Below are 134,216 nucleotides of genomic sequence, written 5' to 3'. Positions count from 1 at the left end.
AGTACAAGTAGTCCTCAACGTACAACAGTTCACTTAGTGACTGGTCAAAGTTGCAGTGGCACTGAAAAAAGTGCTTAGGACAGTTTTTCACACTTAGGCCTGTTGCAGTGTCCCTGTGGTAATGCGATCAAAATTCAGATGCTTGGCAACTGGTTCATATTTATGACAGTTGCAGTGTCCTGGGGTCATGTGATCACCTTTTACAATCTTCTGACAAGCAAAACCAATGGGAAAGCCAGATTCACTTAACAACCATGTTACTAACTTAATAACTGCAGTGATTTATTTAAGAACTGTGGCAAGAAAGATTGTAAAGCAAAGTCAGTGGGAAAGTCAGGTTCACTTAACAACTGTGATTCACTTAACAACTGTAACAAGAAAAGTTGTAAAATGGGACAAAATTCACTTAAGAAATGTCTTACTTAGGAACAGAAATTTTGGGCTCAATTAAGTTGAGGGCTACCTGTACATATAAAATATATAGAAAGCAGTGTGCATGTTGCTGTTATAGACCTATTAAATCATCTAATGAAATATCAAGAAGATAGATTTTGTTTTTAATGTTTATGGTTTAAGAGTTTTTTATATGGTTTTTATGCTGTATTTATTCTTGATTAGGAGCCATCTGGAGTTTGCTCTAAGATGGGGGAGGGTGGCTATACAAATGTTTTAGAACATAGATCATACATTGAAGATCTTTGTGGCCTATTCAACGATGCTAAGTATAGACAACACAAGCTTGAATTCCTAGTTACAGCAAGGCAAATATGACTAAATACCAATAAAGTAAACCTAACAGAATGACTCCCATTTTTGGAGTTTATTTATTTATTTTATTACATTTATATACCGCCCTTTCCCGAAGGACTCAGGGCGGTTTACAGGGTGATTAAAAACAAAAATACACAAGTTAAAAACAGATTTAAAAAATTATATTCGTCCCTGCATAAGTAAAAACCCAGTTAAAATTAAAATTGAAACTAAAATTAAAATTCTCAGCCTGGGCCAGAGAGCTCAAAGAGCCAGGTCTTCAGGTCCCGGCGGAATGAACGGAGGTCGGGGGCAGTCCTAAGCTCCACTGGCAGCTGGTTCCAAAGGGCAGGCGCACCCACTGAGAAGGCCCTATCCCTGGGTGTCGTCCGCCGGCAATCTCTTACCGGTGGCACCCTGAGAAGACCCTCCCTGTGGGAGTGCACTGGATGAAGGGAGCTTGATGCCGGCAGCAGGTGTTCCCTCAGATATCCCAGACCCAAGCCATTTAGGGCTTTATAAGTCATCACCAGCAATTGAAAAATATAATTCATCAAAAAGAACAGAAGCAATAAAAGGGAATCCACATTGACTATGGTGAATCAATATGGCAATACATCAGAGAGAATTTAGGTTAGTATTATTGGAATTAAGGCAATATTGTTGTCAGTGTTTTGAGTTGCCTGCTCAACCAAGGACCAGATGGAGATAATACTTTTAAAAAAAACGATAGATCATTGAAAGAGGGACAAAGTAGCAATAAAGAGTGATTTTAATTACTCCCAGCATCTGTTGGAATGTGGATTTTATCTAGAGTGGTTTCACCAAGATGCTTCTGACTAGCCTCGCTAAAATCCTTCTCATTCAGAGACTGGAGGGTAGTACAGAAAGATCTTTGAAAGTGCTAGCCAGTAAGAAACTCCTTGCTAAACCAACAGAAGTAGCAGGAATTTTGAAAGGAAGATATAATATAATATTGGAGGTATTGATTTTATAAGAAACTAAAACCAAGTGTAGTTGAATATATCGACTAGGCTTTAAGAAGGGATGTTTAAATGAGATCAGAACAATGATAAGTAGATTTCCATGTTGAGAAGCTCAGTGGAAATAGAAGCTTTGGGAGTTCCCAATAAAGGAGATAGTAAAAATACTATTGTAAACAATTTCCCCCAAACAAGATTTCAAAAAAAGGAAATGTGTTTACACAGACTTCATGAAAACATGAACATTAAAAAAAATAGAAATGGAAGCTGGAATGATACAGAAGAACAAGAAAGATATAGTAGTAGATTTATTTATATCTCAGATCAGTAAAACACTAATACAAAATTTAAAATACAGAAACACCAATAAAACAGAAATATAAAATTTAAACTATGGCAAAAAAGCATTTACACATTTACAATAGAGCACATGCTAGAGATACTACAGAGACTATAAAATTACAGAGATAGTAACCAAGAGAATAAAGGTAAAATTAGTTAAGGTTGGCAAAAGAGAGCTAAGAATAGCCAAAAGGGAATCTTCAGTGCTGTTCTAAATAAAAGGAAGGGAACATAATCAGATTGTTGTTGTTGTTAGCTGCGAAGTCGTGTCCGACCCATAGCGACCCTATGGACAACATTCCTCCAGGCCTTCCTGTCCTCTACCATCTTCAGGAGTCCATTTAAGCTCACGCCTACTGCTTCAGTGACTCCATCCAGCCACCTCACTCTCAGGGTGTTGTGTCTGTAGATAGTTGCAAACATGTAAATAGCAGGTTGCAAAGAAGGTTCTTTGAAGCGGGAGATTCTGGTGCAACTATTGGTTAAAGTTGTAAAGAAGCGGGAAAATAGCGATTGATGATTGGTTACAGTTTAAACAGTTCTAGTATAAAAGCCTGAAACATTTGACAGTTGTCAGTTGACTTATGTGTATTGAATAAACTCTTTTCATTGTGAACCACTCTGAGTCATTGTCTACCTGAACCAAACAACTGGCGACGAAGGTGGGATAGACGGCGGACCAGAGAAGGTTCGGCGGAACAGCTGCGCATAGGCGGCAAATTTGAAAAGAAGTCACAGTCAACCACAAGCGGCCGCGGCGGAATCAACAATCCTCCAAATGGCGCAAATCGGGTCCTTGAAAGAATTCGACCCAAGCTTCCCAGAGGACTGGGAAGAATATGTAGGACAGGTCGAAGGGTTCCTGCTTGTTAACGGGATAACGGATGACCGAAAAAAGGCGGCAGCTTTACTGACCATATGCGGCACACCAGTGTATCGGATCGCTGTAGGACTTTGTCAGCCACAGCCGGTCTCAAGCGTTCCGTATGCCGATCTGTTAGCCAAACTAAAAGTGCATTTCATGCCAAGGAGATCCGAACTCTTTTGGCGTTGTATTTTCAAAAAAAGAAATCAGAGACCGGGCGAATCGATCCAAAAATTCGTTGCTGCAGTCAGAGAAGCCGCAGTACGATGCAAGTATGACAACTTGGAAATCAGAATCCGGGACCGAGTGGTACTTGGCTTGCGAGATGAGCATCTACAAAATAGAGTTATCGCCAAGCCCACTGGCGATTTGCAAGAAGTACTGGACGAACTATTAACTTATGAATCCACCGGGTATCGCGACCCCCCCGTAATAGCATGGCTGCGTCTGCCGAAATTAATCAAGAAGGCCTTGTGGACTGCGGGGAGGTGGACCAGCAATGGGAAGCTGACATCGCCGAAGTCACCAGACGGTTTGGAAAAATGGCGGCAAAACCATCCCGAAGCGACGGGCCTGTACCGAACCGCCGATTCCAAACCTCAACACCGCAACGACAAGCAACCGCAACCCAACGACAATGGAGAGACACCGCAACGAGACCGCGCGACAACGACAACCGATGTGGCAGCTGCGGGGGCAATCATCCCCGTGCAACTTGCAGATTTCGTACCGCCAGATGCAGATTGTGCGGGAAGACCGGCCACATTCAAGCCATTTGCAGGGGTCGTGCACGCGACAATCGCCTACATGAAGTCGACGTTTGGCCCGAAGGTAATGTAACCCCTTACTATAGTGGCAAAGAGACCCCTAGACCGAGGGCTAAATTTCCGAACCGTGGGGAGGTGGCGCGAGTCAATCATAGTAGGAAGGGAAAAATTAATAATTTTCCGGAAGGAAAAATAAAAATTATAGTCCAATTGCAAGGGGTTCCTTGCAAAATGGAAATAGATTCTGGGGCCTCAGTGTCCATAATATCTAGTGAAACTCTTAAAAAGATTGAACAAATAAGTGGCAGAAAAATTCCACTTAGTTCAACCAAAATCCAATTGACCGACTTCCAAAAAACCCCAATAAAAATTAAAGGGAAAATTACCCTTAGTGTTAAATATAAGGGTTTAAGGGAGCTTTAGATTTAATAGTTACTGAAGGCCATAGAACTAGTTTAATAGGCCTTAACTGGTTTCCTGCCCTGGGCATTTGGATAGGGGGAATAAACACAGTTATTAAAAATAAGACCCTCGAATCAGTCTGCGATGAATTCGCAGACGTATTCGATGGGTCTTTAGGTAAATATAAAGGGCCCCCAATTAATTTTAATTTAGATCCGTCGGTTAAACCCATCAGGCTTAAGGCCCGAAGGGTGCCTTTCGCCCTTAAGCAAAAAATCGAGGCCGAGCTCGATAAGCTTGTAGGCCAAGGCGTCCTAGAACCAGTCGAGGGTGGTTTGTGGGAAACGCCGATCGTCACACCCCTTAAACCTAATGGGGATGTGAGGATCTGCGCTGACTACAAAGCCACCCTGAACCTGGGAATGAAAAAACACGCTTACCCGGTCCCGACGGTGAAGCAGGTCCTCGCCACGATACAGGACGGCGCCATATTTGCCAAGTTAGACTTGGCGCAGGCGTACTTGCAATTAACTGTTTCTGAAGAGGCTGCTGAAGCTCAAACTATAGTTACCCACAAGGGGGCGTTCCGAGTCCACAGACTGCAATTTGGTATTGCAGCAGCTCCAGGCATCTTCCAAGAGGTGATGGAGAGGACCTTAAAGGGCATACCTGGTGTATGCCCTTATTTTGATGATGTTCTGATAGCTGGAAGAAATGAAGAAATATTAGCAGAGCGTCTGGAACAGGTATTGGAAAGGTTTAGGAGGGCTGGACTTAAATTAAAAAAGGAAAAATGTTGTATTGGGGTTAAGTCCACTGAATTTCTAGGATTTAGGATAGACAAAAATGGAATTCATCCTACCCCTGATAAAATCAAGGCAATTAAATTGGCACCAGAACCAAAAAACAAGGCTGAATTACAAGCCTTCCTTGGATTAGTTAATTTTTACCACACATTCGTGCCACACAAAGCTGCCATAGCAGAACCTCTTCATAGACTTTTAGATAAAAAAACCCCGTGGCAGTGGCTTGACAAACATAGAGTTAGTTTCCAAACATTAAAAAAATATCCTTTCTAGCCAATCAACAGTAACCCATTTTATTGAGAATAAACCAATTTATTTAGCTTGCGATGCTTCACCTTATGGTGTGGGGGCTGTTATCAGCCACTTGGACAGTCATGGTGTTCAAAAGCCAATCGCATATTATTCCAGGACGCTTACTAAAGCAGAGCGGAATTATGCACAGATTGATAGGGAAGCATTAGCAATCGTGGCAGGAGTAAAAAAGTTCCATGATTACCTTTATGGTAGGAACTTTACCATACTCACTGACCATAAACCATTATTGGGACTGTTTACCACTGATAAACAGACACCCCAAATAATGTCGCCCAGAATGCTGAGGTGGTCAATTTTCCTCTCAGCATATTCATTTTCCCTTCAACACAGACCAGGCAAGGAAATGGGACATGCAGACGCCCATAGCAGACTGCCATTAAACAACACTGAGGAAGACCCTGCTCCTGTGGGACAAATTATGTCTTTACAGGACATTCCTGAATGCCCCTTAACTGCAAAAGTTATAGCTGAGGCAACCAATAAAGACCATATCCTAAAAAGAATTATGGCCTGGGTCCTTAGTGGGTGGCCAAGTACTAACCCGGATGCCAAGTACATTCCATATTTTAGAAGAAAGGATGAACTATCATCCCATTTGGGATGTGTTCTGTGGGGCAACCGTGTTGTCATCCCTGGAATCCACAGATCTACAATTTTATTAGAACTACATGAGGGTCACCCTGGAATAGTACGTATGAAGGCATTGGCTAGAAGTCACTTATGGTGGCCAGGACTTGACAAGGACATTGAAGAATGTGTTTCTAATTGTTATTTGTGTCAGCGTTCTAGACCTGAGCTGCAACACACACATGCTCATAAGTGGGAATTGGCCAGGAATCCATGGTCTAGGATTCATATTGATTTTGCTGGACCTTTCCAAGGGTTAACCTTTCTAGTAGTAGTGGACAGTTTCTCTAGATGGCTAGAGGTAGTACCTGTCAGTTCAATGACTTCAGGTAAAACAATACAAGTCTTAAGGGGCCTCTTTGCCACTCATGGGTTACCTGATGTAATTGTGTCAGACAATGGGCCCCAATTCACCTCTGTTGAATTCCAGGATTTCCTCAGGGCCAACTCGATTAGACACACGACATCAGCACCCTTCCACCCGTCCACCAACGGCTTGGCTGAACGCAACGTGAGAACCACCAAAGACGCATTAAAGAGAATCATCCGTGGCGATTGGCACCAAAGACTGGCAGAATTCTTGCTGACCCAACATACAACCCCTTGCACGGCTACCGGAAAAAGCCCAGCAGAAATGAGGTGGGGGAAAAGGCTAACCACCAAACTGGACAGGTTACATCCTGACAGGCTACCATCAAGTGCTGAACCGGACATTCCAAACAGATCATTCAAAATTGGAGACCTAGTCTGGGCCAGGAATTATGTACAAGGGGACAAATGGGTCCCAGGGGTGGTCACTTATATAATGGGGCCTTTGTCTTACACTATTGAGGGGGAAGGGAATAGGGTTAGCAAAAGACATATAGATCAGCTAAGGAAGAGAACTATTGGTAGCATGCCAGTTGATGGGGATCAAAGTATACACGGGGGGAACATTGCATCATGGCTTAATGATAACAACCTGCCAGTTAGTGGGGAAGCAGAAATTCAAACCAGTCCGTCCACAGCTAACCAACAACAACACAGTCAAATTGACTGGGAGCTGCCCCCTTTGAGCAGGCCCGCATTAGCTGAACATCAACATCAAACACAACAACAATCACAACTTGTTAGCAGAGAAGCATCTGAGCCAATTATTCAAGAGTCCAGATCCACCAGTGTAAGCCAGCCAAGCAGACAATCTAATAGCGATGACTTAGGTATCCAAAGCAATAGATATCCATCAAGGGTCCATAGGCCACCCAAATACTTAAGAGACTATGTCAATAAATAACAACAACTGGGGGGTAAGGGGTGTTGTGTCTGTAGATAGTTGCAAACATGTAAATAGCAGGTTGCAAAGAAGGTTCTTTGAAGCGGGAGATTCTGGTGCAACTATTGGTTAAAGTTGTAAAGAAGCGGGAAAATAGCGATTGATGATTGGTTACAGTTTAAACAGTTCTAGTATAAAAGCCTGAAACATTTGACAGTTGTCAGTTGACTTATGTGTATTGAATAAACTCTTTTCATTGTGAACCACTCTGAGTCATTGTCTACCTGAACCAAACACAGTCGTCCCCTTCTTCTATTGCCCTCAATCTTTCCTAGCATTAGGCTCTTCTCCAGTGAGTCCTTCCTTCCCATTAGGTGGCCAAAGTATTTGAGTTTTAGCTTCAGGATCTGGCCTTCTAAAGAGCAGCAATTGGTAATCAGATTACCAATTGCTAAATGCAGATGGCAAAAATCTAACAGGCATTTATTTATTTGCATTCTTCTTGTTTATGAAACACTCAGGATGGCTTCCAGCAGAACAATTTGTCTCTGTCTCTTTGAATAAGAAGGTAGGAGTTCTACCAGGCAATTGTAAAAAACAAAATGAGGAAGACGGACTGAAACTTAAGATGAATGGAAACACAGGCAGAGGATGAATTTAAATTGATATCTGGATCTCATTTTTATTTATTCTTGTGCAACCCCGGCTCGAGATGGAATCCCAAATTATTCTTTTGACACTACTTATCTATGATTCTTACCAAACTGGAATAAGATGGAGAACCAGAAGTCTTGGTCTTTGGTTTATAAATCAACATTTTTATTAATTACTTGGATGAAAAGATGATGCTTATCAAATCTGCAGATGACACAAATAGCAGTTCCTAAAGTGATAAATCACTGGTGGGCTGTGGCCCTGGGGTTGGGGACCCTTGGCTGATGAACTCCCAACTAAATATCAGTTAATGCAATCTTATCTTGCTTTATAAGATTAGCCAAGATTTTCTAAATGCCACTTTGGACTGAGTGTTCTTCACTTATAATACAAAGATAAAATGTATGGAAATGAAAGGGGAAATCCTTGCCTTGTAACAGCATTTGCTGAAAAGACCTTGGAATAATAGTTTATTACAAACTAGAGATGTTTTTGTCTGCAAAAAAAGAAGAAGGTTGACACAGTTTTAGGCTGCATCAGTGAAAGTGTAATTTTCAAATATCAAAACATAGTGCTTTGATATTCTGCATTGCTTTGGACAGGTCTCACCTTGAGCTGTATATATACATCTTAGAAAAATGAGAAAAGGTTCAAATAATGTCAAAAAAGGAATTGAGATTAGAATTTAAGTCATATGAAGAAAGTTTAAAGAATCTGGAAATGCTTAGCCCAGAGAAGAAAAGACTGAGGTAGGATATGATAGTCCTCTTCAAATACTTTTGATGATGTCAGTCAGAACAAAGCTAGATATTTGTTCTGGGGTACAAGCCATGGAGTAATAGCTTCATACTACAGAAAGGAAGATTTTTAGCTTCCTAACAGTAAAAACAGTTTGACAGTGGAACCCTTTGCCCAGAATGGTAGGTTTCCATTCACTGAATGTCTTCAAGCAGAGGCTGGACAACCATTGGTTAGGAATGTGTTAATTTAGGTTCCTGCCCTAAGTAGTGATACAGAAATGATGGATAAAAGCAGTTTCCTACAGCTGTATAATTCTATGATTCTATGTCTTGTTTGTGGCCTTTCCAGAAGCGTCTGGTTGGCGCTTGTGGGAAACAAGTTGTTGGATTAAGAAAAGACTTTTGGTTTAACTCAGCAGGGTTCTTCTTGTGCTTCCCTCTGATAGAGTTGAAATCACTGCACTTATGTAACATGTAAGTGTATGAGTGGACCAAACCTTTGGCTCTGCAAGTTTTAAATGGTCTTTTGCAGAGGCAGGCTACATATCAGAATTCCATGTCAAACCTGAAAGTATTACCATCTACACAGATTAGAGATTTCAGGTAATCGTAGTACTTTTTGATTCTAAAACTGGAGAAGCCTGACATTAATAACTGTCATGGAACATTTTAAAACATTCTCCGAGCTCTGTGATCTGAGCAGAACATCATTCTCTAATTAGGCAACTGGGAGATTTATGATGTAATAGAGTCCATTAAACATTTTCTCTAATTTGACATCCAATTCATCAAAGCCTGCTGCCTCCATAGGTGTAATTTAAATGCTTTTTTTAAACTGATGTACAGCATTTTCTTATTAGTAATATATTTATTATATATCCATCACAACCTACCCTTTATAAGTTATACAGTAAAATATGTTTGAGATAAAGTCTAATAATGTTCCAATTGAATAAAAGTGATTTGGATTATTTTTTAAAAAATGTATTTGTTTTTCCTGGATAGCACCCACCTCCCTTCACATAAGTAATAGTTGTTTAAAGTACAGGGACAATCACTTAACCAAACTTATTTAAGCTAAGATTAGACAGTGCTTTAGTTGTTGGTGTCCATACCGTACCATGGGGATGCCAAGAGCCACAATGTGATTGTGGTTTAATTCTGGTACAAAAAGAGGTGATTATGATTTACGTATGAAGAGAACAAAGATTTATAGGATAAGTGTTCCTGTTTTTTTTTGAAGGAATGGGAGATTTTCCTTGTTCATTTTAAGAGAAGTTAAGCCTTTTGTAGGATTTATAATACTGTTTTCATATATAGGTAGTCCTTGATTTACAACCATTTATTTAACAACTATTTGAAACCACTGAATTTCACACCTTTTGCTCCATTTCCTTAATGTACATATGGAATGGGGAAAATAACAGGCCTTTTCGGCAACTGACACATTCAATTCAGTGGTGGGATTCAAATATATGAACAAATGGTTCTCTATGTGGATACTGCTTCTGGAAGTCCATTCTGGGCCTCAGTAACAAAAAATTAGCTAGCAGTTCTGCCAAAGTGGTGTGAACTGACTGAATCCCACCACTGACTTAGTTCCCTTTCCATTGGAACCAGTGGGAGGGGAAAATCTAGAAATAACATAGAACTGAAAAGGAAACATGAAGTCTTGCTTCAATTCTGGCTGTGTAGGCAGCTTTGGATTTGTCAGGACATTTTGTATACATTCTCCCCCATCCTTTTTTGATCCTTGAGAACAATGAATACTACAGTATCTATACATATGGTTTTTAGGAGTACACATTTCAATTTAGAAAGAAGGCAACTCATTACTAGATGCCATGATGCTGATGTCATGCTGTCTGCATATCTTCAATGTCTTCATATGCTCATCTACACCTGTAGAGCTTGTTTGTTTAAATTTCTAGGCTGCCCAACTCCAAATGACTCTGGATGGCTTCACAAAGTTAAAAGAAGGACAATCCCACAAAATCAACAAACACCCATACAATGACTGTTCGAGGGAACATCCCCCTGCAGTTCAGACAGGCCTGTCCATCCATTTAATTACAAACATGAGGGAAAAGCCAGATTTTTAAGGAAGACAGGCAAGATGTAGTCTCTGTGGCTCTCTGGGGGAGGAGGGAGTCATCTCGAAAGAGCAGAACAGCAACAGAGAAGATCCACCAAAGAACATTGGTTAATTGATAGGACTCAAACTCTGTTGAAGCACACAAGACGGAGAGACAATGGAGGAGAGAAGTGGCCCCTCAGATTGCTAGGCCGTACACCATACATGGCTATTTATATATGTATTTTTTTAATCCTACCTTTTATTAATTTTACAAATAACCCAAGGTGGCAAATATATCCAGCGCAACTTCTTCCTCCTATTTTCCCTACAATAACCACCCTGTGAGTGTGGGGGTTGGGCTGAGAAAGAATGAATGGCCCAAAGTCAGCCAGCTGGCTGTCAGGGCTAAGGCGAGACTTGAGTTCACTATCTCCTACATTCTGGCATGGTGTCTTAACTACTACTCCAAATTGGCTCTCTCCATTTTAAGTAATAATCAGTACCTTGACTTGTGCCTGGAACCCAACAGTTAATTAGTGCAGATCATATAGCGGGGGTGTTAATTCCATAATCTTGGTTCTGAGGCATTGGTTACAGAGTTTCTAAAAAAGATCAGGCAAATCAATTAAGCCAAGTCTAGGAATAACCACTAAAACTTGGCTGCAACACTTAAATGCAACCTTTTAGCTTCAAAACAATATGGATGAATATAGATGTCAGTATTCCAGATATTTGGAGTTATAAGTCTCATCACTTTTAGCCAGCATTACTAATGGTTAGGAATGAAGAAAATATCTGCATAGCATCAGATCAGAGATATATCAGAAAACTGGGTTCATCAACTGTGCACAGTGAGTTTCCAGAGTGGTGTTATTTCTGAACTACTTGGAACAAAATGCCTGACTGGAGAGACTGTGACTTAATCCACAAAGTTCTTATTTTGATGTGTTTGATGCAAAAGCAAAGATGGTTGACTACCAGGGCTACCTTGACCTTGTAAATTTAAAATCTCAAGTGAGAAGGAAGACATTCCCACCCATTCCTTCTCTCAGCACACAGTGTTGGATTACATGACCCTTCAACTACTTGTAAAATGCCTTTCAGATGCATCAAAACCTGCTAGGATGATAAGACTTCCTTCCCACTTCTTGGCTAATTTATTTTCCCTCCAAACATAGGTATGCTTGGAAATAAGTCTAATAACTGTTAATTTGCTGGCTTAATTCTATTGACTAATTGATGTACGTATTTAGTTCTTTCCTCCCCATTTCTGAATTAAATGTCTTGTATGAAAGGGGTTACTGAATGTTCCCCAAAGGAGTAATGCAGTAGACAGCAAAAATACCTGAGTCACAAGGTCATTTATGAGTGTTATGTTTCAATGTTTCCTGGAACTTCTGCCTGGCAATGTGTCTGTTGCAATATTTTGATTCCTGCTGTGCGATTTCTTCTCTCTCTTCAAACTAGCCTATGTCTCTGCCATAGTTGTGGGGGATTTGTGACCTAGAGGCATCTCATGGGATAATGTTCCATCCATGCTGTAGTCCATTTGCCAAGGTAAGGGAGGAATCTAAATTGCTGAGTGAGCCAGTGCAAGTCCTGCCAGACCTCTCATATGTTTCCATTTTGTTCTCATTGCAACGAGTTAGCTTGGCCAGATGGGACTGTCACTCCCATTTATCACTTGAGAGAGGAAGAAGGATCAGAAAAACATGTGCTTTGGTAGAAGAAAGAAAAATGCTGATGGCACCTTAGTGGGATTTGATTTGCACATTCTCCACAGACGGGAACATGTTGCTTAAAGCATTTGAGTGCAAACAACACTCAGGAATTTCTGGATGATCTGTTTTCTGGGGGGAAAGAGGGATGAAGCCTATTGTAATTGGATGGGCTTTTATTTGCCTAGTCTATGACACACAACTCCTCCTCTTAGCACAGTTGAAATATTCAGTTTTGAATGCAAATCTAAGAAGCCAATTCTTCAGACAATGTTATTTTCTGTTCTATATTTCCTGTAATCAGTGTTTTTGGAAGGTTGACCAAACAGATGAGAAAAAGAACTAGCTAATGGTGAGGGTATTGAGTTAGAACTGAGAAACCTAGATGCACTTTGGATGATTGCTGATCAGGCAAAAGTCTACATCCCAGTATGCATTACAGAAATATTATTGTGGGAATGAAATTAAGAAGAGATAGGCTGGCTTGCCTTGGGCTCCTTATTTGTTTGTTTATTATGGACATTTATATAGTCTCCCATCTTAATCAAATAACTTTGGGTAGCTATCAAGCATAAAATCAGGAACATATTTATGAAAACAATAGAAAAACTGTTAAATAGGAGTGAGGAAAGGGTTGTACCTTGAAGCAACCCAACAATCATATACAATCCTACTAATGCTGACTTGAAGGAGCTCCTAAAAATGTGGTCCCCAAGTTCCAACCCCTGGAGCTGGTACAGAAGGCTACCATTGTTGATGATGTTGAAAGCCACTGAGAAATCAAGGGAAAGGGTGTCCTTTTGACAGTCTTTGCATATAGTATCAGGTCTTGAATGGACAGCTTTAAGGCCTTGGTGCATATTGATGGATTCAGTCAGTTCTGTTTCTTAGAGGAACTGCCATAAGAAGTAAGATTTTGTTCAGTGTATTTGAAGATCAAATGCTTCAGAAGTCTGACAGAAAAGTTAATAGCCTTGATTTTCTTTTGACTTACCACAGATTTTGTTCTGGGAAACCTGTAGGCATTTTATAGATGTCTGCAAATTCATTTTTTTGTTGTGAGGGAAGGGGGACAGTTGATAGAGGGGTTGCTGCCACAAACTGATGTTTTTTTAAAGAAATATTTCACACTTTAAATGAACAATAATCCTATTTTAATATTTTACATTATTTTAATGTATTTTAATATTTATTAAATATTTTAATAAATAAATAAATAAAAATATTTATTAAATATTTTAATATTTTACATTAAAATAATTACATCTGTAATTTTGGTGAAAGTTAAACTACATTATTCTTTTCAATTGTAAGTTGTGCAAGCTAGCTGAGGAATGCTTTCCTGGAATAGAAGAACATTGCTTTTGTATAGCTGAAAAAACAGGGGGTCCGATCCCAGACTACGAAGTGGTTGTTAGCATCAGTGTGAGTTAGGAGGGGACCAATGATGGAAGAAGAAAAAAGAAATGTCAACATATAACATAAGTCTTCATGAAAACTGTTCCAGTCCAGTAAACCTGGAGACTGTACTTTCTCACAGCCTTGTCCATTCCATATCCAGGAACTGGTCTTCTGCTTGGGAGGTGAACACAATAAATTTAAAATGTGGAACATTTAATATGCATTCCTCCTTGTCCTCACAATTTGCCAGTGTGACCTTTATTTTAATCATTCTTTTTCTCCAAATAATTCTTACAAAAAGATATTGGGCTTCCAGCAAGGCTAATCAAGGGATTAATGGCTAAGGGATTAATGGCTATTCCTTCTCTGGCAGAAAAGAAAGGCCATTCTTCCTAGCTACTTACAAAAGGTCTAGTTCTATGACCCTGATCCTGTGAGGTCAAAACTGGAATGTTTATGGCACTGCCTTAGCCTAGGTTGAAACCATGAATCTGAAAATAATTACAGAGTGGCAGATGTTAGGGCCACAGAAATGAAGAACGTAAATTCCTAGAGTGAACTGGCCATGCCAGAATCCAGTTCAATTAATTATCTTTTCTTACTTAAAAATATATACATAATTACACTTATTACTTTTATTTTGAAATGCATCACTCTTTTGTATGATAAATTATCTTTATTCCTATATAGTATATAACCCAGTTTAAATAGATTAGCCTCCACCCATTATCCAAAACGTTAATTAAGTCCAAGGCTCTAAAATTATAAATCTGTCAATGAAGGAGAATATTTATAGTCCAGGATTGAAATGAGGGATCCTTGGTACTCTCTGAGCTTGATGGTTTTCTTGCAGACATTTCATTACTCAAACAAGGTAACATCATCAGTGCTAGTAAGGAGTGAGATTTGTTCTCATTTATATTCTAATGGCTCACCCTCAGTATTGTGGAGGTAACTTTAGGGGCTCTTCGATTGTGCTGTTCACCATTGGCTTTTTTTGACAGTTCCTTGATTGAGTTATTGTTTATTTGATTGTTGGTCTGATGTTAATCTTGGCATTAATCTATGTTCATCGGTGTGCTGATTGCTGGTGGGCATGTGTTTTGGTCTTTTTGTTTCCTGTTTGACTTGATTCTCTCTTGCACAGTTTGTCAATGTTGTTTATGTCTATAAGTCTATTGATGGCTAATTTGTCAGAGTGCCAGGCTTCTAGAAATTCCCTAGCTGCATTTTTGGACTTGGTTTGGTCTAGGCTGGTTACAGTTTCCTAGTTGAAACTATGGTTAAATCTGTCCACATGGTGTGAAATTAAAGCATTTTCATCATGTCTTCTGACTATTAATTGGTGTTCATAGATTCGTTCTGCCAGTCTTTTGCCTGTTTGTTCCACGTAGTGGCTGTTGCAGTCATTACACTTATGTTGTAATGATTCTGATTCTGTTTTTTTCTGTGGCTGCTGGGACTTTTGGTTTAGTTAGAATATTTTGAAGGGCTTTAGTTGGCTTGTGTGCTATAACGATTCCATGTTGTAGTAGTCTGTTGATGATTTCTGAGATGTTCCTAATGTATGGCAGTGTTATTCTTTTTAGGGTTTGTGCTGGTTGTGCTGTATCGGGTTGAGTGCCCAGACACTTTTTGATAAAATTGCATGGATATCCATTTTGTTGGAAGATGTTGTATAGATGCCCTGTTTCCTTCTTCGGCTGTCCATGATTGCTGTAGTGTGTTTGTGCTTGTTGAAGAAATGTTCTTAGGCAGTTTCTTTTATGAGATACTGGTTGTTGCTACACCAAAGCAACATCTACTACATCATCCACACTACATTGCTATATTCACCACTAAAGCAGGAAGAAAGAAGTACTCAATAATACACCAGGATATACAGCAGGAAAATTAAGAAGGCTAAAACTTAGATGAATGAAGGCTTCTAGGAAAGCAAACAATAAGGACAAAAGGGTTGTTTGGATATGTCTGGAACTAGAGGAAAGTCAAGGAAGTGGTTGGTCCATTAGTTGGAAAACATGGAAAGATTGTAAAGATTAACAGGGAGAAAACTGAACTACTTAATTTCTATTTTCTACCTGCTGTTTCTCAAAAGGAAAAAGTATTCGGACAGATCAGAAGCAAAACTGTGAGGAACAGAAAAAATTGCAGATCAAAATAGTAAGGAATTGGTAAGAGAAACCTTGGTTGTCTGAAAGGATTTAATCTTCTGGGCCAAATGGATTACATTCCAGGATTTTAAAAGAAATGGTCAATGTCTTCTTAGAGCCAGTGGCTGAAATGTGTAAGAAATCCTGTAGTACAGCAGAAATGCCAAAAGAGAGTCAACGTTGTACTGCTTTTGACGATGTAGCTAGATCAGTGGACAAAGGAAACGTAGATGTAGCAGACTGATTTCAGAAAGGCATTCACAGCGTCCTTTCTGATAAACTAGGACAATATGTGATTGAGGGTCCCATCCCAGAGATTCCCAGTTAGCTAAACAGTATTAGCCAACACATCGGTCCCTTCCACCCCAGTGATTCTGATTCAAGAAGTAATAAAGTTAATTCCTTTTCTTTGGAAGCAATAACAGCAGAGGGGGGGGGGGGGAAACATAGCAAGCCTTTAGTTGATAGAAGCCACCAATTTTCAGAAAAGACCATTAGCTCCACTATGGGCTTGTATCATTTACCAGTACTATCTCCAGAACTTTCTATGTAATTATAGGGCAATGTATTTTCAGATTTTAATATTATGTTATGAATTTGTTTTATACCAGATCAGATCTCTGTCTGATCTATTTAAGTTCTGTTCGGTGTTAATAATTCTTAGTCAGAAGCTTCCCATTATCTGCTTTACATTCCAGTGGTTGAAGAAATTGAGCACTGAACCTGGGTGCAGGTATGCAAACCATACACGTTGCCAAGGAATTATAGTGGTAAGTAGATTCAGGTTGATCCCATCTAACATCCTTTTGGGCAAATGTTTAGAAGTGAACTGGGTCGTCTAATGCTCTCCTGCTGAATAAAATAAGTGATTGGCATTATATAAACCTTTTTGACTGCATAGCACAACGGACATACAATTTTAAACACAATTGTGTTCATTAGAGCAAAAAAAAAAAAGGAATGCTGTGGGTTGGCAATATCATCCAGATCTTTGGTAAAAAAGAATGAAGGTTTTATTCCAGGCTAAACACTTATGGAAGCAACCAAAGTAAGCGAATACATCCTGCATTACAACAACCATATGAGCTCCACAGCTTTTAGCTAAATGGAGACATTACTCTGAGTGTCATAGTGAAAAACAAAACCTAAAGTTTATTTGGCAGCTGAAGAGAAAGAAAACTTGCAGCGGTGGGATAGAGATATTTTTGACTCCTTCCCCTGTATTCTGATTGATGGCGTTTGCTTTGCTTAAGTTTTTCTAGAAGGGCAACTAGAAAGCTGATGGCAGTGAGGTTCCTTTTATAGTATTCCAAACTATAATCATCTACAGGGGGACCAAATTTAGGCTGAATTTATGCAATTATGTTTGGCTCCAACCCAGAGGTGTCTTCAGTTTCACAGTATATATTCCACATTGTTTCAATAGTCCTTAAAGTGAAAGGGTGGATCTAAGATGACTGGTGATAATTTAAGTAAAATAATGTCTTAAGCTATATGATTTCAGACACATTCTAGTGTAGCAAAAGAAAACAATGATTGTATTACACAGGTTAAAATATTGCCATATAGGAAATAAAATGGTGTCTTGCAATACTGTTGAGGTAATCCTCAGTTCTTAGACTACTACAAAGGATCCTTTTCTTTATATGGAAGAAGTCATGCCTGCCTCAACTCTATATGCAAATGAACTTGAATTTAAAGTGCTCAATTTATGTGATAATTCTCTCTTATCATTTAGAGAGAAGAATTAATCTGAATTGGAAATCCACAATATCAGACAAGGTCAGTGGTATGTAGCTTCAGATCTGAAGACGTTTATATACTTAACAGAAAATGTGCCACTTATTGTTGATGCAAACTAAACTTAACACACTTAGAATTAATCATATACTGTAGATCTTTCCATACATTCATTAAAAGCAGGAGCCTATTTTTCTTTCTAGATTCTTTTTGTTCTGTCAAACTATCATATAGGTCTAGGGTGCTCAAGACTGTGTTTAAGCTTGTAGGGCATTTTAAAATACTTCCCTAAATTAAGGAATGCCACCAATAAAGTATAAGCTACCTTATAATTCTAGGCTCTTTAGGTTCTTCTGTAATACTTTATTTCTATTCAGATCCTGGTCTAATTTTTCCCCAACCATATCTCCAAATGTATATTAGCAATGATAATGAGCATTTGTAATCACAGATGTGTGATCAGGCATGTCCAACTGCTGGCCCATGGGCTGGATGTGTCACGCTGAAACTGCGCCCATCCCATTGCCGGCAATGGGGAAAAAGTCACGATATGTCGCACGATGTCATGTGATGTCATGAGTTTGACATGCCTGGTCTAGATTGTCATCATAAGATTATCTATCACTCTTATCTATCAATCACCATCAACCTGTCTGGGATATTTTTCTTGGTGGGTTTTAGTAGGCCTTTTCTGGCCTAGTTGTGTAACTCCTGTTAGATAGCAATGGGCAATTACTCTAAATACAGTTTGTGACACTAAGGCAAGTATTCAAATATTAATCCATTCTGAATTTTTTTCATAAAAGCTAAAAATTTTCTTAGTTTTCATTTTGACAATAGTTAAATGTCCATATAGTATTGTTTGGCAACATGGAAATGATGACTTTTCTAGAATAATTGTAAACATTGCAACAAACACAAACACACACACACACACACACACACACACACCTTTTATGCAACTATGTACAAAAATATTTGATTTAAAATTTACCATGTATGCAACTTTTCAGCCAGGTAGCTGAAGACTTTAGCAGATATTTCATGAAGGACATGACAATCAGCAATGAATTAAATTTTGGCTGGTCACACCATTTCACTTTGGCATATTTTATTGTTTTATCTCAGTCTTCAAAAATTGAAACTGTTCATTGGGGAACTGGATTATAGGGTGTCTGGTTGTACCCCTCCTCCAAGGTTCACTTTTACTACTCACTTTACTCTGAAATGAAAGCTTTGTAAAAGCAAATAGAACAATCTCAGTTTGATATACTATAAATGCTCAAGTATTTCAAATTTGTGGATTGATATACAGGCCATGCTATACAATGCTGTTGTATGCTGTTTTTTTTTACCTTTATGGCAATAGAAAATTCAAAAGTTGTTCAGATTCTCAACAGTGACCTTAGGGGCATTTCAAATTAGCAATCATGACCATAACTATAATTTAACATATATTTTTTTCCTTTTTCCTATGGCTCAAAAATGTAAGGTGCTAGGCAAAGGTTACTATTTCTGTCACTAGAATTGCAGTTAATGTTGAATTCTATCTACTGAGGCCAACTGTAACCAAAGGATATGATGAAGAGACTTTCACTTCATCTAAGAAAATTTCAGATTTATTTCTAGGCATCCAGAGCTCCTGAGATAACCTGGGTCTTGTTAGAGTTGATGTGGTTATTTGTCATATTTTGTCCCACCCCACCCTAGGTTCCATCATTTTTGCCACTGTTAGCATATTTCTTTTGTTGTCTGACAGTTCTCCCCAAATCTCAGATTATGTGGGAGCACTTCAGAAGAAGTTTTGTTCTAAGTCACACACCATGTGACATGATTTAGCATGGCTTCCTGTTCCAATTATGTTGTAAAGACAGGGAATAAGATATACTATTTATCTGAGGTAGATCCTACCCACCTTTCTGAAAGTGGAAGCCAAGTCTATAATTTGAGATACTTTAAGGCATGTGTTTATATTTTATGTTTGGGTCCTAGTCACAAGAATTGTGTCAAAAGAAATATTCATAGGTTCTGCAATAGATAGGCTATGTTCTTTATAATTCCTGAGGAGATATGTCAAAGCACAGAGGGTATGAAAATCTTCAGCAAAATAAATGTTGAACAAAGAGAGGCTTCAATCTCACTCGCCTTGGTGAAGAGTAAACTCTTCCGGGTCCTTCAAAACACCAGTAAAATGGATAAAAATGTAAAGATTTTGTTTCAATTTTGGTTTCCCAAAAGCTATTGCTCTGGAATTGTTAATACTGCTGTTTTGAAGGATCAACAATAACTTCTGAATACTATATTAATTTTCATTTGCATGCATGATCACTCACCTGATTTTGATTTTTTTTAAAGGGGAGTTAAAACAGGTTTTTTTTAAAAAAAGCATATTAAGTTACAAAGGCATATTAAGTCTGTTTTATGTTCCCATCTAGATAAATGATGGTAAGGAAGCTATAGAGATAAGAGAAAGAAGACCATCTCAAAAGTTCAAGCAATCTAATTTGTTAGATCATACATTTTAATAAATACACCTTAAGGGGATTGATAATGAGCATTTATATAACCTAATATGATCAGAACATTAGCTTGATTGAAATAAATGTTTCTCTGGACTGTGAAGAGTTTCTCCAGAAAAGGCCATTGGTGTATGAGCCTATATTATCAATGCTTTTTCTTCCACTGTTATCATCTGGTTTCCTTATCTGCCAGAGGAACTTACTCCAGACATAACATTTCTGATATCACGCAGACTAACAAAAAACCTGAATTCATAATTCATAAAGTCAAAGCTGATAAGATTTGAAAGTATGTTTAAGTATGAACATGAGGCTGTACATTCATTACTGATGGCAGCAATTTTTTTCAAGTTCTGCTTCCCTGAAGAAATGGTTGATTTGCAACTAGACAACTAAAATATAGCACACAGATTTCTACGGGAGCAGATTCAAGAAACCATATGCTTCAGTTGTCACGTATGAATTACACAGATTCAAATGGATTCATATAATCTTTGCTAACTGGCAGGATGAATAGCAAAAAGTATAAAATAGTCAACTTTGATTTCTTTCATAATGTAAAACAAATTAAATATCTTTTCCTCTGTTGCTCAGGTATTCATGACTAGCATTAAATCACTGAATTTAAAAGCTACATACTATAGCCTATAATCTCAGAGTGGGAAGATATTTTTAGATTTTGTCCCATCCAATGGTGGCCAGCCAATTGCCTTGGTTCGGGGTACAATGCAAGTAATATACAATGGCAGGCTTGGATGCTCAAAAAATGACAGTCAGGACAAATTAGAACAGCAGTTATATCTGCAATTCATGTGTGAGACCCCCCAAAAGTGTGGCATGTATTAAAAATACAGCCAAGATGAGCTGAAAGCAAACTGCTAATCAGACATAAGTTGCTTCTCAATAACTGCAATTATTTAAATACTTATGTGTGGATCCTCCTTCTCTTCAACAGGGCCCGGCCCTTGAACTGGTACTTCTGGTTGTGATGGTCTTAGCTCTATGAACATCCAGAACTAGTCTATGTGATATCCAAAGAGCATGAAGATGGAATATTGTGGGGAAAAATCTCAGTGGTATCATTTCTCACTGCAAAATACATTACAACGCCTGCAAAATATCTTTTCCAATTCAGATATCAAGATGCTCCACATAGCTAGCAATGATTGAAAAAGATCTTCTAGAAAACATAAGCGAATCTATAGTTTTTACAAATACGTGGTTGCTTCTCTGCTTTCTCTTTCTTTAGCTTGTGCCACTGCCACATTAATGCACTGTAGCCACTCCTCAGCATTCTTTTCATCTTGGGCCTTGAAGACATACGTTTTATTGTCCGTGAAGATTTCAAAGGCCCGAGGAAGACTGCGATCTCGGCGCTTCTTGGCTACCACTTTGACACTCTGGACTTTACTCAGTTCAATGGGACAATCATCTGGATCATCTTTCTGAAAGAGCGATGGAGAAGGAAACAGAGCTTTATATCTCTTCAGAAAAATGCACATATACAGTAGTTATTGTTAATTCTTTTGCTCAGTCTAAATGCTTTCATCCCAGGTTCACACAGGCAACAAACTAGTTCAATAGCCACTCACGCTCCCAGATGTCCACAGCAAAAGGTTATGCTAAAATAATGATTCATGTGCAGTGTTGCCATGACTGAAATTCCACCGAAGTGCACTTACTTCCTATACATTCTAGTATTTGCATCATGACATCATGATACACAATGAATCATTTGTCCCCCTCATCCTGTCCTCACTATCTGCAGACATCTATGCTCTCAAGTGAATCCAAGATATTTATGTGAAAAAGATAAAGCAATGTCAGTATTCATATTAAACATTAGTTAACATTAGTTTCTGGTAATACTATTTAAACTTCTACATGAGCAAGAACAAAGAAAGACCAATGTATTATGGTACTGAGACTGTTGTGAATATCCAGTTGAGGTCAACCTTCATCCCTGGAATTTAAATGAGCTGACTTAGAGGTGGTCATTGCTTATCTCTGAAAGTAAAAATGCTATCTGCTATCTTTGAGTTACTAGAATAAAAAGTGCAGTTTTCATCTAATGAATAAATAAAATAGTGGTACTACAATATAGGCTCAATTTACTATGTATGGAAAAATCTCAAACACTTAATTTGTTTCACTGGAACTGATTTCTTTTTTAGGAATTAGTGCTTACTAAGATATCAATATGTATGATTTTTTTCCTCTTTCAGTATTAATGCATGTTACAATAATCTTCTAAATGAAGCCAGAGATGTAGGATTTGGCCAATTTTCCCACTAGGTTTTAAGTACTTTTAATGCATGTGAAAGATGCCCATCTGATAATCTTGAACTAAGAAGTGTTCTGTTTGTTCTCATAGTCAGTCTGGCACAGAAACATATTTAGCTGGCTCTGATTCCAGCCACCTGTAATGGTCTCATTGTTATTTAACTCTGTTAAAATAAACAGTAATAGCAATAACAATAGTACTTAGACTTACATACCATTTCATAGTGCTTTGCAGCACCCTCTAAGCAGTTTACAGAATCAGCCTAGTACTTAACAATCTGGGACCTCATTTTACCAAACTCGGAAGGATGGAAGGCTGAGTCAACCTTGAGCCAGTCAGGATCAAGCTCCAGACTCTGGGCAGAGTCAGCCTGCAATACTGCATTCTAACCACTGTGCCATCAGTGCTCCATATTCTACCAAATAAATATTGGTAGAGAGGCGAGCAGAGGGAAAAACTGAGATCCTTTGTTAATTTACCAATGCCTTAGTGCTCCACACAATGAATTTTATGTAAGATGGGCATGCTAGTTCTTCTTCCTCTATGGCTGCTCCTGCTATTTTACTAATAGTTCATACACTAATCCAGCCAACTCTCCTTGTCAGTCATGTTTGCTAGTGCACAAACACATTAGCTGTGTCAAAAGCTGCAATTTCAGAGAAAACAGAGACATCACCCATGTCTTTTAGATGTGCCTGGTGTCTCATTAGCTTTTTCACTAGAGCATCACTGACAAGATTTCATTACACTGGTAACATCTCTTCCTTTAGCCAGTGGTTGTATAAAAGAAATGGAGAAGAGAGAGGGAGGGAGGGTGGGAACACAACTGGCAGTGTTCCATGTTCCAATTTAGACAAAATATACAGAAGTCACCCACTCTGATTTCTGTACCTACTGTTGGCCTCCTTCTCCAGCCACCACCACAGGTCATCTGCTTCTCTGACCCTTGCCTACTCTTCTTTTCCCAATACAGCCATAGAAGATTAAAGTTAAACTACTAGTGGGATATCTCTTTCCTCACTTGCCATCCTCTAGCTGTAGCTCATTTCCCTCAGTCTTTTATGCCAATTCATTCAGAAGACTCCCAGCAACTTACAATAGTGTACACACCAATCAGGTTAAGTAATATAAGCCAATGAAATGTCAACTGTTCCTATTCCATCACACCAATGGTCCAGGAGTTAGTTCAACCTTTCCTTCCACCCCAAAAACCTGTTAAAAAAGTCAGGTCTTCAAGGCTCTTTAAAAATTTGGAGCAATTCTTCTATCTTGGGATTTCTATTCCAGAATAGGGAACCCATCACCGAGAAGACTCAGCATCAGGGTCAATGAAGATGATATTTTTTCAGTGGTAAGACTCTATTTTGCCTTCCTGATCTAACTGAATGGGCAGATTCTGCCCAGTATCAGTGATATTGGAGATGTCCAGACTTTATGACATGTAGGGCCTAAAATGTAACTAAGGCACATTAAATTGCAACCAGATCCTAACTGGCAGCCAATGGAGCTCCCAAAATAGAGGGAAAAGCTAGGCATGCCCTTAAAAACATGCACTGTCACATGCTTAAGCAGCTGCTTTACAGAAGGTGAGAGCAAATGATAATCCAAGTTTTATGAGAGAGGCTACTTAGGAATATAGCTACTGTTCATTCTGCAGAAGCCAATATATTAGAGGAAGTAGCTTCTGCATATAGCATCATAGTGCAGAGCTCTGTCCATTGAGGACTATTGACTCTTTTTTAAATTAAATGTATGGATGCCATTACAAAAATGGCTGCTGCCGAGTGCACACATTCACAAAATGATTGCCACAGTGGACGTGTCCCAGTCTCTCAAATGTATAGAAAAACTGAACAAGAGAGGCTGAAAGGCAAAACATTTGATCCAAAACTAAAATATAAGACCAAAGAGTGTCTTAAACTTTAAAAGACAAAGCTGCTTTTTCTGAAACCACACTTTTAAACCCCAATAGAATCATAATACATGAAAAAGCAGATTAATGAAGTCTCTTCATGTTACCTGAATCGAAAACCATAGAAGCAACTGTTAAAATGGTATATTTTATAATTTATAAATAAATTAACTATAATACATAGTACAGATCCAGAAGATGTTAATACACACATTTGGGAACAAGGTAATTTTTATGGCCTTAATATTCTAAACTCAAATTCATCTTTTTGATTAGGTAGTACCAGCTGAATATATGTCAGTACGCTACATATACCTTCTAACTGGCAAGCGACTTGCAAGCTAAACTCTTAAAAATCTATCTTGGCTAGAAAAAAATGAGCACTGTACACTTGGATTAAGATTGGGTTGCTCGTAGTATTTTGCCCTAAATGTGCCAAAACGGAACAGTTTTGCCCTTACCGTGCATGGCAGAGCTACTTCTAAGACTGGTAACCCAGATTATCCTTACTCTTTTAAAAAATGGTTCTGGAAAACAAAGCAGTGTAAATTTTTAAGGGCCAATTCTATGCATAGCTGTAAAACAATACTGATGGATGGGTGGATTTCACTTCGGAATATTCTTATATCTTAAATTTGTAGTTCATGCTACAAATTTGTAGTTCATGCTTATATCTTAAATTTGTAGTTCATGCTAAAAATCATCACAATTTTTCAGAGTTGGAAAGTGCAGGAAATTTTTAAAAAGCATTTTTTCCCTCTTCAACTTACAGATTTTCCCTTGTGAAAGAGAAGTTGATTGCCAGCAAGTGTAAAATAGCGAGTCTTCCATCGTTTAATGAATTTCCATCGAATTTGCTTTTCTTTCAACTTGCCTTCAATCAGTGGCTGGCCATCTTGATTCACAACTGTGGATATTTAAAAATATTACTGAATGTCCTATTTCAGAAATACGTTGTTTCCCCCTACAAAGGCATCTTTGTAATCCAGACTCAATTTCCCCTTAATAATAATAGCAATAATCACAAAGAAATTGTTCTTCTAAAAAAAAGAAAAAGAAAAAAAGTCAAGTCAGGAGTATGTTTTCATCATTTTTTTATAAAGTTTATGACAACTCTGGACATAAGCTGTAATAAATTCCTCTTCTGTTTACATTTACTGATTGCCATTCATCTCTCAATAAGGGAATAGAGAAGAAATACTGGGAATTGGTTTGGACATGTAGATATGTACATTTGCTTAATTTACTCTAGTATTTCTGAGTTTTTATATTTAAAGGAAATAATTCTAAGAAATGGGTAAAATTCCTACTTTTATTTTCTTTACTTTGGCAAACACTGATTGTTTCCAGCCAATCTTGTGCAGGAACAGATAGAGAGGAAGGTTTTGCAGCAGGACATACTGTTGAATTTAGTGAGAGCTTTGAAAAGAGATTCATTGTAATGAGGTCCAAGTGCATTTTCTTGGGTAATACTATTTTTCTGAGAATGTTAGTATGTCACAAAGAACCAGAGTTCTATTTTTTTTAAATTTCAGGGTACATAGTTAGATAAATGCAAGGATGGGTAGTGATGCTGTCTTCAAAAGTTAGATGCGATGCCAGAAAATATGTGGGATTAATTAAAGTAGAAAGTTTAAAGGTCAAAAGGTACTAGTATTCTAAATATTTCTTTTTGAAGGAATTCTTATTTTCTTTGCAATTAAGCTGTCTAAACATGTAGGGTTTTGTACAGTAACCTTGTAACCTCTCTGTTGGGGTACTTCATTTCTTAAATGAAAACAGTCTTTTTTTATAGGGTTTCAGACACCAGGTGAAGCCTTTAGTTCAGAGCTGTAAGCTATAATCTTCCTGTCTGAATATTAAAGTTACTGGCACTACATGTTATTACACAGATAAAAGCAAAAACGATGTCCAGATATGTTCATTTAACAAAGTAATATATTGCTGATAGGGATGCATAAGCTTCTGATTATGCAAACCAAAGTCACATACCTTAAACACAATATGTAAAAACAAACCAACTTAACAATGTCACTCATTCTGAATTATCATGACAGTGAGCCCTAACAAGGCATCAAGACATTTTAACTATGTCAGAATTTATTATTTATTTGGTGGCCAGGGCAATTTTTGTCACTTGGAAAATTACATACAGTAATGTCAAATAAGTGCATAGTTATATCTATTAGACATATCCTTATCAAACTGCAATTAAATTTAGAAACTGTAATATCAGATAAACAAAAAAATCACTTCATTCTGGAACATCATCCTGTAATTTTCTTGGCAAATGAAAATTGTACTTGGCACAAATATAGTAGTACTTTACTACTTCCAATAGTTTGCTAGGATGTTTTTAAAAATTTCCCAGCCTAACAGATAGTTCTAAGATTTCCTAGTAGTGTCTTAATCCAAATAATAAACAGATTTAATTATGTTTAGCTTCTAAGTACAGAGAAGGCTGGCCAGGTTACATCCAGAAGTGCTGTTGTCAATGCTTGCTTTGGGATGTTTTTCAACTTCCTGATCTAGTTTAGAGTACAGGGATGTTCTGATGGCCTCCATCCAGGTCCACCACGGCTTAGCTGGATCAAGAACAGCCAGGCTTCCCACCCATTGTTTGCTCAAGGAAGAAGGAGTCTTCATTTAATGTAGATTCTGGAGCAGCAGTCTTTACAAGTGCCAACATCTGACCTTGGAGATGACATGGGCATGTTCTGTCATAAGATTTGGCCAATTCTTTCGTTTTTTAAAATTTAATTTTGGAGATTCCATCTACCAGTGCTGTAGCCAGTTTAATGCCTATAATTACTGTGTTCCCAACCCTGGAATAATTTCTGGTTACATTTATTTCATGCCGGTGGAAGATTTCCTTCTAGGCCAATTATAATTTAGAGGATATTTTAATTGAAACTGTAACAAAAAGCAAGGGTGTCCACAAGCTGTATGTGATCAAAAAAGTCAATATGTGATTGTAATTGTGCAATTGATGCCCCATTTCCAAGATGCCCATAAGAAAGGAGTGGGGCATCAACTCTTCAGTCACAGTTGCCATGTTGATCTTTTAAAAATTCCTTTCTCTTCTTGGATATCCTTGAGCAGAAAGGAAGAATTAACCACACTTATGAACTGGAATTCTCACTGTAGTGGCCCTTTTAGTAGCCGTTATTTAGGAAAATGTACAGGTGGTCCAGTTCACTTGGTAACCATTTGAAACTTCAACGGCATTAAAAAATGACATGACCAAGTCCACAAATCTTAAAGTTGCCAAGGTTGAGGATCCCTGCTCTACAACAAGTCCCGAAGAGGTCCAGATTTACTTTTGCTTTATCATCACTTCAATTGGTTTTCAAAGTGCTTGGTGCCTTTATATATATATAATGTTCCCTAAACTCATGTTTATGTGGAAAGGATTAAAGAGAGTAAATGTTTAAATATTTGTCTAACTTGACAGTAAACATTTCCCCTCATATATTACTTTTGGGGGAATCCTTGTGCAATATCAGAAATGTCAACAAAAACTGAGATGAATACAGTGACTTTTCATGTACCACACCCTTGCCAAAGGTCCTTCATTCGTCAAGATTTGGATATATAAAGCACAGAAAATTAAGAATCTTGTGAGGAAAAGCTGACATGGCAGAATGTACTATACTATTTCAGACTGCAAATGAATGCACATTTGAGAAATTTTAAATGTTCTTCAACTAAAATCTATACAAACTGAAACAAGCATATGAGGAAAGAAATTTCCAGCTCTTCAACATTTCTATTTGCAAGGATTTTTAAAATTATGAAATGCTTTCAGAAATTACATCTGTAATCTTAGAAGGTGTCCTGATCAGTCACACCAGCCTAAAGTCTCCACAATAATATAATGGTGTCTTTTAAACTCAGCAATCGTGGAGAAATCTGGCTTAAAGGCCAACAAAATTGGTTTTAACTACATACACACAAATGGGTATAAATCTGGCCTAAAGTTGACTTGCTCTCTACAAACACAGATCTGAAACAACAGACAGAATATAATGCATTATCTTCTAGTTTTAGCGATTACTCTAGGCCAGCCTGGAATTATTTAATAACAATAAATTTAAAATGTGCATAACATTTTCCAAGCTAGTGTTTAAAAAAAATGACACAAATTGCTAGCGATATTGAAATATTCAGAACTTTTACAAAGTATTTATACTTTTAAATGGATAGAGTAGAAGTGAGATTCTCTTATAGGATTGATTCCCAGATATTATTATGAGCTGCAAGAACCATTGTATTTGTAATAGGTTTATCAGACCTACTAAAACAAAGTCCAGATGATCAGAGTTGTTGAGAATTTTAATTCTTTTAGTTGAGATCTGATAGCCCTAATTTGTACAGGAAGAAAATTATAGAGAATGGGGAATATCTTTCTGACCATCTTAAAATACCTTTTCTATCTTCTCCAAAAATGCAGGAGACATTAAGCAAGGAGCCCAGCATCTCAAAAGGTGCCTAAAGAAATGATCAAGGAAACAGAATGTCCTGAAACATTTTTTAATCAACTCTGTAATTCTTGACACCATTCCCATAAAGCCTCCAGCTTCACAATTTCACTGAACCAATTCTTTCCCTTTAAACTTTTGTAAATTAGATAGAATAGCATCAGTGGATTTATTGGAAGGTGGAACTAGCATTAATGAAAGCAATATCAGTTCTTGGCTGCCTGTGCTTTGATCCCATGACAGATATAACCATAAGGCTATTTCAGAAAATAGACTTGCAGGAAACTCTATCGTGACTCATGCATTGCTGTCTACACAATAAATGGATGAAAGATAGAAAAGAAATCCATTATCCTAGCAAATATGTTCTGCAGTTATTATAGCAATTGTTGACTCTGCTCTCTTGGACCCATCATTCCTTTCTTCAGGCCTAATTGTAAGATAAAGATAAAATCTCCTTTAACTTCATCCTGGCTCTTGTACTGTAGCTATGTCCATGTAGTTTTCTTGGCAACAATATAAAAAGAGCTTCCTTTTGTTGCCTTCTGGTGTTTTTTTATTATTAGTATTCCCCACAGCATGTTATAGCCATAACATTTCTGTATGGTCTTCCATCCAAACACTAACTCTCTCCAACTTTCCTTGCTTCTTGAAATTAATCAGTGCTGTCACATCATTGCATGTGCTTGATTTGAACCTAATACAAATTAAAGCATTTTGCATGATGAGATTGTAGAATCCTTGGTGCTCTCTGAGCATGGTGATTTATTTGCTGATGTTTCCTTACCTGACTAACTTAGAGAGCACTAAAGATTCTACAGTTCAACACTGAGCTACATACAGTATATTCTCTTCTAATGATAAGATTACCTATGAAGGGATTTAAGAAAAAGTGGTGTTTAAAATATTATAAATCATGGGTGGGCAGCCCACTGTTCAAAGCTTATTGTAGTCCTGGAAACCATATTTTATAGTAAAAAAAATAGTAAAATTTTCTTTGAATAAGCCTTGGCTCTTGCTTACTACCCAAACATATCCATGTAGGGTTCTTAGCAAAAATAGGGAAGCACTTTGCCATGGCCTTCATCCAGGATGACCTGTTTCACTTCTCAATCTAATGCATGACCTTGATGTTTCTGGTGGATTCCCCTCTTGGTCGAAACCTGCTTAGACTTTTTTTGAAGTCTCTCCTGTTGCCCCCTAACCCAACTTTGGATTGAAGTATATAATTAATTTAGGTCACTATTTTTTTACCTATTTACAGTATGTTTACTAAGCCATTATATATTGAGGGATCCTTGGTGGTCCCTGAGCTTGGTTGCTTTCTTGTAGATGTTTCATTACCCAAACTAGGCAACATCATTGCTAGTCTAACAGTGATGATGTTACCTAGTTTGGGTAATGAAATGTCTGCAAGAAAACAACACGAAGGACCCCTCATTTCAACCATGAGTTACATATATTCTCCTTCATTAGTACCACCATATATTTATCTATCTATCTATCTATCTATCTATCTATCTATCTATCTATCTATCTATCTATCTATCTATCTATCTATCTATTTATTTTATTGAATTTGTATACCGCCCTATTCCCGTAGGACTCAGGGTGGTTTACAGGTTTATAGGTTTATAGGTTTAAGTAAAGAAAATGCTGAAATGTAAATTGTTGCAAGCTTCAGACAGAAATTACATTAGCATGACCTCTAAGAATATTCCATGATCAACCATAGAGTCTTTTCATAGTGTTCATTAGAAAGCCCTAATTAATTTTTAAGTGGTTATAGGGATGATGGAAAATGTAGGAATGGGAGGAAAATCAGAGAAGACCATCATCTAGTTAATTCTTATAAACAGTGGGAAATCTGTTTTTTCTGATTGAGGAGAAGGATGTGAAAGGAATATGAATGGAATGTGTATATAGTGCATAAATGAGTAAGTATGGTATGAATGATTCTATATGGTATGAATGAAATTGTATGTGTAAACGGCATTCGTGTATGTCCAAATTCTGTTTTCAGGGTATCTCACGATTAAACTGATGAAATAGGATGTCAGATTCTAGTGGTGTGTGTGTGTGTGTGTGTGTGTGTGTGTGTGTTTTAAAAAAGCTTTCTTTAAATAGATATCAAAAGAAACTGTCACCAAAAAATGGAATCTCACGTTCTCTCCTCCCCATCCCTGCTCTAATGTCCATAGCAAAAGATACATAACTAAATAGATAAGCTATTTTTAAACAGATATTACATGGCATTTTTGTACTCATGAGAATGAGCTATATCGTATAAACAAATAAAAGATATGCTGGTGGTGTAAGTTGAATAATAAACTATTAGCTGAAGATCAAAGTCCTATCAGGCCCTTCCAGATGTCCTGGCTAAGAATAATGGGAGCTATAGTGCAACATATAAAGAAAGAGCCATGCTGACAAATATACATGGTCTCTAAAATATATTTTAAGAGTGAGGATTGTAGTGGTCTGAAAAATAATATGCTCTCTATATGGCAGATGACTATTTAGAAAATTAATCTATTTTATTTTGGCTATGACAGCAGGAAATGAGCAAAGAAAGCCCCTGATATGGTCTGTTTTTTATGTCAAACATTTGATTCAGTATGTTCTACATTAGAGTGTTTGGTGTTCTCTCTATCTCTCTTTGGTTACTTTTAAATAACACAGAGAGACAGGAATTGATAAAACTATACATTCAGATCTCTTAAATGCCTTTTTAGTTGAATTTTGTTCCTAAGGACTACCAAAAGCAGCCAACACATGCCCTTTGGGAAATTCATGATGTTGAGATTCTAGTAACTTATTGAGAATCCAGATCTGCAAAAACAATATTCAGACTTTTATATATAATCAATATATTAAGATATTTAAACTGCAGAAAAAGAATATGTTGCTTATCAGTGACCATCCTTCTCCATTCATTTGTGCTTGCCTCCACGTGGGCATTCCTGTACCTTCATAATCCCATCAGACTATCTAGGGCTGAATAATGTTGGGAAAGATAGGGGAAATCACCTTTTTATGGGCATACACTCACGAAACAAAAATATCCCAAGAATAATTACCTGCACAGGGATGATTTTCTGATTACATTTAAAGAACCACAGCGACAGATAAGCAGTTGATCAATTACCCACAGAAGAGAATATTTGTAGCTCAGGATTAAACTGTGGGGTCTTTGGTGCTCTCTGATTTTGATCGTTTTCTTGCAGAAGTTTCAGTTACCAAACTAGATAACATCATCAGTGCTAAAAGGGAGTGGGGTTTGCCCTGTCACTGTTGGTGGAAGTATTTTTGGAAGTTCCTTGATTCCAAACACACTCCCTTCTAGCATTGTTGATGTTACTGAGTTTGGTTATGAAATGTCTACAAGAAAACCTCAAGGTGAGAGAGCACCAAAGCCCTTATAGTTAATATTCCCTATGAGCATGTACAAAGCATAAGAAGTTGCTTCCATGGGCTGCCAAAAGCGATGAGCTATAGAACATTTCAAAAATGCCAGTGTGGTTCAATGAAATATAAATTTGTAATGCAGAGAAACATAAAGGAACATAAATAAAATTGGTCCTTGCTATGAATATTGCAGATAGTTATGTGAACAAGCTTTTCACTGATCAATGAGGCAGAACTTAATTAAGCATGTAGGACCAATAAATACAAGCCTTCCACTGCTCTCTCTATATGTATTTCTAGCTATTACGTCTACTCTGGGTAAAATAACAGCAGCAGAATAAAATATAAAGGGATAAAAACAAAATCTGGAAGCATACATAAATTTAGAATTGGGATATACCATGTAGAATTGTAGGGAAGAGGGAAGAGAAATAGAGGAAACAGACTGAAAGGTAAGTTGATTGTGCAAACTCCTAGGAGCTTTTAGTATGGATCTTGGAGAAAGGGTATTAGGATCAAGATATACCATAATATTAAAATGTCTGAACTTGTATTATATAAGGAAGTTCCAGAATAAAATAACATCACTACTTTTACTTTAAATACATCTTATTAATACCAATAACGTATTCTTCTGGTTGGTGTGGTTATGATTTCAGTTTTAATTCACTTTGCTTAGCCATTGCAAAAAGAAAACAAAACACTTTAACCAAATAATAATTCAGTCTAGATCATATCCTTGAACAGATGTGCTACTGAGGAAAGTGAATACATTTGCCTTTGAAAATGTCATAGAATTAATTCTGAAGCAAAAATGAGCCAGTTGAAATGCAATAAAAAGCACTTCATGGATTCAAAGCTGTATGATGTTAGTGGATTTTTAAAAAAGGTTTTTCATCTCTGCATAATAGTCAACAGTCAGCATTATAAAGTTATCCAAACTCCTTAACAGCCAGTTGTTTCTATCCTGCTGAATAATTTCAATGGTTTCACATCTTCAGATGGCAAGTCATTTTAACTGGCATCTGTTTTATTTCTCATAACTCCATCTGTCCAAAACAGTGAAATGTTTCCAGCACAAACATATTGGCCCCAAAGAATAATTAGTACAATTCCATTCTGCTGAGGTCTATTCAGAAGAAAAAGAAATTGACAAGGAAATAGAGCCCATCATCTACCAATAGCTTAAAAAGCCTACAGAACAAAAAGAATTATTCCTGCTTTGCTCTGCAAAATCTTATGAAGTTTATGTAAACAATATGCTAAAGCAACTATCAATGTTAAAAAAAGTAAAGTAACAGCATCAAGAATGTTAAAATAAATACATTTTACCTGTTTATTTAAAGGACAGTACCATGGGCATTTATTGCATTTTCTCCAGCATGGTGGAATTGCCTCAGCCATTAAATTTGTCAAATATGGAATCTCAAATTTTAGATTTGATGTTTGGATTTGCTCATTATCTCTCACACTATTTCAATCCTGAAATCTCATGTTAATATTCAATACACAATTCTATTATATTGTGTATTGAATACTATGACAGAACTTCTCTCTATTTACTGTAATAATATTCTCCATTCTAATTTATTCTTGAGAAACCTTCTGAATGTGGTTTTGAAAAGGCTATGGGAGGATAAGAAAGACAGCTGGCCTCTCTGATTCTGCTTATAGAAGCTCTTCTGTCATTAAGAAAAGTGAAGAGAAGTGAATTGGATAGAATACCAAATAACCAACCATCTCTAATTCTATTCAGTCAGCAATGCTGAAACATCCTAATTTATATGTTTCATTTACTCAACTAAATAACCTACGATTTCTTGAATTTTAAAATAACAAAACTCATCAATAATTGAATTCTGTCCTATGGGAATGGCCACACTTCACTATTGAAATCACAGGTAAAAGTGCAACCTCAAAAGTGATCTGGCAGAATATTAAGAGACTGTGCAAAAATATTTGATTTTAGATGTCATTTCTACCTTAATTTGCTCTCGTTCTTCCTTTTTTTTCTGATGATGATAATGACCTAACTTTGTTTAGGTAAAGTTACAGCCAAATTTTCCAAGCAAGGCAAAGGTAAACCTTAATTTCTATGCCAAGCAGGTTCTCAGAGTTAATAACATGATTGCATAATTCAGATATTTTATGCAGAACACCATTTATTAGATTCTGAATCTGTATTATTTGTATCACTCGGTTCTTCTGAAGAAAAGTCTCTTACCTGTTGCCTTTTCAGGATTGTTACACATGAAACATTGCCAAGCCCTCACTTCTTCATTGTAACTGAATAAATCAAAGAACCTTACTTCTTCCAGATGTAACTGTATGTGGTCCAGATCCTAAGCAAGTTAAAAAAGGAATATAAGGAAAGTAAGAATGGATTTGACTATCATGCAACTGATTGCCTGCAAAAGTAAAGCAATAAAGTTAAATCCCTTATAAGCATTGGAATGTGAACTAAACATTTATAAGCACCGGATTCTTCCCTTCATCATTATATGATGGTAAAACTCTTCTGGATGATGTTTTGCAAACATCTTTAGTTTTAACTAACGAATTAAATATACAATAATAAACTTTTATATTGAGATATAATATAATCTATGAACTACCAGTAGCTGAGAATTTTGGCAGGTATTTTCTACTGTTTCAGGCAGGAGTCTTTTTGTCCCAGACTCTATTTGCAATTTTTCAGGTTGTACGTATGTACCCATTTGTACATTGGAAGTAAGGTCCTCCCCATGAGTTAACACTCTAGGGAGGTTTGTGTCCAACAAGGCATTATCTGGGCCTTTGTGATCTTTTTTTATAATTCACCCTTTCTGTTGCATTTTCATAATGGACTTATTGGCAAGTGATATTTCTATTTCAGAGGAGTGTACATGCATGATAGGGAGTAAAGGAAATATCATCCAGTATTCCAAAACACCAGAGAACAGGACAAGAAACAATGGATGGAAACTAATCAAGGAGAGAAGCAACCTGGAATTAAGGAGAAACTGCTTAACAGTAAGAACAATTAACCAGTAGAAGAGCTTGCCTTCAGAAGTTGTGGGTGCTTCATCACTGGAGGTTTTTAAGAAAAGACTGCACAGCCATTTGCATGAAATGGTATAAGGTTTCCTGCTTGAATGGGTGATTGGAGTAGAAGACCTCCAAGGTCCCTTCCAATTCAATTCAATTCATTCCATTCCATTCCATTCCATTCCATTCCATTCCATTCCATTCCATTCCATTCCATTCCATTCCACTCCACTCCATTCCACTCTACTCTACTCTACTCTACTCTACTCTACTCTACTCTACTCTACTCTACTCTATTCTATTCTATTCTATTCTATTCTATTCTTGTTCTGTGAATTTGTAGGTAAGGTAGGAAGTTCTGTGATCAGAGATGTCTGCAAAATTGAAGGCTTTCATCAAAAGGATAGAAGCAGCATCAAGCCCTTGATGAGCAAGTTCTGCCCTTTTTGTATTTGTGTGATTACAACCTGGGTGCAAATGACTTTCCTTATTTGCTTCCCTGGGGCCATCATACTCTATTCCCACATATCTTCTCTTGAGTTATGATTTCCTATTTGTTTCCCACATTCTATGCATATTTAGTGGGATGTGGCATGAACATGTAACTATGCAGATATCATGGCTTCCCTGGGCTCCTAAGTAGCAAACAGTATCTCCATGGTGTAGTCTTTGATAGCTAGTATCTGTTGGGCACAGCTGGGCTTCAGGATTTAGTGACTGTGGTCTAGATAACAGATTTTCTGATATTTGCTGGCAGCTGTGGCTGGCATCCTATTTTACCCCTGAGGATGCAGACACAGTTGCTGGCAAAACATCAGGAAATCTGTCTAGACCACAATCACTAAACCCTGAAGCCCAACACTGCCCAAAGGCTTCCATACTTAAAAAAAACTTGGCAAAGAGTGATCTCTTTTTTCTAACCAATGTGATACTGAAACCATCATGAAGCTACAGAGTGATAGGCAAAATGATGGCAAGCTGTGTTAGATTCGTCACATATCCAAAGTGACATGAAATCAGAGCACTTATTTTTAAGTGATTATGGCACAAGGTACTCAGTTTAGCCAAAGTAAATAATAATGAAAAGAAAACAAGCAGCCTTCTCCCAGCAAACTTTTCTTAGAGAGATTCTTCTTGGGCATTAGTCTAAGACAGGGGTGTCAAACTCAATTTCATTGAGGGCCACATCAGCATTGTGGTTGCCCTCAGGGGGCCGGGTGGGTGTGGCCTGGGTGGGCATGGCCTACTGGGTGGGCATGGCCTACTGGGTGGGCGTGGCCTACTGGGTGGGCGTGGCTAAAGTGCATATGGACTACTGGGCAGGCATGGCCAGCTCTACATCGTTCGCATCAAGGGTGCCTATGGGGGTCTGGGCAGGAGTGGGACAGATCTGAGGGTCTCTGGCAGGAGGAGGATCTCTGGGCCAGGACCAAGGCAGTGGGGGCCGTTCCCTCACTGTTTCCAGGATGGCTTCGCGGGCCACATGAAACCACTTCGCGGGCCGGATCTGGCCCCTGGGCCTTGTGTTTGACATGTCTGGTCTAAGATATTAATTACAGAGAAACTCTCACAAAAACCTAGACTAGACAAATTTGTTCCATTAATAGATTAAGAAGCTAAATAATATTATGACATCATCTCTGAATTCTGTGTCTGTACTGCAGCTTTTATACATATTAACTGCTTTCTAATTCATTTCTAATTAAAGATAAAACATAAACCACCTGCAAATTATTGAGAACTATTGTAGAAGTTTTTAAAAATGGAGATGAAAAATCATGTTCTCGTCATGACATTGGAATCTGGATTTAAATGGTTTTTAATGGTAATACCCTACTGGAGTGATCACAGTTCAGGGACTAGATTGTGGCAATCAACACTAGAAATAAGGCTCAGTACATCCATAGATTTTTTTTTCTCTTTACGGTCCAGCCATTATCTTGTTGGAGTAAAGGCTGCTGTTCCAGTCTTGATAACAGCAATAGGAACTGTAAAGAAAGAATGACTTTCAACTATCCTATCCAGAAATCCGGTTCCCAGATCATTTATGTTTCTTTGTATCCACTGCACAGATCTACAGTTCTTTCTCTATTAGCATGAAGAAGATTCTGTCCTCTTCCAAGCAGAAAAAGCCTTAAAACTCTGCATAATTTCAACTTTAATTAGCCCTCTTTGCCATGATTCTATGAAGAAGATCTCACCCTTCCACATCACATGTTTTCTTGTGCATACAGATATTGTCCTTCATTTGACAACATCTTCTACAGATCCTGGAAGCAAAGTAGGTGTCCAGCCCTGTTTTCTAATAAAGACATCATTATATTTTTGAAGAAATCTCCTATTTTCTTGTTCACACAGGATTTTTCTTTCTTTTTGTTTTGCATGTCTTTTTAAGATGTCCTATAATGAACTGTGGAGCTGTTCTACTAAAATTTTTTCCCTGCTGAATGATAAATGTGAATGATAAAAGTAACTGCCCTAGTTCTCACAGTAAATAAAAGATAATTGTTTGTTATCTTATATGGTTCTCTAAAAGTACAGGAATGAGTAGTTTCTCCCTGACAAGTGACACTATAAGCCAATAGAAATTATTTTGCAATGAATTGAGAAAATGTTGCAATGTTTGTTTTAAAAGCAACATACCTGCTGTCCTTTGAAAATACCTATGAAGCAATTGACCAGAAATATGTAAGGATATAAATACATCTGAAAAAATTTATGGACTAGCAAATTTGCATTACACTATAAAAATATTTTCTGTGACATGTGCATAACTGAAAATTAGAACACAACCCTCTATGAAAATTTATTTAAAAACAAACATACAGACTGATTTGATTGATATACATGGATTTGGTCATATGCAGTAGTCAATAATAATTACACACTTAAATCATTGAAATAATTTATACAAATTTGCTTATGGGATAAATATGAAATTATACCAGTAGAAGGTAAACACTGGGTTTTAGCAACAGTTTTAACAATTAGTATTAATGGTTAATAACACACAATTATATGCACAATGCTAAATATGCATTTAGAAAGAAATCCCATTAAATTCAGTGGAAATTAAGGAAGCATTCATATGGATGGCAGAAAGCCCACACTTTTTTAATGATGATAACAGATTATTTCTCTCAGTGGCTCAGAGATAACAGACTAACAGAATAGCAGAGCTGGAAGGGATCTTGTCTTCTAGTCCAACATCCTGCTCAAGGAGTTGAACCTGGATGGTTCTGCCAGTTTAGTTTGCATTTCATAGCTCATCTTACAACTGAATGTTAAATTCTGATATTTGATAGAAAAGTTATCCATATTTATTCACATATTTATGTGATCTTCCTATAAGTATACTTATTTTTCTAGGCAATTTTCCCAGTGTCTATAACCTTTGTAAGCTATTTTTTCTACCATTATCCATTAAGATAAAGGACAATTCACCATGGCTGACTCCCATGGCTGACTCGCCACTGTCAACTCACCATGGAACAACCTGCCATGGGACAATTTAATGTGGGATAACTTAAGAGAGACACAAGTGAATTGCATAGGTCTTGTCTTACTTTAGGTTTGAACCTTCTCAAGTTAGAAAGCCTCGAAGTTGGAGACAGGCCAGAGAGTCCCAGTGGCCTATCAGCCAAGGCATGTGCTTTGTCGACCGTGGAGCAAGTACGACACACCCAGATAGTTCTTACACTGTTCCAGGCTGAGGGTGTGATGCGTCTGTGAGAGTAGGCCTGTTGCCATAGCTGCTTCTTCCTGGTGTGCTCACTGTGGGGGCCAGTTGCTCTGCTGACATCTAAGTACTGGCCCTGTGCCTCCAGAGTGATCAAATGTGCAGGGCTGGAAGGAGAAGTGGTAGGCTCGGGGTTCTTCACTGGCTTCATTTTAAAAGGGGTCTCAGATTTCTCTGGCGCTATTTCCTCAGCCAGAAAGAATTCCTAATCAGTCCAGAGGCATTTTCCTGGCGGGTCAATGAAGGATTCCTTGGGGATTCACCAGATCAGCCCATTTGCTCCCACTATACCCCAGGGGGATAAAGCAGCCTATCTGTAACTCCTGAAAACCATTCTTTTTGTCTTAAAAACAGAGAGAACACCAGAGATAGAATAAACCTGTGTAAGCCCCTAAATTCAATTTTTATGGCAATCAACCATTCAACTGCAATACATCACCCAAACTGAGGCTTTTCCAATCAAGCAACGCATCCAACTTCAATCTGTTTAGTTCCACCATGTAAACAAAATTAAGAAACAGTAAAATGGTGGTGAATAAGCTGGCAAGTTTTTGAGGGGCTACTTCTGTATTCCTACAGAATATGCCTACTTCTGGCATGAAAGATAAGTTTGCTTAAAAGTTGGCAAAGGTGACTCCCAAGTAGAAATGGTTAGGAACATGTTGTTTGGTTGAGCTTGTTTCTTTTTTCATCTCCCCCAGTGCACCTGCTTTTTCTCTCGTCAGTGCTTCCCATCTCTCCTGTCTCTGTCTCAGCTCCAAATCTTCCCTTTTCCTTTCCATGCAAGCAAACCTTAACTAAACTTAGCTCACCACTTCCCCTTCCAGCCCTTTGCATTTGGTGAGGCCAGAGGTGGAGGATCGCTACCTGAATGTCAGCAGAGAAGCTGGCCCTTGCAGCAGGCATGCCAGGAAGAAGTGGTGGTGGCGGGCCTCCTCTTGCAGATGCACCATGCCCTCAACCTGGATCTGTGGAGAGACTACCCGGGCGTGATGCACTTGGCTTGGTCGATGGAGCACACTCCTTGTCTGACGGGCTACTGGGACTCTACGCTTTGGTTCGCCCCAACCTTGAGGATTTCTAACTTGAGAAGGTTCAAACCTAAAGCAAGACAAGGCCTGCTGCAATTCACTTGTCCCTCTCTTGAGTTATCCCACACTGAACTGTCCAGCAGCAAGTTGACCCTTGATAAGTTGGTTGCAGCGAGTTCACCAGGGTGAGTTGGCTGTGGTAAGTTGTCCCATTCCACATCTATTACTAGATATTGCAAAATCCTGTTGGTGTGTTTGGTTAAGCATCTACATGCTGGGTGTTTTTCATATATCTATCAGAATCAAACTGATAGATTCATTTAAAAATTGTGATGGGACCAATTTTTCTTCTGTCCCTGCCCAGAAGATATGTAAGTGGACACTTTAGCACAGTAATTCACAGTCTTGCAGCTTGAAGATGTGTGGCCTTCAACTCCCAAAATTCCCTAGCCAGCATGCTTGCTATGGAATTCTGGGAGTTGAAATCCACATATCTTCAAGTTGCCAAGGTTGATAGACACTGTTCTAGGATATAATAGTGACTACATATAAATGCCTGACAATAATTTCTACAAAACACAATACAGTATAATCAAATATATTCATGGTCCCCAGCAAAGACAGATTTATCCAGGTTGAGGAAACTATGCCAGATAGTGAAGGATAAGGTTTTCCTATTCCCTACCTCTTGAGTAATTATGACAAGTGTTTAAAAGAACTATTTCAATCAACCAGGGGGAAAAAGAAATATTTAAAAAACTTTTTAAAAGATTCCCCAGTGAAGAATTTTTAACCATATTTAGAATGCCAGGCATTTTAAAATTATTTGACTGATATAAAACATCTGGCTCTTTCTGATTAAATATAGCAGAGTGGTATAGTTGACATGCTTCATTATGTTAAAATTGGCCAGCTGTAAATTAAAACAGCAAACCCCCCCAATCAGATTTATTTAGCTTTAACTTGCTCTTTATCAATTTATCTCTTCATGTTCACTTTTGTGTTAGAAGTATTTTCTCAGGGAAAATTGTTTAAGCTAAATCTTTTACCACAAAGGGATATTCTTGTCTTGAAACCAGTGGAGTCCAACAGATTTATGTCGCAGGGCAGTTAAACTTGCTGTCAAAGGAGGCTACATGGCCTGTTAAAATGTGTTTACATCAGCAATTGAGGCTAATATGTTTCCAGCTTTAGAAAGAAAGCAAAAATAATGTGGTATGGAATAACTTCATACTAGCAGCATTAATAGTTACATGTAGATTGAAAATGTCAAACTAGTTCTATGCTTGTCCTCATGCTTGCAATGCATGCAGTCAAGCATGCTGATAGAATTCATATCTGAAGGGAATGGATACAAATCTTGTTGGATATAATCCAGATGTGTTGCCACAGAGCTGAAAGTAAAATTGCAATTCTTCTCTTCATCATGCTGGTACTCAGTAGGGTAGTTATCATAGTTGTATGTACAAACAACAAATGCCAAATAGAGTCCCTTAATTTTTAGAATAAGTTTAAAGGCATAATCAGAAACTTACTTTCTTGGAAGTGAGTGCAAGTGAAAAAAATTGAAAATATTTCTAGATTGAGTTTGTAGCATTCCTTCTAGAAACTCACCTAATACTACCAAGCAGAAAAATCTTGTGGCAACTCCACCATTATTTCAACTATTCCTTTTTCTTTCTTAGTAAGAAAATAAGAGAAGTATCAGAAAATCAAGATTATATATAGGCAAAGATTATGTGTGGGAATCTGGAAAATTCTGTGAACCAGGTGGATATGAGAACAGGAATGATATAGACCTTTCACATTATATGTACTAAAATAGTTGTCAGTAAAGGAGAGTATCTGTAGCTCAGGGTTGAAATGAGGGGTCCTTGGTGCTGTCTGAACTTGGTTGTTTTCTTGCAGATGTTTCATTACCCAAACTAGGTAATATAAACCATGCTAGTAAGGAATGGGGTTTGCTCTCAGTTTATATTTTAGTGGCTTGCCCTATCAGTGTTGCTGGGGTGATTTTAGAGGCTCTTTGATTGGGTTGCTTACTGTTCCCTTGTTGGCAATTCCTTGATTAGGGTATTGTTTACTTAATTGTTGGTCTGATGTTAATCTTGGAGTTAATCTGTATTCATCTGGGTGTTGATTGCTGGTGAGAAGGTGTTTTGGGTTTTTTGGTTCCCTTTTTGGCTTGTTGATAATCTCTTCTGCACAATATGTAAATATTATTTACGTCTATATATCTATTGAGGGCCAATTTATCAGAGTGCCAGGCTTCCAGAAATTCTCTAGTGCAGGGGTGTCAAACTCAATTTCATTGAGGGCCTTATCAGCATCGCGGTTGCCCTCAGGGGACCGGGTCGGTATGGCCAGGGTGGGCGTGGCCTACTGGGTGGGCATGGCTAGAGTACGTATGGCCTACTGGGTGGGCGTGGCCAGCTCTACATCGTTCACATCAAGGGTGCCTATGGGGGCCTGGGCAGGAGTGGGACAGATCTGAGGGTCTCTGGCAGAAGGAGGGTCTCTGGGCCAGGGCCAAGGCAGTGGGGGCCGTTCCCTCACTGTTTCCAGGATGGCTTTGCAGGCCACATGAAACCACTTCGCGGGCCGGATCCGGCCCCCGTGCCTTGTGTTTGACATGTCTGCTCTAGTGCTTTTGCAAGATGGGTGGCAAACAAATCTGATAAATAAATAAAACCAAGGAGCCTTTAAAAATATTTGATGATTTGCTGTGGGTTACCTTTGGTAATCAAAGCAGGAAATGATAACATTCCTTGCTGAAGAGTCATCTTTTGAGGTTTTCTACGTGACTGAAATAGCATTTTTCTTGTCTAATTTATTTCTAGATTTTTTAAAGCAAGGCATCACTGAAGGATTGAGAAAGAATTTCTCATTGCTTGGTTTCAATTATGCAATTTGAAGTTAGGGTTGCAAATATATTTTTCTTGTTATAAAAAAGAAAATTGTAGTCAGTTAAGGCTTACCTCAAATATGTTTTTGTTTTAAACAGATTCCATGCCGGAGATTCAATTGAACCCAATTAAAGATTAATAGATTTGACCAGAAATTCTTTGCTGACTTTGAAACAGTATTATTTACAATCTTTGAAAATGCAATTGCTTTGAAACAGTAATCTTTTCAAAGGGCAAAGGTTGACACGACAGAGCCTGCGCAAATAATTACTCTTCTGGAGTCCCTGCCATAACCCACAACTATGTGACTTTGCAAAAGGGAACTAAACAATTCATTATGATAGTTTCTCTGCTATTTGAAATGAGTTTCCCCCTCTCTCTTTGTAAATAAGAAAAAAGCTTATTTGCATTTTCCGTTCATATATCAACAGCATGTGGAAAAGATTAGTGAGAAAACTCAAGACATTTCTACAAACAGATGGCATAAATGGAAACATTGCAAAGATCAGAACTGAATTCCTGTGTATTGCTTTGCCACTGTCCTCCAGTCATGAAAGACAATGAATGTTACCTATGACAGATTGGTAGGATTTTCATAGGGAGTATATTTCTGAATAACAACAACAGACAGTATATTTCTGAAGATCTACAATGGGAGAAGGAAATTAGCACTTCCAGAAGGTATCTGGCAGATGGCTGCTGAATAAGTAAGATGGTCTCCAATTTCATTCAACAGACTATATGAAGAATTATAGGCCTAGGTCACTTTGCTTTAGCTTCGGATCCAACCTAGAATTAAGCAGAAATTTCCTGACAGTGAGAATTAATCAGTGGAATGGCTTTCCTCCAGAAGTTGTGAGTGCTCCATCACTGGAGAAAAGATTGGACAGCCATTTGTCTGGAATGGGGTAAGGTCTCCTGCTCAAGAAGACCTCCACAATCCCTTCCAACCTTGTTATTCTATATTCTGTGATCACATAATTTAGTGCTGTCATATAGCAACCACGTGAAGAAAGGCTGCATCACGGAAAAATATTAAAGGGTACTGTTCTTTTATTCCTGATCTTCAGAGACAAAATATACTTATATTATTAATACAGTGAAATTTCTAATCTATCTCAGCAGGTAGAAATTGACTGTCCTTGTGTGGGCTGGGCTAATAAGCAGTGCTGTTCCTGGCTAGGATTTGGGTAGAGACTACAAGGGATTTTTTTAGGGCTGTAGGCTAAACTGGGCAATAGAGAAAAAGGCAACAAAAAGCAGTCCAGACTGTAATCAAGAAACAGTATGATTATTGTCAAGATAACAACAGAAATTGAGCTTGACCTGAAGAAGACTTCATTTTTCTTACTGGTTGAACACAGATGAGATACAATAAATTAAAACAATGCATGTAAAAAGAAGGGATTAAAAAGATGTTGGATATCACAAGAAGCTTAAAACTCTGGAGGCCAGAGCAATCGAAACCTTACTAGCAAACCAGAAGGTACAATATTATAAATTATTCATATATTTAGCCAGCCATGTATGATTATCAAAGATATAACAAAGATGAATCGGATGGAGAGAATCCTCTGTAACCATTTCCCATCATTTTTCATTTGAAAGCTTCACATATCAAGCAATAAACATCACCTTCAAAATTCCAACTTTTGAGAATTTATAACTGCCTTCACCATATGCATTCAGAGATATGGTCCTGGTCTTTCTTGCCGTAAATAAAGATAACATACCCTCCCCTTGAAGGTTTATGAGGAAAAAAATACCTTCTTGTGTGGAAATGTAGATTGCACCATTGCAGTTTCAAAACTATGTGTTCCTTTAAGCTGAGTTTTTTCCCACAAGGTCTTCAGAACTTGCAAAGAATTATTCTGCATGGACAATGGTTCTGGAAACAAGCCCTAATGGACAAAAAGAAAAAAACAATACTGACTGAAGAGAATATTTGTAGCTCAGGATTCAACTGTGGGGTCCTTGGTGCTCTCTGAGCTTGGTGGTTTTCTTGCAGACATTTCATTATCGAACTAGGTAACACAGTGCAAGAAAACTATCAAGCATAAAACCAGTACTTTTCAGGTATTATTTTTCCATTTGCAAGAATCCTGTACACCGTATCAGGTTAAATACCCTTGCATCTCTAGATGAAATTGGACATTAGCAAAAAACATTTTTTGCAATTAATAATTAAATCAGTGTTCTAAAAATATGATCCTATTGGGCAAACTTAAGAAACATGCCATAGATTAATACTGGGCAGAGTAGTCATGAACGCCTTGGAAATGATATTAAAATGTTGTGACCATGCACATCAGAATTGTGCAAGATATGGAATTTCCTGTGATGCTCTATGGAAGTGAAACTTGGGCTTTGAAAAAGCAGGACAGGAAATGTATTTATGTTTTTGAATTTTTATGTTGCAGCTGACACCTGAGAAGACCTCCAAGGTCCCTTCCAACTCTGCTATTCTGTTATACACCATGGCCATCCAAGAAAACTAACAAAGGTATCATCAAACAAATCAACTCAGAGTTGTCACTCAAGGCACAAATGTCTAGGCTAAAAGTTTGGACTTAGTGGTCAGGAGAAGTTGGGAAGGTGTCTAATGTTGGGAAAGTGGAAGGAGAGAAAAAGTGGATGGCTATGATGGATGGATTCAGTTACTGCATTGATGAGTGCTCCTCTTTAAGATTGGAAAGGCCAGATTAGGGATAGGTCATCATGGAGAAAATCTATCTATAGTATATGGTCAATAACCACTTGATGGCACATAATCAATAACCATTGGTCAAACAATGATTTGGGCCTGATATTTTTAAACTATATTTTTTTAACTATAGGAGATATTGATGACAGTATCTATGTGCAGAGTACTGAGGACAATATTTGGAGTAAATGTGGGAGAAAATTTTTAGAGAGCTCTTCTCAAATGAAGCTGGTAATGTTTTGCTTCAATGGCAGCATAGCTTCTTTGGGAGCTTATGTAATTATTAACATAAACTTAATTAACATAAAGATATTTGAATGAATGACTTACATTAGAACAAAAATTCAACATAGTTTTGATTTTAAATGAATTTAAAGATTTTCATGATTTTGACAAATCCATCTTTAAGCATTAGTGCAAGATAATGCAAATCATAGTGTAATTGTGGTCATGCAATTGCATAGACTGTGTTTATAAAAGATCTTACCAATGCTATAAGCAGCTTTTCAGCAAAACACAACCCAAGCATCTATCATAGCAGAACACATTGACTCATCTATAAATTAAAGTCTAATTCTCAGAGCCACAACCAAATTGATTCAACACAATCTTCTCTTTCCTATTTTTGTCAAACTCAAACTTATGGTTAAGTAGTATTTACAAATATCTCCATAGAATTTTCATAGACAGTAGTTACAAAGATTTTAAACTATTAAAATAAGCAAAGAGAAAAAATTGGGACTGACTCCCTTCTTTCAAATTACAGCAGTCTCAGAGAAAGAAAAATTGATTTGTATCCAGCTGAAATATTATGCTTGACATTAGAAAACAATTTTATTTTAGTTTTCCTGATTTGCTTCCAATTATGTATTTTCAAATTAAACGGATCAACAATATAAGCTGATACATGTTTGTTACTAGGTAAAGTTAATTGTATTCAGAGATGTCCACTCCTAGGTAAGCATGTACAGCTCAACTATGTGGAAATTACCTGCATTTTAACTTAATTGGCAGTCCATAATAAAATGGTCCATGTTTATGTGTGTGTAATTACAGTAATTATAGTATAATGAAAATAATGAACACTTCTGTCATAAAACTTAATTGGTTTGCCCAGACTCTAGGATTGTACAGAATGATCAGCAAGAGAAAGCATAACAGTAATCAGAGCAAAGAATCCTTTGATGCATGTACAGAGGCTTCCACATGAACTTAAGAGAGAAGGAGAATTACATTTTTTAAAATGAAAATTATTATAGCATTCCCCACTTCCCAGAATTTCCAGCCAGCTCCATCAGCAGAAGGGGAAGCTCATTAAAAGGGAACCATTATGGACTAGAGTAACTGCTTGTGGCTGAATGCAAATACATATTCTCTTTACATCTAATTTAAGTTTAATTTGCTACCATAAACATTATTACCAGTAGACACCAAAAAGTAATCAGGCTTACACACCAGCAAATCTGGAACACACTGCGGGTATAACTGAAAATGCAGAGGGGCAGTGGGGCAATAAGATTGACCTAAACAGTGTGATTATAATATCAAACCATATTCAGCAGTATTGGAACTCATCACAGGAAAGTGACTCTCCCATATTGTGAATGGGACCTGAAGCTACTGTCAAACTTGTAGCTGCTATTCTCTGCCAGAAGTTCATATTAAAAGGCTTCTACATAGGATACTCCAAACTTGTTTCCATTTCCTCATTCAAAAAGTTGTTTGGTAATTGGCAGAACCCTCAATTCAACTGAAACACAATTTGCAGTATGTATGTATATCCTTATTTTAAAAAGCAGAATATTCAACTTTATTTGGCATCATTATGAGAGATGGTAGGAAAGTTGTATGAGGCAAGGGCCATAACTGACCATAGGTTGAAGATCTACCAATAAGCAGCATTACCACTTAATGGCCAAGGAGGGACAAGATGGATGAGATGGCAGTACTAATTAAAAAGATCTCTCTCCAGATAGTGGTTATGACAATGGGGTCATCATGCTGCATGGTTATAGGGATAGCAGCCTCAGTATACCTACCCTTAGTGTTACAGAGCATTCATTTGCCTAGGGGTGCTGGTTTGGGCACCAATGGAATGGGAACTGCTCAGTGGTCTTGTGTGACATCCAGCCAAGTTATTGAGGCTGTCATGGAGCATACTTGGTGGGGCAATAGCCATCTTCTTCATTACATATTTCAGCAAGACTTGGAGGACTTGGGAAGCTAGATCCTGGACTGCTTTGTCTACTGCTTTTTTTGGCAGTGGTTCCATAATATGATTTTGCTTTGAATCTACTTTTAGCATCACAAATATATTTTATCCACACATATATCGTAACAAAGGGAATGATCAATAATAAGTAGTTCATAAAATTATTATCAACTTGAATTCATAATTAGTTCCCTCAGATATCCCGGACCCAAGCCATTTAGGGCTTTATAGGTCATCACCAGCACCTTGAATCTCACCCGGAGGGCAACCGGAAGCCAATGCAGCTCGCGGGGTGAAGGTGTTACATGGGAGTATTGGTAACCCCCCATCACAACCTGCGCGGCTGCATTCTGCACCAGCTGAAACCTCCGAGTGGTCCTCAAGGGCAGTCCCATGTAGAGAGCGTTGCAGTAGTCCAATCGGGAGGTCACAAACGCATGAGTGACTGTTCACAGGGCATCTCGGTCCAGGTAGGGCCGCAATGGCGCACCAGGTGAACCTGGGCAAAGGCCCCCATGGTCACGGCTCCTATATGGTCTTCAAAACTGAGCCGCGAATCCAGGAGGACGCCCAAGTTCCGAGACCTATCAATGGGGGGTAACACCTCACCCCCCCATCATTAAAGGTGGAATGAACTGGTTAGTCCGAGATGCCAGTATGCACAGCCACTCAGTCTTGGCAGTATTGAGACGAAGCCTGTTTCTCCCCATCCAGATCCGGACCGCCTCCAGACATCACGGTGAGGGCATCACTGGGTTGGTTCAGGGTGGAGAAAAAAAGTTGGGTATCATCAGCGTACTGATGATACCGCACCCTGAAACATCTATCTATCTATCTATCTATCTATCTATCTATCTATCTATCTATCTATCTATCTCCCTCTGTCTGTCTGTCTGTCTGTCTGTCTGTCTGTCTGTCTGTCTGTCTATCTATCTATCTATCTATCTATCTATCTATCTATCTATCTATCTATCTATCATCTCTCTCTCTCTCTCTGTATCTATCTATCTATCTATCTATCTATCTATTATCTATCTATCTATCTATCTATCTATCTATCTATCTATCTATCTATCCACCCTGCTTCACATTTTTTGTTCTTTTATTTTCTTTTTTGGTTTTCTGTTTTTTCTTTTCTTTTTTCGTTTCCACATTTACCGCGCTATATTTTTTCACTTTATTTGAATGTATTTCTAATTACCTATGTAAAATCTTTTAATCCTTACATGGCATGGGTCTGGAATACCTCGGGGACCACCTTCTGCCGGCGTCGACTCCCCTCCGCCCTGTGCGTTACCACAGAGAGGGCCTCCTCAGGGTGCCTCCGGTCAGAGAATGCCGGCTGGTGGCCCCCAGGGGGAGGGCCTTCTCTGTGGGCGCCCCGGCTTTATGGAACCAACTGCCGGTTGAGCTCCGGATGGCACTGGATCTTCACTCCTTCCAGCGCGGGTTAAAGACCCATCTATTCGAACAAGCTGGCCTGGCCTGATGGGGGAATGTCAGCGTTTTAATGGGTTTTATATTCTGATTGTTTTAATTGGGCAATTATTTAATCCTTTTTTAACTTTTGTATTTCTATTTATATGCCCTGTTCACCGCCCTGAGTCCTTCGGGAGAAGGGCGGTATAAAAATTCAATAAATAATAATAATAATAATAATAATAATAATAATAATAATAATAATAATAATAATAATAATAATTAATAATAATAAACTGTTTTTTTAAAAAACAACAACAAATCAGTACAGTGAATGGCAATATTAAATCACTGTTCAGTGCAAACCAAGTCTAAAAATGACCCCAAAAAAACATTTTTAAAAAACATTTTTAATCCCTTTTATAAGGGTGGAGTTGAAGCAACTGAATGGAACTGAGCATTTACTGGCTGGATGCCCTTCCTGATGGCTATGCAGAGCTCACAGCAGATATTTTCTCTGCGCCCTGATAGACAAACATCTTTTGGCTGCCTAGGATTGAACTCTCAACCGTCCGAGTGGGAGGTGAGTAGCTTCAGAACAACATTAATTTACATCAATATATCTCAAGGGATTACAGTTAACACTGATTTTAATTGACAGCCACTTTAACACTTATTGTGATGTTTATATTCATATTGCACACACCTGCTGAAAGAGAAACATGATATGGATCCAAAGTTGAGGCTGGTGACTGATGAGAGCAAAACTGGATTTACTGTACAGGCAATAGTGACCTTTCAGGGGACAGCTGAAGGACAACTTTGCTACACAACTTTTAACTGTATCTAGGAACAAACATACACATTATTAATATCAACAATAAATACAGACGTACCATAAGTCTGACCAGTGCTTTTTTTGTAAAAGAAAAAGGTGCCGGAACTCACACATGTCATACAACCCGCCTTGCCTACCCTACAAGGTTCCATCCAAAAAAGGTGCTGGAACTCCGTTCTGAGCGTTCTATGAGAAAAAAAGCCCTGAGTCTGACTAAACATTTACTATTTTAGATTTACAGCTGACTACTTTTGTATATAACTTTTGTATTTTACTGTAACATAACCTATAATAAGAAGGAACCAAAGTAAAATTGATCTAATCATAAATCAGTGGGTGATTTGTCGTATTTCTGGATCTCTTGTTTTAAACCATAGTTATGGTCTAAATTATGAAGAGCACTTCAGGTAAACAGGAAGTGATTGTTGGATGAAATAACAATGAGGGTCATTCAGTTTTAATATTCAGAACAAATTCCTGACCTCAGAATGGTTTTAATTGTAAGGAAGTAGCATGACTCAAGGTTCCAATGAAAAGGATAATTCCTTACAAGCCAGTATAAGCCAACAAAAGCAGAAGAATATGGCATTATCAGATGTGGGATCCATCTTATTGCTTATAGAATGGCTGGAGTTTCCCAGCAATCAGACAGTGATATTGTCTTTTTTTTATTAAAGAGTTTTACAAAAACAAAATTTTACAATATATCCCCAAATCCCTCCCACCCCAAACCCACCCACTTCCCCCCCCACTTCCCAGAGCTAAATACAGGATTATAGTTACAATAATCATATTCTAAATAAAATTATGCATAATATACAATTAACCAAATTCATAATGTACTTTAACTCTCTTTTAACATAACTACAAACAACGTACCAATAACAATATCCCACTAAAATCTATTCATAAGCTAAATGGAACTTTTTAGTCCCATATTTGTTTTGAATATAATTTATCCATCTCCTCCAAACTGAAATATATCTTTCCTGTGAATGATCCTTCAAATAAGCAGAAATCTTAGACATTTCTGCAAGATTCGAAACTTTAAACACCCATTCTTCTACAGTGGGCAAACTATCCTTCTTCCAATATTGTCCCACCAGTAACCGTGCTGCCGTTATCATGTTCAAAATCAAGTTAGTTTCTTTAACATCACAATCTACAACAATACCCAATAAAAACAATTGCGGGGAAACCTTTATCTTTCTCTTAAAAATCTTTTGAATGTTCCACCAAATTTTAATCCAAAAAGCTTTTATATTTCTACAAGTCCACCACATGTGAAAATAAGTAGCTTCTAAACTACCACACCTCCAACATTTAGACTGTAAATTAGGATACATGTTGGACAACTTCTTGGGATCCAGATGCCATCTAAAAAACATTTTATAAAAATTTTCTCTTAAATTTTGAGCCTGGGTAAATTTAACATTTCTGACCCAAATTATCTCCCAGGTGTCCAACGAAATTGGTTCCTGAATATTTTGTGCCCACTTTATCATGCAGTCTTTAACCAGTTCCGTTTCCGAATCCAATTCAATTAAAGCATTATATATCCTCTTTATATGTGCACAATTTGAATCTCTAATTTGCTTTACTAAATTTTGATCTGTAATTGTGATGCCAACCTTTTGATCTGACTTCCACCTAGCTTTCAATTGGGTATATTGAAACCAAGAGTAACTTATGTTTTCTTGTCTTAACTCCTCTACTGGTTTAAGTTGCCAATCATTCCCTTGCAATCTAAGTAGTTCCTTATAAGAAACCATATCCATACTCACTCCCATAGATACGCCCTCTATCACGTGTCCAGGAATTCCCCAAATTGGTATTAACTTATAATAATACTTTTTCCAGACACGCAATAAAGCACTTCTAAGAATATGGGATTTAAAAGCCCTGTCTACCTTCTTATCGTAAAGCAAGTATGCATGCCATCCATATACCAAATCCCATCCCTCAAGATGAAGTATTCTCTTGTTAGTTAAATTAAGCCAATCACTAACCCAGGTCAAGGCAAACGCATCATAGTACAATTTCAAATTCGGCGCCTTGAGTCCCCCTCTTTCCCTGGCATCTTGTAAAATCTTAAATTTAACTCTTGGTTTTTTCAATATCAGACAGTGATATTGTCATGCGCTCTTCATTGCCCTCTTCTTTCTACTAGGTATTTTGCAAATGGAAAATTTCACTTGCAATAAAAATGAATAGCAACTTTTTTTTTCCTCCTGTTTTGCTCCATTGGGTTATATGAGGCATCTGACTTGTCCTGCCTTTCAAAGTATAAAAGTAATCCTTAAAACAGTTTGTTACAATGGCACTGAAAAAAGTGACTTTTGACCATTTTTCACACTTCTGACTGTTGCAGCATCCCTATGGTCCCATGATCAAAATTTAGATGCTGACTCATATTTATGATGGTTGCAGCATCCAGGGCCATGTGATCATCTTTTGCGACCCTCTGACAAGCAGTCAATAGGGAAGTCAGATTCACTTAACAACTGTGTTACTAGTTTGACAACCGCAGTGATTCACTTAACAACCGTGGTAAGGAAGGTTGTGAAATGGGGGAAAATTCACTTAACAAACATCTCGCTCAGCAACAGAAATTTTGGGCTCAATTGTGGTTGAACATTGAGGACTACCTGTAGTTTCTAAACATAATGGCCGATCAGCAGAATTAGGTAAATGGGGCAAAATACAGTACAATAATGCTAGGAATTTGCTACCACAGTGAGAAAATGAGATGTTTTCCGTTTCCTTTGTTTTCCTTTTTGGGGTGGGAAGAAGAATTTATTTATTCAACTATTCTCCCATCACAGTAGCTGTTCTGTGCTGAATGCCAGATAATAAGTCTGTGGTTGATGGAACACAGCGTGCTTTTTAAATTGCCATTATGCCAAAGAATACAACATCCTACATTAACTATATTTTAAAACTAGACTTGTATGTGGAAATAAGGTCTGCTCACCATATTGCACTAAATTATAGATCTTACATTTCAATGACTAGTGTGAGTAAAAAAACAATCTTTATCCTTAGGAAATTTTGAGTGACTCATCTCTTTTTTGACTAAATAAATTATGTCATGGAAAGCTTAGCTTTTATTGCAGTCTTATCTAAACTAGGTTACTTCCAGATATGTGATTTTTAACTCCTAGAATTCTAAGCTGTAGCCATAGCAGTTAAGGGATTCTGGGCAATGAAATCTGTATTTCTGGAAGGCTAGAAGAAGGCTCCTTTTAAAGTTTTCCATCTGTAGCTTGTTAAAATATTTTATTATGTTTAGTTTATTTTCACATTTTTATTAAGGCTATATTACTGCTTATTACTGGTTGTAATTAACTGGTGGATTCTGTGAGTAAAATGTTTTCTAAATTATGCTAATTGAATGGATTTTAAGGTGTAAAATATACTATTCAGTTCAAACATAATATGCAGCCATTATTAGGAACTGAAATTTTATTTGTGCATTTAGTAACGGTTGAATGAACCATTACTCACTGATAGGAAAAAATCTATTTAGAATATATAAACAAAAGTATAGTGAGATGCTCATTAAATGAAAGTGTACTGAGACACAAAAGATAGGAATAATCATGTTTTTATGGCACTGAGCCTCACACAGTATTAATCATGGGGAAAAAAATCTAATTGACCATATAAGAAGACTCAGAACCTATGAACCAGAATCCCTCACACTTAAACTTTAGAGAGGAATCTCAGTATTATTATTTCAGTAACAAACACAGCAAAAAATTGTCATTTCTGTTTGTAGTGATGTGTCCAGTACCAGCTGGAAGTACTATGAAGATTATCACAGAATATTTTTGGATTAATGGAAGCCACATCTATTTGTTTAATAATAAGTGGAACATCATAAATAATAAAAGCCATATGGCTAGTGATGAGTCCTTATGATAAACCATACATTAAGCAGTAGGAAGCATACACGTAATAAAAAAACCCATCATGCTCTGAAATGTGGGGAATTTCTTTAAATCAGCAACATATGGTAGGCTTGTTTAATATCACTTTGAAGTGTTTTTCAACCTCTATAGCAGGTTGCAGGGATATTATTTGGTCATTGTAAATACTTTCGAACATTGAAAAAACATTCATTGTTATAAAGAACATTCTATGGAAAAAAGTGAGAAGTATAGGGATTATGCAGGGGAATATAATATAAAATGATGACATATCTCTTTTTAATGTACTGCCAGTACTTTTATGCCGCTGCTACCATTGCTGACATATGCACTTATTTGTTTCTCCTGTGTTAAATTGGGCCTGCATTCTTCCTTCATTTTTCTTCTTTGGGGCTTGACCAGAATCTCTGTTCTAAATTTATCTGGACTACATTTAATATTTACTTTATATGTAATACAAAAACACAATATTTTATCCAGGACTCAGGATTTTTTTTTAAAAAAAGGTTGAAGAATATACCAGTCACATGAAAAAAGCACCATGTTTACACATATACAGTAATTGATTTGATGTTGCTTGACTCCAAACCACTCTAGGCAGCTTTCAATACATAAAAACAATATAAAAACCGTAGAACACAGAGAAACAAACAATAAAACCAAACTCAGGCCAAAAAAAAAGCAAAACTGCTGAAGCCAGAAAACCCCAAAACATTCCGTCAACAACTGACAACCAGCTACTCTCGCCCAAGGCTTGGGAGAACAGCCAGTTCTCTATGGTTCTTCAGAATGCCAACAAGATGGGAATTACCGTATCAGGATTTCAGGGGGGATCTCATTCCAGAGAGCAGGCACTCTGATAAGAGAAGGCATACTTCCTTTGACTTGATAGACAACATTTTTATTCAAAGGATCCTCAAATGTGCCAACCTTGTCAATTTGCATTGCCTGGATAGGCACCACAGGAAATAGGCAGTCCCTCTGATTGGATCCCATAATGAAGGGTTTTATAAGTTTTAAGCAACATATTGAATCATACCTGGAAACACACTGGCAATCAGCTACTGGGGCAAAGATGTCACATGATCATAGGAAAGCATGTCCATAGCTATACATAGCACTATATTCTGGATCAATTGAAGCTTCCAAGTGGTCCATGTGGAGTGCTTTGCAGTAGCTAAGCCAGGAAGTGACAAGTGCATGGGTGACTGAGAGGCTTCCCAATCTACGAAAGGGTACAACTGAGGCATAAGATGAAGCTGTGGCAAAGCCTTCCTGGCATTACCTGCTAACTCACTGAGCAGGAATTGTGAGTTCAGGAAGGCCTCGGATTGCACACCACCCTTGAAAGGAGAAATACAACCCCATTCAAAGTTAAAGGTGAAATATTCTTGGAATCAGTGGTCCCCAAACACAACCATTCAATCTTCTAGCTTCACTGTACATACTGTATAACTAACTGTCTGAAGCTTATAATTAACAAGTTTCATTTTGGCATAAGATCCAGCTAAAAGTCAGAGTTTAAAGCTATGTTGGTGTGTGATAGGAAAGAAGAAAAGAAACTGACTTGTAAATCTTAAAACTAAACAGGGATTAATCCTATCTAAACCTGTTCTTTGGATCTGGCATATTGATACTAATGGTGGTGTCATGGATGCAGTAAGAGCTTATAGCACTTGCATAGCAACATTACTGAGAACACTCCAAATAGTGATGTCCAAGAAAGAATTTGTAAGATGATGGCACAGTAGTTGTGTTTAACTCCACTCTCATCCATGGAACCTGACTGGGTAACTCACTCTCTCTTCTTAAATGATCTAATAGGATTGATATGGTGAATAATTGGAGAAGAGAGCACTAAGTATGGGATCTTATGTCCCTCAATAAGAGATGGGATTAAAACTAATGGAAGTTTTGTTCAGGACAATTAAAAATAATTCATTCAACTTCTAACTAAAGCATGAACCAATTAGTATAATGTCAATGAAAATCATCCAAAACAAAGCCCACAGAGAATATTGATAAGCCACAGTGTGTATAAAAACATCTGAGTTAAATCACCTAACTATTAGATTAAAATAGGCTGAAAATATAAACTGCTTGCTTTCTCAAAGAATGTTAGTAACAAATTAGAAAAGCAAAATTTCCAAGACAGAAAATGTCCTAATGTCTTCCTGGGATGCAGAGAAGAGTATTTTGTGGCCATCTTCATTTACCCAACAGTTTTTACAGAGCAGAGTTTGAGTAGCCAATATAAATGAAATATAATTCTAATTTGATGCAATCAGTAATTCTGCTGTAGCATGTTGGGCTAACTGAATTTTTTACATGCAATATTCTAGAAGGAGAATAATTCTGATTGCTTAGAACTAGCACCTGGATCACCATCACGTACATTACAGGTTTTTTTGGTTTCAAAGAAAGTTCAGAACTGACTCCCCTGCTAATACTACTTCCACGAAGTCCTATCAACAGTTACCATTCTCTTCACCAAAACATACTTATTTGGGTAACTGTTCAATGTAATCTCTCTGAAATTAGTATTCCACTAAGGATGGGGGGGGGTCCCTAAACATGCACATTTGTGTCAGTACAGCTGATTGCGTTGAAATATTATTGGAGATGTTCTGATGTGGGGATAACTGTGCACATATATTAACAGAGATTAGTCTGGCTTCTACCCTAATGTCAGTCAGGAAAGGCAGTAGGGTAAGGGTGATTGCGGAGATCCTTTTTTGTTTTGTTGTGGTATGATTGGCTTTGGGGTTTTTTTGAGGGGGTATTTTGCTCTTCTAGTTGATTATATTCTTTATATGTTGGTTTTTTTTTAATTGTAGCCTCCAAGAATTGTTTGAGAGTCTAGCAGCCTATAAAATACACAAGAAGTATTTTAAGCAAATAAACAAAAATGCATTTTTTACAGGATGAGAATATGATCAGCTTTGGCTGAAACTCCTGTTGCAGCCCTACCTTGGGTGAGAGAGCTTACTAGAGTGATCCATGTTCTCATCACCATCTGTGACTAGAGTAAAGTAGATAGGGTTGCTTTTAAAGACTATACAAAAGCGACAACTGGTTCCAAGTGAATGTTAGCTGTCACAACTGTTCTACAAAGCCCGCATCAGTTACCTTTTGGCTTAGAATAGAGGTAGGCAACCTTGGCTCTTTTATGACTCGTGGACTTCAACTGCTGGCTCAGGAATTCTGGGAGTTGAAGTCCACGAGTCATAAAAGAGCCAAGGTTGCCTACCCCTGGCTTAGGAGAACAAAGCAAAGTGGTGTTTTCAACCTTTAAGGGCTTTTATGTCTTAGCACTAAGTAATCTTCAGGACCCATTTTCCTTCTAATCTTGGCCTGACGGATTTGCTCTTTTCACAAGTGCTGCTTTTCACTAGGAGCACCAATCCTCCAGAATGGCCTTCCATAAGACATTAGATGGGTATGTGTGTCCCACTTTGAGTGCTTTCTGAAAAACAGCTGAAAAATAATATATTCTTTTGAAAGGCATTTGAATATAATGCTGTGTTATATATTGATGGTTACTGAACTACTAGGTCTTGTTGGAAAGTTTACTGTATATTGTTTTAGGTCATTGTGTTAATTACTTATGTTTATGTTATGGATTTGTGAGCTGCTCAGTACTTTTAGTTTGTAGTGGGATTAAATATAATAATTAATATAATTTAGACAATTTATATAGCCACCCATCTCATCAAAGTGACTCTAGTGGCATGCAAAGGATTTTTTAAAAAGCCAAGAAATAGTTATATTGTAATCATATTCTAATCATTTTCAAATGGTTTCTTAATAATTTCTCTTTTTATGCTATGGTTTTTGTAAGCGTTACATTTCATCTCTACCACATTAAACTTGACTGTATTTAGAGTGATAAACTCCAATGGGAGGTTGTTTGGAGGAGAACTGGAAAATTCTCATGCATATCCCATTGCCCCCCACTAAGAAGCTGAGACTCAGGGTTAAATCATTTATTCTGTTTATAAAAACTCATCTCTTTGCTCCTGGTCTCTGAATTTAGCTATTTTGATAGCAGATAAATCTTCCTCTTAATTGTGCTGATTTTGATTCTAAAATCTTATCACAAAAGTCAACTTGCAAGTGTCAGCCTGTGACTTTCTACAATCTGGGAACAGAATTTGGGGCATGGAACTTAATATCAAATGTAATACAAAGTCAAGGGGGTTTTTTTGGTTGGTGTTTTAAAACTGGCACAGTGAAAATACAACAGCTATTCAGAAATGCTGCTCTGTGTCTCTGTGAGTTTGTGGTTATATGGAGCTAGTCCAATACCATCTGTCTTCAATCATGCTTTGGCTCATGCCATGCTTAAATTTATCAAAGGTTCCAGAAGCAAGCAGTGCAGGGGAGCAGTGATCTTTTCCATGTATTTCATCATATGGTACTAATTATCTCACAGTACAGCACAAAACATAACACCAGACAATTGCAGCAGATCCAGGACACCATTGCCCTGATTTTTACAGGGATTTTGGTCATACGCTCAATATTTTGTTGTTTAATTTTTATCTCATATGAGGAAGAATGCAAGCAAAGCTTAAGACAAGCTTTAACAACCAAGGTCCTTTTCTCAATTTAATCATGACGTTGTGTATCATTAGCTATTAACACGACTCATGAAAGTTAGACGGCTGATATGGAATCTGGATGTTCACATGTCTGAATGGGCTGTGTGTCTGGCTGAGGAATTCTGGGAGTTGAAGTCCACAAGTCATAAAAGGGCCACGTTTGAAGACCCCTGCTCTTATGGCAACTAATGGAAATTTGGTTTATGTTCCTCTGTTCAACTGTTTTCCAATTTTCATTTATATATTTAACTGCCCCTCACCCAAATGTGAACCAGCTCAAAGAAATATCACAAAATTGCTACTATGTAAGTGAGAAGTCTCTTAGGAAAGAAACTATGATGTGTAAACCACACCTATAGCAATAACTTTTTATTTGCTCTTGTTCATTTTCAAAGATTACTACAGGTAGTCCTCGACTTACAACAGTTCATTAGTGACCATTCAAAGTTACAACATCACTGAAAAAAGTGACATGACCATTTTTCACACTTATAACCATTGTAGCATCCCCATCGTCATGTGATCAAAATTCAGACAGTTGGCAACTGACTCACATTTATGACGGCTGTAATGTCCTAGGATCACGTGATCACCTTTTGCAACTTTCTGACAAGCAAAGTCAACGGGTAAACCAGATTTGCTTAACAACTGTGTCAAGAAAAGTCATAAAATGGGGCAAAACTCACAATAAATATCTTTCTTAGCAACATAAATGTTGTGCTCAATTGTGTTCGTAAGTCAAGGACTAGCTGTACTACACTGACTGACTCCCTAGATTTCCTGTATGTTTAAAGAATGGGAGTGTTTTCAAGATAATCAATGTAACCACTATTTGGAGAATTATATAGTAATAATGGAAAACCAATAATGTTATATCAGATATGTTCAGAAAAAGAACAGGTTAGAAATTTAGCTGTTCACAAAATATAGTATATGGTGCAATATAAAACTTGAAAAAGTAGAAATCACATAGTAAAAATAAAAGTATTGTTTTTGAAAGGCAATGATTTTCCAGCGATGTAGTTATTGTTCATTTCCAAGGACAGAATTGAATTCCAGGTTATAGTGCCCAGTTTTAAAATGTACACATTCTGCAGAACTTTATTTCCAATTTAACATGCATGGATTTGCAAATATACATAAATAAATATCAGAATACTGAACTGTTGTGAAATTTATTTTTCAAAATAAACAACATTTGAGAAGAAATAAACTTTAGCCTTTGCCAATATAAATAAAAACAATTTCATTTTGCTGCAAAATAATTGGAAAAATTGCTTTTTGGCCTTTGGGCTAAGATCAAGAGTAGTAAAGCTGAAAAAAATCTGTTACAGATCTTTAAAAAAAGTTTGCGGCTCCTTTTCCTGACGTCATTCTACTTTTCACCATAATTTCTTTTCCCTTCCTTGCTTTTCTATCATATCCATTTCCCCCCAAGATGACGCTATTAGATAATTGTCTGAACCATGCTCAGGAATGGTATATTCAGAGGGGGGCAGGAATGGCTCAGTGATTGAGACCTGAGCTCCATGCAATAGGGTGAGCTCCCATTGCTTGCCTCAGCTTGTGCCAACCAGCAATTCGAAAGCATGCATATGCGAGTAGATATATAGGTACCACTTTGGTGGGAAGATAGCAGAGCACTTTGGTGCTCTGTAATATGCTGGCAAAATGATTATCAGTATCTTCTATATAACCTTATAGAAATAATTTCACTAGGACTGTATGACAACAACTGCTTGAGTCATTGTACGCTCATGCTTGGGACATTAGTGAAAAACATTTAACTAGCTCATCTGGTGTCAGCCTCTCATCCAATTGCCTTTAGTTTTTTTCCAAATATCAAGCTTTCTTCAGTTACTCTTGCCAATAGATTGTGTGTCCATTCTTTGGGTTATATTTGAGCACTCTTTGTTAGAAGGATGGCTATTCTATTTTTCTAGTGTTTTTCTTGCAGTAGAAGATTTTACTCCTGGTTACATGGGTGCCTAAACATACAACCACAGCAAATTATGGCCATAATTCCAGGCTCAATTACAGTTGTAAGTCAAGGACTACCTGTGTCAACTCTCCTGCTGATATAGGTTTGCTTGTTGGACATTTGGGATAAGAGGTTGGGAGGGGGCTACCTTCACAACAATGCCATATGCAGCATTCCTGCTAAAGATAAGGACTGGAGTGGTCAGGTTTGGCACAATTTGACCAGTATGCTACAAATACACCTGCAAGGCCATTTTACCCAACGTATGCTCACCCCATACTATGCAAACCAGAGTTTCTAGAGATTCTAACCAGTGATGGGATTCAGCCGGTTCGCATCCATTCAGCAGAACTGGTAGCTAAATTTTGTTGAGTTCGGATAACTGGCTGAATGCACATTGCTTCTGGAAGTCCATTCTAGGCCTGGGAGACCTGAAGGAGGCCTTCCAGGCCTAGAGCGGCCCGCCAGAAGTGCAGGGATGCCACTTCTGGAAGTCCATTCTAGGCCTCGGAGGCCCAGGCCTGCATCCATGCAGAGAACCAGTTGTTCAGGGATTTGAATCCCACCACTGATTCTAACCCTGCAAGCCAACGTAACATTGCCCACTTCTTACCAGCTTGAAGGTACATCAAGTATACTGGCCAGCACTTATTATCGAAATTCATTTTTTAGCAGCAAATATATTTCCACAATATTTAATAGTTATTGCCCTGTTGCAACGGCAATTTCAGAACTTGCGTATTACAATGTAGCAATGTTATAACCAATGATGTACCAAGGGAGGAGGTGGGGGCGACCGTATGCCCTGAGTGCAATTAATAAGAAGGGTGATACAGAAGATGTGAGGAAGCTAATGGTGGCTCTGGAGTCAGGTCACTGATGCTCGTGGGATGATCAGCTATTTGATGATGATTGTAGGAGCGGCAGCAAAGATGGCCGTAAATGCAAGCCAGTTACCAAGAGCCCAAAATGTGTCCCCTTGACCACATGAGAAGAGTATGTGCTTGTGTGTATCCAGTTGTTGTAAAAACAGGTCATAAGTAACTTGGGGGGGGTGTCCATTGTAACTTCAAATGGTCACTATGCCACCAGTCATTAAACGAAGACTCATTCAAGTCAATGTTTTGACCTACACTGCTTCATCATGGTGGTCCTTACATTATTATTATAGAAATTCAGCAAATGCTGTGAAATCTTTTTTTATTCATTCATAAAAAGTCGAAATGCAACAATGCAATGCTCTGTCTACTTTTTATGTGTGCCACAGCCACTATCTTGACTTTTTTTTAACCATAATCTGAAAATACCCTAGTATGCAACTGTAGAAAGCATACAACTTCTAGATTGGAAGAATCTGAACACCCAATAAATGGGAGCAAAGAGATTTTAAAAAAAACCCTAATCCTTTGATGCTATTTAGCAATTGTTTGATTTTTTCTTTATTTGTGGTAATAATTTATGAACAGTTTCTTAAAAAACATTGGAAACTGTAGTTTAATTCTCAGAACAGAAATGGAGAAATTATAACAAATCTCCTAAATGCCAATGGAGCAGCTCTGAATACCCTTATGCAATTGACATGAGTGTTTATTTGTGAATATATAGTAAATGAGTCACATCAAGTTTCCTTACTCTGGAAACATTTTGTCTCAAGAGTCTTTAGGAATTTTCAGGAAATGATGATGGTCAAATAAATTCTGCAACAAGGATGCCATTAAAAAGCTATTATACTGGGAACTATAGTTGATTTTGGCAATGAAAAGGAATGAAGGTGCCTTCATAAGCTGTTCATTGAATGGAAAGTGATTTTGTGGATTTGCTCATGCTTTCCAGAAGACTTACTCTTTAAGATATACCAGCATCATACACACCCACTTGCATCTATAGCTAATGCCCTGATGTCAGCAAAAAGTATTATCTTTGAAGTAGTTTACTCCATGATAAATAATACTTCTTAAAAGTGTGTTTATAATTAAGTTGCTGCTTTTCCTTAGGAAAAGCAACTGTGTTGTTAATTGGTTGGGGAAGTTGAAGGAAGCTGCATAGGTATATCAGAGATACAAATTGTGTGTACAGGAGTAAGGTTAACCAGCTTTTGCTGGTGTATATAAAGATTATATACACCATAATCCCTTCATGGATTACTGCCTTGTCGTGGCGAAGGGGCTTGCGTAATTCAATGAAGCTATGAGCTATGCCGTGCAGGGCCACCCAAGACTGAAAGGTCATAGCAGAGAGTTCTGACAAAACGTGATCCACTGGAGAAGGAAATGGCAACCCACTCCAGTATCTTTGCCATGAAAACCCTATGGACAGTACCAAAAGGCAAAACAATATAACACTGGAAGATGAGCCCCTCAGGTCGGAAGGCGTCCAATATGCTACTGGGGAAGAGCAGAGGGCTAGCACTAGTAGCGCCAGAAAGAATGAAGCAACTGGGCCAAAGCTGAAAGGACGCTCAGCTGTGGATGTGTCTGGTGGTGAAAGGAAAGTCCAATGCTGTAAAGATTTTTTCTCCATAGGAACCTGGAATGTAAGATCCATGAATCAAGGAAAGCTGGACGTGGTCAAACAAGAGATGACAAGACTGAACATCGACATTTTAGGTATCAGCGAATTAAAATGGACAGGAATGGGTGAATTTAATTCAGATGACCATCAGGTATACTACTGCGGGCAAGAATCCCTCAGAAGAAATGGAGTAGCCTTCATAGTCAATAAAAGAGTAGGAAAAGCAATACTGGGATACAATCCTCAAAATGACAGAATGATCTCAGTTCGAATTCAAGGCAAACTATTCAATATCACAGTAGTCCAAGTCTATGCCCCAACCACCAGTGCTGAAGAGGATGAAATTGACCGATTCTATGAAGCCCTACAGCACCTTATAGAACTAACACCAAAAAATGATGCCCTTATCATCATGGGGGATTGGAATGCTAAAGTAGGAAGCCAAAAGATAACTGGAATAACAGGCAAGTTTGGCCTTGGAGTACAAAATGAAGCAGGGCACAGGCTGATAGAATTTTGTCAAGAGAATACGATGGTCATAGCAAACACTCTTTTCCAACAACCCAAGAGATGGCTCTACACATGGACATCACCAGACAGTCAACACAGAAATCAGATTGACTATATGCTCTGCAGCCAAAGATGGAGAAGCTCTATACAGTCAGTAAAAACAAGACCAGGAGCTGACTGTGGCTCAGACCATGAGCTTCTCATTGCAAAGTTTAGGCTTAAACTGAAGAAAGTAGGGAAAAGCACTAGGCCACTCAGGTATGAATTAAATCATATCCCTGTTGAATATACAGTAGAGGTGACAAATAGATTTAAGGAATTAGATCTGATAGACAGAGTGCCTGAAGAACTATGGACAGAGGTTCGCAACATTGTACAAGAGGTAGCAACTAAAACCATCCCAAAGAAAAAGAAATGCAAGAAAGCAAAATGGCTGTCTGAGGAAGCTTTGCAAATAGCTGAGGAAAGGAGGGAAGCGAAAGGCAAGGGAGAAAAAGAAAGATACGCCCAATTGAATGCAGAATTCCAGAGAATAGCTAGAAGAGATAAGAATGCCTTCTTAAATGAACAGTGCAAAGAAATAGAAGAAAACAATAGAATAGGGGGGACCAGAGATCTTTTCAAGAAAATTGGAGAGATGAAGGGAACGTTTCATGCAAAAATGGGCATGATTAAGGACCAAAATGGCAGGGACCTAAGAGAGGCAGAAGAGATTAAGAAGAGATGGCAAAAGTACACAGAAGAACTATACAAGAATAAGCTTAACGTCCATGATAATCACAATGAGGTGGTCACTGACCTCGAGCCAGACATCCTAGAATATGAAGTGAAGTGGGCCTTAGAAAAACTGAGCAACAACAAACTAGTGGAGGTGACAGTATTCCAGCTGAGCTATTCAAAATCTTAAAAGATGATGCAGTAAAAGTGCTACACTCAATTTGTCAGCAAATTTGGAAAACTCAACAGTGGCCACAGGATTGGAAAAGATCAGTTTATATTCCAATTCCAAAGAAAGGCAGTGCCAAAGAATGTTCAAACTATCGCACCATTGCACTCATTTCACATGCTAGTAAAGTTATGCTTAAAATCCTACAAGCTAGACTCCAGCAGTATGTGGATCGAGAACTACCAGAAGTACAGGCAGGATTTCGAAGAGGCAGAGGAACTAGAGATCAAATTGCCAACATACACTGGATCATGGAGAAAGCTAGAGAGTTCCAGAAAAACATCTACTTTTGCTTCACTGACTATGCTAAAGCCTTTGATTGTGTGGATCATAACAAACTGTGGCAAGTTCTTAAACAGATGGGCGTACCAAACCATCTTATTTGTCGTTTGAGAAACCTATATGTGGGCCAAGAAGCAACAGTGAGAACTGGACACGGAACCACTGATTGGTTCAAAATTGGGAAAGGAGTCCAGCAAGGCTGTATACTCTCACCCTGCCTATTTAACTTATATGCGGAGCACATCATGAGAAAGGCAGGGCTAGATGAATCAAAAGTTGGAATTAAGATTGCCGGAAGAAATATCAACAACCTAAGATATGCAGATGATACCACTCTAATGGCAGAAAGTGAAGAAGAACTAAAGAGCCTCATATTGTGGGTAAAGAAGGAGAGTGCAAAAATTGGGTTGAAACTTAACATTAAGAAAACCAAGATCATGGCATCTGGCCCTCTCAATTCCTGGCAAATAGATGGGGAAGAAATGGAGGTAGTGACAGATTTTATTTTCCTGGGCTCCAAGATCACTGCAGATGGAGACTGTAGCCAAGAAATTAAAAGACGCTTGCTCCTGGGGAGGAAAGCCATGGCAAATCTAGACAGCACAGTAAAAAGCAGAGACATCACCCTGTCAACAAAAGTGCATATAGTCAAGGCTATGGTCTTCCCAGTTGCAATGTATGGCAGTGAAAGTTGGTCCATAAGAAAGGTTGAGCGCCAAAGAATTGAGGCCTTTGAACTATGGTGCTGGAGAAGACTCCTGCGAGTCCCTGGACTGCAAGGTGGTCAAACCAATCAGTCCTAGAGGAGATCAACCCTGACTGCTCTTTAGAAGGCCAGATCCTGAAGTTGAAACTCAAATACTTTGGCTACCTAATGAGAAGGAAGGATTCACTGGAGAAGAGCCTAATGCTGGGAAAGGTTGAGGGCAAGAGAAGAAGGGGACGACAGAGAATGAGGTGGCTGGATGGAGTCACTGAAGCAGTAGGCATGAGCTTAAATGGACTCCAGCAGATGGTAGAGGACAGGAAGGCCTGGAGGAATGTTGTCCATAGGGTCGCTATGGGTCGGACACGACTTCGCAGCTAACAACATAAAGATTAAACTGCACATTAACTCAAACATGTTTATTCAAGTGTGCTCAGAGCTTGTAGTTCCCCTCCCTCCCTAAAAATAATGGTAATAGTAATTAGACATATACCGCTTCATAGTGCTTTGCAGCACTCTCTAAGCCACGGGTGTCAAACTCTCCGTGTTACATGACGTGTTGTGATGTATCGTGGCTTTTTTTTTTGCATTGCCGGAGCTGGGATGGGCATGGCCTCCATATGATGCAACTGGCCCGCAGGCTGGCAGGTTGATACCCCTGCCCTAAGCAGTTTACAGAATCAGCTTATTGCCCCCAACAAACTGGGTCCTTATTTTACTGACTTCAGAAGGATGGAAGGCTGAGTCAACCTTGAGCCAGTCAGGATCAAACTCCTGACTATGCGCAGAGTCAGCCTGCAATACTGCTTTTTAACCCCTTCGCCACCACGGCTCAATGGTTATGATGGTCATAAAGAGGTCTGTTGCAGTAAATGGGATTTTTCGGAATAGCAATAACGGCTGACTTTGAATTAATTCATTTTCAAAATATTGGTTTTCCAGACTGATAAACTGAAATAACTGTTTTGGAGAAGCACAATTCAAACTCAGGTGTCTAGTCTGTTTTAGACAATTTATTTAGCACTGGACCATTATATTTTCAGTGATCTTGAGAAGTAGGTAGGAAAAGGGAAAGAAGCACAATTAGCCTTTTGCTCCCCTTTGGGGGAATTTATAAAAAGTGAATTAAATTTGGAAATAATATCATTTCATGTTCCAATAAACACATATCTACTGCTCTTTTCTTTTTTTCTTTTGTTGTGAGATAAAAGTAGCATTTCCAACATGCTGTGGTACCGTCTTCTCCATTTTTCAACTTGGAAGGATAATATGGAGAGCCAGTTTGATCTAGTAGTTAAGCCACCAGGCCAGAAACTGGGAGACCTGAGTTCTAGTCCCTTCTTAGGCATGAAATCTAACTGGATAACTTTAGGCCAGAGCCAACTTACAGGGTTGTTGTTATGAGGAAAATAGGAGGAGGAAGGAATATTAGGTATGTTCGCCACCTTTAGTTATTTATAAAATATAATAAAAGGAGGAATATAACTAACTAACTAACTAAGCAAGCAAGCATTACAAGTATATAATGTTATAAGAAACACTGTTGTGAGAAAATGTGGCTGTTTCCATGGGAAACTATCCAACCTTCTAACTGTGTTCTTGGAAAAACTAATTTTTACAAAGGCATAACATTGCCACTGTAGGACATACCATGACAAGGAACATTTATGCGAAATATTACTTTGTTTCTGGATGATCACAGTCACAAAGGAATACAGAAAATGTAACAGCACTGTTATTAACTTGGACCAGCTTAACTCTGTTGATTTAAGAATATTTAAACTTTTTTTGAATTTAAAACTGAGGTCGAGTCACCTTAAAGCTTTTCTTGAAAGTTTATTTGTACATTCTGATCCATGTTTGTTAAAGATCTTGGAAGAATGTACTGAGATTCTGAAAGTAGTATCTTGTTTTTATAAAGCTGAAGGATAGATTAAGCCAGTATTAATTATTTATAACTTTTAGAATAACAAGCTCAGATGTCCTGTTCTTCCAATGCAGTGACGAAAATTGTGACCACAGCTTTCTTTTAATCTCACAATGTAACAAATGCAACAGAAAATACCGTTGTATAAATAAATAGGGTAACCGAGGCACTATTTAGAAAGGGTTGTTTATGACTACCTGTGGCTGGAAATGCAATTAAGGAGCTGGAACATTAATTCATGTGGTTTGGGCTTAGTCATTGTGACACTGAAAAGACACAGGATTTTCAACATGACTGTCATTGTCACATGTAAAGAATGTATATCTTCTTGGCCCATATGTCCATTTTGGGGGAGATTTTTTGCATCAAAATTTTTTTATGTCAAAAAAAAAATTGTATAATTCTGAAAAGAAAATACCTGAGATCCTTGCTATTCTCTGAGCTTGGTGGTTTTCTTGCGGATGTTTCATTACCCAACTAGGTAACATCATCAGTGCTAAGCTCAGAGAACACCAAGGATCCCAGAGTTTAACTCTGAGCTACAAATATTTTCTTCTATTGGTAAGATAATATATATCTCATTTGCAGTAATGGATTGCTGAAAATGTGTTTTTTGTCAACATTTGAGGTAGTCTTTTAATTGAGGGACAAGGAAGGGTGTTTTTGATTTATCCAATTACATTTTCTGCATTTGTCCATAATGAATTTTTTTGGTATTTTAATATCGTATATTGCATTACTGCTAATATTATTCCATTGTGGCTATCAGTATTATGTATACACAGGGCTTTTTTTCTCATAGAACACTCAGAACTGCGTTCCGGCACCTTTTTTTTGAAAAAAAGAAAAGCTTTTCCACAAGCTGTGCTGCTATTGGCTTTCGAAAGCCTATTGCAGTGGTAGGCAACCTTGGCTCTTTTATGACTCATGGAGTTCAACTCCTAGAATTCCTGAGTCAGCTATGCTATTGGCTTTCGAAAGCCAATAGGAATTGCTCCTGAGCGCACCAAAAGACCCAGCCAGCCAACGTTGCACAGGCAAGTTGTCTGCAGTGAAGGCAGGAACTTTGCACCTCTCCCTGCTGCCCAACTACACCATCTCAACTAGGTAAGTAAGATATTTGCAAATAGGATGGCAATAAACAATTTAGGCTGCATTTATATCAGGGCTTTTCAACCTTTTCAGAAATTGTACCACTTTTAGGACATGACAATATTCAAGTACCACTAGTGCTTAACAAGGTGTCAAAACTTGATGACTAAAAAAAGGAGGGTATTTTGGGTTTCATTGGTAAGATTCATTTATTGTTATAGAAATGGCTAGTTTATAATATTATAGAAAGGCAAAAAGTTGAGGTTCAATGTTAATGCTTCCTTCTACTCCTGCAACAGAGGAAGTCAGAAGTCAGTGCCTTTTCTTTTTCCCTTCTCCCCCTCATTTTTCCCTTTTTCTCTCACCCTTCACTCGCAAAAGCCCCCCAACTCACTCACACTTTGCTCAAAAAAGTCTCCAGTTGCTCTCACTCACTCCTTTGTCTCTTTCAAAGGCACCTCATTCAGTTTCTCCCCCACTCACTCCATCTCTTTCAAAGGCCTCTTGCTCGCTTGCTCACTTACTGCCCCATTGCTTCCAAACGCCATTTGCTCATTCACACACTCACTTATTGCCCTATTTCTTCTATATGCTTCCAAATGCCACTTGCTCACTCACTTACTGCGTTTGGAAGTGACGGGGCAGTAAGTGAATGAGTGCCGGGGCCAGAGGCCATCAGCTATTTGGCGCTGGAGACGCTGGGCGGTCCGACGCAGCGCTCTGTGGCTGGGGCATCTTTAGCTGGTGTCAGGGACGGTGCCGGAGGCCATCGGCTGTTCAGTGCCAGAGACAGCTGCCACGAGGAACACAGCTCTAGGTTGGGGTTCGAAGCAGCTATGGGTGGGGGCTCAGCATGGGCTGCAGCATGGCAACTGCAGGGAGGGGAATTCCCACGGTGGCTGTGGGGAGGGGAATCCCCATGGCCTGTGGCTCCAAGGACAGGCGGTGATGCCGTAGCAAGAGGGGGTTCTTACAGACACCGGCATCGCTCCCAATGATAGCACCTCTGAGTTCCGGCACCTTTTTTTTTTTTAAGAAAAAAAGCACTGTGTATACACATTGTTGTGGCTTAACAAAGCTATTAAAATATGGCTGCAAAGGCACAACCTTTCCCAAACTGACACTCTTCAAAAGTGTTAGTGTTACAATTGTTAAAATTTTCAAGCAGCTATGATTTGCAATTCCAATATATTAGGTGTGATGTTGGGGAATTTCTATATGGTGGCAATTTTAGCCCTGGGCTAGACCGGCTGACTATATAATGCACAGGTTGATCATTTGTTCTGTGTTGCTATCCTGGATTAGCAGAGACATTTGCTGATGATGAGCTGAATCATAAGAACACAGGCAGTGCCCTGGTGTATCCAACTCCTGACCCATCTAGCCAAGCAGTCTTTTCTTATAGTTACTCACCAGTGAATGGCTGTTCTAATACTGGAGGGATAGAAAAAGCAAGGTATCTGAGATTGCTACCAGATTAATGTAATGTATATATATATCTCCACTAAAATATACAGTTATCCTACTCACAGCCTGACCTACAAAATAATTCTGAGCAACTGGGTTCTGGTTCTTTAGATCTCAGCAGGTTTCACACTCAACTGCTAGTAATAATAAAACATCATTTTGACGTCTAGACATTCTTTTCCTTCCACTGTATTTTCGTATTAGGGTACTGCAAGGAAAATACTGTATGTATGAAATAATAAATATTTTATATGTATACATACTGTATGTATTATATTCAGTAATTAATAATCACTTTATTTCTGCTGACATACTCCCAACAAAGGATCCATTGAAAAGTCCAAAGGTGTACAGTTTTATGTTTTTAAAATGTTTATATAAAGTTGTTCAGAAGCTGGAGACAGATTGGGAAGTAGTTGCAGAGAGCCTTTCCTTCTCTTAGACTAATCGAACTCAGGATATCAAGATGGCAGATGGGAGCCGATGCGTGTTGCAGTGTTTCTAGGAATGGCTGCGGAGTTGGGAGTGGGGGCTTCCCCAGATTCACCTCTTACCTGGGGTCTCTCAGCCTTGCCTAGTTCTTTTGAACTTGTGGAGCCTTGCGAGTTTGCTAACCAGTTCATGGAATGGCAATGACAGGCAGTGGTCAGAGTGACTGTGTGGCTGCGGCAAGCTGCAGCCTCCTTAAAGGGCTGAACAGCAGCTGTGTGGCAAGTGAGTGGTGAGTGGACAACAGGCAAGCAGACCCTCACTGGCAACTGGAGCCTTTCAGGTAAGTGGCCAGCAGCTGAATAGCCAGAGCCCCTTTGGGTGGCCAGAGCAACCAAGAGGCTGGAGCATTTGGTAGTCTCCTTGAAGAGCCAAAACAGAGCCTAGTGGTTAGTGAGCAGCAAGCAGTTGTGAATGGACAAACAGGCCCACACTGGAACCTCCCAAGCAAGCAGCAGGGGAAGGGGGCCACAGCATTCAGGCAGCAAAGGGTGGGCAGTCAAGTAGACCCAAACTGGTGATTGGAACTGCCCAAAGAAGCAACTAATCAAGCCGACCAGGCAGATTCTTCCATGCAAGCTGCCTGGTTAAGTGGTTGGAATGAGCCTGGGCAAACAGCCAGACAAGTGGCAACTGGCCAGAGCATCTGTGAGAGCTGGATGCAGCAGGTGAGCATAAGTGATCCAAGTTAAATTTGATCTTGTTGGACCCGAGGAAATGTACAAGGTCCTTGGGACTATAAATGAAATCACCAGTGAACTAGATCCATGCCCTTCCTGGCTGGTCAAGGCCACCTGGGAGGTTACATGTGGTGAGTCTTAACTATGATTAATTCATCTTTGAGAGATGGGGTTCTCTTTAAAGAGTCCATGGGGTGCCCTCTCCTGAAGAAGCCATTGCTAGATCCTACCATGCTGGATAATTTTCTTCAGTCTCCCATATCCCCTTCTTAGGAAAAGTGTTGAGAAGGTGATGGTGCTAGAGCTCCAGAGAGTCCTGGATGAAACAGATGGGCCCCTTTCAGTCAGGTTTCACGTTCAGATGGAATGGAAACAGTATTTTGTATGATCTCTGGCAGGAGCAGGGTGGGATAATGCACTCATCCTTGTTCTTCTTGACCTCTCAGTGACTTTTGATATTATTGATCATAGTAACCCTTTGGGTCAGCTCCAAAAGTTGGGGATAGGAGAAACAGTTTTGTACTGGTTCATCTCCTTCCTCTTGGGCTGGACCCAATCAGTGCATAACTTCTATGTGAGGCTATTCTTGGCATGTAACCCTGGTGATAGTTGGTGTCCTGAGTGCTCCTTCCATCTTTTAATCAAAATTTTTATCTCTGTTCTTGTTTCTTATTTTGTTTTAAACTCTTTTAATTATGTCTTTTTATATAGTTTTATGTTCCTTACATAACAAGATGGGTAGTGTCTAAATTTGATAAATAAAATAAAAATAATAAAATAAACCTTCTCGAACCTGTTGAATACCAAATATATTAGACCTCAAAAGGTGTAGTGATTAAGATGTAGACTAGACTTTGGCTTTCCCCACTTCTATCCTATCCTCCACTATGAAAGCCCAGGCAGATTTGGGGTAGTCACTCTCTCACTTCAAAATATGTCCCAGGAGTTTAGTATCGGGGAAGATAGTTCTTTGTAGTACATGATGGAAAAGCAGAAAAATAAGAAAGTAAATAAATAAAATAATCTCCAGTTAGTATACTCTGTGACCACAATGGCTAGAAAATATGAAAGTTGTAGATCAGTTCACTTGGAGAGCACCAATCTTAGAAGTTTAATCTAAGTTTGGAGTCTCATCAAACCAGTCTTGCAGATTTTTGAATGAAGCAGAAAGCTGCCACAGAACTTTGCTCGATAAAGAGGCAAGAGTGGGAAGATGCTTTTTTAAAAAAATTGCCCAGCCCTAGTTTAATGCACAGATGTCCCCAAGATATGCAGAATACTCTGTTCGGAACATTCTAAGAAACTGATGGAAGACCTCAGAAATCAGGCAAATGTAACTTGTTAACTGGTCCATAAGTCTAAGGACACTGAAGTGTGAAAGTACTTATTATCCTGGGTTTAAAATGTTGATGCTTAGAGGGGGCTGGTTAGTGGCTCAGATGAATCTCTTAAGGCAGGGCTTTTCAACCAGTGGTACGGGTACCACCTGTGGTACATTGGCACCTGGCAGGTGGTACATGACCATCCCAGAAAAGTGGTAGCGGGGGAGGGGAATGAGCTGAACTGGTGGTAGCACCACACAAGCTTGAGCAAGAGATGGCTGGAGCTGCAGGGCTGTCAGGACTCAGTGGAAGCACCAGGATCAGTGCTTCTTTGGGGTTGTCAAGGCTTAGCGGAAGTGCCAGGATCAGCGCCAGGCTCCAGCTGGAGCTTGGCGCTGATCCTGGCACTTCTGCTGAGCCCAGAAGAAGGGCTGATCAGCTGGAATGTTGCAGCATCTCCAGAGTCTTGTGATTTACATTCAGATGCTTGGCAACTGATTCATATTTATGATGGTCACAGTGTCCCAGGGTCATGTGAAGTGACCAAAAGCTACTGCAACCACCCAGGAGATGGGGGAATAAAAACCAACCCCACCCCACCCCACCCCCACCGCCAATCCTCAAAAGAAATGCTCACAACAATGAAAACCTCAGACAGGAGGAAGAGCGCCGCTGGGCGGGCAGGCAGGTGTCTTGCTTGGCTGTGGCTTGGGGGCACTTTTTTCAGTGCCATTGTAACTTCAAACAATCACTAAGCAAACTCTTGTAAGTCGAGGACTACCTGTACTTCATCACTTTTTTCCTTTTTTTTTGGCCATCAGGTTTTTGACACCTTGCTAGGCAACTGGTGATACTCGGATGTTGCCATATCCTAAAAGTGGTACAATGGGTGAAAAGGTTGAAAAGCCCTGTCTTAAGGTACTTTTTTTAAAAAAAGAAATGCACCATGTTTGTTTTTCTTTTTTTCTTTTTGTTCAAAATTTGAGATCACTTACCTTCTATAAGACACTCGTCTGGGAATGGAATTTTCTTCCCCATCTCCATGACATATGCTTTCACTTTAGAGAGATTTTCTTTTAAGTGAAAAAAAAGCTTATCTTGATACTCCATGGGATTCTTTATGGTCTTTGGGTTCTCTTCATGGCAGTTTTCTTTAACAGGTTCTGGCAGTTTCTCTGGTTCTGAACATTTGATACTTGGGCGTGAAAATGAGGATTGTTCCAGCTGGGACTCTTCAGAGCCTGTACTGGAAGGCAATTTGTCGGTTTCTTGGCTCAAATACAGATCAGTGAAAGAGATGCTGGCTGTAACATCTCCATTCTCCCCTTCTCCTTTGCTGTCTGCATGGATATCCTTCATATGACCAGCATGCACTACTAAACTTTGGGACCTGCAGTGTAAACAAAGAATGGACTAATGGTTTGGGAATGGAGGCAAAATAGCCTAGGGACTCAATTCAGATGATCTGTGGCCAAAATGGTTATTTCAGGGGAAAGAGCAGTTGCTTATTCTAAAGACTTGCTTATCCTATGTCCAGATATGGAGTTGTATTTTTTAATACAAAGTAGACTGATTAAAATATGATCCCTTTTCTCCTTCTACAGCTTTAGGTGCAGATTCTGCTTGATATATAAAGAATTATATTTCCACTTATGCTTTATTTGCATAAGGGGCAAAAGCATGTTTGCCCTGTTGGTAATGTTATTGCCATTGCCTTGGTGAAGTTGCTCTGCCTTTTATAAAAAGAAAGGATTTTTTTAACCTTTCTGAGGGCTTGCAATATAGCAGGAAAAGTGAAAGCAGAGGTGAAAACAGCTGGCAGGATATGAAAAAGAGGAGGGCGGGATCTCATGTAAAAGCTAGAGATGTCACAGTAATCAGCGGTAGTTTAATTCAAACTACAGATTACATGGGAACTGAGCTGGGATGTCCTTCATTTATTTTGTTTCTCCAAATGTATAACAAAGCAGGCAGAAATATGTTCTTATATAAATAATTTAAAATGCTTTTATCAAAGATTCATTCCTGTCAAAACATTGCATACTACCCACTATCTTTCTATCTGAATTTGCACACCCTAAAATTTTTCAGTTTTGTCATCTTAAGTAATCATCTATCCAAAAAACATAAATTCATTCATTTGCTCTAGTTTTATACTCCTTGTTGCAGCTCACAATCAATGTAACATTTGCCCTTGCTCTCAGCAAAATACTTTGGTATTATTGCCAAATACACATATTTTTTATGCTTCCAACCAATATATTGCATCTCTACTGTTACTACATGAATTCCTTACACATTTCATCATAAATATACTAAACAGCCAAGAGGGAATTGCAATTATCCATTCCATTTTTCCTGTCAAGTATACAGTGGCTACAGTATTCCTTGACTTACAATTGGTCACTTAACGACCTTTCAAAATTATAACGGTCTCGGAAAGAGCGCTTTGCATCTTGTAAAGTACTTTTGGACATCATAAAATCTTGTGTGTGCCCTACATTGGTTACATGACCAGATTTCAGGCACTTAGCAACCAGGATGCATTTATGTCTGATTGCAGCTTTGCATGGTCTCATGATTGTGAGTTGCAATGGGTTTTTTTGCCATTTTTTTGCAGTTACTGAAAAAATACACCTACATGGGAGAATGAATTTGCTCAATGACCATTTGATTAACTTAACAACCATATGATTTGGACTTATGACTCTGTCATTTGCTTAACAACTGCCATAAAATGGTAGAAAAAAATTAGGTCTGTTCACATAAGTGCCTCAACAAATGTAGTGACTTATGACCAAAATTCCAGTCCCAGTTGTAGTCATAGGTTGAGAACTTATGGTACCAGGTCTTTGATACACTAATTTTCAGATTTAGGCTGCTGTTACATTAAACAATCTTTATCTTCTCATATCATAATACAGTATTATCTGTACACCAAAGTATATAAACATCCATTTCCCAGAAAACATACCATGGATATTCCTTATATATTGATTTATAACATAGACTATTCTAGGATCAGGGGCCCCTATTATGATCATTCATGCCTTTAAGACCTTCAGATTGGACTACTGCAATGCGTTCTACATAGGACTCTCCTTGAAGATCACTCAGAAGCTTCAGCTAGTGCAGAATGTGGTGGCATTCTTATGTGACATTATTGCACCAAGAGCTGCATTGTTTTCTGATATGCTTCCAGGTGCAATTCAAGGCACAATTTAAGGCAAACTCAAAGCCAAGAACTACCTTTAAAGTCCTTCATGGCTTGGGACCAATTTACCTATGCCTCTGTCCAATTGTTTCTATCTGTCCAGCAGGATGGGGTGTGCTGAAGGAGAGCTGACTGACAGGCTCCAGGAGGAGATCCTTACAATTAGCTGATGCTTAATCAAGAATATTTTTCCTCCTTTCCTCCTGTTTTTCTATATTATGCATTCATATACTTATCTTAATAAAATTTCCTGGACTCATAAAGACAGTATTTGGGCTGCTCAGTTCTTATCATCACTGGAAATAGTCATGCTACAAGGTTGCACTTATTGGATTTTCTTTGACATGCGTGATTACATACCCAATTTTTAGTCTTATCAGTATATATGTGCCATTTTTTTTAGAAAAGAAGAAGGAAAAAGGGTAATTTTCTCCTGGGGTTTTTGTTCCTTTAAAAATCTCTTTGAACATATATATCCACATTGGAAAAAACAATTCTTGTCATGATATTTAGAAGAAGTAATTTTTGTTTCTGAACATTCTCAAATCAAGATTTTCAGATTTTTTTGTTTCTTCAAATCCATATAGGGTTTAGTTTCCTCTCTATTTCTCTCTCTCCCACTCTTACTCTCTCTCAATACTTTGGAACGTAAAATAGGTTAAACAAATAACTCGAAGCGATCTTATCCAGATCTGAGTTACTGACAAGAAGTCTGGATACAATTAAATGTCTGATGCCCACTGGTACTGTGTAACCTGGCTGTTCATTGAAATATTACTTTATACACACACATGTAGACACACAAACACACAAAACCCAATCAGCATGCAGCAGCGCTAATAGTTATTATTAAACCACCTATTTATTATACCTGTTAAACCTCAAAGTCTTCTTTACAAACCAAGCAACTATACCTACATACTTGGCAATGTTTATTTTCTCTCCAAAGTTGTAATTTTAACTTGAAGTTTTTTATCCTTTTCATCCCCAATCATAATAGATTTTAATAGATTCCCCCTGTGAAAGAGATTCTGTTTCAAGCAATATCTTCTATTATTGAAGAAGGAAAAAATCTGGGGGATTAAGAGTTATGTTTTTGTAGGAAATACAATTTTTTTAAAAAATGAAAATCTCTAAAACTCATGGACTTGCCAACATGTCTAAATCTCACAGACATGCACTTCATTCCAAGTCCAACTTTGGCCAAGTTCTTTCAAAGCATGATTAATTATTTGAAAAGTGAAAAAAAATCTATACTTTTTGCATTCTGCAATTGTTCACTACAATAATGTCCATTATATTTAACAGTTATTTCCTAAATGTTCTTATTTACTTTGCAAGTGGATCTTTTTCATACTATATGATTTTCAGCAAAAAGAGTACACATTAATTAATATAGAAGATAAATATATAATGTACCGTAATAGTAGCTTAAAACAACAGCTTGCTTAGCTCCAAATCTTATCTAGGTATTTCATGGCCGCATCTCTTTAGTTTAAAACAATCAGATATACTGCTCTGAACAGTTAATACTAAATAACATTATGAGTACAATGGTTCCAATAAGCTATGGCTTCTACACACTCCATAAATATTAATTTGTTCCTGTCTCTGGAGTGTCTAAAATGCACCTGGAATCTCTGAAAATGGCCTATGTTAATACTTCTTGTTGCAGCAAATTCCACAAATTAATTGTGCACCTTGTTTGACATCTCAAAACTCTTCAGCGGCAATCTATTTAAAAAAAAAACCAGCATTCCACAACTCAGCACACTAGAAAGGAAAGGAAGTTGAGATATAGACATTAAATCACCCCTGTTGTCATATGTAAAAAAAAAACCCAAACTAAATAACTGACAGACAGAAATGATTTTGAACCTTGGCAGGTGTGTTTGAAAACAGACACACAAATGTGCAGATGTATGGAGATATGTATGGAAATGTATAAACATATGGTCACAGTTGTAACCAGGAAGACCTTTGCGCAATTGTGAGTTGTGCCAGTTGTGCCCTTTCCTGGACCCACAATTCCTGCTCGCATTCACTCAAGTCCTAGTCTTCTCCTGTATCGACTACTGCAATGTGCTCTACATGTGGCTGCCCTTGAAACATATCCAGAAACTTCAATTGGTTCAAAATGCAGTGGTCCACATGGTTTTGTGCAGGGCTAGATGTGCACATGTCTTATCTTTCTTATGGGATCTGCATTGTCTGCTGATTTGCTTTTGGATCAAACTGACGATATGGATTGTCATCTTCAAATACCTAACATGGCTTGGAACTAAGTTATTTGAAGGACCTTCTTTTCCCAGTCACATCTACCTAACCCACTAGAATGGGGAGGCGGGGAATGCTAGGGGTCCCTTCTCCTAAGGAGATCCACCTAGCCAGATCAAGCAGAAGGGCCTTCTCCATGGTGGCTCTGTCCCTGCAGAACATCATCCCCACATAGATAAGACTGGCTTCTACTTTGATACACTTTTGCAAGGACCTGCAGACCTGCTTTTGCCAATGGGCCTGGGGACCCCAGAGTGGGATGGTAACCATCAGGTGGCTTATTTGATTGTTGTCACTGGGGGGGGAGGAGAATAAGGTTTTTTATTGTGTTTATATTGGGCTTTTATCTTTGTAAGGTTTGACTTGAACAACCATATAAATTCTTATAAATTTATATTTTTTTATAAATAAATATAAAAGAGTCAGACCCTGAAAAGAAAATCAACAGATGGTTGGGTTGAAATTATCAGCACATACGCTGAACAAATATTTCACACTTTATATACACTGATATGCATTTGCTTTTACTTAATTTCAATTTCTGCCATTAAAGTCTCTTTAAAAGAAACCTTGGCACAAATGGTTCTCCATTACTAGATCCCAGTTCTAGACCTGGACTGAGGATAATGGGGTTTTTAATCTGGTTTTAAGGTTTTATTAATTGGGGCTATAGATATATTTTAATTTTAATATTTGTATTCTCTTGTATTTTATTGTTGTTAGCTGCCCTGACTCCTTTGGGAGATAGGGCGGCATATAAGTCCCACTAAATAAATAAACAAATAAATAAAACCCTGAGTGAAATCTAATACAACTGTGCTGAGTGTAGTTCCTAAATCACCTCAGATCAGAGGAGGAAATGTTTGTCACACCTGGCTGCTTTAAAGAGAACATTCAGTTCTACATTTAACTATAGATTACACTGTTCTCTATGGCTTAGCAGTCAATAAAATATGGAACTTGGCTTGTACTCTGCTATTTGGCTGACATTATACACATGGGATTCATGGCATATATGATTCTTTATTTTCGTGCCCCAAAAAAATTTCTTATCCCTGGAGATATTTTTCAGGGGGTACAATAATATCTATGACTGGTCTATATCCATGGTGACCTTCTCAGCAACATGGCTTTCTTGGCAAGCTGTTTCCTGAAAGTGTAATTGCTCCAACCTTTTCATACTTGGACAGTTGGGAGATCTGTCTCATCTACTGACTGCTCTCAAAAATGAAAAACTAACAAAATTAATTACTGTTAAAAATTAAGACTGAATAGATCCCATTCCAAACATTTCTGGCAAAGAGTATAATGAATGCAGTCTGCTTTGCCAAGACTCTGGCACTGTGGAATCTGGAATAGATTTCATAATCATCACTGGGTATGCTCAGAGAGCTTCACAAACATAAATTCAGAAAGGTAGATCCGCATTCTGCATATGCAGGAGAGATGGTCACACAAGGATTTGCATACATTCACCTACTCCAAGGCTTAATATAATTGGGGTTTATTATATTGCATTTTGTGGGTATCTGTTCTTTAATGTTCTACCCTCCCTAGCCATTTTCATTAAAGGAAAATATGTTTTACAAAAAAAAATCTATGTGCAGTGATTTTAATATTTCTGGACAAGCTTTGACTATTGAGCCAACACGCGTAGTGAATTCAAATAGGAATCTTGCTAAGAACGTAGAGGCACATTGCTCTAGTCCTGCAAAATATCTTGTATGGGATTATTTCCAAAAATACAATATCATTGTGCATTTCCAACAATTCAAATTTTTCTTAATTACTATGCTAATTAGGGACAAAGGAAGTAAAAATAAAAGATGTAAGGACTGAAAGAGCCAAATTAAATATGCCAGATCAAGCCTCTCCTTTTTAAAAAAAAACACAAAACATTTAACTATTAAGTAACACGAATATGGAATGATAGCAATCAACACTGCATGCCTTGTTATTCTCAAGCACCAAGATATGAATGTTTCAGTAGATCAGCATTTTCTGTTTGTTGTTAAGTTTACCATGCTTGATTTCTAAGATGAAATCATTATATCATGTTCATTTTCTTTAAAAAGTAAGCTCTTCAAGCTGAATAACCTGCATCATTGAGATAAATTGTGGCCAGGGCATTTTAGTGCTGAATGGTTTTAATTATAAGATGGTTTTAATTACATCAGATATATAAAATTCTTGATGTCCAAGAATTCAGATCTATATTACTGTACAAAACTTCACTTCCTGTGGTACAAAAATATTCCTAAAGGAATGAAATTATTCTTGAAATGCATATATTCAAAGCATATTTGTTAATGCAAAACTTTGAATCTGATCAAAATCAGCCTACTTCAAATGTTACAGGAAGCTCACATGGAAGATACTTGTTCTTTGGATCTAACAAGCTCTCCATGTCTGCTTCTGGCATGGTGAATTCTGCCATTTCCAAACATAGAATAACTGTCACAGATGATGGTTGAGAAGTTGTAGATTAATCCTGATGCATAATAGTGCAATAATATGACACCAGCTCCTACACCTAATGGTGCAATAACCAATACAGCAAGATGGTCGTTTCCATTTTCCATTTCTTCAGAAACCTCACTGCAATAGCTAGAGGAGATCCTGTGTTAAAGAGGCTTTTCCATGAACTTAAATTTGTTTGAGAAATCTTGAACCATATGGAGCAAACTATGATCTGCCAGGAGTTGCTGTACTACAATTCCTAATTCCTCTCCATTGGTCAGATTAGCTTCTGGGACACACAGTTCATCAACATCAGGAAAACTATTCTATTGGAGGATCCTTGTTCAACCCTCTTCATCCACTTCCTAAACTACATATTTCTATTAAAGATGTGGGTATTTTCTTGGTCTGTTTTAATTTGAACTGTTCTCTTTTTTACTTTTTTTTTTTTTTGCAAACTGTTGTTTTCTTTCTTTTCACTCCATACAAAATCTTTCGGTCTCATTTTTTCGACTATAGTTATATGCATGTTTCCTTCATATGTAGCCTCTTTCACTTCGTTGTACCATTTTTTCCAGACTTTCATTAACACAGCTTCTCACATTTCTGTAGCACTCTGCAACGTAATTCTTTTCATTCCATTTCAAGCAGCTTCCATATCCTTTTTTTCTACATTCATTTTTCCTCCAATCTATTTGGAGATTAATTTACTTTCTCATAGTTGCATTTTCTATTCCTGCAGTTGTTATATCTTCACTCTGCTGTTTTCAGTTATTTCCTCTTTCCAAATCCATTTAACCCCAAGATCCATTCTTGACATCTTGACTGATTATAAGCATTCTACACATGCCTCAAAATTGGTGAATGATGATTTACAAGACAGCCTCTTGTCAATTATAGAGCCTATTTTGTACATATTAATGCATGCCTTTATCAGCTGTGCCTGCAATTGTAGAGTACAGACTAAAATCTGCTAAATGCTATCCTTATCTATCATTAGCAGAAAGTGCTGCATATGGAACAGATATGATTAAGGCTGGACATATAGTCTATATCAGTGTTTTTCAAACTTAGCAACTTTAAAATGTATGGATTTCAACTGGGGAATTCTGGATATTGACATCTATATGTCTTAAAGTTGTCAAGCTTGAAAAGCACTGGCATATATTGTCCCTATATTATTATTATTATTATTATTATTATTATTATTATTATTATTATTATTATTATTATTATTATTATTATTATTATTATTTTAAAAAAACGTTGCTCAGAGTTGAAGTCAAGCATTTTTTCCTAATAAAATTAAAGGAATCAAAATTCTAATTTTGACAAGATCACTTTTTACTACTATTTTCTTGTATGAACACCCCACCAGATATTAGGAAAGTGGTTAAAACAGGTATTTGAAGTGCTGTTGAAGTTATATGCACTGAGTTTGAAATATACAATACAGTTTTTAAAAGTTCAATAAGCTGTACTAATTTAAAGGGTCAAATTTCTGAATATGATTCAACATTCACCAAAGTGTTTATGAAGCTAAGCTGCATAGAGCTAACAGAACAGCTCTCTGCTTAGTAACAGCTTAGTATCCTGCATTAATGATAATATACTTCAGTGTAAAGTGAAATAAAACATTTTCTAGGAGTTTAAGATATTAAATATTAAACAGGGAGCCTAGAGGTTGTTGCTGTACTCATATCAATTTGAATAGACTTCTGAGACTTAAAATCCAAGTACTCTCCCGTAGCTAAAGTTTAATGGATTTAATAAAATAAATCTGAAAAACATCTGCTAGTCTGATATAAACTGATGTTAATAGTTGGTAATAAGCCAGTACTGTTCCACTGTTACTCTTAAACACATCTTGCAACCTCAAACAATGCTTAAAAACTGAAATACTGTAAAATATATATTTTGATATCAACATATTTTGATTGTGTCCATGGCCAATAATGACCAATAAGTCAGTCCAGTGAATCAGTAATTATTAAAGTGGTCTACACAATGTAAAAACACTATTTTTCTGCATATCATGAATGAAAAGAAAATCCCTATTAAATAAATGGTTCCTTAATTTAGTTTTAAAAGCTAACTTTAATTTTGATAATAAGATTGATTTCTTTATGCTGCGGGTTATTTCATATAAGGAGCAATTTCTGTATATACTCTATATTTCACAATTAAAGCAAACCAACATAACATAATCAAAATGGAACATTTATTTTGATTATTAATGAAGGTGTAAGCTATGAACGGGGTGGCTCAGTGGGTTAGGACGCTGAGCTTGTCGATCAGAAGATCAGAAGATCGGCAGTTTGGCGGGTCAAATCCCGAGTGCTGCGTAACAGAGTGAGCGCCTGTTACTCGTCCCAGCTTCTGCCAACCTAGCAGTTCAAAAGCACGTAAAAATGCAAGTAGAAAAACAGGGACCACTACGGTGGGAAGGTAACAGCGTTCCGTGAGCCTTTGGCGTCTAGTCATGCTGGCCACATGACCACGGAGACGTCCTCAGACAAGCACTGGCTCTTCGGCTTTGAAACGGAGATGAGCACTGACCCCTAGAGTTGGAAACGACTAGCACGCATGTGTGGGGGCACCTTTACCTTTATCTTTAAGCTATGAAATTCTGTAGCAAATTATGAATTTGTTCTGATAAAAATTTTATTTTAAGATTCCAAATGAAAGCTCCTTGCATTACAATATTTTCATCTAATGTTAAAAAAAATCTGAGAAAAACTATTTAAAATTTTACTTTCTGGAACATGAAATCTATGCATGGTCAGACATGTTTAAGTATTGTGTGATATGAAAAAATGTGCTATTTAGACAAATGGTGAAGAAGAATTATTCAAGCACCTCTTTGGGAGCTTTTTAGGTTCATGCAACTGCTTAAAAATCCATTCCTGTTTGCTGCATCATCAAGCATAAACAAAAATTCTATCATGACAACCAGAATAACACACATGCAAACACACATGCAGAGACAGTCACAAGCAGTTTCTGAAGCAAACAAATGCAGCTGCTGATCACTTCAAAGAGAATGAAGAACACTTTCAAATGCTTTGCATAGTCCTAATCAATTGTTAACTCTCCAGTACAAAAATAATATGAATAAAGAATTGTATTTTCATCTATAAAAGGAAGTGAATGAATGTCCACTTAATATACATATACACATACATATACAGACACAGAAACATACACACATATGCGTGTGTGTGTGTGTGTCTGTGTGTGGCTTTGTAACATGACTATAGTGATGAACAGAAATTCAGGCATTTGTTGGCCTAATTTTCAAAACTCTTTGTAAGAAATAACTTTAGGTCTCCGCCATGAGATAGCTGTCCCTTTTTTGCAATTGGCTACTTGGGAGAACTTGTTGGAAGGTTCTAGCAGGATTGTTCAGCTATCCAATATCTTTTTCTGAAGAATGGTATTCTCAATCATCCGGGATGCCTGTCTTCTACCGACTGTCCACCTTTGAGACTGATCCACATGAAGCTATAAAGGAGGAAGGGGACACCTGCTTACCCAGTCAGATCAGCTGGATTAACTCTGGCAAACAGAGTGATTGACAGATGTGGCAGCCGGATCACTTTCACATCTATACTATGACACAAATTCTTACCAGTCTATGATTGGCAACCAAATACTTTAGGTTGGTTTCTGATAGTTGGACCAATATGTTAAATACAAACATGGTATCTTTTAGCTTAGCACAAATATTAAAATGCTACATCACAGGTCCTCAGGATAAAAAGATGAGAGGTTTGATTTTACCTGCATTCCGACCTTGTGTTGTTTTTCAGCTGTTGGATGAGATGTTTAGCTACAGCAGTGAAACTGTTACTCATACGATAAATATCTCTGCTTTGGATACCCAAGATGTTGGAGAAGGTGTCAGTGATGTATTTGATCTCCAGCAAAATGATATGATGGAAAGAATGTTCCATGTTGGCCAGCTGATTAAGCAAATAGATCAGGCAGATCCGAGCTCGTTCCTATTTAGAAAAAAAAAGGAGTTTAAAATAGATAATACTGTTAAAAAGTTGAGTTAACATTGTTTAAGGGAAGGGAGTGGGGGGTGGTGGTGGTGGAAAGAACCCAGAGCTATTTTGCTAATTGTTTTCAGTTCACTTTAGAAGGTACATTGTTATGGACTTGTGCAAAATAAACATGTTGTACAGAGAGGGAAACTTTTATCCAAATAATAGAAACACAATACATTTAGAACTTGTTTAAAATTTTAAAGAATGCAACGTTTTTACTACATTCCCCTAATATTTTCTTCATTGTATAGGAACTAAATAGAATGGGAAAAACTGGAAAAAGATAAACTATAAAAGGTGGATGTTGGGTTTCAGTGACAAATACAAATAATTGGAGAAAAACAAGTCTGCAAATAACCTGGCCTTGTGCTATGAAGGGTGATGTAGGTAACAACCAGTACCTTGAATGTTACTCCTAATAGGAATCAGTACAGCTCAAGAAGTAGTGGTGTTGCATGGACCTAGCAAAATCCACCCACAACTATAGGTACTATTGCATTCTAGACTAACTGCAGCTTCCACATGGTTTTCAAGTGTAATCCCAAATAGATCATCTTGATATTTCATCATCTGCCAACAGATAGGTTTATAAGAAGTACAGCTTTGTTTCAGGAACAAAATATGAGTGTAACAGTTACAGAGTTTATCAGTTTTCATTTACATGTCACAATAGTTGGTAGTTTGACAGCAGACTTTATAAACTTGGCTAGATATCTTATTAAGGGTGTATGAAGCAAAACCTAAATGCTAATTTAAACATTCCGTAGTGAATGAACATGTTACCATATAAAACAGTATCACACATGCACATCTACAGCTGGGAGCTTGTCAACCCAAACCAAGTAAGGAGAAATTTTCTAACAGTGAGAACAATTAATCAATGAAATACTTGTTTCCTGGGATTGTGGGTCCTCCATTACTGGAGGTTTTCAAAAATAGGCAGAACAACCAAGACAGAACAAACGAGATGGTATAAGGTCTCCTGCCTTAAACAGAGGGTTGGACTAGATTAGAATATCCCCGAGGTCTCTCCCTTTCCTATGATTCAGTGTTCTATCCCACCCAGCAGCAAAAAATACTTATCAAGTGGGGAAAATATCTTCAGCATGGCAAACTATTCATATTCTTTTTTTTTAAAGAGAGCTATACAGAATGATTGGAATGGGGCACCAATTAAAATCTTTACATTTAAATAATAGTTAATAAATACGAATCAAAAGTAATGATTTTGTGTTATCTCAACTGTATGTGGCAGATGATATCGTCAGACGGATCAGTAAGCAAATAAAAGTGTAATGAGCATTATAAAAAAGCTATTTCCCAACAGTATTTGTAATTGATCCAAGTGGGAGGAAAAATTTCCATTGGTGATTTCCTACTTTGATCCAGCCAGCGGAAATCCATAAACATTGAAATTCTGCTGTTCATTTGTAGTGTGTTAAAGGATAATAATTGCACTTTTATAGGATATGCAATTAATAAACTCAAATCTCCAAATTCCTCTCATCAACTTTAGAGTCTTCCTCTTTAGCATAGCTAAGATTGAAAAATTCCTGGTAAAAGTGATGTTTTTATTTAGTATTGTTATTGTAGGCTGATTTTGAGGGTTGAAAGGATATGTTTATATTCTTTATAGGAAGCAGATTTTCCATTTTCATGGTATACAGTCACATTTGTTTATTGGCAAATGAAGTTAGCATAAAAACTAATTAAAATGTCTCATTTTGTTGTACTGTATAAAAATATTAGAAAACAACAGGAAAAAAAAAGAAAATGGGTAATCCTAAATTCAGTCTCGGGAAATTTATTGTATTGTCATTTCAATTGAAGGGTAAAACAATTTATTGTAAATATGAGTGAAATAATCAGGGTGTTATAAAGGCTGCTGATTTTTACTTTAGAGATGTTATGAAACAATTGTGACATTGTGTTAAAATTCCAGCACAATGATCCTGCCAAAATTAATTAAAACTGTGCCTTTACCATAATAACAGAACTGAAGCCAAAAATACACAAAGGACCTTTTCTTGTATGCCTCTTTTTATTTGTCTTTTTAAAGGTGAGCCCAGAATTAGAATGACTGAAGAAGCAACAAATAATGTGAGTTGCCAAGGCCACATACATGTGATGAGAATTTCAAAGGATTCTGATGTGCATCTTTCGAAAATACAACAGCTGTCTGGAACAGCAAAATGTCTTGGACAGGTTCTAGGTTAGCTTGCAAAAAAAGAATTAAATTGTAGTTCAGAAGATATAATTAACTCCCTGGAGTAAATTTAGATTAAATTAGTGGTGTTTTGTTCTACTGAAGTTAATGGGGACTGGAACTGTAGCTGTAGAAATACATCTGCAGGGCACCAGGTTAGGGAATGTGATTTTTTGGGGTACAATGATTTAAATGAGATGAAGTACAGTTGACTAAATTTGGATCCAATTTTACTATTAATACAATACCAACAGTACTGGCATATTTGTATGTTCAGTGGCTGATTAGCTCAAATTAGTAATCTATTATTGTTCCATGATATGGAATAATTATTTTGCAGTATCAACTATTGTTGTCTGGTTAGAATGTGTTAGACATTAGTCCATGATTTATTTTTACCAAGAGTATTTTCTTTCAAAAGAGGGAAAGTTAATATGAAGAAGAACTGCATAAAAAAAAGCTAAAAGAGGAGTTAGGGTTCTCAGTGTCAGTGTCCATTACCAAGAACAAAGTTTCACAACTTTCTAAAAAATATGACTGAAAATATCTGCAGTTGGTTTTGAGGGACCTTCTCAGCCTATTTCCAGGATTTAATATTTGAATTTTGGCTTCTTGCTAAAAAAAAGTGAACATTTTTATTTTATATTAATACTTGCTGTGGAAAGTTATAATTGTAGAGAAAAACATTTTTAATGGAATATTATTTCTTCTGCCTGAAAAATATAAAACAACTCATATATTCAAGGAGATGTGGACAGCCAATGATGCAAGAAATCATTTAATTACAATACAAAGCTATTTTAAGAACTTCATCATCTTTTAAAAATATAATCATTTTTGAGTGGAACTCGAATTCTGAATGCTATATCCGAATGCTGACCTGTCTTAATCCCAATTAACTTTCCATATCAGCCAAGCTTGGCAATATACTAAGGCAGTGTTTTTCAACCACTGTTCCGCGGCACACTAGTGTGCCGCGAGATGTTGCCTGGTGTGCCGTGGGAAAAATTGAAAAAACACTGACCTAGGAGACAGCGGTGAGAGGAGGAGGAGGAGGAACAGCCGCGGGCGGAGCGGCGCTGCAAGACTCTCTGGTGGGGAGCGCTGGGCACCGGAGCCTTGGCTAAGCTGACGGCCCTACTTCCCTGGAAGCAAAAGCCCGGGAAAAGAAGTGGGCTCGACCTCTCTAGGCACCAGGGCTCCACGGCAGCATAGCTCCGCCCCCTTCTCTGGCTTCGGAGGGTCTCTTGCTGAAGAGAGAGAAGCTGGGGAGAGGCGACCGGCTCGCTTATCAGAAGAGGACGGACGGGCGGCTAGCCCGGCTCGCCTGAGCTGTCGCGTGGTTGGTTGCCTGCAATGTTCGAAAAAGCTCTTCTTCCCCAGCACGCGCCGCTTACTCCTTACTCCCCGCGCGGCTGAGGATGCGAGACTCCCGCCTGATCGGCTGCCTGGCTCCGCTTTCTTTGCTCGCCGCGACCCCTCGCCCCAGCCCGAAATAGAGGGATCTGACCGCTTCGCTCTTGGAGGCTTCGCTTGCGTCTGAAAAATTACATGGCTGATTTTTTTTTTAACCTGTCCTTTTGATACGTTGCATGGAATTAAAATAAATAAATAAATAAATAAATAATAAAATGTCCTTTGGACCAAAGCAATTAAAAACCTTTGGGGTTCCCCCCCTCTGGAGTGAAGTGCTTTTGATGGTAAAGGTGAGAAAGAAAGAAAAAAGGAAGGGAAAAAAGGAGAAAGGGGGAAGGGGAAAAGGTAGGGAGAAAGAAAAAAGGAGAATAGAAAAGAAAGAGAGAGAGAGAGGAAGGGAGGAAGGAAGGAAGGAAAAAAAGCAGGAAGAAAAATTAAAAAGAAATGCAAGTAGCTTCCAGTTTCCACAACAAGTAGAAAGCAAGAAATTGAGAGAGGGAGGGAAAGAAAGTGGGAGAGAGAAAGGCAGGAAAGAAAGGAAGAAAGATAGAAAGAGAAAAGAAAGAGAAAGAAAGAAAGAGAAAAGAAGGAAAGAAAGAAAGAAAGAGAAAGAGAAAGAAAAATAAATGAAGGAGAAAAATGCAGAAAGAAAAATTAAAAAGAAATGCAAGTAGCTTCCAATTTCCACAACAAGTAGAAAGCAAGAAATTGAGAGAAGGAGGGAAAGAAAGTGGGAGAGAGAAAGGAAGGAAGGAAGATAAAGAAAGAAAAGAGAGGAAGAGAGGGAAGGAAGGAAGGAAGAAAGAAAAGAAGAGAAAAAAGAAAATACAGAAAGATAAATTAAAAAGAAATGCAAGCTTTCCTTTTCCTTCACAGCAAAAACAAACAAAAGCCCCAAAATAAAATAAAATAAAATAAAGAGAATAATAATAATAATAATAATAATAATAATAATAATAATAATAATAATAATAAGAAGAAGAAGAAGAAGTTGGAAGGGACCTTGGAAGTCATCTAGTCCAACCCCTTGAGAACACAGGCCATCCTCGACTTACAACCGTTCGTGTAGCGACCATGGGGAGGTCCAACGGTGCGGAAAACGGTGGAGTGCCTCGTGATTTTTTCATGAAACAAGTGTGCCTTTGCCCAAAAAGGTTGAAAAACACTGTACTAAGGCATATACTGCTTTTTTTTAATTTTAAAGAAAAAGTAAAAAGAAAGAAAAGAGAGAGAAGGAGAGAGAGAGAAAGAGAGAGAAAGAAAGAAAGAAAGAAAGAAAGAGAGGGAGGGAGGGAGGGAGAAATGCAGCATTTGCGTATATGCAAACATTTTAATGGTAACACTACTTCAAATATTTTAGTAAAGATTTTTAATGACATCTTGAGGAGGGGAGAATGATAACTGCACATAATTTCTTTAAAATGTAGAGAACCATCTTTTTTTCCTTTTGCATTCCAGAGATTAATCCATAGATTAACATTCATTTTATCATGCAAGATGGTATGTGAAAAATAATCTTAGTGTCAGAAGTTTGCAAATGGTGACCATGTGACCCCAGGACACTGCAACCCTCATAAATATGAATCAGTTGTCAAGCATCAAAATGTAAACCACGTGACCCTGGGGATGCTGCAACAGTCATCAGTGGAAAATGGTCATAAGTCAACAGTGGAAAATGGTCATAAGCCACTTTTTTCAGTGCTGTTGTAATTTTGAAAGGTCACTAAATGAACTGTTGTAAGTTGAGGTCTACCTGTATTACTCAAATGGACATTACCATCACCGCATGATTTTTTTTCCTCCTTGGCTTTCAGAAATATTATAGTGAAATAATATAAAATTATTTTACTATTTTAATGAATGTCCTACTCATTCATTATTCAAAAAAATAAAATTTGACAGATCAGCTGTGTTTATTTCATTATCGATCAATTTCCTTATGAATAATAAATAATATGACAAGATCACTGATCAGTCAATTTTCTTAAAAATAAAATTGTTTGTCATTTTGCTTTCAAATGATATTTAGTCTTAAAAGGTTAAAAAATACCACTTACACATATACAAAAGAGGTCTCGGCTAAATATATTTTTTTAAAGTGTGCTATAAAAAAATGGATGAGGAATTTCCCTTGTCATTTTCAGAAACTATTGGAGAAATTTTAATTAGCAGTTGCTTCTTGGTCTTATCCAGTCAAATTATGAAGAGAAATACTTTTAGAGTGGCTACTTGTGACTTCCCAATCGAAATACATCAATTAAAAAGACATGGATTTGCATAAAATGCTCATGAGGTAACTTATGCCTTAAAAAAAGCAAATTTAGACATATTATTATAGCTAAAATAAATATCTGTATCTCTCTGCAGTCAGGAAGATTGTGATTAGTTGAGCTTGCATGCTATTGTTCATTTTGCAATTTCAAAAGTCCTGTTCTTGTTTGAATTCTGAAATTATTACATAGTCCTCAGTAGAGAGCAGTATAAAATGAGGAATGTCAATCAATGGCCAAGTAGAAAGCAGTTATGTATAAACAAAGATGTTTTGTCACCTTGCTTAGGATTCAATTTCAATAATAGTCCAAGAGCCTTGGTGGAGCAGTGGGCTAATGCCTCCTTAAGTAACACCAGCTGCCTGCAATTAGTGCAGGTTCGCGTCCCACCAGGCTCAAGGTTGACTCAGCCTTCCATCCTTCCGAGGTAGGTAAAATGAGGACCCAGATTGTTGGGGGCAATTAAGCTGACTTTGTAATAATGCCGCTTGGGGTGTGTGTGAAAGCCCTAATAAGCAGGTATATACATAGAATGAAGGCTACTGCTAAGCTTGTAAGCCGCCCTGAGTCTTCGGAGAAGGGCGGGATATAAATGGAATTAAAATAAAAAATAAAATAAATTTGTTGTTACATTGATTAGAAGTGAAAGACTTATAAATATTTGTTTTAATTGTTATTGGTATTGTGTGTGAGTATACTGCAAGCTGCTTTAAAAGAAATTATTTGCAGAAAGGTTTCTAAATGAAGACATAGTTTAATTAAAAAATATCCATGGAACAATATTTGCCACAAAAATGAAGATGGTCAGGCATGGCAGAGTTATTTCACTGAATGTAGACGTGGTTTGGTTTTCATGAATTAGTGGAATGAAAATGAATTTTCATGAAAATGGTTATAATTTAAAGAGAATGTAGACCTCACTTATTCTTATAAACAAAACTTGAAAGCATTGTGGAATTGGCGCTTTCTACTAGAATTTTTGGATAAAACTTTGGAAATGATGGAAGAACATTTAACCCAAATCCCATTTCTTCCTTCTAATTCTGATACCAAGCCTGGTTTCCCAAGTGAATATGGTCTAACCATTCTTGAAGAACATTTTAGCTTGTGTTAAAATTTTATATTATATTCAGTGTGATTAAACTAAAAATATCATAATATTTTTAAAAGGCAGACTAGTCAGAATAGTTTATTGGTTGGTCTGAAGAAAGCTTGAAATCTGATTTATTGATTGTATCAAGCTGGTATTGACTCTTTGAGAGCACATGTCCAGAATGATCTATCCTTCAGACATTTGCGCCTATCTTTCCTGTAATTGAGTCCATCTACCTTGCTGTTAATTGTCTTCTTTTCTCTTTCCTTCCACATTTCCTAGCATTATGAACTTCTCAAGGGAGATGGTTAAAACAGAATAGGATAGGATAGGATGGAATGGAATGGAATGGAATGGAATGGAATAGAATAGAATAGAATAGAATAGAATAGAATAGAATAGAATAGAATAGAATAGAATAGGATAGGATAGGATAGGATAGGATAGGATAGGATAGGATAGGAATGGAATGGAATGGAATGGAATAGAATAGAATAGAATAGAATAGAATAGAATAGAATAGAATAGAATAGAATAGAATAGAATAGAATAGAATAGAATAACAGAGTTGGAAGGGATCTTGAAGGTCTTCTAGTCTAACCCCCTGCTCAGGCAGGAAACCCTACACCAAATGGTTGTCCAATCTCTTCTTAAAAACTTCCAGTGTTGGAGCATTCACAAGTTCTAGAGGCAAGTTGTTCCACTAGTTAATTGTTCTGTCAGGAAATTTCTTCTTAGTTCTAGGGTGCTTTTCTCCTTGATTAGATTCCATCCATTGCTTCTTGTCCTGCCTTCGGGCGCTTTGGAGAATAGCTTGAATCTCTCTTCCTTGTGGCATCCCCTGAGATATTGGAACACTGCTATCATTTCACCCCTAGTCCTTCTTTTCATTAAACTAGACATATCCGATTCCAGCAACCGTTCTTTATGTGTTTTAGCCTCCAGTCCCCTGATCATCTTTGTTGCTCTTCTCTGCACTCTTTCTAGAGTCCAGAATATAATAATTTGTGCTCCAGTGAGAATTCTGGATTGATTTGTTTTAATATGCATTTGTTAATTTTCTTGGTTATTTATGGCATTCTTTCCAGCATCAAAATTCAAAAACATCAATATTCTTTCTATCCTGCTTCCTCGAAGTCCAGCTTTCACATTCACATAGTGTCACAGAGAAAACCATTGTCTGCATGATTTTTACCTTTGTTAGTATAGACAAGCCATGGCATCTGAATAATTTTTCCAAGGCCTTCATTGATACCCTACTAAATGCTAGTAGATGATTTTGCCTTTGGAAGTAACAAGAGACTGAAGCATGTTGGTGCTACTTCAGGTAAATCTTCTACTTTCAGATTTGGGAAACTTTCTCTCTGCCTTCTCCTCTTGCCAATAATTACAAGCAAATGGAACTCTGAAGAACACCTGGATGAGATCTCTTTTCCTCCCATTTTCTTCTTCTTTTTGGGGAGGAAAACAAGCAAGATGAACAAGGATGCTGGAAATCAGCCTACTGACTGTCATCTATTCCAAATAAAACTGCTGCCTAAGATTTGGGGAAAGCCAGACAGAATCCTTGGCTTGGGATCATACTGGCAAGTTATCATGATGGGAATGTAACCAAATGAAATACTGAATGTACTGGATTAGAAATAGTATCCTGCATGACGCAGACAGTTCATTAAATCCAGAACTATAGATTCTAGGCTTTAGAGACATAATTTGCTACAGGGAAATTGGAGGCACATACTGCACAGAGGGATACAAATAAATAATTAATCCAATGGTTAATTATTTCCATTTCCTACAATGAACAGGAGCCAATCTGGAATGTTGGAAAATAATAATTTTGACTTTTGGGGGATAAATTAATCAACTGAATAGGGAATTTACTCTTCCAATTTATGGGCTTTGGTCCAGAATGTCCTTTGCACAAATGGACATTCTTTCTTTCTATGCAGAGGGTGTCTCAAATTTCTACAAGTATTATATCTAGTACCATTCCTGGAAGGAATTAAGGGGATGTAGCAGGAGGGAGATGAAAGAAGGTAAATAGAGGTCTGATGCACTTTTCCAAGTTATAGTTGCCAGAATCAGTACAATTAGAATCAGTAAGGAATATTTCATATCATGCCTAAAATACACAGATGGATACTTGGTAATGAAGCCTCTGAGAATCAGGAACTTACGCACTGCAGACGCATACTAATATCTGTGAATGGCTCTTTCTGGATATTTTGTTTTATTCTTTTTTCTTTCAACTGTCCTTTGAATGTTAGACCTGATAATCATTTTAAAGATAGTCAGTGGTTAAGACACCAGCTAGAAATCTTCCGAAATCTTGCCAATAAAATTGCAGGGATTTATCCAGGCAGTCACCAAGCATCCACATCAATTCAATGCACCAGAACAACAACAACCCCAAAGCAAAACACTTTAGAGAAAGTAAGGAAGCCTAGAAAGTAGCAAGGGATGAATCTGTCAGTTTTAATTTCTTCTATATTCAAAATGTCAATCTTCTTTTCTATCTATACATGAGGGTACTGGACATTTTGATCAGCACCATCAAATAAACAAGTTGAATAATCTCAGTCAACTCTACTAGAAGAACAGAAGCAAAAGAAAGGATAGAAACTCAGCAATGGCAGAGCTATACAGTAAAGAACTTTGGAAGGACCCCATCTGCAAGAAATTATTTTGTCTGTTGGTTTATTTGTCAAATTTATATGACCACCCATTTTAACCAAATAACTCAGGGCAGCTAACAGAAACATAAATGCAATATAATATAATTAAAAAATTGCCAAAGAAACCTCACAGTTTCTTTTATAAAAGACATAGTTGAGACATTATTAAACTGTTTCTAACAGCATAATGACAGAACATTTATACCAAGCTCTACAACACTTTGACCCCACCACCTAAGGAAGAAAGTCTTTCCAAGAAGCCAGGAGGATCAGACCTGTCTTAGGCAGAAAGTTGTTCCAGAAAGCAGACACCATCACAGAGAAGACATATCCTTTGGGTCCCAGCAGTTGACAGTGCTTCAACTGCCATGCCCACCCTGCTACACCTGGTAGGATGACCAGAAGCCTATAGAAATAGGTGGTCTCTCAAATAACTGTCCCCACATCATGTAGGCCCTTAAAGATAACAACCAGCATCACCAGTTCTGACATCTGATAAGGAGAAAGGCTGGAAGAGGACAGGATGAAATTATGAAATTGGCAGATTTTAAGACAGAAAAGGAATATAGCAAGGGTGAAGCTGTCTCTCCCTCTTATAATAATAATAATAATAATAATAATAATAATAATAATAATAATAATAATAATAATAATAATACAAAGAAGAAGAAGAAGAAGAAGAAGAAGAAGAAGAAGAAGAAGAAGAAGAAGAAGAAGAAGAAGAAGAAGAAGAAGAAGAAGAAGAAGAAGTAGTTGGAAGGGACCTTGGAGGTCATCTAGTCCAACTAAAAACCTATTTATTTGAACAAGCCGTCCTGGTCTGATGGGTTTGGGGTTTTAATTACTGTTTTTAAGTAATTTATTTATTGTATTTGGGCACTATGGTTTAATCTGTTTTTAATTTTTGTATTCTGTATTTGGTATTTATTGCCCTGTACACCGCCCTGAGTCCTTCAGGAGAAGGGCGGTATACAAATAAAATAAAATAAATAAACAAATAAACAAATAACCTCCCTGCTAAGGCAGGAAACCCTATACCATTTCAGACAAATGGCTTAGTGCTGATAAGACTCTTCTGACAGATTAAGCATAATAGAATCAAAATTTTTGTAATGGAGAAACTGCTTTGATGTCAGAAACACTTCCAGAGAATATTAATTAGCCAAGATAAATTCTAAAGCATTTGTAAAAGATAGCAGTTTAAACAGGATAACTATTACATAAAAGCTTAAACAGAAGACCACACAGGATATTGCAGGAAACAGTAAAGCAGATAAAATGTTAACACTGAAATGCAATAGAGTTTTAGTTTATTTAAACTTGCAATCAGTTCAAACAATATTAATGGCATGAAAGGCAAAGCTTTTCTATAATTTCTTATATAGTATATTTATTTCTTTATTTATTTATTTGATTTGATTTGATTTGTATACCGCCCTTCTCCCGAAGGACTCAGGGTGGTGAACAGGGACATAAATATCAAAATGCCCAAAATACAGAAATTGAAAACAAATTAAACCCTAGTGCCCAAATGCAGAAAATAAATTACATAAAAACAATAATTAAAACAAAACCCATCAGACCAGGCCGGCTTGTTCAAACAGATAGGTTTTTAGGTCGCGTCGGAAGGAGCGAAGGTCGGGAGCCATCCGGAGCTCAACCGGTAAATGGTTCCACAGGTCAGGCGCACCCACAGAGAACGCCCTCCCCCTAGGGGTCACCAGATGGCATTCTCCGAATGGCGGCACCCTGAGGAGGCCCTCTCTGTGGGAGCGCACTGGGCGGAGGGAAGTTGATGCTGGTCGCAGGATTGAACTGAAGCCTGTTCCTCCCCATCCAGACCCGGACCGCCTCCAGGCAACGGGACATCACATCGAGGGCATCACTGGGGTGGTTTGGGGTCGAAATGAAAAGCTGGGTATCATCAGTATCATACTGATGATACCCAACTCCAAAGCCGCGAATGAACTCACCCAGAGGTTTCATATAGAAGTTGAACAGGAGAGGCGAGAGGACCGACCCCTGAGGAACTCCACAAACGAGAGGCCTCGAGGTCAATCTCTGTCCCCCTGCCAACACTGACTGCGAACGTCCCAGGAGGTAGGAGGAGAACCACTGAAGAACCGTGCCTCCCATTCCCAATCCTCTGAGACGCTGCAGCAAGATACCATGGTCGATGTTGGCAAAACTCCTCGGCACAACCCTGTAAGGGATCCTACCTCACCTCCTGATTAAGGAGGGAGCGAGTTACCCTAAACAGGGCGGCCGGGCGGTTATCTGCGGACGCAATGAGTGTAGCGAAGTAATTAGACCTTGCCATCCTCATTGCTGCAAGATAAGACCTAGTAAAGGATCTTAGTCGCGATCAGTCGGATTCAGATCGGGTGGATCTCCAACAGCTCTCTAGGCCCCGTCTCCGACGCTTCATCTCCCGGAGCTCTGCAGAAAACCATGGAGTGCACTGGGATCTGCACCGGGTCAGGGGCCGCAAGGGAGCAACTCGGTCAAGTGCATCCGTGGCAGCCTTTTCCCAGACTTCCACTAAGGCATCAACCGAGCTGTGAGCAAAGGAGGCAGGTGGGGACCCCAGCGCTGCCTGGAACTTCTCAGGGTCCATTAAGCATCTGGGGCGGAACCATCTTGATGGTTCAACAACCCCACAATGGGGGGTGGCAAAACAGAAGACCAGTCTCAGGAGATGATGATCAGTCCATGACAGGGGTATAACAATTGGGGAACCCCCACCAAGATCATCTAACCACCGTCCAGATAGAAAAACCAAACCGAGCGTGTGGCCCCCCACATGAGTCGGGCCCTGAATTACTTGCGTCAGGTCCATGGCCGTCATGGAAGCCATGAACTCCCGGGCCAACTCAGATGATCCTCCCAGGGATGGTAGATTGAAATCACCCAAAACCATAAATTTGGGGAACTCAACCACCAGCCCCGAGAGGATATCGAGCAGCTCGGGCAGGGCTGCTGCTGTGCGACTAGGCGGAAGGTACACCAGCAGCAAGCCCAACTGCGCCCTAGGGCCACATCTCAGGAGGAGGGACTCACACCCGGCTATTTGGACGACGGTGGCCTCCTGAGGACAAAGAGTCTCCCTCATAACTACTGCCACTCCCCCGCCCCTACCCTGAGCCCGAGGTCGGTGAAGCACCCAGAAACCTGGTGGGCAAAGATCAACCAGAGGGACACCACCCTCTGGGCCCAACCAGGTCTCCGTAATGCAAGCCATGTCTGCATGCTCGCTCTCAATCAGATCCCGGATGAGAGGAGCCTTATTGACTACGGACCTGGCATTCAAGTACACCAGCCGGAGCTCAGGTGGCTGCTTATCCTCGCTCCTGGAGCCTCGGGAAGAAACCAGAGGGTCGGAGCGCTTCACCGCTTGGAGATAGCAGAGACGCAATCCCAGATGTCGATAGGGCCCTCTGTCTATACACCTGCTGCCATTCCCTAACGTCGTGGGAATAGGTAGTCCCACGCCATGCTCCGGAGCCCCGGAGGCAACCAGCCCCAGCTCCACCCCATGTGATCAATCCCAGACCTGGCCTGAACAACAGTTGGTGGAATCCCCCCCATTTCCATCCAACCATGAAAACCCTCCCCCCTCCCTAACCCCACAAAAAAATTAACTAAAAAATTAACCAGGGGCCTCTTATTAGGTTTGTAACGGAGGCCCGTTATGCACACAGTCCAGTCTACAGACTACAGAAATAGCACTCTACTAACCACATCACTAAACAGGAGTTAAAACAAACAAGAGAAAGTCTTTCTGCCAGCCCTTTAGAAAAGTTTAAAAATCTCTGAAGTCAAATCCAATCCAAATTAAGTACACCTAAGCCCAGTGATTAGCATGGTCTCATGCAAGATGCAGTTATTGTGTGTTCATTAAAATGTGGCCTTTTCACAGAGTGGATTTGCCCCTAAAGAAGTAGATCCATAACTGTTCATGCAGGGGTTACAGACACTGCCAGATGTGCAGGTGGAAGCTGTAATCAGAAACATTGCCCAGCTATAGCCAGATGCAACCTTACTTGGAGTATTAGGAACTTGAGTTGATAAACCATGCCTCATCATCACTTATCTGGACTACACAATGCACTTTGAAGACCATTTATATAGATGGGAGTCTATATAAATGTGATAGACAAATGGGTGGGGCGGGCAGACAGATGATAGATTTATAAATCAGAGATTCACCAAATCTTTTGTGGCCTTTGATATATTTAGATTTTTTAAAAAAAAGTAGTTACCACTTGTGGTGGACTTTGCCTATACAAGTAGTGAATGTTGCAATGAAAACAGGAAGAACTTTGCATTTTGAAAAGGATTAAGAAGAACTGCGCAGTACTTTTCATACAAGCACAGTACTTTTATTCAGCTAATTAAAGCATCCACATCAGTTTCCAGTGTTCTAAAAAAAGATATTGCTATTGCTAATTCAAGAGCGGCTTTAATGAGTTAATTCCTTAAAGCAGCCACATTTTTTTTCCAGGTTTATGCTCATAGAGGTACTTGGATTGTATGAGATCTGAAGCATTTCTTTCCAATCATTTTCAAAGTGTGCACAGCTATCACAGCCCGTCAAGATATGCTTTTCCAGGAAGCAAATTGGTGAGGCTAAAAAAACCAAATTGCATATCAAATTATATACAAGACGCAACACACACACCCACACACACCCACACAAACTTTATCATATAAACACATCCTACAATAAATGATTAATAAATGATTTTGAAGCTGAAATATAGTCTTTTGTTATACCCATTGAACAAATAGGGCATTTCTCATAAACATTAATATTTAAGGTGTGGCAACCGTCATCAATAAAATTCAACGAAAAATGTTTCATGATGTGATGGATGAAAACACTTTCTTGCTTGAATTTGCAGTGTAGGGAATAACTGTAGTAAACTGAGACATGTTTTGGGAAACGCTTGCATTTAATATGTTCCACTCATTTTCTGGCTATAATCAAGTGTGGTTCCTTCCAGTTATTTAAGGAAGGACATTGTAATTCAGCTGCATGTGATTCTTAAGAGTGAAAAATCTACACAAGGGCAGTTTATAGCAACTAATATATCCAGAGGAAAATTAATATAAACCATGATAAACCTAACAGATTTAATATCTTCATAGCAAACAAAATGAACTTAAACCAAGGATGATCTATAAGTAGTATAAAATGCTTGACATGCTATTGTACATAAAACAGGGCATAAAACTCTTAAGCAGAGTTCAAGAAATGAATTGATTGCATTCAATTTTAGGTGAAAGTGATCAGGTTGCATATACACATGAATTTGTCACATGGAGATGATAATAATTCCTTAAGAATTTAAATAGGAAATAATCTGACACATATGAAATATTTTTCAACCGCAAAAATATTTCTATTCTGCATATTGGTGCATTTTTATTATTGATTGTATCATTGCATTTTTTATGGAAAATATGTTGATAGCATCTTAATGTGACTTAGCTTTGATTGCAGATGTCTTTTAAGTACTATATAATTTATCCAAGACTGGAAAAATAGGAACACACAGTTTTGCCCAAATTGCTCATGAAAAAAGATCTGTTGGAATGCATACGTCCATGGACATAGATGCTTATTTTACTTTTTCTTGTGACTTCCCTATTTTGTTTTCTTTATTTGTGGAATCTATCCATTTTGTTTATTCTCAGTAATCCAGGTCATGATTGCCTCAAAGGTGCTTTTTCAAGAACCAAGTGGACTTTCTTTACTTTCCCTTGAAGACATTTTGCTTCCCATCCAAGAAACTTCTTCAGTTCTAAAATAAAGTCCAGTTGCCTCTTGAAAAAGCACCTTTGGAATGAGCAAAGAAGATGCTTTCTATGTGGAAAGGCCCACAATTTTTTTCCATCACCTCCATTTAAAGGATTACTGATAACAAGGCTGGAAGAGTCTGAAAACCTGAAAGTGTGGACAACTACTTTAATTCATCTTAGACAATTTTCTATATTTAATTCATCCCAACAGAAAAGAAAGCTATAAGTGAAGTAATGATTTCTTCTTGCTACACTTACCAATTCTGGATTTGACAAATGCCAAGCATTGATGTGAGGATTGTGTAATGGTAAGCTCTCTTTTCTACATTTGACCATGTTTTGGTTGAAGCAAACTACAGTTTATAACAACCAACTAAATTGGTTTTGGCATAAGACTGCCCCAAAGAGAAGGAGTGATGGGCATTGTAATGGTTTTTGGAGGATGGAATGTTGCCTTTGGCATTTGGGTGGCACTTCTAAAAAGTGGGTGTGGGAACCTCTCAGTGGTGGGGAAGAGGTGAGGGAAGTGACAACCAGTAGCTGACTACTTATTCATATTAATAATCTATCCATTCAGATATATTTTACTTTGTACAAAATCACAAGCTGTGAAAAAAGGAAGTATGAAAGTAGACAATGCTTATTGTTCTAATGACAACTTTTAGGTAGAACCTAACTTGACTGGAACAATTTTGGCCACTTGAGGGATGTTACTGACTTCTCACAAGATCATCAAAGTAGATGCTGTTGTTATTATTATCCTCAATAGCAGTAACAGCAGTAGCAATCATACATATTTCTCCTTTTATGAATCATGATTCAGGGCTAAGAAGACAGTAAAATATAAATTCCTTTTAAAAATAGAAAATAGCACATACCTCATCAACTTGTCCAACACCTCCAAAAATCTTTGCCATTTGCCCTATCAAATTAGGAAAAGTCTCCCCAGTTTCTTTCAGTATGGGCAGTAAATTGGCCAACAATTCCGGTTCATAATCTGATATTTCTATGAATATGTCTAGGATGATATCATTATAAAGAGGATCTCTTAGATGACCAATTAGAGAAGAAATACATTGTTTGAGAACCTACAAGAAGGGTGAAAAATAAATTCCAGTCTGATTTTTGTAAAGAAAAATCCATCTGCTTGTAATTCTCAAATAAGTCAATTGAAGTTCAATTATTCTCAACATATACACACAGGATACTGCTTGAGGTTATACATTCATTGATTTAGCATTTCATTAAGGAAATTCTTTAAAAAAATATCTTACAATATTTACAGGTTTTCCCCTTAGACTAATATGTTTTATTAATTTTTTAAAAAAATCAGTTAAAGTCTCTGATAGAATATTGTGAAAGGCAACTGAAATTCCCACTTTCTACATTTGCTTGAATGTCACATTTGATGCCTAAAATGAAGAATGAATTTAAGATGCCGCTTCTGGAAGTCCATTCTGGGCTTGGGCAACAAAAAATTAGCTACTAGTTCTGCTGAAGTGGTGGGAACTGGCTGAATCCCACCATTGGTTCAATGTGAGACAGCACAAACATTCTGCCTAGGCAACAGAACTGGCTATACATGAAACATGAAATGTTTATACCATGTTACTTTTTTCTGTTTTCTTATAAAATTACTTGCTCTTCTTTAATCATGAAAATATCTTTATCTTTGTAGAGATACATATTGTGGGTTGTAGACAATGATGTCATTTCATTACCACAAGGCTTATCTGCACCAGTCTAACTTTGGGACCCAAGGGAATATCCCTTTACAGGACATGTTTCAACATAAGGGATATGTGCTAACATTGGAAGAACAATGTGCTCTAGTGATGCTTGTGAGATTACTTGCATTATTAGACTTGGAAATTCAGAGGTTAAAACGACTCTTCGACTCATTTTGCAAGCTTTAGAGCCCTTCCCTGTGTACAGGCCATGAAAATTCAATGGCAAAGTGTCAGTTATCATCACAACAATTTGCACATATTGTACTTATTTATGCAAGAGTTATAATAGGTTTATTAAGCCAAATGCATTGGGAAACCCCTTATCTTTGTGCAGTGAATATAACATGAGGACAGGGTACAAAAGTACTAGTGTTAAGATACTTGATTAGAGATTAATAAATGCATCAGTGAATACATTCATTAAATAATAAATGCATAGTGAATAAATTATTCAGTAAGCTAAAGTGAAGCCCAAAGAGAGGACACCCTACATCAGGGATGGGGAACTATAGCCCCTTTATGACCTGCGGACTTCAGTTGGCTCAGGAATTCTGGGAGTTGAAGTCCACAGATCATAAAGGGGCCATAGTTCCCCACCCCTGCTCTACATCAAGACAGATTCAGCCAACTGATTTAGTCTGTGGTGAACTTTCCTCTTTGGGGAGCAGATGTGTAACTGGTTTTCAAACTCAGCAAATCTTAATGCAAGAGGCAATTCTTGAAAAGTTATAGGTAGGAATTTTGGATCCTGGCCTAGTGAGAAATTAAATTGTACTGGGATATATCAAAATTACAGGGTCCTTTGTCTCAAGAACCACATGTTTTGAGTTGACTAAATATGAAATGAACAAAAATTACCTTAGGCTGTTTTTTCTTTGCAACAGTTAGCAAAAGCTGTAGAAGATGTTGCTGTTCAGATGGTTCCAGATGAGGCATCAGTCCTACCAATTCTCTCAGGTGGTTGCTTAAAGGTTCTTGTTGCTTTTCATACAAAGAAGGCAATACACGGAGTAACGTGGAATTCCCTATGAAGAATATGGGAACAGAATTGTAACAAAGAGCCTATTCTATTTTCCTCTGTCAACAAGGCTTTAAGTCTGAATGATCTCAAGCTGAAGAGATAAAGCAAAACAGAATCAGGATTTTATTATCCATGGTTTCTGGGAACGATGTCTGTGGGAACTAAATGCTTGCACCAAAACATATGGCAGAACAAGAGAAAAACAGAAATCAAAATATTATTTAATATGGAATGTGATTAAGTAAGGCAATATGGCTTTGTATTTAACCGGAACTATTTTTTAAAATGTTATTTAAATTGAGTATTAAACAATATGGTTATACTAACTGTTAAAAAAACCATTATAACTTACCTATTTATTCTCTATATCCCACTTGAATTTAAGTACCCTATGTTACACTTAAGAAAGCTATGGTAAAGAGAAATCTGGAAGCAATATTTTATATAAATATGCATTTAATACAAGGATACACTGATAAAAACATAGGATACAATTGCTCAGATGCTGATAAAGTATGGAGGGGAGGTGGAGAGAATAACCAAGACAAAATAGTTTTACAATTTTGGAAGAATGTTTGAAGAAGTATATGCACAAGCTGAATTGAAGCCAAATTCACAGAGAAATTTGTAACATGAAACATCATACAAGACAGCGCTGGAATGACTGAAGTTCCATGCTGACAACATATGGAAAACATCTGCCTATCATGATATTACATGGTTTTATTCTCTAAATCTTCAAAACATACTGAAATTCTCTATGGACTTACTTTCTAGCAAAAAACAAAAACAAAGACATGTTGGACTTCTGTACTTTTTATTATTTTAAACCAGGTCACTCAACGACTATAGGATAGCAAAACTTTAGTCTTTTTAATAGAAACTTCAGTTTACTGCACTTTCCCTCCTAAATTCCTGGAATACCCCCTCCATCCCCCTTCACACACACACACACACACACACACACACACACACACACACAAACATATTTACACACACAAATATATATATTTACACACATATACTACATCAGCATCTTGTAATGAATTTAAAATAGTTAATTCTAGATGACATAACTTTCTAATTAGCACTCCTGTCTGAGAATCATGCAGATACAGCCATTTCTCATCAAGCAGATATGAACTAACAATACTTATTCATCATGTCTTTCACATAAAATACAGCCTACTTTAATCTCGGTCTTAAAAATGACCAAGTGGAATTCATATCTGTCAGTAGATTTACTCACAATTTTACAGTTTATTTACTAGTGCGATCCCAACATCCATTTCAGGTGAGGGATTTGTTCCTCACTGTCTTATCTTTATCTTAAGCTGCTTTTGTAAGCTGTAGAATAAGTTTGAAGGAGGTGACCAACATTCAGAAACATAATATTTCCTTTTTCTGGTATGAAGAGAGTCCTATAGGAAAAGGAATATGGTTCTGTGCTCTTCCATGAGGATACATCAGTATGTAATGTTTCTTTTTAAGTTTATGTTGGTTCACAAAATACTGACAGTGGACATTCATCAAACTATGTCAGTGAAATATGACATAACTGGAGGGCAGTAGAATGATATCTACATATACAAGAATTAATATGTCTTTGAATACTGATTGCTGGCAGAGTTGTAGAATGAATAATGGATAAGGGCAATATTCTCATGGCCTCTTCATGATTTTCTTGGAAGCATAGGGACAGACCCCGGTGGAAAACAGATGTTGGACTAAATGGGTCTTTGGTCTAATTCAGCAGGCTTTCCTTTATGATTATCATTCCTTATTATTGGAAATGAGATGCCCTTAACATATATTATATTGCCATTGTTTTAACACTCTGGCATTAAGGATAATATTTTCCTGTTTTGCATCATTTTAAAATATTTACATATTTATTTGTAGATGCTCCAGATGGCCTTCTGCTGCAAAAGAGCCCTTTCAAGGCTATATATAAGAAGATAATAATAATAATAATAATAATAATAATAATAATAATAATAATAATAATAATAATAATAATAGTAGATTCAGTGTGATGAACAGTAACTAATAAAACCCAGAAATAGCAAAAGTAAAATCAAATCCAAGCATTAAACCACACAAACTAAAACAATTTTCTTTAAACAATTCTATAAAAATATACATTCTAAACCCACATCCTTTTCTTCCGCATGCTTCTTTGCAATGGCCTGGGATGATATCATCAAAGTATTTAGTCTAAGTATATCTGAGTCAGCAGAAGACAAGGCTAGATTGCCTCATATGCCTAATCAAGTATTCTCTGTATCAGAACAAGTCATCTGCACTGACCTACGCCAGATACAGGATTCTTATATTGAAGTTAAGAAGAAGCTTCCAGACAAATGGCAAAAGTAAACATGTCTGTATAGTTAAGCTCTGAATAGAAGAATTTAGTTGCCAGGCTGCTAATAGATACATTCCTGCTTTAAATCTCCAGATAAGGTATCTTTAAGTCAGACTAGAAAGGAACACACCAGAGATTAAGCTTTTGACATTAGCTTTATTCAGCTATGTTACCAAAGCCTCCAGATTGCTTTTAAATTAATGATGCTTTTCATTTCTACTTCTAATAGAAAAAGCAAAACAAAATCTGGGGTATCCAATCTTACTATTTCTACAGCATGTAAGCAGATGTTCACCCGTAAAACAAGAGATGCCTTTCTGTATGAAACTTGGGAAACAGTTGGGTCCTTATGAATTAAAAGGTATGAAGTAAAAGTTGGCTAATGGATTATTCCAGAGGGAATTTTTTTTGGTGAAATGAATTATGAATGAGGCACCCTCAGTCTGCTTGAAGCTGGGTAATTTCTATTGATGTTAGCACATAAAAGGTACTTTCATACAACCAAATTTTGTCATGTTATTTACCCAGCACACCATCAGCATTGGTTTCATATTCACACTTTGTATATTTTGGCACAATGATGATCAATTACTGGCTGGTAGATCAATTTAGATATATTTTTGTAAAGTTATCATCTCCACAGTATTATTGATTTGTGAAAACATAAGACTAAAATTGGAAGGAACTTTATTTTGTAAAATAAAATATGTGCTAAACCTTTTCAGGGAAGTGTTTAAACTTTTGAAATCATATTTTATCCCTTGGAATATGGTCAACTATTGGTCATGCACTGTGTGATGCTAGGTTGAGAATACAAATGAGAACCATTTTGAATGATGAATTAAAACAAAAACAGACATTGCATTAATCATGCCAATGCACTTAACATGTGCAAATTCTCTTAGGTAACTAGCAGGCATGGGCAGTCCTAAGTTAGCGGGGAATAATTGGGGTAAGGAAAAGAAATTAATGCTAAGTAATTTTCCTCTCATCTACCCTAACAAAATTTGCTCCTCTGAAGCTACTTCCTTCATTTCTACTCTTTAATCCAGGATTTACATAGACAAATGTATGGCAGAACATGCTATGAGTTCAAAGAAGTTGTGAGCTGAACCCATCTTTGGAATGCTAAGTTGAATGCACTCAGGTAGAAAGATGGTTTTTTCATTCACACATTTTTCATCCACACATCGAAAATAAGTCTGGAAACGTGTTTCTGGAAATGATGCAAAGTAATCAAATGGCTTTATTTCACAGAGCACTGGCTATTTGTATCAGCAAGGAAGATGTTATATAATGACAAATCAGCATTCTCTAGTGAGAGCCACCCAGAGTCATTTGCTGAGATGGGTAGCTATTGAAATCAAAGGAATGAAATGAATGAATGAATGAAAGGATTCCCACTGGACCATTCTGTTACCAAAAAAGACCAATTGAGTCTTGCTATTTATCAAATTCATATAGCTGCCCATTCTCCAGGGGGCTATAGGCTAAAACATATGAAGAATGGTTGTAGGAACTGGGTATGTCTAGTCTAGTGAAAAAAATGATTAGGTAGGACAACATGATAGCAGTGTTCCAATATTTGAGGGGCTGCCACAAAGAGAGGGTCAACCTATTTTCCAAAGCACCTGAAGTCAAGGCAAGAAGCAATGTTTGGAAACTAATCATGGAGAGAACCAACCTTGAATAAGGAGAAATTTCCTGACAGTGAGAACAATAAACCAGTGGAATGGCTTGCCTTCATAAGTTGTGAGTGCTCCATCACTGGAGGCTTTTAAGAAGGGTCTCCTGCTTGAGCAGGGGGTTGGGACAGAAGACCTCCAAGGTCCCTTCCAACTAATTCTGTTCTCTTCATCTCACCTCTTGGGGAGATTTAATAGTCCCGCAATAGGAAGGAGTATTAGTGTGTCCACCATTGACTTTGACACGATAACTCAGTCACAGAGGACGAGCATAAGAAGCTCCATTTGCACATGTGAAAGCATCCCCTCCCCCCACTGCAACCGGTATCTACCATGGTTGGGTCTGTGGTGGGTCCACAGAGCCAGAAAGGTTGGGGGTCGCTGTTTTAAAATATACATGAAAATCAAAACATTAAATAAGTGTAAGTAAGCATAAGCAGAACAAACTGTAGCATGTGATTCTTTAGAGATATCACAGTTATCCTTAAACATTTTTAGTGGAGCAAACATTAGCTTTGCATATATTTAGAAATTCTGTGTTTTAAACTCCAGTTTGACCAGGCATAGTATCAATAAATACATTTTTGGAGCTAATTATATCCAGGATATGAATTAAAAATTATTGCTCAAATAGCAGGGCATCTTTATTTGCATAGTGTATTTTCTAGAGATATTCAAGATCATTGTCTAAGAAAACTGTTCATGGAGAGAGGGAAATGCAGCCAAACAAATTTTGTAAGTTTTGTAAGTTTGTGTGTGTGCATGTATGTGTGCCCACGCGTATATGCTGCTTACCAAAGTTAAAAAAGTAACATATTTTTTCCTGTTCAAGGGAATAATTGCTATCAGATAATTGCTATTAGAGGAAAATGGGTCTCATATATCCTTTGCATCTTTTTACAACTTCTCTGTTTATCCCAATATTGTACATGCCTTAATAATTAATACAAATGGTATTCCCAAAGCAAGTTGTGCAGCAGTATACCAAATAAAATGAATAAATTTTACAAATGAATGCAAACAATAATTGGAGTTTATGTACTTTCCAGTTAGAACCATAGAATCTCTTTAATTTTTCACCTTTCTTTAAATCAGCAAATTGATGTTTTATTTATTGGTCTTGTTTTTCATTAAAATTGTGGCATTTTTAAAAAAAAAATCTAGCCTCCAAAGAGCTCTGCAATTTGCAAGAACAGACTTTCCATCATTTCTCCCCTTTCACTCCTTACTAATCCACCCCCATTTCAGACTTACAAGGTTCAGGATTGTGCAATCTCCATACCTCCCCCTTCCTTACAGTTCCCATCCCAAAAAATTAATAATAACCAGAAGCACTCCTCTTACAGCACCAGGACTAGAATTACTCATTCATTCAAGCTCAGGCATTCACCCAGTATTATTTAAGGGCTTTCTCTCTTGGAATCATCTCTGCTCCAGTCTTGCTAGAGACTAAGACACCGAGAATTTTAAGGAAGCTTTTGGGAAATTTTATCCAAAAATGTTTTGTTTTATTATTCTGTTTTTTGCTCTATGTTACTCTTCATTTACTCAGAACACAGATGAGTATGATGATCTCTTCTTCCTGAATTTTGATAATGAAATAGAAAGTGTAATTCCTGCAACTGAAGAAAGTAAGTATTTTGCATTAACAGCAGGATTAATAATCTTATTGTTACAAAATCTGCAGTTAGCAAACTTAAACATAGCAATGTTTCAGAATGTTCATTTAGTCAAGGAAGAAGGCAGGAAAATTTCTCTGCTCTTATTTCTAGCTCATGCCCTTCCTTCTTTTCTAGAGAAAGAAAGCATGGAAATAACTTTGGAATATATATTTCTTTAAACAGCTTCTTTTGTGAGAATAAGTTCAAATGTAGAATAATGTTTACTGTGTGCTCTGTTTCAGCCATTTCATGCGATTGTCAGCGAGAACACACAGAATGGGACAAGCTCTTCATTATGCTTGAGAATTCCCAGATGAAGGAAAACATGCTGATTGAGTCTCTGGATGAAGTCCTTAAGGTGGAGCTGCAGATGCTGAGAGCAGAAATGCTGCAGTTTGTGAAAAACTTTGCTGGCACATGCACCACATATCTCGAGAAAACAACCTCTCAGTTCTGGAGCCAAATGGACCAGCTGATAACAAAGGGCAGAGTTTCTGGAGGTAGGTCTGGGATGCTTCATGAGATCAAGCAAGAAAAGATTCTCCAAGACATTCTGCAATTAAACCAAAATCTTTCCAACCGACTAAGCCAGCTTGAGCATGTCTGGCAGTGGAGAGGCGAAGAGGGTGATCAGCGGAGCCATTCATCGGAGGAAGGTAGAGTCGGCTACATAATGCATGGAAGCAATTTCATGTTGAAGTCGCTGTGGCAAGAGCTGCAGGAAACAAAAGCTGAACTAAAAGAATCTCAGAAGAAGACCACGAAGCCTTCATTGCCAGCTGGTGAGTCAGACTTTTTTCTAGTTGCCTTATAAATTCATTCCCAACTAACCACGTTAACCATAACTTTGTTCAACCTTACCTGATGCTTTGCTTATAGAGAAAGGGGCATAATTATTATAAATTTGGAGAGAACTGGGTGGGAGCATGTCCAGCACCAAACAATATAAACTCAAAGTGTAGTATGGAAGTCACTGTGAGTATTCACTGCTTCAGCTATGTTGCTGTAGCTTAAAATATGTTCACTTGGCCAATAGAAGCTCCAAAAACATCTATAAATAACTTATTAGTAAAGCAATGATGAAGTTTTGCTAAGTCATTTGTAGTTATTCTCTTCCATTCTTATTTTTATTTTGCAAAGCCAGTAACAATAATTCATTGAGAGTCCCAATCAATTCAGTTTTCTGGCTGTTCCTCTGCTCTGTCTTCTTCTAACATACCTGCTGATTCCCTCACTGCATTCCTCAGGGGCTACTTCTGAACACAATTTGACCTTGTGAGCTCACTCATTATGTCAACAGACTATTCATCAATTTAATTCTCACGCTTCAGGGCATAAACAGATCCTCCACAGGGGTTCAGGAAAGTAGAATAGCTTAGACTCTGTGAAGCACAACTGCACAGCCATATATCACAAAGATTCCCCTGAACCGTTCCAGTTGCCTTTTAATACCCAATCTGAACATGCCGTGATTTATGCTAAGATAAATAATGAAACTATTTATGTTAGATAGCTTTGAAACATATTCTCTTGCCCCATTTAAATCTAACTTATTATTTTTAAGGCAGCGGTATTCTTCATACCTAGCTGTTTTTTGAGGCTGATTTTAAATAACTATTGGTATAATATAGAAAGAATGACATAGTCTCATGTAATTAACCACAGAAAAGAGTTTGCCACAGTTACAGAAGGTTCTTGCTATTCTGTGACATTCCATAGACTGATTAGTGATCTCTGAAGCAGCAACTGCCTATGATTCTGAATCACTGCTTTTATTTTATAAAAATATAGTAGTGTTGAGAAATAAGCAGATGGTTAAATAACTCGTGCTGTGTGTTGTCTATTCATTTGTCCAAAAGGTTTGTAAGAATCACAGTCAATATCTAGAGGCCCTTTCAAATGTAAGTGAAAAGTGAAAAGTTCTACATAGCCAAGCATCCTAATTTTTGGTAGTAATTCTATTAATTTACAACTGTTCCAGAAAAATGTTACCTTAATTTGAACAAGCTGAGAAGAAATACGTTTGGATTAGCACGTGATGGAAAGCATAATGTAGATGATGCTCTGCTGCTCACACTGATTAATTTTCTAAAAGTAAAGTCACATCAAAAATCTGTGCTTAAAAATACTGTTATTATTTTGCTACCTTCTAAAAGGCTCACATCTGTCTCTAAAGAATTATAGAAATTCCTGATGGATCCTGAGTGATTTAATGGAGAGGATAGGAAAATATTAACAATATACTTCTTGATCAGCCATTTGTTTTGCCAAGAATAGATATGTAGAATTAATTTATCAAATAATCTTAATAACTGTGTATTATTACATATGATAATATGTAATAACTATATATTATAACTATATATTAAAACTAATCAAGGAAAAACAAACCTAGAACTAAGGTAAAATTTCCTGACAGAACAATTAATCAATGAAACAGCTTGCCTTCAGAAGTTGTGGGTGCTCCATCACTGGAGGTTTTTAAGAAGAAACTGGACAGCCATTTGTCTGAATTGGTATAGCCAGTCTCCTGTTTGTGAAGGCGGTTGGACTAGAAGACCTCTGAGGTCCCTTCCAACTCTGTTATTGTGTTATTTTCTTATACAGTATTCATGTCATAAAGTTAAACCAATTCATTAAGCATTCATTGTGCAAAGATTTTACTAAAGTACCCCAAAAGCACTTTTAGCACTGTTTACTCTTGGATACTTCCCACAAAGTTTTGCACTATGCTCTCAAAATTTCAAAATGGTGTTCATAGGAAGTCCAGAGAATGTCATCTTTGAATGTCTATTTCTCCCCCATCCTATTTTTTTTATATTTGCTTTTGCCAGAAAAACCCACCAGAGAGGTAAGAATGGAATAGTTGAACAATTTCTTTTGTTTGATAATGCTAGCAGCCATCAGTGTAAGCTATCTTGATTTCTGTGAGAAAGTCATGCCATAAGTAACCATCTGCTCTTCCCTTCCCTTTTCAACATCTCATAATAAAAATGTGTGGTATGCTTTGTCAAATTGTTGTAAGCTTCCCAACTCGACTTCACTTTGGCTACTGCCTGAGAGAGAGAATCTCACAATGGAATGATGTCACACATGTTTCCCATTACTAGTCACTACAGAAGACAGGGCGGAGTGGGATAAAAAGATTGGTCTTTTCTAAAATTTGGAGGAAAATGCATGGCCCAATTGAACTAATCTATGAAGTGCTAAGTCCAACATAACTCCACCAAATTTGCAGGGCCTGTTCTTAATTTGCCATGTTTTGACCAATGATATCACTCAGTTCTATTTGTTTTGACAAAGAGGAGGCAATTCGTAATTTGATTAAGAACAAAAAGACTGACTTTATAAAAAATATTCCACAGATCCCTCTGGAAATCTTTTTTTTCCCCAAAAGAGTTTTCAGCAACTGGTTTTGATTTCTCACATATTTTGGATTTCTGCCAGGTATTTTTAAGGGGTTTTATGATCACACTATTGTTGGTGACTTACAAAGCTGGTTTTCATTTTGTCTACCCTTGATAATAAAGTTAGAAATTTTGATAATTAAAAAGCCATGTCACTACACAGAGCTCTTTGCCCTTTGAAGAAGTATTCCTGCATATTTTCATGACCCATTGCCCCTATTCTCAGTGGTCAAAGCATTTTAACATTCTTAGAACTCAAAGCATATGTCACCAGCACAACATGAGAAAATAGAAAAAGTATACTAATTATTGCAGCTGTTATTTCAATATTTATTTTACTTCAAGTTCAAAGAATCTAAAATGTGATGTTGTTGATTATTCATCATGCTGTATCTCAATTTCCTGTAATTGCTCTCTCATACATTTATTAAAATATTTTAAATTGTCAACTGAGTTCAAGTCCCATGAAAGCCAGCTAGCTGACCTTGGGCCAGTCACCCTCTTGCAGTCCAACCCACCTCAGAGGATTGTTGTGGGGAAAATAGGAGGAGAAAGATATGGTGGATATATTTGCTGCCTTGAGTTGTTTGTAAAAATAATAAAGGTGGGAAATAAATAAGGAAGCAAGCGCAGAAAGTATAATTATAATTCAATAAAGTTTTGGTTTCTTATTGCTTCAAATTGTCCTATAGATCTTATTATTTTTATACAGTTGTCTTTTTGAGCATAATGGTAGATTACGACATGGAAAATTTATTCTAGACCATGAGTTTTCAATCCATGAAAATGCATAACTTCTCACTTTAGGATAAAATAATAATAATAATAATAATAATAATAATAATAATAATAATAATAATAATAATAATAATAGTTGGAAGGGACCTTGGAGGTCATCTAGTCCAACCCCCTGCTCAGGAAGGAAACCTTATACCATTTTAGGCAAATGGCTGTCCAGTCTCTTCTTAAAAACCTCCAGTGTTGGAGCATTCACCACCTCTGGAGGCAGGTTGTTCCACTGGTTAATTGCTCTAACTGTCAGGAAATTTCTCCTTAGTTCTAGGTTGCTTCTCTCCTTGACTAGTTTCCATCCGTTGCTTCTTGTCCTGCTTTCAGGTGCTTTGGAGAATAGATTGAATCCCTCTTCTTTGTGGTAGCCCCTGAGATATTGGAACACTGCTATTGGATAGCATAAGATAATTGTTTTTTTCAAATTGGAAAATGATATAAAGTATTTTTTCTGATGGTTAAAATAGCCAAGGATTCAGTGTAACACTCTGATAAACTTCAATACAGATTGAGATAGATATTTTATAAATATACTCTATAAATTATTCCACTGATAAAGATCTGCTACTTTCATCTCCTTTCTTATTTCGACATGCTGAATTTAAACAGATATAGAGGTGCATATAGCCCACACATAAAACAATTAGATTACTTTCATTTGTAATTATAGATGCATTTAACTCTTAATATTTTGCTAACAAATTTCTGTTTATTTTCCATTTCATTTGTTGTAATAATCATAAATTGGATTTTATAAATTTAAAAATATAAGGTAGAAACCGTTTTCGTTGATGTAATAAAAAAATCCAATGATTTGCTAATGCTAATCAGAAAATGCTAATCAGAAAAAAAACCCTCTAATCCTTATGATAGTATATAATCAGAAAATAAATACACAAGTTTTAGGAAACTCTAGTTCTTTAATGTGCTGTTTGCCAAATAGAAATTCTAACAATGTTATGTAATTTTTGAAATGGCCAAATATTTACATATATTCACACATCATGAGTAAAAATGTTTCTGAGTGAAAATTAGTGACAAAGGGTTTCTCCCCCACCCCACTCTACATGGCATAGGAGATGGACCTCCAAAGAAATTATGAAATTATGAAAGTAAATGAGGAAAATCTATGGGTATCTCCTGGGGGTTTACTGAAAGAGTTAGATATCAGCATGAGATTAGTTACACGTAACAAAAAAGTATGTTATTTGAAATTATTTTCCAATTATTGCATCACAATATAAATTCTTGATGAACAGAGGATTATCTAATTCAGTATGAGATGGTCTCAGATTCCTAGTGTCTTTGCTCCCTTTCCTTTTCAAAGATTGTGGAGTATGTGGGCATTTTTTTTTTGGTCTCTTCAAATCAGTGTTGACTCATGGCAACTGCATAGAGTAAGTCCCTGTAGTTTACTTGGTAAGATTCCAGAAGTGGTTTGCCATTGCGTTCTTCCTAGGGCTGAGAAAAAGTGACTGGCCTAAGTTCATCCAACTGACTTTGTCCCCAAGGCAGAACTAGAACTCATAGTCTCTTGTTTCTAGTTAGTGTCTTAACCACTATACCAAACTGTCTGTCTTAAAAGATATTACAAAAAGTGAATTTATTTGCTTAAAATCCATTGCTATTTATAATACAGTTGCCTGATTAATCAACATATAATTTAACTGATACTTAGAACTATACTACATTACGATGACCCCAGATATGCATGAGCCTTGAATATAATTGATAACAATTACATTCTGTCATTCTTACAGGTTGTGAAACAGTTATTTTATTCCCAATGCGTTCTAAAAAGATCTTCACGAGTGTTCATCCAACTGGTGAGATGGCACTCTTCTCCTTCACTGCCTGCACATGGGTTAAGGTAACCGAAGCATTGGACAAAACTATTGTATTCTCATATGGAACGAAGAATAATCCCTATGAAATTCAGCTTTATCTGAACTATGACTCTATGGTTCTCGCCGTAAAAAGTAATTTCAACAAGATATCTGCCCCAAAGTTAATTTCTTCTGGAGAGTGGACTCACATCTGTAGTGCTTGGAGTTCAGTCAATGGAACTGTATCTTTATGGATAAATGGAAAGGTTGTGGTCACCTCTTCAGAAATAGCTGAAGACCACATAATCCCAGATGGTGGAATTTTGCAGATTGGCCAGGAAAAGAATGGCTGCTGTGTTGGAGGCGGTTTCAATGAATCTTTAGCTTTTTCTGGAAAAATAACTGGCTTTAATATTTGGGACCGAATCCTCAGTGACAAAGAGATAAAAAGACAATCAGAAGAAGATGCATGTAATAACCGTGGCAACATAGTAGGCTGGGGAGTTACAGAGATTCTGCCTCATGGAGGGGCTCAGTATGTTTTTAGCCCCTGAATTAATGTTCTTCAAAACTCTATATAAAATCAAACCAATAAACAGAACTTATAAAATCTGAATATATATACATATATTTAGAACTGGTCCATAATACAGCTTCCACAGGAAAAACAGAGGTATAAACAACACTCAGAAGCCAGTTATCTCTGCTTCACACAAGAAACTTTGAATGAGGCTTCACATGACAAGAAGTCTTTGGATGACTGCCATGTCTACTACTATAAGCCAAAATATCTGCTTTCCAGATTCTGTAAAAAAGAACAGTGCTGTCATAAATGGGAGATAGCTCTCCACAAATGGTTATAGCTGCTTTCAGAACAAGTACTTGCTAAGCCAGTAAAATGAATTTTATCCAAATGAAATCTCATTCATAGAGAAATCATGTATGTAGGACATAATTTAAAATTGCTATCATAATGAAAACTAAAATATATGTACAGTATAACTTGTTAAAAGTCAGCATGTAAACATGCTGGTCTAGACTGCTATATGGATCCAACATTCTCTAAGCACATATTTTAATCATACCCAAAACTATTTTTTGGAACATACTCTGAATTACATGATTAGCATGTATTATGATGAGAAGGTTAAGTAGCTGTAATGACATTGAAAATGTTGCTAGCAGGAACTCCTGGTTGGATTATCCTTGTTGATAAAATTTAAGGGGAAGTGTGGAGCTATAAGTAAGCCATAATAAAGTTGAAGGGAGTGGGGTTCTGCAGATCCCAGGAAAGTTGGAAAATGTCAAAATGAAATCTAGAAGAAAACAGTAATCAATCATTTCTGGATTGTTGCCAAGAAAATTATATGAAGATGGCTCAAATCCTTTAGGCAATTTTTGTTACTGAATAATAAGATTTTTTTGGGGGGGGGGAACCTAGCTACTGGAAAGAAAGGTGAATTTTTCAATAGTAAATCTATAGATGAGGATATGGCTAAAACAAAGTGACAAAGTAGTCTGGTCATTGTCAAAATCAGAACTGAAAGAAAAGTAAGTTTATCTTTTACAAAGACAAACAATGAAATAAGCATGGATCAAACAAATCTTGAAACTATTAGAATGGAACTGAAGCATGCTAAATTAGATATTTTCTCAACATTGGTAGACTGCAATGGATCACCTTAGTTCAGATGATAATGTGGTATATTATTTAGAGCATGAATAAGAGATGGAATGACAATGACACCCCAAAAGAATATCACTAAGTTTGTACTGGCTATAAACCAATAAACAATAGGTTGATATTTATTAGAATTAGCATATATTCATTGAAAGAACATCATTGTTATACAAATGTGTGCTGCTATTTCAAACACAACAAAAGATGATATTAAGGAAATCTATAGTAATTTGCAAGAGGTGCTAAATATAACAGCAGAAAAGACTGTAGTATCTCTGGTGCGTAGTTTGTTAAACACAATGTACAATAAATAGTTTAATACAGTTTTTGCAAAGATAATTCTTTGTTCATTGCAAATGCCTCCTTCAAATAACACATGTACCTCACTAGATTGACATCAGAATAAAATGTATTATAATATAGGAAAAAGAATTGCAATCCAATCAGCCAGATCCCTTCCAAGTGTATATTACAGAACACACTATATCAAATTCATATCGTGTCAAACTGGTGTGCCAGCAAGATTGAATTTGGAGACATACAGTCAGACTATAAAATCAAAACAGAGAACAAATCAATATGCTTAACTTATGCAAGAGAATATCTGAGGAATTGTGGAATTAGAAAAGAGACACTGTGAAAACCGAAGTGGAACAAACTCTCCCCCAAATTTCAAGGCAGAAAATTCTAACTGGCTTTCAGAACAACCTACCATGATAGCCAGGGATAGATGAATGATGAAAGCATTGGTCAAAAAGAAGGATGTACTATAGTTAAACACAAACTTTCAAGAAGAAAAGATAAGGGAAGGTATCACAGTTAGTAATAGAGGAAATTAACAAGGAAAAAGGGAAGACTTTTAAAAGATAACTCTAATAAATTACAGTTAAAGTAGAACTTTTCAAGAAATCTAACAGAAGCAAATGAGATTACAGGGAAATGAAAAGATAGAAACTAATAATAGTTTTACAGACTGGTAGTACAGAATGACATAAATGTGAGTAAATTATATTTCAAAATTAACTCTTCTTGGAATTATTGAAGAGAGCCAATCAACAGGTATCAAATGAAAAAGCAAAATTAAAACTGCAGAAGAAGAGACAATTAAAGTGCTAAGAGCTCTATGTCAACAATGAGCAAGAAACTACTGTAAGAACGGAGTACACTTTAAGCGTATGATACATATTAAGACAAAGATATTGTCAATCAACAGTGAAGAAGTGAAGATGAAGGAAGCTATGCTGTCTTATGGGACCCTTTAGTTTGTAGGCTTTATTTTTTTTAATGGGAATTTTGCAACTGAACTATTTAAATATTCTGAAGCAATAACTTTTTTCTATTTTTATGATGTATGTACATCTTCATAAAGTTAGCATCTTGTCCAAGGAACTTTTAATACTGAAAGGCTACCTTGCATTGAGGATGACTGCAGTTTTCTGGTTTGAAATTAATATAGCTGTATTATATTGTAAAATAAACTGATTTTGTATTGACTTTATTGAAACTATTTTTTTATAAAATTGAGTTGTAAATAAAAAAAATACTTTATCACATTGATATTACATTCATTTTCTTTAGGTTGTTCAGAATACAAAGCAAGCACTAAGGCAGAATGTAAGAGGACCCCTTTCTGCTGAATTTCTTATCTATAAAATCATGTCTCTAAAAGCAGAACAATCTCAAAACAAATAGATGCCAGAACCAGGAACACTGAAGATTATGACGGAGTTATATTAGCATGTTAGCCTTCGTTGTACCAAAACAATACAATAGTCTTCCCCTAAGCATGAAAGTTGGCTGTGTGTCTTTGGACCAGTCAGCCCTCTCTATGTCCAATCCACCACATAGGGTTGTTATTATGGAGAAAATAGAGGAGGGAGTACTAGGTATGAACGTTGCCTTAAGTTTGAACCAAAAATAATTACAAGTTTTTTTAAAAAAACACAGTCAGACATATAAAAAGAAATATACCATAGATTATTGCAAAAGTACAGAGACCTCCAAATTGAATAGATAAAGCATTTGACTGAAATAGGTTGTTAGTAATATGATACAGGCACCTCCAACACACTGGTGCCTCCAGATGTATTTGATTTCAGTTCACATAATCTCTCAACCAGCATGACTACAGATAACAGACTCTCCACAGTAATTCTTTTTGTTTCTTTAGGATGAAAGTTTCAAAGTGAAATGCTGTGAGACTCCTTTGAGTTGATTACATTAGGAAAAAAGACTCCCCAGGAAGACTCGAATTATATGGACCATAATAACAGAATCTCTCAAGTCTGATTGTACTTTATCTGCCCACCCAATGAATCAGGCAGAATCCTGCCCAAGTCTCCTTTGAATATTATCTTGCTTCCTTAAGGACCTTGGCTCTCATAGCTTTTCTTGCTGATTCCCTTCAAGTTCATTTCCCTGATTCACTACAGATTCTTTTTTTTTAATACTGCTACATATAGGTAGAGTTGTGATGGTGATGATATGATCTATCAGGAGGTAGTTTGAAATAATAAGTGAGATGGGCATTGTTATTAGCGAAAATTGAGTTTTACCTCAATCATCATCACTGGGTTTGTAAATAAATGTTGATTAATTAAATCATAGTTTAATAAACAGGTATTGCTCACTTGCATTTAAATACTTCTAAGGAACATTCTAGCTATATAGAAAGCTATTATAATGCACCATCTGACTGATTGGCCCCCATCCCCAAATGACATGTATAATGTTTGAAGTCACCCTCAGCTTAATTAAACATTTTTTAAAAATATATGGAAATTTTTATGAAGTAAAGGTAAAGGTTGCCCTGCACATGCGTGCTAGTTTCTGACTCTAGGGGCCAGTGCTCTTCTCCATTTCGAAGCCGAAGAGCCAGCACCTGTCCGAGGACGTCTCCGTGGTCATGTGGCCGGCATGACTAGATGCCAAAGGCGCACGGAATGCTGTTACCTTCCCACCGTAGTGGTCCCTATTTTTCTATTTGCATTTTTATGTGCTTTCGAACTGCTAGGTTGGCAGAAACTGGGACGAGTAATAGGCGCTCACTCTGTTACGCAGCACTCGAGATTCGACCCGCCAAACTGCCGACCTTCTGATTGACAAGCTTAGTGTCCTAACCCACTGAGCCACTGCATCCCTTCTTATGAAGTAGAAGTATACAAATCAAATACAAAATGTACTGTATATGTATTTCTTACCTTGCAGGATGCTTTTTACAATACTTTCGGTATGTTCAGCAAGCAACTCTGCTTTGCTAATTGCAGCAAGGGAGAGATAACTGGATAAATTCCTGCACAATTCTTTGTTACCTCTCTGTAGAAACTTCACTGCAACTGGGACAGCCAAAGCTATGATGGGAGGGCGATTATAATTCTATTGAGGGGGAGGGGAGAACAAAAACAGATTATTGCAGAATTACAGATTACAAATTATTGCATGCACACTCACTTCAGTGTTCTTTCTTATTATTGCATCTGAAAATATCATACGTTTTCATCAGGTGTGTAGGAACAAGCTATTCTGAATTACCTTTACTACAATGATATATAAACATAAAGGTGTACTGTGGAATATCTATCTCTTTAATGATGAAATATAAAATTTATATTTACATAGTCATTTTGGATAGTGAGATGGGCAGCATATATATGTAATAAATAATAAATAATAAACTCAGAGATATTGGAATAGTAGATATTCTACATAAACTGAGTTAGTCTTCAGATCCAAATCTTTGTGAAAAGGCGAAAATAGCACTCCAGCAGTACCTTGCGTGATGAAAGAGAAGTTGAACTTTCATATAATTTTCAAAGCTATATAGGGGAGCGCTTCTGAGTGGCAGGGTTGCTTTACAGCCCTCCCGTGTTCCCAGTGTCGTGTTGATACGGGAACACGTATCAACACACTTGTCTTCTCCTTTTGCCGACCAAGCAAAGGAGGCCTTCGTGCCCTTGCGTTTCCTGGAATGAGTCACTGGGCTGAGAAAGTGCAACTGGTAAGATGGAGATGGGAATCAAAGATGGCCGGGCAGATGCAAGGGGACAGTGTTGCATAACTGGGGTTCGGGAAGGCTTGGGAGGCCTGGCAGGTCCCCGACAGGTGAAGACCGCTTCTTTGGAAGGGGATAAACTCTGTCTGTCTTTAACTGTCAGTCAGTTGGATCAATATTATTAATCTGACAAGGAGCTGGATCAAGGAGTTGATCACAACATAGTTTAAGGAATGAGGTTAAGGAAAGGAAGCGCTAGAAAAGAAAGATTCTTGAAGCAGCTCTCATCAGCATGTCAGAAAAGGAAATTTGGTTGTCTCTTCCTTCCTCATTCTTTAATTCCCAAATTCTTTGGGAAGATTTTTAAACAGCCCAATGAAAGACTCTTTATCTAGAAACAAATAAAGTTATAACTAGTAGGCAGCACAGGTTTGTTAAAAACAGATCATGCCAAACCAATTTTATTTCATTCTTTGACAGTGACTAAATTAGTAGACCAGTGAAATGCTGTGGGGCATAGTATATTTAGACTTGAGCAAGGCATTTGACAAAGTAGACCACAACCTACCTCTTGGTAAGCTAGAAAAATGTGGGATTGACAGCATCACAACCAGATGGATTTGTAACCGGCTGACAAACCGTACTCGTTGAGTAGTCCTTAATGGTACCATATTTACTTGGAGGGAAGTAAGCAGTGGGGGACCACTGGGTTCAATACTCTTTAATATCTCTTAGATGAGGGAATAGAAGGGATCTTGTCAAATGTGCAGATGACACCAAGCTGGCAGGAATAGCCAACACCCCAGAAGACAAGTTCAGAATCCAAAAAGAATTTGACAGATTTGAACAATGGGCCCTATCTAACAAAATGAAATTTAATGTGGAGAAAATCACGGTTTTACACCTGGGCAAGAAAAATCAAAGGTACAAGTACAGTTTAGGTGAAACCTGGCTCAAAAACAGTAACTGTGAGAGGGACCTTGGAGTCCTAGTGGACGATCACTTAAACATGAGTCAGCAGTGTGCGGCAGCAGCCAAAAAAGCTAATGCAATCCTTGGTTGTATAAACTGAGGCATAGAATCAAAATCATGTGAAGTATTAGTACCGCTTTATAAAGCCTCAGTAAGGCCAAATCTGGAATACGGCATCCAATTTTGGTCACCACATTACGAAAAAGATGTTGAGACTTTGGAAAAAGTGCAGATAAGAGCAACTAAGATGATTAAAGGCCTGGAGACTAAAACATGTGAAGAACAGTTGCAAGATTTGGGAATGGCTAGTCTAGAGAAAAGAAGGACTAGGGGAGACATGATAGCAGTATACCAGTATTTGAGCGGCTGTCACAAGGAGGAGGGGGGTTATTTATTTATTTTCCAAAGTATCAGAAGGCAAGACAAAAAACAATGGATGGAAACTAATCAAGGAGAGAAGTAACCTGGAATTAAAGAGAAACTTCCTAACAGTGAGGACAATTAACCAGTGGAACAGCTTGCCTTCAGACATTGTGAGTCTTTCATCACTGGCGGTTTTTAAGAAGAGACTGGACAACCACTTGTCTGAAATGATATAGACTCCTGCTTGAGCAGGGGGCTGCACTAGAAGACCTCCTAGGTCCCTTCCAGGTGTGTTCTGATTGATTGATTTAAAAAAAACCAGTTAGTTCATCAATATTAAATGGGTTTTGTCTGGATTCATACAATATCAAAATCATAAATCATGATTAACAAGCCACATTGGCTGAGTTTGTACAACATGCTAAGATTAGACTACAAAACTGAACTGCAGCCTACCTTGATATGTGAAACCATCTTAAAGCTACTGGCTTATTTTGCTCTTTCCTGGATTTTTCCTATGCCTTTTTTTTAGTACACTTCTAACTGGTCATGAGTTTTCTATGTTCTACTTTAATATACCAGAAATAATATTATAAAAATAGACAACCTAACAAAATTGGGTTAAGTTTTTGATCACATATATTTTCATCAAGTATAATTGATTTGATGGTAGTTAATATATATTCATCAAAAGAGCCTTTAGAGTAAAATGGAGACAATGGAATCTTGTTCTACTTATTAAAGAACTACTGTTTTGAAAATCCACATCTGTTTAGGACCTAGATTTTAACATTTGTTTAAAATGCATACTTGGACCTGATCCTAGAGTTCTGAAGCTGAAATAAAAATAATTGAGTCTTGAGAAGTTTTAGCTTGCACTCCATTGATATGAACCAGGTTCTAATTATATGATGCTTCCTTTTGAAAAGGGATTAATATGGTTTTAATATGATTAATATGAATTTAAGGTAAATAAACCTTTAGTATGACTTCTGAACTAACCAGCAGAGCAAAAACAACCCCAACAACAACAAAATATTACTAATACAAACTGTAGTAATGACAGGTTTAAAACTAACTATAATTCTATTCCTTGATTTAGATGGACAACTAAATATTACTGTGGATATAACGCCTGAAAAAAACCTTTCTAGTTGATATTTAATAAATATTTAATAAATAAACATGCATTTTTGGTTCAGTTTCTTGTCTTATCTTGGGTTCTATTAACTAATTGCTAATATGTAGTCATATGTAGTGGAATTTGGCCTTTCTTCAAATTATCTGAGTTTTGAAATTTTAGAATAATCTTGAACGTATCAATTGGTGTAAAACTGTACATGAACTGATGTATGGATTTTACTTCCTTTCATCATGTAATAGAATTCGATTAGAGGTTATGACTGAATGATTTGACTCCAGAAACTTATCTTAATTGAAATATGGACTACCATCAAAATAGTGCTTCTTAAACTTTCAAAATGTGCAGTAAAATTTATCCCAAGGCTAGTTGTCAAGCTCTGCATTTACAGTAGTGGCCAAAATTGTGGAAACCTTTTGGGAAAAGTGTACTTTTGATGATTGATGGCTAATAACACCACTTTTTTTGTGGAGTAGTACCATAAAATTATATATCAATGGAAAGATAATTTAATCAAGAACGTAATGCACCAAAGTTTGTTCAATTATATGAACTGTATTCTATGAAAAGGTATAGCCAATAACAAGAAAAAGGAAGCACAACTTGCTTAGGTTGATTTCAGGTAGCTTTCCTTCATCTGATTGTAGTCAATGAGCATGAGTGTTTAGAGAGCCAATCAGGTGTCATCTTTTTTGGCAATGAGCCAATCAGATCACAGTAGGATTCAGATTCTGATGTCATGTATTGAAGCTGAGAGGAGGACATTTGTCAGTGTGTTATGTGATCACTACAAGTTGGTTGGGTTTTTTTGTGTTCTTTCATTTAGTGAGCTTGTAAAATGCAATAAAATTAAAGTAATGGTGCAAAGAGTTGACTGGTTGCCCAGAAAGCAGTGTAAAATAGTATCATTAAGTAAACAAGCCTACAGTTATAAAGAAATTAGAAGAAAAATTGGTGGACACTTAACCAAAGGTGGCATTTCTACTGTACAATTTTCGCAAAAGGTTTCCACAATTTAGGCCATTACTGTATCTTTATGAAACATACAGTACCAGGGACCATGCACAACTTAACGGTATCAGGCCATAGGTAAAAATTCTTATACATCATAGTTTGGAAGAATTGAGCAGAGGGATGACATTTTCGTTGACACACATATATAGTCCTGCTTACCAATTTCTGCGTTTTCTAACACATAGCAGAAAATTATTATTCTGAAATATATTTGACCACTTAGAATACATAATATGATTTTGAACACATATTTACAAAGTAGAATACAGAATGTTTTCCAAATAGCAAGAATGTCTAGTGCTTTAGTTCTGAAGTTGAAAAGGTTCTTAGAAACAGGCATGCATAGCAATTGGATCAGCTGATTTTTGCCCCAGGATTTCATGGTAGCCATACAATTTCAAAAAAAAAAAATAAGTATTTCACTTGAGGTAGCACTAATGTTTGCTCCTCAACTCAACCCACATTTTTTTCAGAAATCACATGGCTAGTCTATGAACCCAGAAAAAGTTGCAAGATCTTTAAGGAGGAACCAAGAGATATAATGTATATTTTCATATCTAAAACTCTTTTTTCAGCTTCAGACTAGTGTGGAACACATTCCAAGAAAATACTTTTTGTGAAATCTGATTAAAGAAAGACTATTTTAGACATTCTTCCAAAGGAGAACATTTCAGAGGATTTCTCATGGATGGAGTATCCTTCATTTTATTTTGCTATATGGTGGCCCTCTTCTATGTGAAGATCTTGCCTTTTTTGTGATTTCCCATGCTTCCTTTCTATTTCAAGAAATATATTAAGAGGGAACTTCTCCCATCCTCCTTTTTCAGGATATTTACTACTGTAACCACAAAAGGAATCTTGTCATGAGAAGTTGTTAGATAATTTCTCTGTCCCTTGGGGGGAAAAATTGAATAAATCATCCACCCAACTTTTCTACTTATAAATTTGCAGGAGAATTTCTAAAGACTGTTTGTGTGCAATGCTATTACAAAAAAGAATTAATCAACATACTCTCAAAAGGTACATCATTGGCAAAAGATTCTTACCTGCAAAATGCAGCTCATAATATCGGAGGCAATCTTTGCATGAGGTGTGTCTTCATCTTTACAAAAAGGTTTCAGATTGTGCTCTAAACACGACTCCCAGAGATCAATAAGAGCTTTTCCATGCTTCTCGATGGATTCAGTCTCCCTGATGGCTGAAGTAATTCGAGTGATACAAATCTCCACAACTGCTTGGTCGTTGTCATTCGTCTGGTAGTCCTGATTGAAATAAAATATGATAGCAGTTGAAGACTCTCCTGAATATCTGTCCAAAAGTCCATACCTGGAGGAAGATGTTTATTCTCACTTAGATATTGCCTAGCACCATGGTAGCGAACCTATGGCACGAGTGCCACAGGTGGCACACAGAGCCTTCTCTGTGGGCATGCACGCCATCGCTCCAGTCCTAGGCCTTCAGCTGGGTTTTATAAAACCTTTTCACTTTAGGCCTCCACCGCCATGTTGAAAAAAAAGAGGTTCAATCAATCAATCAATTTCAACTTCTCGCAGGAAAAAAAAGATCTCGCAAAGTTGGAATTGACTGATTGAACTTTTTAGTCCCACCCAGTCTGCTGTTACCACTGCAGCTATGCCCACCCAATGGCCACACCCACCCAATGGGCCACACCCACTCAATGGCTACACCCACCCAATGGACCACGGTCACCTGGCACCCGACAATACGTAAGTGGGTTTTGGGTTGCACTTTGGGCACTCGGTGTCTAAAAGGTTTGCCATCACTGGCCTAGCATTTAGACTGGCAGGGAGGCTGCATCATTGTGACTGATGGTTCACTAAAGCACTCAAGCATCTGTCTACACTATACTAAAACCAAGGCTGTAATTTGCATGCCTGATGATTAAATGGCCAGACAACAAAACATATTAAAAACTTTAAACATTTGACCATGGTTTTCATAGATCTGCCAAACCCAGCACATAATGAAAATAAGGTAATCCGAAAGTCACAAAAATACTGACAAAACTAGAATACTTCTACTTTGCCAGGATGGTGCAGTATACACAACTTTGGGACCATATAATTTCTTTACCTGTCTGGACAGGGCTGCATCCAAACTTTTAAGGACAATATTTCAAGTGGCCCCTTGTATAATTAATATGGTTTTAAAGAGAGACATAAAGGCATAAGCCTGTATTATTGCCTGCTAGTTAAAGCTGTAGGTTTTATTGCAACATTATGGATTTTCAAGAATTGGCCATTCTTATGATAGGCTATATATATTCTTATGATAGGCTATATATATGAGCAATTACTGCATTTAAATAATCTGCTCAATTGGATCAATTTGCTCTAACAGGAAGAGCTATTCTATCCCCAACCTGTTCTTCTGTGAAACCTTAAGAACAGGATGCTCTTACTAAACATGGTTGGCACTGTTTAATCCTGGTTTCCAGGATCAGACTTCATCTATCAGATGTTTCTATGTGCAGCTAAACACTCCTTCACTTGTTTGTTCTCTTATTTATTTATTAGATTTTTTGATTGGCCATCTTAAGCAACCGGAGCCACTTACAGCAACCATAAAACCATTTCAAACAATAAGACAATAAACAAAAAACTTGTTTTGCAACTGTCCCCCTTGGGATGCCCCCCAGCAAGCTCAGTGCTTTCTAACCATACACTCACAGTATCTCATAAAAAACAGATCTTAATGATCTTCTAAAAGGCTAGAGAAGGGGGGGGATGGGCTCTTGAATTCAAGCAGGAGTGTATTCCACAAGGTAGGGGCAGTATATCTACATCTGAAGGAGGCAATGCTCTATTTATTTAATCATCCATCCATCCATCCATCCATCCATCCATCCATCCATCCATCCATCCATCCAATTTCTATAGTTGCCTGTCTCAATCAATGACTCTTATGCCTCTGTTTTTGTCCTAACACTGCCTAATTCTTGGAGTATGGCCACAATAAACCAAAAAGGTGCAATCCTTAACTTAAAAAAAAAAGGAATGGTTACCAGGAAGAGGTGCCTATGCCAGCCCATTGAGAACGTTTTCCCTAATGAAATCTTGATGTTTATTTATCCTTTCGCTGTTTTAACATTAAATCCTACGTTTTCTGTGTCAGAATCTTTTAACAGAAAAATCTACTCCGCTTCCTGGTTTTACCTTTTAAAAGATCTTTTTTCTTTCATTTGTATTCATTTTTATTTTTGCTCTGTTTATTTTACATATAATTTAACTTTTTTGAATTTTTATTCTAATAAAACTACCATGAGAATTTTCCTAAAGGTTTTAACAGATAAGCAAATTAATAATGTATAAAGTTTATATCATTCTGGCTTTAGAAACACAATAAGAAGCAAGGAACTTTTTTTTTAATCCCATTTATATCCCACCCTTCTCCGAAGACTCAGGGCGGCTTACAATCTAAAGAACAAATCAATGTGATTAGCAATAGCCTTCATTCTATGTATATGCCTGCTTATTAGGGCTTTCGCCCCCCCCCCAGCGGCATTATTACAAAGTCAGCTTATTTCCCCCAACAATCTGGGTCCTCATTTTACCTACCTCGGAAGGATGGAAGGCTGAGTCAACCTTGAGCCTGGTGGGACGCGAACCTGCACTAACTGCAGGCAGCTGGGGTTACTTAAGGAGGCATTAGCCCACTGCCCCACCAAGGCTCTTCAATAACAAAGTGAATATCTTTATGTAATAGGCACTTCTAGCAGTGCACATTTCAGGGATCCCTTTTAGAACAGAACATACTCATAAGTAACTGTAACCAGCAGTGGGATTCAACTAGTTCGCACCAATACAGCAGAACCGATAGCTAATTTTTTGTTGCCTGGAAGTGGCATCCACTCAAAGAACCAGTTGTTCACATATCTGAATCCCACCACTGACTATAACATAAATCCTTCTCCCACTAAGAATCCAAGGAGCGACATTTGTCTAAAATCCTTGATTGTTGCCCTCTAGCCCCATTGGCTAAATATATAGGAAGGTCTTTGCTGGAACTTTTTTTGTTCTTTGAATCTTCCTAGGAGCAGAACAGACTGGGTGGAAGAAAAAACCTGAAGCTCACAGATTACGAACTGTAATTCTTTCTGGAATCCATATAAACATCTTAGGGGCAATAAGTAATTAGTGTTTTAGAAATCTGATTTTACTTTGGATATGTTCAGTCTTGCTTGATTTCTGATGAAGCCATTTTCCTTAAGGGTAAATTCCATTTTGGATGGTACTATGCACGATTCCTTTGCTTACGTTTACTCTGTGGATGCTGGTTGTTTTTCTTTAATCCTAACATATAACCATTTCTGCTGTTTTGTGGCTTATTAAAGTAAGTGTCAGTTTGTGCCTCAATGGAGAAGGCTGTAATCTAGTAATATACTTCAGAAGGCTGAAGTGCCTGCAGGTTGACCACCACTTACTGTGGTTAAACAATCTTTGTTAATTAAGAGAAAAGAGAATGCATTTTTATTCTTTGGCTATAATCCTAGATATCTGGTTGAAAAGAGACAACAATTGTACCATGATTCCAAATTATGGAAATCAGTGATTGCTGCACCACCCTGAGCTATCTTGACTGTTGAGATTCTTACAATAGGTAGGATGAAGCTAATCCTTGGTCCTGTGATAACATGGTTAGACAAGACAAGAAATTTGCACTGGTTTGCATTCAAGGATAAGACAGGATGGTCACTATTTCAGTAAAAACACTATTTCAGTAAAAACCAAAGACAGACCTATTTTGACTGTACTTCCTCTGTTGAGGATTACAATGGCTGGCATTTAGTCCAATGTTTAACAACACATCTTTTCAGAAACTCTGCTGGTAAAACCGATACAATGGCTTGGTGGAACATGTGAAATTTAATAATGAATATGTAGGTTCTATATGGAACCAAGCTTGGGGTTAGCTAACTCTAGAGGTTAAAGACTGATGGTCATGGACTCAATAGTATGACCTACTGGCCCTTGTTCTCTAATCTGGATCATTTGAGCACTGCACATTTCTTATAGAAATATTTTTTGAGATTATGTATAATAGTCTTCTAGAGAACAAATCATAGAAATTGTACTCGTAGTTATCAACTACCACCAATTGGTCTAATTTATGGTGTTCTGTGGACTATTACAAAACCTATGTTGCTGCAGGATGAAAGTGCTTTATTGAAGAGACTTAATCCCAATCCTTGGCCATTGCTGACAGTAATCCTGTACCATCCCAGCTCCAGAAATCTTTCCATCCATTATGTGACAAGAAACAGGCTCTGAAATATATCTGGTTTAAAGGTTTTATCAGAAGGTTTGACACAGGATTGTTCATGGTGTTTTGGGGGAATAAAGTGAATGCTGTTAAAAATGACAGACCTAGTGCCATTCTGAGGCTGAAAGCAGTCCAGCTGGTCCTGATAGAACTGAAGTTCCACATATAAATATTATATAAACCACCCTTGTCTCCACACCCTGAAGCATTAAGTGTGGAGAACATTTTCCAACTGGATAGAAAATGCTAGCAGCAATATAGAAACTTGGCAACTGTTTGGCTGCCAATAGCAGAAGAGTTTCCAATTTTATTGTGACCTGACCCCACTAGCAATTGGATCTAAAATTAATTAGAGAGACTGTCTATGACAGGAAGAAAAAGTATGCATCATGATATGTTGTGTTCTCCTTCTCTAGACTAGAGATCTTTAGACAGATGTTGGATATCAAAGATGCTCAAGTGGATCCTGCATGGATGAGGGGTGTGGATTAGGTTATCTCTGAGGACCCTTCCAATTCTAAATTCTGTTAGACAACTGAAATTGAAAATAATGAACCAAGGAAATAAATTTTATTCCCTTGTCCTTCCTTTCTATGCTTGTACTTTTATAATTACTTGTTTTTATACAAAAATGAATTCAGTTCAAAGACTGTACAGTAATTAAATTTTTCTGTTGCTGCACTCAAATATCATTTATCACATGTCATTTATGATAAGCCTATGTAAATCAGATTGTTAAATCAGAATGAAAGGGACCGTTTAATCCAATATTCAGTTTCCAAAAAACAGCCAGATTCTTACCAAAGGGACATTATGATTACTTGTGAAAATTGTATTTATTAACCTAATTTGTGTTTAAATGACTTTTTAAAATTAAAATATCTGGATATCTAAAAATGAACTACAGTAGAATTAGCTGTATCCTTCTATCTGTTTCAATTTAAAGGATTTTATCCTTGGACTATCAGACAAACTAGTCCTTTAAAAAAGGGCCAGGCTGCAGAAGATGTGAGGATTTGTGAAAGAAGACAAATGAAACAAGATAGCAAAGGAAAAAGTGAGGGATAACTGAACCCCCAAAGCTGCCTGAGGCGTATACAGTACAAGCAATGGAGAATGGAGAATGGTATCACAACAGTAGGCACACCTCAAGAACTAGAAGAAGCCCAAAACAATGGCAGTCTCTCCAGAAATTAAATCTGGAGTGTTGGCAATCCAGAAAAACGGCCAGTGATAGCAGCCTCAAGAAGTAGGCTTGTAGAAATAACATCCAGTCCAGAGCTGTATCAACAGGAAGGGATCTACTAGATTTTCCAACATCCCATCCAACAGCAGGTCCAAGCACCAGACCACACATTACATCTTCTGCATGGCTGCAAGTGCCTTTGGGGGAGTTTAGCTGGAAAAAGCAGCATAAATTTCATACTGTGAGATAGGAACCTTAGTCTAAGGTATAGGGGATCGCTGAAGAAATACAATAAGATCTTCCAATGAAAAAAATGTAATTGTACAAGGGTAATTAGATTACTGGTGTGCATCAATTCCTGAAAAGTCGGTCACAACTGGAAGCGTTACCCAATCTAATCATTTTTAGAACCAGCACCCACCACAATTATCTTGAAGTAATGAATTGTATAATTTTGCTATAGAAAAAGGTATTTCCTTTAGTTGCTATTTGGGAGGGAGGGAGGAAGGAATCCCCCAGTCTTTGGCTGAACATGATGTTTGATATTTATCTACATCATAACTGATTCATCAATGAACATAACTGATCATGCCCATGAGGAAACTGAATTTGTTAAGCTGGAAATGGCATAAATCTATTCCAATTTGCTATCGGGGTATGTAAATATAATTTAAAATCTCACTACTTATCTTCTCTCTTAATAAGGTCTTAGCATAGTATTTTGGAATTTAAGGGGTGTGTATGATTTCTTTTTTTATTCATTGATTATAAACAATTAAAACTTTACAGGGAGTCCTTACTTAGGGACTGGTCATTTTATGACTCTTCAAAGTTATGACAGCCATGTAATGGGTGCTTTATGGCCTGTAAAGCATCACCACCTGTCTAAGTGCTTGTGTCAACCCCTCCATGGTCATGTGACCACGTGTTGGGTGTTACAAACTGTCAAGGCATTCCACATTTGTGATTATTATTATTTTTTGCCAGTTTCCAGCCTTTTTTCTGTTTCCAGCAAAAAAAACCCCAACCAATCACATGAATAGTTCACTCAATGATCATGTCATTTCCTTAATGACCTCTGCATTTTCTTAAAGGGGCAGCAGCATTTGCTTAATAATTGCCATGAAAAAGGCCAGAAAATTCCCAGTGAGTGGGTGACTTACAACTGCAACAATTTACAACCATAATTTAAGACCAGGCTCAATTATTATAGTAAGTCAAGGAATACCTCTATTTAACCCAATATAGTAAGATTAACTAGTACAAGTTGTTTTTTGTTGGGGAAATATCAACAACACTTGCTTATTTACACAACAATAGTTTTACTTTTTCACAAATCCCTCTTCCCTTTCCCTCTTACTACTGACATGGCTCCTATTCCCAAAGCTCACTCCGAGTTTTCCTAGTTTTTCCCCACTTGTCTTAAAAGAACGTCCCAGTTACACACCTTCCACACATTCTTATCAGAAAGAGTGAGCCTTAATACTCATTGCTGTGTTTGTTCTATTCTATGACAGCAGTATGAATGCTATTCTTTAAAAAATGTTTCTCAGTTGTGAGATATTGAAGAATGCACAGATTTGCTATTAAGTCTGCATTCTATTCTCAGTTGTGGAAAATGACCTATCTTTTTCAAATTCTGAACATTTAAATAATTTTAAAAAGTTTTTTTTAGGTCAATTATGCATTATTGCTGCCCTCTAGTGGAAACTAATAGCAAATGTTCTCTCCATATTGTCGGATGTTCTATCTATAATAATACTGAATTCAATGGTGATATCAATGAGCTATGGCAGTGACTTAGGTGGATTCATTATTCCATGCATATATTTCAAAGTTACCACAGGTTTCCTGCTGAAATTTGAAAGGGATTGTGTGTGTGTGTGTGTGTGTGTGTGTGCGCGTACACACATGCAGGCACACACATGTGTAGCTGATTGGGTGGTACTTTTGAAAGAAAAAATTCAAAGTAGAACACAGAGTTGCTTGATAAGTAACAATTCTTGGAACATATATTCTCCTGTAAGCCTCTCGAGAAAAGCAATAAATGCTGATCATGGGCATCATTTTAATATTCTTTAACACTGGCCAAGGAATATAGAATTCACTGTTTTATTCTACTCCAAATGTATTGTTTCAAGTCAGGTTGTAAGCCATCCAGTCAAAGATACAAATCCTGGGTTTAAATGATTCATATTTGATAATAAGCCAATGACCCTTTTGGCTAGTCTGCCAAATTTCTCAATAATAGTAAATTCTAAGATGCATAAATCTGATGACTGGTGTAATTCATCAGATTTATACCATCTAGCAGAAACATATACTTGGGCATGATTTAAAAACCTATCTATTTGAACAATCTGGCCTGGTCTGATGGGTTTGGGGTTGGATTTAAATAAGTTTTAACACATTTTTAGTATTGTATTCTTGGGCATAATTATTTAATTCTTTTTAATCTCTTTTTTAACTTTTGTATTTATATTTTGATATTTATTGCCCTGTACACTGCCCTGAGTCCTTCGGGAGAAGGGCAGTATAAAAATTTAATAAATAAATAAATAAATATGCCTTTATCTCACTAAAACATATTTAATATTTGAGTTTAAAGGCCAGATACCAAGTGTACTTTGTATGAAAAATATTTTTTCCTAAACATTGAAATGTTTTGTATAATTCCTGATTTCTAAATTTAATTGCCACATTCTATCCTTGCAATCATTCCATATTGTTTTTCTTTTCACTCATTGCCTAAAAACAGGGCAATATTATTACATTCATGATTTTGATAAAAAGGTTCTAAATAATAATTATAGCAATGATTTATTTATTTATTATTTATCAAACTCATTTGCTGCTTTTCTAAAGGCTTGAGGCAACTCTGATTTCAACAAACAGAAAACATTTTCAAATAATTTTGCTTCCTGCTGGCTTTTAGTTTCAAGTGCTGACACCTTGATACGCTACCTTCCCAGTCATTCTGAAGAGTAATTGTAACTGCTCCCACGTTACAGAGGGTGCAATTTTTAATCTGTTTTCTTGAGCTTCTGCAGCTAAATTTCATTTTCTAACCCATACTCTGCTTTGCAAAGAGCACGAAAGGTTCTACTTACAGGAGATGAACTAATTAGTTTGATTTGCTCAAGAGCTTCGGATAGGCATCCTTCTATTTCACAATCCTCCAGAGAAAAGAGTTCCCCAGCACGTGAAAGGTCTTTCTGTTCCAAAACAAGTCTTAGGAGATGATGCATAGTTGATGCTGCCAACGAGATTAAGTAAGGTAGGTGGCACTTCTTTCAGTTAAGGCTAGTTGACATATAAATCCATAAGGCGCCAGGTATTCCTTTTCTATAAACGCTTCTTCAAATCTCGAGACCTTTTGGGCCATGAGCTGAGGAAAACAAAAGGACCTCATTAAAAATACATGTTGACGTACTGACTTGTAAATTAACGTAAAACCATTCATTTAGCAACTATTCAAAGTTACAGCAGAAAAAAGTGACTTAGGATCGCTCCTTATGACTGCTTTTCACACTTATGACTGTTACAGCATCCCCATGGTCCTGTGATCAAAATATGGCACTTGGCAATCTACCGTACTTGTATTTAGGAGAGTAGCAGCATCCTGGGGACATAGGATCACTATTTGTGACCTTCCCGGCTGGTTTCCAACAAGCAAAGTGGATGGGGAATGCTAGATTCGCTTAACGACTATGTGATTCACTTAACTGCAGCAATTCACTTAACAACCATGGTCCAAAATATCATAAAATCAGATATGGCTCATTAACAGCCACCTTACTTAGCAACTTACTTAGTTAGAAATTCTGATCTCAGTTGTGGTTGGATGTTGAGGACTACTTGTGCTACATTTTTTTAAAGAGTTATATGGTACAATATGCCAATCATGTATTTTACATTTTATTATTCCATTGCCAAACTCATTTGAAGACATGCTTAGCTATGCAATCTATATAGTAAAGTTTTGGAGAAAACCTATAAGACCACCTTCACTTTATTTCATATCTGAAATATTCACACCTGAATAAGAGAAACATCCACACCTGAATAACAAAGGTTAGCTTAGTGGCAGCGCTGATTTGCACAAAAAC

General features: G+C 37.5%; 2 protein-coding genes across 2 annotated transcripts; one reads left to right on the top strand and one right to left on the bottom strand.

The window, feature by feature from the left end:
- Nucleotides 1-19,930: 19,930 nt before the first annotated feature.
- On the bottom strand, nucleotides 19,931-133,355 carry VEPH1 (ventricular zone expressed PH domain containing 1; the record flags this gene model as incomplete). The annotated part of the gene is made up of 12 exons (XM_083364603.1): nucleotides 19,931-21,556; nucleotides 25,078-25,214; nucleotides 34,421-34,538; nucleotides 44,666-44,800; nucleotides 49,941-50,080; nucleotides 73,517-73,911; nucleotides 84,256-84,476; nucleotides 100,871-101,080; nucleotides 102,581-102,747; nucleotides 119,358-119,532; nucleotides 124,685-124,900; nucleotides 133,218-133,355. The coding sequence occupies 12 exons, from the start codon at nucleotides 133,353-133,355 to the stop codon at nucleotides 21,320-21,322; spliced, it is 2,289 nt and encodes a 762-aa protein (XP_083220729.1). The 3' UTR covers nucleotides 19,931-21,319.
- PTX3 (pentraxin 3) lies at nucleotides 108,147-115,030 on the top strand (the record flags this gene model as incomplete). The annotated part of the gene is made up of 3 exons (XM_083364604.1): nucleotides 108,147-108,424; nucleotides 108,697-109,236; nucleotides 114,411-115,030. Exons 1-3 carry the CDS (start codon nucleotides 108,292-108,294, stop codon nucleotides 115,028-115,030), a joined length of 1,293 nt encoding a protein of 430 aa, XP_083220730.1. The 5' UTR covers nucleotides 108,147-108,291.
- Nucleotides 133,356-134,216: the final 861 nt, after the last annotated feature.

This window comes from Vipera ursinii (genome assembly GCF_947247035.1).
Source record: "Vipera ursinii genome assembly, chromosome: 5".
NCBI classification, from domain to species: Eukaryota; Metazoa; Chordata; class Lepidosauria; order Squamata; family Viperidae; genus Vipera; species Vipera ursinii.
This window is presented reverse-complemented; position numbering and strand designations above follow the sequence as displayed.